Source organism: Hypomesus transpacificus, unplaced genomic scaffold (genome assembly GCF_021917145.1).
Source record: "Hypomesus transpacificus isolate Combined female unplaced genomic scaffold, fHypTra1 scaffold_84, whole genome shotgun sequence".
Taxonomy (NCBI): domain Eukaryota; kingdom Metazoa; phylum Chordata; class Actinopteri; order Osmeriformes; family Osmeridae; genus Hypomesus; species Hypomesus transpacificus.
In genome coordinates, this window is record NW_025814038.1 from 751,463 (window position 1) to 885,069 (window position 133,607).

General features: G+C 48.3%; 10 protein-coding genes and 1 non-coding gene across 15 annotated transcripts; 7 read left to right on the forward strand and 4 right to left on the reverse strand.

Annotated features, from left to right (window-relative positions):
* Positions 1 to 4,425: 4,425 nt before the first annotated feature.
* Positions 4,426 to 31,677, reverse strand: lhfpl2a (LHFPL tetraspan subfamily member 2a). 2 transcript variants are annotated; one of them, XM_047017969.1, is made up of 3 exons: positions 31,471 to 31,675; positions 19,478 to 19,559; positions 4,426 to 5,997 (listed from the first exon to the last, which is right to left on the reverse strand). In XM_047017969.1, the coding sequence occupies exon 3, from the start codon at positions 5,414 to 5,416 to the stop codon at positions 4,871 to 4,873; it is 546 nt and encodes a 181-aa protein (XP_046873925.1). In that variant the 5' UTR covers positions 5,417 to 5,997; positions 19,478 to 19,559; positions 31,471 to 31,675; the 3' UTR covers positions 4,426 to 4,870. The 2 variants fall into 2 exon arrangements, with proteins under 2 accessions (XP_046873925.1, XP_046873926.1); XM_047017970.1 differs by lacking the exon at positions 19,478 to 19,559 and having other exon boundaries at positions 31,471 to 31,677.
* Positions 31,678 to 36,625: 4,948 nt separating this feature from the next.
* Positions 36,626 to 49,646, reverse strand: arsb (arylsulfatase B). Its single transcript, XM_047017866.1, has 8 exons — positions 49,165 to 49,646; positions 48,853 to 49,039; positions 48,286 to 48,476; positions 47,828 to 48,035; positions 43,753 to 43,996; positions 42,460 to 42,530; positions 37,353 to 37,484; positions 36,626 to 36,965 (listed from the first exon to the last, which is right to left on the reverse strand). Exons 1-8 carry the CDS (start codon positions 49,429 to 49,431, stop codon positions 36,703 to 36,705), a joined length of 1,563 nt encoding a protein of 520 aa, XP_046873822.1. The 5' UTR covers positions 49,432 to 49,646; the 3' UTR covers positions 36,626 to 36,702.
* Positions 49,647 to 49,745: 99 nt separating this feature from the next.
* On the reverse strand, positions 49,746 to 66,607 carry dmgdh (dimethylglycine dehydrogenase). Its single transcript, XM_047017865.1, has 16 exons — positions 66,304 to 66,607; positions 65,679 to 65,847; positions 64,741 to 64,839; positions 63,994 to 64,158; positions 63,349 to 63,553; positions 57,475 to 57,723; positions 56,769 to 56,967; positions 56,238 to 56,407; positions 55,702 to 55,855; positions 53,903 to 54,068; positions 53,347 to 53,477; positions 51,940 to 52,157; positions 51,536 to 51,693; positions 51,256 to 51,315; positions 50,954 to 51,088; positions 49,746 to 50,691 (listed from the first exon to the last, which is right to left on the reverse strand). Exons 1-16 carry the CDS (start codon positions 66,423 to 66,425, stop codon positions 50,479 to 50,481), a joined length of 2,613 nt encoding a protein of 870 aa, XP_046873821.1. The 5' UTR covers positions 66,426 to 66,607; the 3' UTR covers positions 49,746 to 50,478.
* Positions 66,608 to 68,221: 1,614 nt separating this feature from the next.
* Positions 68,222 to 71,865, forward strand: bhmt (betaine-homocysteine methyltransferase). Its single transcript, XM_047017867.1, has 8 exons — positions 68,222 to 68,331; positions 68,599 to 68,731; positions 68,947 to 69,059; positions 69,546 to 69,737; positions 70,025 to 70,172; positions 70,335 to 70,517; positions 70,719 to 70,947; positions 71,102 to 71,865. Exons 1-8 carry the CDS (start codon positions 68,308 to 68,310, stop codon positions 71,280 to 71,282), a joined length of 1,203 nt encoding a protein of 400 aa, XP_046873823.1. The 5' UTR covers positions 68,222 to 68,307; the 3' UTR covers positions 71,283 to 71,865.
* A 788-nt stretch (positions 71,866 to 72,653) lies between these two features.
* jmy (junction mediating and regulatory protein, p53 cofactor) lies at positions 72,654 to 89,129 on the forward strand. The gene is made up of 10 exons (XM_047017834.1): positions 72,654 to 74,200; positions 79,128 to 79,301; positions 84,318 to 84,468; positions 85,208 to 85,377; positions 85,615 to 85,780; positions 86,325 to 86,512; positions 86,664 to 86,750; positions 86,871 to 86,966; positions 87,069 to 87,555; positions 87,848 to 89,129. Exons 1-10 carry the CDS (start codon positions 73,307 to 73,309, stop codon positions 88,165 to 88,167), a joined length of 2,733 nt encoding a protein of 910 aa, XP_046873790.1. The 5' UTR covers positions 72,654 to 73,306; the 3' UTR covers positions 88,168 to 89,129.
* Positions 89,130 to 90,253: 1,124 nt separating this feature from the next.
* On the reverse strand, positions 90,254 to 98,192 carry LOC124466159 (homer protein homolog 1-like). Its single transcript, XM_047017863.1, is given in 13 exon segments — positions 90,254 to 92,231; positions 92,606 to 92,686; positions 92,835 to 92,945; positions 93,490 to 93,649; positions 94,504 to 94,643; positions 95,609 to 95,638; positions 95,640 to 95,687; positions 95,689 to 95,703; positions 96,271 to 96,306; positions 96,308 to 96,403; positions 97,791 to 97,877; positions 97,879 to 97,948; positions 98,179 to 98,192. Coding segments are annotated over 13 exon segments (1,077 nt in total). The 3' UTR covers positions 90,254 to 92,042.
* Positions 98,193 to 108,148: 9,956 nt separating this feature from the next.
* si:ch1073-398f15.1 (cardiomyopathy-associated protein 5) lies at positions 108,149 to 111,946 on the forward strand. Its single transcript, XM_047017996.1, has 2 exons — positions 108,149 to 108,606; positions 109,158 to 111,946. The coding sequence occupies exons 1-2, from the start codon at positions 108,476 to 108,478 to the stop codon at positions 111,712 to 111,714; spliced, it is 2,688 nt and encodes an 895-aa protein (XP_046873952.1). The 5' UTR covers positions 108,149 to 108,475; the 3' UTR covers positions 111,715 to 111,946.
* Positions 111,947 to 112,862: 916 nt separating this feature from the next.
* Positions 112,863 to 116,104, forward strand: dtwd2 (DTW domain containing 2). The gene is made up of 6 exons (XM_047017951.1): positions 112,863 to 113,073; positions 113,452 to 113,542; positions 113,640 to 113,734; positions 113,897 to 114,104; positions 115,236 to 115,364; positions 115,672 to 116,104. Exons 1-6 carry the CDS (start codon positions 112,895 to 112,897, stop codon positions 115,849 to 115,851), a joined length of 882 nt encoding a protein of 293 aa, XP_046873907.1. The 5' UTR covers positions 112,863 to 112,894; the 3' UTR covers positions 115,852 to 116,104.
* Positions 116,105 to 116,215: 111 nt separating this feature from the next.
* On the forward strand, positions 116,216 to 116,286 carry trnag-ccc. The gene has a single exon. It is a non-coding gene; the product is annotated as a tRNA-Gly (tRNA).
* Positions 116,287 to 116,854: 568 nt separating this feature from the next.
* tia1 (TIA1 cytotoxic granule-associated RNA binding protein) lies at positions 116,855 to 126,581 on the forward strand. 3 transcript variants are annotated; one of them, XM_047017915.1, is made up of 12 exons: positions 116,855 to 117,105; positions 118,319 to 118,415; positions 118,559 to 118,657; positions 119,989 to 120,043; positions 120,164 to 120,251; positions 120,501 to 120,576; positions 121,322 to 121,430; positions 121,714 to 121,812; positions 121,993 to 122,077; positions 122,183 to 122,321; positions 122,434 to 122,585; positions 124,987 to 126,581. In XM_047017915.1, the coding sequence occupies exons 1-12, from the start codon at positions 117,077 to 117,079 to the stop codon at positions 125,123 to 125,125; spliced, it is 1,167 nt and encodes a 388-aa protein (XP_046873871.1). In that variant the 5' UTR covers positions 116,855 to 117,076; the 3' UTR covers positions 125,126 to 126,581. The 3 variants fall into 3 exon arrangements, with proteins under 3 accessions (XP_046873871.1, XP_046873872.1, XP_046873873.1); XM_047017916.1 differs by having other exon boundaries at positions 116,862 to 117,105; positions 121,717 to 121,812; XM_047017917.1 differs by lacking the exons at positions 122,183 to 122,321; positions 122,434 to 122,585; positions 124,987 to 126,581 and having other exon boundaries at positions 116,862 to 117,105; positions 121,717 to 121,812; positions 121,993 to 122,081.
* Positions 126,582 to 126,660: 79 nt separating this feature from the next.
* On the forward strand, positions 126,661 to 130,989 carry cunh2orf42 (chromosome unknown C2orf42 homolog). Of its 2 annotated transcripts, XM_047017913.1 has the most exons (8): positions 126,661 to 128,375; positions 128,495 to 128,611; positions 128,805 to 128,912; positions 129,289 to 129,393; positions 129,481 to 129,588; positions 129,859 to 129,959; positions 130,056 to 130,221; positions 130,483 to 130,989. In XM_047017913.1, the coding sequence occupies exons 1-8, from the start codon at positions 127,253 to 127,255 to the stop codon at positions 130,716 to 130,718; spliced, it is 2,064 nt and encodes a 687-aa protein (XP_046873869.1). In that variant the 5' UTR covers positions 126,661 to 127,252; the 3' UTR covers positions 130,719 to 130,989. The 2 variants fall into 2 exon arrangements, with proteins under 2 accessions (XP_046873869.1, XP_046873870.1); XM_047017914.1 differs by lacking the exon at positions 128,805 to 128,912.
* The last annotated feature ends 2,618 nt before the right edge of the window (positions 130,990 to 133,607 follow it).

Sequence of the window (133,607 nt, forward strand, 5' to 3'; positions counted from 1 at the left end):
GGGGGGGGGGGACAAAGATACAAATACCATGTGAGACTTTAGGTTCATCAATTTTTTATTTATTTTTTTATTTAAAATTAAGACAAAAAAATCTCCAGGCGTTAACATTTTCTGGAGTGAAAATATTTCCTGTTCCAGAACCACCTCAGCATACAGATATGGCCTCGGACAGGAATGTTACAGTGGGCAAAACTGATTTCCTGAGCGTTGCTTTCAAATGTGTCTCAGGATTAGGAAAACAAGACCCTCCAAGCAGGAATCCTGGCTTCCCCCCAAAACGGTGACCCTCGGGTCTCTGCTCGACACGACCAGGGGTTACACGACACGCACAACAACAGGAAAAGGTAGCCAGAGGGGGTTTTCCCACCCCCAGTTTCTGACTGACCCCTCCAGCTTCCTGTGTCTCTGCTTAAGGACCGGGTCATTTCCTGTCGAGGCCTGACCCACTTTTAACAAGGCCCGGATTCAGTCTCAACACCCCTGTGGTCACACTCCTCCCCCCCCCCCCCCCCCCCCCCCCCCCCCCCCCCCCCCCCCGTTGTTGATATACCACACTTGGTTTCAACACCCCAGCCAGACACTGCACTGTTAATACCCATAATTCAACACTTCACCAGCTAGACCTACCAGGAAGTATAATAACACACTGTAACATATGACTGATGAGAACAACCTCCCAACATTCCTGTCATATAAAACCCATGCATTTTGGTTAGTCACTTACTAGCTATTTGCAGCACACATTCATAGCCTTACTTGATATATTACAGTGAAGCTAAGCTAAGCTACTTTGTGCACACCGTCCCCTCTGGGTGCAGACCCTCTCTGGTCATCCCTAGTCTGACCAGTGTGTCCCAGCCAGGGTCTGAGGGAGGCTGCAGCAGCCAGGGTCTCTGGCCCAACCTGGGGGGCTGACCAGGCCTGCAGACGCTCCGTCACGGCTGCTCCCAGATGTGGACCCACTGCAGCAGTCACTGTGCTGTACGTCTACCAAGCCCAGACAACCCAGGGCCACGCTCTCTGCTCGCTCTCTCTCTCTCTCCGCATCTCTCTCTCCTTTCTCTTCCCATCTCTCTCTCCCCATCTATCTCTCCCCCCCCCCCCCTCTCTCTCCCTCTCTCTCTCTCTGCTGGTCTGTTTGCCTGCAGACGTCTGAGTCTCTGGAGGAAACACTTAGAATAATATGATTAAAAATAAAGACTGGGGGGCAGAAAGAGAGAAGGATGGAGAGAAAGAAGAGAGGGCCAGAGAGGAGGGAGGGAGTACAACAAAAAAAAAAGAGATAACAATCGGTTTCATACCGTTTGTCTGTTGGCTGGTCCTCCCTCCATCTTTCTACTCCTGCTCTGTTTATTTACTCTAGCAGGAGATGAAAAACAAAAGGCTTTTCCACTTTCTCCCTCTTTCCTTCTTCCACTCTGTCTCTCTCTCTCTCTCTCCTTCCCTCTACCTCTTTCTCTCTCACAGTGCTCCCAATATCGTATTAAACGCGGAAATGAAAACTAGGTCATAAATTCTTTCCACATGTTGCTGCGTTGCCTTGACGGCCAGACTAGCTCTGCTGACGGATTGAAGGTATGGTTTCAATTGTACAAGCCTCCACCACACACGCCCCCACACACGACCCCCTCCCCAACACACACACACATACATGCAGCCCTGGACCCCTAACCTAATATCCCCCTGCAGACTCCACCCCTCTGTGCTGCACTCCGCCTGTGCTCCATTGTCCTGTACAGTCACTGCTGGGCCGCCATTGATTCTCAAACAGGAAGGATCTAGCCTCCCTGTCCAGCCTCTTTCCTAACCCTCTACTCCGAACCACCCCCCCCCCCCACCCTCGGCCTCCTCTCAGGACCCAGGAAACCTGGCTGCCTACCCCCTACCCCCCCCCCCCCCCGCCCCTCCGCTCCAGGAAACAGACCAAGAGTATCAGGGCAGGAAAAGGAGAGCAGAGGAGGGGAAAGAATCGAGAAAAGGGAGACAGAAATGGACGAAGCTGGGAACTAGAAACGGAGAAAAACAATAAAAAATCAAGCACGAGCGAGCGAAGACAGCGGTTGGTTCTTCCACTGGAAACTTCCTGTCTGGTGCTGCGGACTGGGGGAGACCCAGAGGAGCTGAGGCCGATCCATGAGCCAGCCTGCCTGACCAACACACTGATATTACACACCGTCAACATCTCCGCCTGGCTACAGGACGAGAGGGGGGAATAGGGTTTCTCTGTGGAGAGAAGGGAGAGCCCCCTCCCTCCTCTCTTCCTCTTCCCCTCTTCCTCTGGTCCTCCTCCTCCCCTCCTGCTCCCCCTCTCCACCTCCCCCTCTCCTCTCCTCCTCCAGACAGGGCCGAATGACCTCAGCTGGGCCCGTTTAAGTCGGTATATAAAAACAAACGACACGCATCGTTCGATTTCCATCCAGCTATCATCTTAGTGACACTGTCTGCACTCTTTCCTGTGCCGTTTAGCTTTCGACTTTGTTTTTCTTATCTCACGCCCGCACACCTGGCGGCTCACTGGCTGGGCTTATCAGCCCTATCAATAGCGATCACATTCATTTCCAGTCGCACCCAGATCCTCGCTGGATACGATCTGGTGCAGTCATCGTCACAGGCATCACCTACGCCCACGCCAGGGTCATAGGTCGCTGCGACATGGCCGATGACTCATGCGGTAACGAGAAACAGAGAGAGAGATCGGTAGAGCGACACAGAGAGAGAGAGACAGGGAGACCGAAAGAGGGAGAGAGTAAATGATGTGTAGTAAAAGTATATGACACGTCGAGCTGTACGATTGGAGACACCTTTACTGCCATGTTTGTTTGTCGTCTCAGACCTTCCACTCCGGGTCACATGTGTGTGTGTGTGTTTGGCTGCTGGACACACAGAGTACCAGAGTGTGACCTTGACCACTGGAACAGACTGGCAGTGGTCTGCTGAAGACATCTGCTCATGTAAGCAGGACTGTCCTTCCCATCAACAGAACTCCACCCTGGTCACTCCTTACAGCGAGCTGCTTGCTCTGGCACTGTGGGACTTCCAACAGCCGTCTCCATACTGTGTGTGTGGCTTTGAGAGTGCTTGTGTGTGTGTGTGTGTCTGCTTACTTATGTATGTGTGTATGTGTGTGTGTGTGCATGCTGTATGTGTGTGTGCATGCTGTATGTGTGTGTGCTTGCCATCTGTCTGAGGGACTAGTAGGGTGATGAGGTTTGTGAGATGACGTGGCGTCTTCTGGCTGCAGTGTGACCATCCTGTCATCAAGCCCCCCTCCCAAAAAAAAACAAACATCTGGCGTCCAACTCCACCTCGCTCTTCAGGCGGGGTCAGCACGCCCTGGTGGAAAGTCCAAACTCACAACCAACGAGGGGGAGACGGGAACTGGACAGAGTCGTCCTCACTGCCTCCCTGCTAGGTGCAACTTTGGACTTTCTCTTTCCTGTAGCCCGAGTCAACGAAGGGTTGGTGTTAGGTATGCGGCACAGGACGCTGAAGACATCAAGGAAGTCCACCCCCACCCCCCCCCTCTCTCTCCTCCCACATCCGTGGTTACTCTCCTCCAGGCCGGAACGACCCGGAACAGTCTGTTTTCCGAATCAACTGCACCCCTGCCCTCTGCTTAGTCATGAAATGATTGCAGGCCCTATGTTGCTGTCTGGGCTGTAGCACCATTCAATCAAAAGGTGTCAGCTTTACAGTTACTGGGGTCAAACCCAGTCTGCCCTCCATCTGGACGATGCACAGCAGCCATTCTGAGCTCTACACTTAGCTGTGGAACTGCGTCATTGTGTGCGTGTACGTTGCTTGTGTGTGTGTGTGTGTTTTAGCCAACTCTTATTACTGTTGTTATCTCACATAAACGTCTGGCTTCCATCAGTGACATCGAGAGCACACGGAATTTGGCTTTGGATACTTTCTGGCTCCGGATTTGGACTGACTCAACAGTGTGACTAAACTGTAATAAAACAGTATCTTTAGAAAGACAAGAATGAGATGGGGGGGGGGGGGAGAGAGGGGGGGACTGAGAGAGTAAGAACCCCCGGCCTAATAATGCCGTCTTTGTTGTAATAGGCCACGTGAGCCATTCTCACCTTGCCTGTTTTCGATTTACTTTGACCTTTCAGACCCCATTAGTAGAACGTCCTGATCTCGGCGGTTCCAGCCCTGGTTCCAGCCCTGGTTCCAGCCCTGGTTCCAGCCCTGGTTCTAGGCCTGGTTCCAGCCCTGGTTCCAGGCCTCTGGACTAGGCTGAGAGAACAAAGCTGTGTCTCGGCCCAGCCAGTCCTGGTGCCCATCTGCTGGGCCGTAGCAAAGGGGTTTGGGGGGGGGAGGCTGTCACTCACTACACCCCCTCCCCTTCCCCTCCCCTCCCCTCCCCTCCCCTCCCCTCCCCTCCCCCCAGCCACCACCTCTCCCCTGGCTGGCCTTCCACAGTCAGGACCAAAGGAAAGCCTCTGGGGGAGGTCAGAGAGCTAGGAACTAGGGGGGGGGGGGAAAAAGGTATCCATCAAATGACCCTCCCGGCGAGTTCCGTAATTCACCACAGCCGTTCGGAGACCAAGAGATATGGGCACACACACACACACGTCACATGACCCCACCTCCCGTCCAATCAAAAGGCCGACTCGAGAGAAAATAAATATTTGGGTCTGTTGTTGCTAAGCTCAGGAGTCAGAGGTCAGCACACTTCACACAGGAGTCAAACATACAGAGAGTGCAGGTTAATGTGCTCTAGGGCTGTGTGTGTGTGTGTGTGTGCTTTTGGCAAACCCTAACAACTCTGGTCAATGTTTAAACCCTGAAAGGTTAGCGGGGTGAACAGAAACAGTGTGGTCAGTCAGAACGAACTGTTTAAACATCCCAGCGATGTCCTCTAAACAGATGCCCTGCGCAAAACAAACACAACGCCATCAACAAGGCAGAAACCACATTGTGATTGTGCACGGGCGTGTGCGTGTGCACGGGCGTCTGTGTGTGCGTGTGTGTGTGCGCCCTCACCAGCGATGGCCTGCAGCAGCCCGCACACGTTGAAGATACTCTTCTTCATGATGCTCTGGAAGCACATGGTGAAGACGGAGATGAACGCCACGGCGCACAGCAGCAGGATTCCCGCCGCCAGGAAGATGGACGTGGCTTGCCAGAAGCCGCTGGCGATCTCCCCAAAGTGCACGGCGTACGGTCCGCACAGCACGCCTCGCCGGAGGTGAGGCAGCTTGATGCAGCGGCCGTAGAGGCCCAGCGTGGGCCGGTACGCCTCGCCGGCGGTGGCCGAGCCGTGCGGGCCGAAGACGGCGTCCGGCGTCCGCGGGAAGCCCACCAGCCAGTCGGTGCTCATGAAGGCGATGAGCTCGCCGAAGGCCGCCACGATGCTCAGCAGAGTCCACAGCATGGAGCGGCAGGTGACGATGACGTGACACATGGCGGCGGCGGCGGAGGCGGGGGGGGAAGGAGGAGTCTGGACGGTTCCTCTCCGCCTCGGGTGGCGGCGCGCGGGATCGGCGATCGACGACGTTTGGATTCGGTCCGTTTTGGATGGGGTGGGAGGTGGTCCGGAGGTCGCCAGGTGGGGGTGAAAGGTCAGAGGGTCTGGGGTTCCCCTGGGAGAGAGAGAGAGAGACCCTGCTCCTCAGGATGTGAGCGAGAGACTGAAGGCTACAGCGGGAGCAGGGAGAGGAGGAGGGGTAGGCTGGCCTAGAGGCAGGGCTCCGGTCAATGATTCACAGCCCTCCGTCTAACTTTCGTTCTCTGTCCCCCTCTCTCTCTCTCTCTCTCTCTCTCTCTCTCTCTCTTTGGCTCACGTTGTCCCCTGACGCGAATGCGATGCTCTGGTTTTTCCTCTCTCTTCTCTGGTCGGGTGTCTCTCGCTCGCTTTCCGCTCTGTGCTCGGCCGTGTTAGGTTCTCATCTTTCGCTGTCTTGTTGCCTTCTCTCTGCTGGTCTCTACATCGTACTGGAGGATAGTCCAAAGAACCTGGCGGCTGGAGTCTCTTCAGGGGCACACCTAGAGGAGGGAGGGAGGGACAGAAGGAAGGAGGAAGGGAATGAGAGAGGGAAGGGGGGAGGGAAAGAGGGAGGGAATAACAAATAGTCAGCATTGATTCGGTAGCCAGGTAGGCAACACTGGGCAAATGTAGCATGAATGGTTTCAGCGGGTTAGTTTCAAGTGTGCCCTACTAACTACAGCTGACCATGATCGACACCATAGCGTCTAACAGACAGGGCATAATATGATCTAAGATAGAAAAACATTATGAGGAGGTCTAGGGGTCACTTGTCTTCGAGAAAGCCAAGCTGATGGGGTAAGTGAGAAGTGAGGAGGCGGAGGAGAAAGGGAGGGTTCTAGATCTTTATGCCCATTTGAAGTGGACCTCTCCTGTGAGTGTTTACGTCTGAGCGCCTGCTCTCTCTCCGCTCGCTCGTCCTGCGGCACTCCCCAGAGTGTGTGTGTGTGTGTGTGCTTCCTTTTAGATGCAGCGGCAGGTTCTGTGTAGTGTCAGTCACAGGTCGAGCAGGGTGATGTGTGTGTGTGTGTGTGTGTGGAAGGGGGGGGGACACAAGGGAGAGGTAAAAGACAGGGATGAGAAACGGATGCAGACGGGGGGGAAACACGTTGGGATGGAGCGGCCCCCGCAAGCTGACCTGAGGTCAGCCGGCACACAGCTGACAAACAGCAGTGGGCCTGTCCAACTGTCACAGAAACTGCAGCTATCACCGTCAACTCCAGACACACAACCCAACACACACACAACTGAGAGATAACCTGCTGACACCGCAGTGGAAACACACACACACACAAACAACTGAAAGATAACCCACTGACACTGCCGTGTAACACACACACACACACGCCTTCACATAGTAATTTCATTCATACTTCTTATTGTCCCTCAAAGCACAACAGATAACTTGTTACCCTCTCTCTCTCTCTCTCTCTCACACACACACACACACACTGTTATGGTCATAATCCCTGGTCTCAGAGATAAGCCTAGTAACACTCCACATGGATCCCAATTTGACAGAGCTCTGCCACAAAGTACGCATGACTTCACACAACAGCCAAACAAACAAAGAGTCCTTATCACTGAAGGAAATGAATGGCTTTCGGTTGGCAGAAGTCCAAAATATGATGATTTTAAAATCTGTGGTGAAATCCACATTCCCCAAACGAGGCCCATTTCACAAACTGCACAGCACGATGGGAAAGGATTTTTGCTTTTTTCTTGGCACCATTACACAACACTTCCTACACGCCGCAGCAACAAAGTTTCTCCTCGTCTTTAACCACCGAGCAGCTGGTTCCACAGGAAAGTGTGGCTCGCTAACTTCTGAAAAGGGGGTTAGGATGACTAGAACCATGAAGTGGCAGGATGAGATCATGGGGGGATGGGGGGATGGGGGGATGGGGGGGGGGGGGGGCGGGGTGGACATCTGGCTAGCCCAGCTCGGGTCAACACGGGGTCATCTCTCTGAGGACCTCTAGTACCAACCGAAGAGACAGCAAGAGGCCCCTGGAGATATGATCATCCTGAGGTCCTCTCCACCACAAGCGCTATGAACGGCAAAAACTGCACATCTGACTGTAATAATCGTGTTTCTCGATTTTAAAATATCTTTGTTTCAAGTATAAATGGCTTATCTAGCGACGTAAAAAATGCAAAAACGTTGTTTCAGGGAACCTTTCTCACGGCACTGGCAGACGAACATACTTGAGCATAAGCAAGCTCATAACTTATTTTTTGGCGCTTAAATTTGATAGGGACATTTTTGCGGGGTAAAGTCACGGCCGATGGAGAAAAAAAAGAAGCCTGACGTAGTTCACCCTACGAGAACGGGGGGGGGGGGGGGGTGACAGCGACACTGTGGCGGGGGGAGAACACTGTCAGCCAGAGAACTTCCTGTCAGGATCACAGGAGGAGATCGAGTCTGTCGGCAGAGCGTGGGTTTGGATTCTCCACTGATCCCAGGTGACATTCCAGACCGCCCTCAGGACGAGCTCACCAGGGAAAGTCAGCAGGAAGGGACCATAAGAAGAGCCTTATCGGGTGAACATCTCACCAGGTCAGCGGAGGACACGCACTCCACATCGCAAAGCACGCTGAGGAGAGACGGTGAAGAATGCTTTCCCAACTGCCGTAAGTTACCACTGGCTCTCAGGCTAAACTTCAGTAGATAACAGTGGATTTTCCCATGAAACAAATCCAGGGGATTAGTTCAACAGCTCACGCTCCTCCTCCCCTAGTCTCCGCGACCCCTCCTCCCAGCCAGGGTGTCTGGTGGGGAGGCTGGGGGGGCTGGGGGAGGCTGGGGGGGCTGGGGGGGGGCCGCTGTGTTGATGCGTGTGTCGCCCACACTCTCAGGCTTTGGGGGGCCATTCCCCTCAGCCCCCCGCCGGTCCCCACGAAGGGGGCTGGGTCCCCCGATGAGGTCACATCCCTACCAGGCGTGTGTGTGTGTTTGATGAATCATGTGTGTGTGTGTGTTATCATACTCTCACAGGGAAAAAGCACTCTGGGAAACTTTGACCTGCGTCATCCTGTGGAGATATCAACAACCGCTCTATCACTTCACTCCGTTAAGTCCAGTCCTCTCCCTCCAGATAGAGACAGACCCAGATCCGGACTCTGCTGTGGGCCGGTGTGTGTGTGTGTGTATATCCAATTCTGGTGAGGTCATATGAACAGATGCAGACAGTCCCAGAGTGGGCTGTAGGATCAGAATCATTTCCATGAGTGACTAACGTCATTGTTGGCCAAACATGCACACACACACAAACGCAGACAATTACTCACAAAAACGTTCTACAACTGAGGTCAAGTCCCATAGATGGGCAAGTCGAAACAAGAAAAACTCTTTCAACTCTGACATGCTTTACAAGCGAAAGCAGTTCACCTGACAGTGAGTAAGCCAACCAAAACTGTATCCCATATATCTTGTGACTGGACCGATGTTTCACAACTCGCCCTGGCGTCAGTGAAGGAGTCGTTATGATACACTGAGGCTAACTGTGGAGGTCATGTCGGGTCACGTTGGTCGGCCAGTTGCAGAGACTAAGTCCTTCCCTAAGTGACATGAATACTTTTTTTTTGGGGGGGGGGGGGGAACATCTGTCGGCTGGGAAAACAATCCGAACCAGCTGGTGGGATGTTGCTTTGAAGCACTGGCTACTTGACCTTTGATCTGGACTGGCAGGGGTGGCTGATTGCTGTGCGTGTGCGAGTGTGTTTGTGTACTGGGGGTGCCTAGTTCCATCCAAATCGTGAGTTGCACTCTGGGAGCTTGAAAATGGAAGGAGGGAGAAGGGGAGAACAAGTCTGGACTAGCCAGGCCAGCAGTGAAACAGAAGAGAATTCTAGCGCTTGTCTATCTGTTCGTGTTTATACTTTGCCTGTGTTGCGTTTTGCCTGTCGGTACCAGAGGTAAACCTAGGACATGGCTGTGATCTGCATTGCCCAGGCCAGACATGATCAAATGGTTATCATGAGTGCCAGTTTGCCAAGGCTCAGAGGAGCATGGCAGCCTATAAACATATATAGGTATGAGTGGATTTATGATGACCATTACCCACTCTCACAGAAGTAGGAATTTAGGGCTCAGGTTACACACACACACACACCCAAAAACCTATTACACCCCCTGCCACCTGTGCTAGCACCCCCCAGAGTGAAGTAGTGACCCTGGATTTAAGACTCTTGACCCCACCCTCTCTAAATCCTGGACTATAATGAAAGCTCGATGGTCCAAACCCCTTGATATAAACTGCCATTCCTGTGGTGACCATTTAGCCATTAGGGTTAGATGGATTTAGTACTGAGGGGGGGTCATTGTGTTGTGGGACAAGAGGTCAGAGATAATTGTGTGTGTGTGTGTGTGTGATGAGGGAGGGGGGGGGGGGGGGGGGGGGGGGGGGAGGCGAGAGAATGGTTTACCAGAGTTGCTATACATAACAAAGGACGCAAATACGCCCGAGTCATACAGTCAAAACATTCAAACCCGTCATTTACACCCTGTTGACAGAGTCCACGGCCCCTGTCCACTCAGCCTTTCTCTAATCTCACAAAACACCCGCGGCAGGAAGTGCCTCGCCATTGACAGGAAACAATCTGTGTATCTATGGAAATGCCATGGGGTACGGTAAGCATTGCCATGGCTACAGACTTGTTTAGTAGCGGGCGGGTGTGTGGGTGGAGTCGGTGGGGGACAGCATGGATGTGGGCCGTCCTAACGCTAGCTGAGTGTGGGGAAGTGGAGTCCATAGAGGGGGAGAAACCGGCACACAAGGTTTACATTAGAACCTTTGGAACAGCACCCCTGTGCAATCTGTTACCAGGCTCAGCAGACAGAACAATAGCAGGCCCTAACTACATGCCTCATGGCAGCTCCTAGGTCTGCCAAACAAGCCTAAATACCTGAGCTCCAACTAAGGGATTGTATTGCAATGTAACCCTGGACGTTCACCATAGTCACTTACGGACTTTTCACTCATTTAAATCCGTTGTGAAAACCATGAGATGGATTTATGATGAGCTCAACGCCGATCACTGTGCGTGTGTGTGATCAGTCAGGGTCTGGAAGAGGGGAGGAACCGGTTGACCTCTGAAATAAACACAGGCGATGGGCTGTACTGCTAGCCGCCAGAAAGTCTCACCCAGACAGACTAGAAGCAGTCCAGCTCACAGACAACTACAGAACCTACCCTCTCATAGGCTTAAAGCCAACTCAAGGTTCCATTTCCAACAGAAACATTTGAATTGACCGATACGTCCAATCGACAGCCTCGTCATTTCAGATAGTTCCGTGTGACGTAGGTGGAAAACGTCCTACGGTGAGAATGTTCCTGTGGGTCCAACTGTAGGACTAAAGGCCTAAAGTTCCAGCAACAACACCTCTGTGCAAGCTACTGTTACTGGCACCGTCCAGCGCTAACACAAATGCTAGCACACTTAACAATAATAGCTGTCAGGCGCGGGGTGACCGATGTGACTAGAAGTCAACTTTTCCACAGCGAAGGAGCCAATGTTTCCTCTGGCCTGTGAGCACACCGCTTACTCTGGGGGATCTTAGTAATGATCCGGGATTAATGGGATTCAGAAGAGGAACATAATATTTACATGCTACTGCATTAGACATCTCTTCTCCCAGGCCAACATGGAGAATGTTGACAATTACGAAAAATAAACTTATCCTGTTCGGTGACGATAGTGGAGTGCAATCTGCTCTCGATGACTAAGCTCTGTGATCACAGTGTCCTTAGACCGACACAATTCTTTATCGAGTCCCAAAGCACACGTAACAACTGCAAACATTTAGTATAGCTGGTCCAATTAGACGCTGTAGAATAGGAAATGTATCCCACCTGTGATCCATGGGCTTCCTCTTAGACTCCTGGAGATGCACGTTACTACCTCTGCTTCCCCTCTCCTCCCTGCTCCAGTCCCCTGACCAATAACACGCCCCAAAGACCCGCCCCTTGGGCTATATGTCTGCAGCGATTGGTCAGACGGACGCTGGGGCCACACCCCTTGAAAGGGTCCACATGGCTGCCATATTTCTGCTCAATCTGGGTTAAGATAACAAGAGCTGCAGGCTCACAGTGACTGCCTCTTTCTAGGAGCCCCTCTCCCCCTCTCCCCCTCTCCCCCTCTCCCCTCTCTCTCTCTGCTTTCATCTTGAGCCTAATGAAGGTTCTCCTCTGACCCCCTCCTATAAACGCTGCTCCTGTAGCTGGCCTGTGATCTGGACAGGGCAGCTTAACAGGCCATTTTAGAGGCCCTTCAAAATCCTCTCAGTCTTAAGTATCAGACTGGCACTCCGGGGCTATTAATGCTGCCCTCAGGAGGAAAGAGACGTGCTCGAAAAAGCTTCTTCAAATTGATCTTTAGCTCACTATAAATGCACATATCCACAGACAGACACGGTGTATCTGGTTCCAGGTGCGGACATGGTGGTGCTGATGGACCGGACCTGTGAGGGTCCAGGGTGATTCCTCCTGGCAGAGAGAGAGAGAGAGAGAGAGAGAGAGAGAGAGAGAGAGAGAGAGAGAGAGAGAGAGAGAGAGAGAGAGAGAGAGAGAGAGAGAGAGAGAGAGAGAGAGAGAGGAGAGAGAGAGAGAGAGAGAGAGAGAGAGAGAGAGAGAGAGAGAGAGAGAGAGAGAGAGAGAGAGAGAGAGAGAGAGAGAGAGAGAGAGAGAGAGAGAGAGACCGTACATGCCTTCACATGAAAGACTGCGAGATCAGAGGAGAGCAGAAACGTCCCTCAAACGCAGCCACACACACACACACACCACACACACACACACACACACCTACACACAGGCTGCAATGTGTGCTTCAACACAGAACAGAGCACTCAGCACAAGTTAGAAACAGGCGCTGGCCATTCGTCTTCCCCTGACACAGACTAATCAATAGTATCACGTAGATCTAAGGGGAGAGAGGGATGACCTCTTAGGAGAGCGAAGAAGAAGAAGAAAAGGGGGGGGGGAGGGGGGGTAGAGGGGCGGTTGGAGCAGACAACAGGCCGTCTGGATCAGCGGGTGTGCCCTCAAATGGGACCGGGCTGGGGATGAAAAGCGGCTGGAGGGCTGCGGTCAGAAGCCACGCGTGTAAATATCACGGAGCTCGTCGACTCGGTCGACGCAGGCAGTGCGCCCCTACGCGCTGCGAGGGATTTATCCACGTCACCCCCCCCCCCCCCCCCCCCCCCCCTCAGCTGTGGAATGCTCTCTTCTGCAGTTTTCGAGAGACAGAAAAGAGGCGGAGGAGTAGGGGGGGAGATGAGGGAGGGTGGGGTGGGGGGGGGGGGGGTTACTTGCAAATGTTCCGGAGCTTTCTGTGAACGCTGTGCAGTGTGCACCCTTACGGTTTCACTGCCAGGAAACAGTCGCTTGTAACCACTCTAAGAAGCGGTGTAATTGCTGCAGGGGTATTTGTCTGATGGGCCTAACTGTAATCCCTCGGATGCATCCCAATTACTCTACACGTCTTCCTCTTCCTTGTCTCCGTAGCATTATCCTAAAGGACCTGAGGTCAACTCAAGGTGAAAGGTGCAGGGAATACCCACCAGGAACACAATTTAGGAGGAAATAAGACAAGGAAACTACCTCACACTCCTGAAACTGAATCCTCCATCTTGCCTCAGATCAACTCCAGTTCCCTGGACATGCTTTGGATATGACAGGCTCACATTTAATCCCCTATGCATGGGTTTTACATCAGACCTACATCTGTGTGCGCGCGTGTGTGTGTGTGTGTGTACCTTCACCCTCATATCCAGACAGCTTGATAGGGTTTAGCCAGAGTCCTTCCATAAAATCCCAGTGGAACGTGACGGACAGATGGAAAGATGGAACTTAAGAATGGACAGATGGAACGACCCGTCTCTAAAAAGCTCTGATGAGGGCCGGAGTTTCCAGTACGGGAAAAAAATAACGACAGATCCCTCTGCTCTAAGGTAAGGCTGAAGCAAGGCTCACACACACACACACTCTCGAGGCTGCCAAATAAACACAGGACCTTGTTTGTGTGGATACAGAGTTGGTCTTTGTCAACTCTGTACCAGTGTTGACAAATGCTACCAAGTATGGAAGTGCCCACATCCATAATCAACGTCTGATACGGGAGGCTGTTGGATTTGTGTTCGGGAAATGCCCAGAGGTGCCCACCCCTCCCGACTCTCAGCAGTCCTGCTGGAGGGCAGCTGTCTACTGAAGTTGCAATGATATGGATACGGTGGAATCTTAGCTGTTCTGCATCTGCTTGTGTGAGCAATGAGAGCATGTTGTCTCCAGAGGAAGGGAGGAAGCTTCCAGAAGCCTTCTAAAGACATCTGGTCATTCCAAGGCTACGCCTGCATATCTGGAGTCCAAGACTCACACACACACACACACATATACAGTGCCCTCCAAAAGTATTGGAACAGTGAGGCCAATTCCTTTATTTTTGCTGTAGACTGAAAACATTTGGGCTTGACATCAAACGATGAATGTGAAACCAGAGATCAACGTTTCAGCTTTTATTTCCAGGTATTTACATCAGGATCTGATGCACAAATTAGAAAATATCACCTTTTTGTTCGAACCCACCCATTTGTCACGTGAGCAAAAGTATTGGAACATGTGACTGACAGGTGTGTTTTGTTGCCCAGGTGTGTCCTATTACATACATTATTCAATCAATAAATACCACTGAATGTCTACACTCAGGTTCAGATTGGGTAAGATAGGTTTTGTCTATGCAGACTGTATTCAGAGGTGAAAACAACATGAAAACCAGAGCGCTGTCTTTGGGTGAAAAACAAGCAATTGTGAGTCTTAGAGAAGATGGAAAATCAATCAGAGCCATTGCAGAAACATTGGCCATAGCCAGTACAACCATTTGGAATGTCCTGAAGAAGAAGAAAACTACTGGTGTACTAAGTAACAGACGTCGAACAGGTAGACCAAGGAAAACATCAGCAGTTGATGACAGAAACATTGTGAGAGCTGTAAAGAAAGACCCAAAAACAACTGTTAGTGAGATCAGCAACAACCTCCAGATGGCAGGAGTGAAGGTATCACTATCTACTGTTCGCAGAAGACTTCATGAACAAAAGTACAAGGGCTACACCAGAAGAATGAAACCACTCATTAGCAAGAAGAATAGGAAGGCCAGGCTGGAATTTGCCAAAAAGTACAGAGATGAACCTCAAAAATTCTGGGACAAAGTTTTATGGACTGATGAGACAAAGATTAACTTTTACCAAAGTGATGGAAAGGCTAAAGTTTGGAGAAAGAAAGGAACTGCTCATGATCCCAAACACACAAGCTCATCTGTGAAACACGGTGGAGGTAATGTCATGGCTTGGGCTTGCATGGCTTCTTCTGGGACGGGCTCATTAATCTTCATTGAGGATGTAACACATGATGGCAGCAGCAAAATGAACTCGGAAGTCTACAGAAACATTTTGTCTGCCAATTTAAGGAAAGATGCAACCAAACTGATTGGCAGAGCCTTCATCATGCAGCAAGATAACGACCCAAAACACACTGCCAAAACAACAAAGGAGTTCATCAGGGGCAAGAAATGGAAGGTATTAGACTGGCCAAGTCAATCTCCAGACTTAAACCCTATAGAGCATGCATTTTACCTGCTTAAGAGGAGACTGAAGGGAGGAACCCCACAAAACAAACAACAACTGAAAGAGGCTGCAGTGAAAGCCTGGGAAAGCATCAAAAAGGAAGAATGCAAAAGTTTGGTGACGTCAATGGGTCACAGACTTGCTGCAGTTATTGAAAGCAAAGGATTTGCAACTAAATATTAAGTCTTATTCACTTAAATATGTTTTAAGTATATCTGTTCCAATACTTTTGATCACATGACAAATGGGTGGATTCAAACAAAATGTGATATTTTCTTAGTTGTGCATCAGATCCTGATGTAAATACCTGGAAATAAAAGCTGAAACGTTGATCTCTGGTCTCACGTTCATTATTTGATGTCAAGCCCAAATGTTTTCAGTCTACAGCAAAAATAAAGGAATTCGCCTCACTGTTCCAATACTTTTGGAGGGCACTGTATATATATCCAAACACACACGTAAAGAAGCACACACTCACACATAAACACAGACGCATGGAGAGGGGTGAGTGTCCACGAGCTTCAGGAATCCACGACATCATCACCATCTCCATGAGGAGAATCTTCCTCTTGATCGCCGTCAGTGGATCGCCGAGACGTTTACGTAACGTGTTCCGTCGGAGGGGTTCCAGAAACTTCTGGTCTTACTGGACCAGCTCACTCCTCATGGCCTGGTTTACATCACGTCAACACCAAAGGTCTCCAGACAGACAAAGCTGCATGAAGATGGTGACATCACGCTCTTGAATACAAAGCTTCCCAGGCCGTGGATGAGAGCGGACAGACAGAGAGCCGCCGTAGATCAGCCTAGGTGAGCTCCTCCCAGAGAGCGTCCCAGGAACATAAACACAGGAAGGAGGTGCTCAAGGGGAGGAACTTCCAGCTGTGGGTTCCACAGGAGGAACGCGGGGGGACGGGAGCGTGGGAAAGACGAGGAGAACCGGAGCGGTGTTGAGACCTCCGTTTTTTTTTTGGGGGGGGGGGGGGGGGGGGGGATCCCAGCTGAGAAAACACCTGTATGAGGTGAGGATCTGGGGCCTAGCCCACGGGGTAGCAGGACCACAGGGGCCCCCCCTTCACTCGGACAGGGTGGGGGACCGGGACCACAGGGGCCCCCCCTTCACTCGGACAGGATGGGGGACCGGGCAGACATGAGAGTTGAACTGGGACAAGACTGTCCTTGGAGTCTGCTCCACCCTGTAAAACAGACCCACTCGAACCATTAGCAACCTCCCCCCCTTCGGTTCAAGCCAAGTCTCTGGCCTTCAATCTGGGCTCCGTAAAAAAAAAAATAACAAGTAATTATTTTCCCCTGGAAACATCTGGTTCTCCAATCTCATCCAGGACTGTCCTCCCTTCCTGGGTCTGCAGATGGAGGGCAGAGAGGGAGGACAAACCAGACCTTCAGCCGCTCCGAGATGTTGCCCCCCTACACTCCCGACACTGGAAAGAAACTCAGGGGGGGTCTGTGTGTGTGTGGGGGGGGTATTTTCTCATATCGACCATAACACCCCCGTGCTGTCAAGCCTGCCGCCTCTGAGGTTAAGAGGGTGCTGCTGGAAAACAAAGAGGATCTGACATATCACAGTCTGGCTCTCAAAGTGGGTGGCCAACCAGCACCCCCCCCAGAGAAGAGAGGGGTTGGCGGTGGCGGCCCCTTCGGACAGCCATCTTGGGGAGAGATCTCTCTCTGCTGTTCCCCTCTACCCCTCCCCAGCCTCCCTCTCGCTCTATCTGTTCCGCTCCACATTTCGGAGCAGTTCGACTAGACCGTGCTGTCATGAAACGGGTCATTTCAGTATGGGGAGATTAAAAGACTGGAGTAAAAAGAAAAAGAAAAAACACAATCTGAGATAACTTCCACCACAGCGGCCCTCACAGCCTCACAAAGAAAAGAGAAACACAGCCAGGAAGGAATGCTGCCAACCCGGACTGAGACACTTACAACAGGCCTTCCTGTTATTGTCAAACTCAACCAACAAAACAATATACAAACGTAAGCAAAAGATCCTCTGAACGCCCACCTATTTAGCTCATGTTTCGACCTGAAAACTCACTCAAATCTTCCTGCTAACTGCCAGTCTCTCCCTGTCGGCCTGTTCATTTCCTTCATTTCCCCCCACTGCATTCCCCCAGACTGGGGTTTGCCAGCCTTCACCCAAACCTAATACTGTCCCTATTGTACTTAAACACATCCAGCCCCACCTTCACCCTCCAAATGGCTGCAGGGCGCATGACTGCAGGGGTGAGTGGAGGGTAGGAGGGGGAGGGAGAGAGGGAGAGATGGTTGTCCTCACCCCCCTAACCCTCCTCCACACCATCTCCAACTGCCCTTCTGTTTCCCCATAATGGAACCCAGGAAATCAGTTGAGCCGTGTGAATGGCATTTTGGCTCTTCTCCGGGCGAGCTTTGCATTGTTCCGGGGGAGGAGTGCACACTAAACCCCTTAACTGCCCTGTGGGGCTGGGCCGGTCTCACCGCAGGAACACCAAGCCCGATGCAAGCTGAGAGGGCTGGCTGGCTGTTAGAGTCTGAGGACCCTGGGGGCTGACCCCATCCAGACAGCAACCCTTCCAGGATAACCCGATACTCTGCTCCAATCAAAAGTAAGCGCTCCAGAGGAACGGGCGGGTTAGTAAGTTGGCCACCGATCTCTCCCGGTTTAGAATAATAAGAGTATCGAGTGATATCTTCCCCTTGTTTTCCGCTCACGGCTAAATGCATTAGGAGAATGCGTGGGAGCAGAGGAGAAAGATGAGGAACGAGGGAGTCGGAGAGGAGAAAACCGAGGAGAGAAAAGAAAGGAGGTGGTGGAAATGAGACGAGGGCGGAGGTGCCTAGGTGTCGTCCGCCCGGTTTTCAGGAAACAAATGAGATGCGACAGCGCTTTTGGCCGCTGACAAAAGGCAGAGGTGTCGGAGTCAAGCCCCCCCAGGCAGAAGCTCTTCACTGTTCTCTGACACCCCATCATCACAAACAACCTGTACGCGCGTGCGACACGCCCAGCTTCAGTGTGGATCTCCCTCCTCGTGCCCTGTTTACCGACAGCAGGAGACGAGCCCCGTCGACCGCAGTCAACCGCAGTCCTCATGGCAGGGCGACACGTTCATCTTCTTAATTACAGTCGCGCGTCCTATTTCTGGTGGAGTTGACTGGGGGAAGCAGAAGGATTGCTCTTCAATTCAATAAAAAGCCCTACAGTACACCGTTGTATGCACCTCTGATAGCACATAAAGAGACAGGAAGTGAGCGTCCGATAGGGCCTCAGATAACAGGAAGTGGACCCCTGACATGAACCCACCCACCCCCTATTTTAGGAGCAAAGCGACGGCGGTGATTATTCTGTTTATTATCTTTCGGGGGGTTTCCTCTTAGAGTTGACCTTCACAGGTGGTCCCAAGGCAGTATCACTCATTCCATTGTTTTCCTCCTTATTGGAAAAACAAGTTCTCCCCTCATTCCGGTCCCTTCCACATATATAAATGGGGCTGACTGTCAGGGTCAGCGTGGGAGAGCATGATAATAAGCACTGAACTTGAGGGGTTGGAGGATGTCGGAGGTGTCATTGTCTTCCAGCTCGGTGACCTCGCCGGAAGAACTGTGGAGGCAAAATCCGTAACGGATCGAAAGAAAAAATAAAGAACTGGGATCAACACCCATAAGCTCTCATCTTCTATCTCGCAAACTCCAGTATCCGGAGTTATAGTTACCTACTTACCTGAATATTTTAGTCATTTAGCAGACGCTCTTATCCAGAGCAACTTACAGTAAGTACAGGGACATTCCCCCGAGGCAAGTAGGATGAAGTGCCTTGCCGAAGGACACAACGTCATTTGGCATGGCCTGGAATCGATCCGGCAACCTTCTGATTACCAACCCGATTCCCTAACCGCTCAGCCACCTCAATACAAGTCCTTAGACAACCTCAAACGAGGATAAATGAAACAAACTGGATCTGAAACACACGCACACACAATGGAGCACTCCCAATACTGTCCGCACACACCTGTCTGAGACAATAGGACCATGGGGAATTAAGCTGTATTTCCACTGGATACCGGGCCAGGAACCCAATGGCAATCACAACAAAGGCAGGAAAACCAGGTCTCTATTTGTTTCCAGTGTATAAGGTTGCTGGTCAAATTGTGCAAACAGTTATCGGTTTCCTGATTCGATTAGTTGGGAAGGAATAGTTGGCTGAAGGCACCGCTTACAGACCAGGCTCACGTAGTGCGATGTACTGTCCACTTTAGTCAATTAAAAACCAGAGAGACTCAAACATACCTGGACAGTAGTAAATCTACAACTAGGACTACAAGCTGTTTGCCTTATCGCTGCCCTAACATGCCGTTTTGTACACCAACCTTCTGTGTGGAATCTTGGGGCAGAGTTGCAGACTGATGGTTCCCTCCAGTCCTGGTTACGTAAGAGCTTTGGTCCCGGGACCTGCCCAAGAAACAGGGAAGATACATCAGGAAGAGGGAAGGAACTTTGTAAATCACCATACCACACCCTCCCCAGAGAACAGCATGGTTAACCAGACACGGGCTCTGTCATCGCTGGCTCTCTTACAAATATGTGACCTCTCTCTCGTTCTCGCTCTTTCCGTCTCTCTCCCTGGTTGCCTGTCGTGGTATTTTTCCCACCTGAACCTAAGGTGGAGTCTGAAGAAAGCTAGGAGGTGTGGCGCGGGGGCAACGACACCAGGAAATATCCTCAAACTCTTTCACAGGAGGGGAAAAACCACAGCGATTCTGTACGAAATGTCTGCATCCCTAGTCCAGTATGAAGTCAAGAGCAGGGTTATGTAACGCTATCCAGGAAAGCATTAGCATCACATTATGCAAGCGAGCTCTGCGGTTTGTGGTCTAGTTTCCCAACGACATCTTGGCGGGGAAAAAATACACCATTCACCCCTCAGAGCGAACAAGAACACAATACAAGTGTTAATAATCCTCAATAAACACACCGGGGCCCCCCCCGCGAGCCCCCCGTCTCCCCCCCTCCCCTCCAGCAGTAGCTACGCATCATCTGGTGACGCACCAATCGTTTTCTCTTCTGTTGCAAGAGGCTGGCACAACATCTGGCCCTGCGAGCGCGGCGCTTTCGACGATGGCCGGTTCCAATCGCTAGACAGCTGGGAATCAAGAGCGAGGAAAGTCAGGTCCCTTATGGAAAAGGCTGGGCCCTAAATCATGGATGTGGTGCACAGCACCAGGTCCTAGACCAAGATCCCACCAACGTGGAACCTGGGACAGGAGATTTCCATTCAGTGGTCTCCATAGGGAATGTAAAAGGTTTTGGGAGATAGAAACATGAACCGCTGGGTTTCCCGGGAGGAGTGGGGCGAGGGAGAAAAGAGAACGAGGACACAATGAGATGAGCGACACCTGACACCGGAGAGCGGGGGCAGAGAGGTTATTACTGCGTCACTCGATCCAGCTGCTTTGGCGATAACATTTGACCAGCGACAACATTCGATGAATGTTAACCCCTATTGGTTTATCGGCTGGGCGATCTCTGGGTCCTAAAGCCCTCAGGCTTCAGCAGTCTCAGAGGGCACTGGGGGCACAGAGATAGGGGGGGGGCGTCTGAGCCCATGCAGACCAGGTTTTGGGTGAGACGCAAAGGCCTGAGTCACTGGAAAGACTGCGAGCTTCTCCCATGTAGCATCTGGGCTCTCTGTCAGTAAGGCTTGGTGAGAGAACAGGCTGTTTTTGTTCAAAAGTAGCACAGCGATCCATGAATGTGACGAAATGAGCTTGAATGACCCATTCGCTGGACAATCCTGTTGAGAAATGGTACTAGAAAGGAACTCTCTCTCTCTATCTCTGTTAAAAAATATACAAATAATCATTCTGATCCAAGTGTTACCCTGGATTGGCTTCAGCCGAGCCCTTGACATGCCTTTGTGTACGCCAAGTGGAGGGAAGACAGGCCTTTAAATCACGAGCTGACAGTGATGTCCGCTCGCTCTCGAAGAACTGGCATTCCCACGCCCGCCCTGGGCCAGTGCAGAGCCATGCCAAACACACTGGACGAAAGCTGAGGGAAATCACTTTTTTATTTTTTTATTATAAAGGGCATTTCTGCTTTCATGTGACTGATACAGTGACGAGAGTCAGCACTTATATATATATATATAAGGGAGGAAGAAAGGGGAAATGCAGAAAATGTAAGTGCAACAAAAGTCTAGTCAGAAAGGAAAAGAAGCCTTCCATCAGACCTCACGTAACCAACTGCTGAGGAGATTCTTTCATAGTATTTTCCAATTCCACAACCCCAGTACCCAAGCTGCAGTATAGTGCTCAGGCCTCAAGGATTTCCCTAAAGTGCAGCAATCCACCGAGCGTGTCACAACTCCACACCACGACCCAAGGAACGGCAACACCAGCCAAGTCCTTCAGAGCGCCCAACTGTCGGATACCTCAGGATTAAGACCAGCCAGTCCACATTCATCATATCAAGCCTCGTCGCCACCCTTTTCAACAAAACGTTGGCTTCCAAGTCGGTCTTGCACATCACGGGGCGCTTTCGACGTTTTCTTCCTTCAAGTTCAGGCACCAAAAACAATAGAACGAGGTGAGACAAATGTACCCTGGTCGGAGTGGCCTAGCAGATCTGCCTGGAAGTCTGCTCGTCGGTGTCATGACACAGCTGGGGACCAGCTCAGGACATGGGGGGCTGAAAGTATGGTTCCTGTGGCCAGTCCCACCACAATGAGGCCTTTCTTGCAGCCGTCGCAGGCTTGTGGGGTGTGGGGAAGGGGAGGAGTGGGGTGCTGTGGGAGTTGTCTGGCCTGTAAAGTGGTTTTCGAACACATCTGGGGGACCTGATGGATGCTGGAAGACCCCGAGTCCAAGTTTTCACTTTCTTGGTTCACACGTGTCACACACGTTCACTAGCCGAGGCATGTGTGATAAAGAGACAGAGAGACACAGAGAGAGAGACAAAGAGAGAGAGAGACAGGGAGAGAGAGAGAGAGAGAGACAGAGAAATGAAGAGTGCTCTCCTGAAATTGTATCTCTCCATATCTGTGCTCTAAACCAACACTGTTTAGGACATCTGGCATCATCTTTCTCTCTCTCTCTCTATTACTCCCTCTCTCTCTCTCCCTCTCTCTCTCTCCCTCTCTCTCTGCCCCAGCAGGGCAGTAATGAGAGGCATCTGAGGTTGAGCAGTGAGCGAGGGTTCACATGAAAGGAGCCTACTTAGGAGCCCTTGTCCCCCCCTGCCCCCCCCCCCCCCATCCCCCAGGCTAGCATACATACCGCAGAGGTTGGGGCCCATCCAGACTCCACAGCCTACACTGTCCCCCCCCCCAGCCCTCCCTCTCCCAGCCCTGCACGGTCTTACTCATCTGAACCTCAACGCTTCCCAACAGTCCTCCATGCACTCAACAGGCCATTCCTGTGTGTGTGTGTGTGTGTTTGTGTGTGTGGTGGGGGAGTCAGGGAATAAATACAGAATCTTTAAGATCGGAGATCTTGATATGTCGGGAGATCAAGGTGTGGCGGAGGTCTCGGAGCGAACCCAACACGCTGGGAAAGTTTGGCCCCAGATCCGGTGGACGTGCTTCGTCCGCCGTGCCACGGGGGCCGGCGGACCTGGGCGAGCAGGAGCGGTGAGGCCGGCTCTCGTGAGAAACCCCTGAGAACACACTCCCAGGTCGACATATCTGATCAAGCTCTCCCGAGTCTGGGTGGACAGCTAAAGCAAGATTTTCCATCGTCGTTAACATCTGTTTCGGAGTGCGCACTCCCACAATGAATATTGTCGGTGTAAACACCCCCGCATCGTCCCATAGTCCAACTCCAGGAACCCTGGTGGTTTGTTTACACAATACAAGACTGTGTTGACCAACACTTTGTGTGGACAGGTACTGGCACCCGTTCAGGGTCACGGCTCGTTACTCACTCACGGTTCTGAAACACTTACAGGAAGGATTGAACCTGTGGCACGAACGACTCACACGGTCAGTTGGATTCCATTCGTTTGAACTGTCACCACTCCGAAGAATACAAATACCGTCACCCGAGAGGCTGAGTCGGCACGACGACCACACAACCGTAACACGGATGAACGTAACAAAGAAAAAAACGTGTCGAATAATAACCCCCCCCCCCCCCGCTGAGACGGCCAGCTGTCTTACATTTACCACGCGTTATTTTAGGAGCAGACGAAGAGGCCAAGCAGCTTTGAAAGCCGTGCCAGGGAGCGCTTCAAAGAGAGAGCAGGAGAAACCTTTGGGTTTCTGGTGCCTCCGCGGCTTCCGTTTGGGTTTGGGTGCGAGCTGGCCCCCCGTCTCCCTCGAGTCAGCCTCGGACGGAGGCACCGGCTGGCTGACAGCGCGGGTGGGATCTACATTAGGCCCCCGGATCTGTCGTTCTGACTCAGCGTGTTGTGCTCTGCCTGGGACTCCTTGTAAGCCAGGCTCCCATCCTGGGTCACTCTCTGCTGAAACCATGTCATTTCACTCCGGTGGTCTAATGGTTTACACATTTATCCTTTGGTTAGAACAGGATGGGATATCTGGCAAGAGGGTGTGTGGTTTCATAGGGATGGCCTTGGGGTTAGAAAAGTGATGAAGACCATGTGACACGTTGATATTATTTTCGTGTAGCAAATGTTTTCTAGAGAAGCTACTGTTGATGTAACAATCCCCTCCTCCCTTTGAGACACAGGTACACACACACACACACACACTAGTTTTGGTACTTAACAATGCAGCTTGTTGAGCCATTAGAGGACACCAGCTGTACCATAAAACCGAAAGGTGTTCGTCTCCCTCAGGCTTGTGTTGATTACATACTCCGTGTTAACTCAAAAGCGATGCTCACTGACTCCATCCTATTCCTCGCTGTGTGTGTGTGTGTGTGTGTGTGTGTGTGTGTGTGTGTGTGTGTGTGTGTGTGTTGCTTGTAGACCAGAGACCGCACACAAGGATGACATCACCTAACAGTGATTACTCTAATAGTCCTGAGTGAAGCAGAGCAGATGGCTGGTCAACATCGAGGACCTGCAGGGTAGCCCACTCTTTGCCTGACGGAAAATGTCGACCTAAAATGCTGCAGGCTAATTGTAACGTGCTGTAAAATTCGGGGCGTATGAAAACAGAAGTGGAAATGGTCATCTCTAAACATCTTCTCCGGCTATGTATTCTTCTTTTTAAGTTATTGATTGAATTCTCACGACACATTCAAGACTGAGGCTAACCATAAAACGAATTCAATAGCCATAAGGTCTACGGACAGAAAGAAAATGATGACATGACAGTACGACTTCAGCACACATTGACGCACGCTGGAGACGTTTGGCAAGCAGACTGCCGCAACTCCACATGAGAGGGAAAAAGAAAAAGTTTATAATGACTTTCTGATGTACATCCTGCGGAAGCCTCTGGAGGAATCTATGTTGCATGAGTACGAGGAGACTGGAATGTAGATCAGAGGAGTGTGCATAACGACAGCATAGAGCCACTGTAGTATGTGTCTGCTAAGAAGAATGACCAGCGAATAACAGACTGGGCCCGCAACAGGAGAGAGAGGGACTGACCTACTGTGTGTTATAGATATACATCCCGTCATGTACACACACACACACACACACACACTTCCACTGCGGACTCGGTTTCTGCTGGGCTCCTGCAGGATGCTGCTGGTTTCCCTCCAGTAGCACAGGCCATTTCCCCCGAGGAATCTGATGGCTTTACAATAACGAGCCCATAATGGAGACTTTCATGTGTGCGGGCATCCAGAGAGCCGACGATCCCTCCGTGTTTACACGACCGGGGGGACGTTAGCAGGCTGCGCTCTGCTCTGCTCCTCCCTTTGTCACACGACTCTAATCAGAGGGACTTGGTCTCCCCTCTAGGGTGAACTGCAGACGGAGTTGCACGGGAGTTGGGGATGGGTGGGTGGTTTGGTCGGGTGGATGAAAGCCCGAGGCAGAGGAGTTCTGAGGCAAGTGGCCGTTAAGAGTGGAGTCCCTCAAAGTAAACAGTCATCCAATCAAAGGGATGACAAGAAGAGGAGGAGAGAGGAGAGGAGCCAGGCACAGAGAACAGGGGGAGGAGAAAGGAGGAGAGAAGAGGGGAGGAGGTGGGAGGAGAACAGAGAAAAGGGTAGAGAAGAGCAGAGGGGAGGAGAGGGGAGGAGAGCAGAGCGGCAGGGTGGGTGGGTGGGGGTGGAGGCAGCTCCAGACGCCAGGCCCTGGGAGATGGATCACAGATGTCTGACCTTCGCACTGCCGCCCCTGGGCTGCTCCACATCGTTGTGAAACAAAGCATGATCGCTCTCCCCTCTCTCCACTTCTCTATCTATTCTCTCTCCCTTTCGTTGCCTGCTTACTTTCTGTTTCCCCCTACTCTTTTGTCGCCATTCCACCTCCTCTATAGACACCGAAGCGGAAAATAATCCCCCCCATCTGATGACAGCAAACACCACTTAGCTGCAGAGAGCGGCCCAAATGACGACCGCAAACAAAAGATGGCAGGCGGTCTCTGAATCCTCTTTCTCCGTAGGTAACCCAAAGCAAGTGGGTACACAGTCGAAGAATGGCTTTTTTTCCCCCCCAGTCCAAAGTCCTAAGCCCAAACATGAGGTAACATAAGTGAGCACAGGGGGCCTCTGCTTGGAGACAGATAGTCAGAGAGAGATAAAGAGGCTCAGATAGTCTCCTAGACAGGAAACGCCAGGGATCGTTTCACCTGAGGAAAAATGTAAGCACTTGTGATGGCAGCAGATAGCCAGACAGACCTGGCCGACTGCTGTGGCTCGCAGGAGGAAGCCTGGCTGAAATAGGCGGAGCAGGGGGGGGGGGGGGGGGGGGGGGGAAGGTGAGGGAGGAACTTGTGCAAGGATATGGGAGGGAGGTTAGGGGAGGGAGGTTGAGGTTGCTCGAGGGAGGAGAGGTTGAGACGGGTGAGAGAGGTGAGGGGAGGAGTGGGGAGGGGAGAGCAGAAACTGTGTCAGGTCTTCAGTGTCAAAAAAAAAGAAAATAAGAAAAAAGAAAAAAACCATGAAAACTTGATCCGCGTCAGTGGCTGTGAGGACTGTACCTGCGATGGAATCAGACCGGATACATCTGTTGATTAGCCTGTTACTAAGATAACTGCTTTGGCAAATTCCAAGTTAATTCAGTTAGGGCCTTATTCATATCAGGGGATATGAATATGGAAGCCTTGAGGGAATGCACTTTTATGTGGTTCTAACCTAACTTCCAGGCAATGCCCGGAATCACAACTCCATCTGTCTCTGTCTCCGACTGATTCTCTCTCTCATATTGTTTTTAAAAGCTCTGACTATGCCCTTGAGCTGTCCCACACAAGTAATGACCCAAAATGAAAACTTGCTTCATATCAGGCAATCCGATGAAAGACTAAGAGCTTCCATAGTACTTGAGGTTACATCTTTGTGTTCGCCAGTCCAGTGAGTCTCTCACACAGTAACCCTGGAGAGCCCTAATGCAACACATCCATTCACAGCAGCACACGCCATTAACCCGACCTATGGAAAGACACGTTTCGCTGTCATTCAGTGAGCGTGAAAACATCTCAAGCTATAGAAATCAAAGCCACAATTCAGAGATGGCAGCAAAAATATACGATTCTGTTTTTAATCCCTCCAAACCGTTTGTTGAAAAATGCCAACAGTCAGTGATGTGTCACAACCAGCACTGCGGGGCACAGGCGCTCAACATGAACCTGCCTCAGTCAAGTTTACAGCAGAAAGTCACTCATTCAGCTGAACCTCACCCTCCACTGCAACATCTTATGGCTGCATGAGTCATATAGTGCCTCTTGGAAAAGTACAGGGTGTCTTTGGTAGAGAGAGGAAGAGAGAGATGGAGAGTAAAAGAGAGAGAGAGAGACAGAGACAGAGACAGAGAGACAGAGACAGAGACAGAGACAGAGAGACAGAGACAGAGACAGAGAGACAGAGACAGAGACAGAGACAGAGACAGAGACAGAGACAGAGACAGAGAGAGAGAGAGAGAGAGAGAGAGAGAGAGAGAGAGAGAGAGAGAGAGAGAGAGAGAGCATTAAGACCGTTATGGCAGTTGGTCAGACTGGGGTACTCCAACAAGCAGGGGACATGCTGGCGATAATGACCGGTGACGGCATGCCAATCCAAACTCAAAAGGGTGTAGCCATGGTGATGGGGAAAGCAGGTTCCAAACAGCGCACGGCAGCCCTCTCATTGTGAACAATTTGGCCTCAACACTGCAGGACGCTTTTGACTGACCCTTAGTCCTTAGTCACCCTGAGCTAAAAACACGATGCATTGACTTCTACACGAGAGGGGTTTATTGATCCAACCGTCCCAGTGTACACGAGTAACCACGAACCCCACAAAACATCTTAAAGATAATCTAGCTTGCCTAATTTAGCCTGCTACACATTATCTTGAGGCAGTACTCGCAATAACCTTCCCCCCACGCTTATGCGCATGCGCATGCCTTATCGGCCACAACAGAAGGCCTGGGTCTTCGTAATAGGCTATAATCTTTCCTCATTACCATACAGCTGTGAGGCTGAGGCCCGGGGTCACTTCACTTTCAGCCAATCAATACTCATAAAACGAGGAGAACCGTCGGCTGCCACGGCAACCATTCGGGAGAAAGGATGGGCGGCTGAAAAGACCGTTCTGGAAAGAATTCGGACTCAGGCAGAACAAAGACATGGCTCTCGGTCACAGTTGCTCACAAAAATATCCAATAAAAACATTTTCTCACAAAATTGACAAAGTGTTTTCACGTGAAGGGAAGGAATTGGCATATAAACCGAGATAAATGGTTTCAACAAGTCTGCCTCATTACACGAAACATTCATCCCACTACAGAGTAGAAGAATAGAATAAATTGGGTCTACTTTTTGTTTTGTCTCAACGATAATAGGCCTCCAGCTCTCCTGTGCCTGGCTAATGTGAGGGGCCAGCAGCGAAGACCTGCTGTCAGTCTGTCTCCATGTCTCCCCTGAGACTGACCCCCAGTCACCCACAGAGACGAAAAACCCAGCCTCCCCTGTCCTGCCCCTTCACCTCTCCCTGTCTGTCACTCAAACCAGCCTCTAGACAACTAACTCTGGGGGTACAGCCCCTGCATTGCTGGAGGACCAGGGCCAGGGAAGGGGGCTGGGTGGGGTGGGTTCTTTGTTATGGTGTGGGCCCCACCCTGCTGGTTTCCAAGTAAAGAGCAGGCTGGGGGCCGATGGAAGCTGCTGTGACAGCCTCGTCTCTGAGAGCCACAGGGGAGCAGGGATGGAGGGAGAGGAAGAATGTGTTGGGAGGGGAAAGAGTGAACTGTAAAGTACACAGAGGGCAAATAGAGGGAAGGAGAGGAGAGAGATTAGCTCCAATGCTGCCCCTAATCTTATCAGTCTGCATGACTGCCCTACAGTGGAGCATGGAAGGCAAGTGTGGGGGGGAGAGAGAAGAAAAGAGAGAGAGCGAGGCAGACAGACAGACGGAAAGATAGAGACCAATTGTTCAGAAGCATGCCAACAAAGAAAGAAAGCAGAGTTGAAAAAAAACTAAATAACTTCAGAAAAGGATGAAAATTCGTCCCAAAAGTGAGATGTACTTTTCCAGGGCCAGTTGATCCAGGTCATCTCCCTACGCTCACCGGGCTTGTGAGGGACTCGGACAGACGGCTGCTTTTAATTCAATCAAGAAGACTCTTTTTGGGAGGCTGGAATGGAAAACCTCATAACGTAATGTGACCCAGTTAGAGTTCGCCTGCATTCGAACACAGGCCTTCTCAAAGTCTGTCAGTTTTTATTGTCAATTAAAAAGGACACATGTTGAAAATCTTCATTTCTTATGTTGGGTTTGATTACATCACTTCCTGGATGCCGTTTTGAAAGTCTTACAACCTAGTCTGGCACTTTGAATGTGAAAGTGCATTGAAAAGATGGAGGGAGAAAAAAGGAAAAACGATGATTCATGTCAAAAACAGATGTCCTTGAAAGTACAAATTCTCTTTGTCCTTCCTCCTGCAACTGTTAAACCAGACAATAGGTAAACCATCGAGAGCAAAACATTCTTGTTAACAGACCCTACTGTAGGATAGTTAGGGAGGGAATCTGGGGTGACAAACTGTGTGCCAGATGTGGGGCCGACCTCAACACCCAGGACTGACCTCTGAACCCGGAGCATCTTTTCTATTAACGGATTTCACACCCATGTCGGGCCAGCTCTGTGGTCCTGGGTTTGGTTTCAACCTCACATTGATAAAGGCCAGCTCTGATTTCCTTTAAAAGTCCTCACAACAATATTTACACGAACATAATCATGAGAGCAAACGTTTAGAAGACTTGACCACTGCAAGCTTTGAGACGGTGTCCATCGAACCCCTCGGATTGAAAGTCGCTTATCGACTCACGGTGCCAAGAGGAGGGTATTGACGAAAGCTATAAACATGAGGTCAGGGGGAGGGGCTTGGGTTGATGACACATCTGCAGGCTCTGCCTATCAAAAAGGCCGAAAAGCTGGCATTCGGAGAGCAGACTGTGTGGTCTGTGTGAACTGGTTAGCAGTCAAACTCATGGGTTTTTATGTGACGTTAAAAGAATCGCCAACTGCACCCGCTGCATACACCAGGCAAAGACGGGCTGGTCGGATTTTTATTTCCACTCTTTGATACTTCACCATTTCTGTTTAGGCAAAAGCAAGGAGAGAAAAAAAAAAAAAAAAAGGAAAAAAGAACAAACATAAAATAAGTTTTCCGATGCAACTGCTCTCCTAGCCTGCCAAAGGAGAAGGAGGAAGCGTGTATTTTCCCCTCTTCCTGAAGCCACAACTGAGCGGAGGACCCTTCAGCAGGACCAGTATGACTGAAGCCCCATTTTACTCCCAACTTTTTATTGGGACTGAGCACTGAGGGACCATGTGCATCGGCCCTCCAGCCCTAACCACTGCCAGCGGTCCACCAGCAGACTGCAAACGGCTGCCATCTTTTATTCTTAGGAACCGTAAAGTAACCCATTCTATGATGACCTAAGTGCCATTAAAACGTCCTAAACCTCTGCAGCTTGCGCTTTTAAAGGATGGGGGAGGAGGGGGGGGGGGCAGTATATGAAGAAATGGGTCAGAATTGTACCGACTGCACAATGGAAAGTGTCAAGTCGTCACAAAGACCACACAGTGACTGGCGTGCGGCCCCTGGCCATGTGTTCATTGTTAAGGCTTGAATGTGACAATTGCAGCAGTTCTAACGAATACATTCGAATGCAGGCAGATTTTAAGGGGAAATGCAGGTGTGGTGGATAAGTCCAGAACCTGGCCCCTGGTGATTGGGCCACTTGAGCAGGTGAGAGTTTCAGTTCGCATTGTTCACTGGAGGGAATTGGTACCAAAAGACCCCCTCTGACTTATGAGCTGCCACACAAAGGGAAAAGGGGAGGGGACAACGTGCTTTTTATGAAGACCGTTAATATGAGATGGTATTCATGGAACACAATCTCTATTTCCTGCTGATTATGAGGGCTGACAATACAAAAGGTCCAAGGTCTTCACATTCACTAGTAATGCAATATTGTTCACCCCCCCAGGGCCTCTCCCGCACTCCGGAGTACAGGTGGGATTTCCCGTTTTTTTTTTTTTTGGGGGGGGGGGGGTCAATCCTGAAGCCAAATAGAACCTCAAGCAAAAGCTTTGTTCACGTGAGTCTCTCAAGCACTCTAGAGGAAATGTGACATTGGTGTCGTGACACTGATAGGTCAACAGAGTAGCATCCTTGACACGAAAGCACACAAAAACATTGTCACTCCAAAACATGGAAAGGTGAGATCACTCTTTGTCATTCAGGTCAATGATACACAGCAACATAACAGCTCCACATGCATCATTAGATGAACAAGGTGTCTAGAAATCATTATAGATTAACGAATGAAAATTTGTAAAATGGGCATCTAATCACCTATGGGTTTATAAACCCATACCTTAATTAGGCTATTGTTGATTTCCTTAACTGACAGTTGCGGATTAGTTATGAAAATAAAGTTTTCGCCAATGTGAAGAATTCTGCAGGGTTTTCCTAGGTAATTACGTTGTTGTATTAAATATGACAACTTCTGACGTTCAAGTGCCTGCGAAAACGACGAAAAAAGTGCTGCCTGGCAAATCAGTCAATCTGGTCGGCTTCACTGCCACGAGTTTCCCTTTTGTATGGAAAAACGCCGCAACAGCCCAATGTAGGCAATGTTAAAATGATAACTTGCGAGTTGCAAACTTACAGTCTTGAACAAACACAATGTATGTAGAACTGTGAATGAAGAAAAACGATCTACTGACAACAATTAAACAAATATGGATCGGCGGAAAGGCAGTAGCCTATGAAGTCTATAACCAATACTTACGCGTTATGCCGGCTGTGCAAACTTTCGAAAATCCAGTAAGCGATGGTTCTGCCGTGAAACCGTTATTTTGATCTTAGCAGACACAAGTATAGCTTCTCTCTGCCCACCAGATTTGTTAAGTCTTCCTCCTCCACGCTTCTGTGACCACGGTTAAGTGAATGGTTCTCTCTTTTCTCCGGTCTACATAGGGCAGTGAGTGACGCTATTCTCGTAAACGTTTCTCTTTTCCCTCCCCCGCCCCCCTCTCCCTCTTCCCAGACGCCAAACTCCCATTGACACTTCTTTTGTAGTCTTGTTGCCTTTACAGTGGACAACAGATTTTTCTACATTGTTTGAGGAAACTTTTATTAATATATCTCACCCTTCCAACTAACTCATATGAACAGGAAACGTCTGTAAAGGATCAGGGGCTGTTTCAATGACATCTAATAGGCTACAGCATATACTAGCCTATACATATAGGGCACTATAGCCACATCTCTCTCAGCTCTGCCAATGGGGTGGTGGGGAACAGCTGAACAAGGTTGACTTCTCCAATGTCGTTTATGGCAGATTGTTCACATTCTGAGAGCAGAAACACAATAGACTTTAGATAACCACAGCAACAATGTAGCTACAGTAAGTTTGGAGTGCTTGCCTTGAGCTTTATTTCTGGTCGTGAATGGTCGTTCCATTTACTATTCACACGGTCTCTTCCAGTGAGATTTATTGTCCGGATAGTCGTGCCAAATTTAATGGAGATGGAGCCCATTCATTGCAAGATATCTCAGCACGAGGGTGAGCATTTGTCCCACTGAAAACCAGGAACAGAATCTGAAACATTTGCTTATGTGTTACAGGCATGGGGGAGGGTGTGTGATTGGTCTGTTTAAAGACTGCTATGGCTGGAGGGGGACAACTGGAGCCAGGACCTACATGCTCCTTTACTGGCACCGCTAGGCCACTCCGATGAACCCTGAATAGGACAAAATCACAAAGGGAAGTCTTATGACTGAGTTTTTTGAGCTTCTGAAAACTGCTGGCTATTAGTTACTAACTGTAACACTGACCCAGTGTTGTTTCTGTCAGAGTTAAGAGGTTGTAAACCACCTTGAACCCCCCCAAAACAAATGTTTACCTGAATTAAATAGGATTCCTCATCAATGGGTGATTGTATGGTTTTTGTGTCAACCTTGAATAGTTTTCTTTCAAAAAGTGAAACAAGAGTTTTTGCTTTTGATGTAGTTTAACTTTGGATCCTGAGGTTTCGGGAATAAACATCAAGATCTTTGTTGACACAGTTTGTGGGACAGATGTGAGATAAGGGAAGTAGGTGTTCTCCAATTCAGATGTACTATAGATCATTGTGTCTGCATGACTGCACACCAGTACAGTATGGCCTGGTGCATGTTAGTGTAGCCTACAGCTCATCTGATGATAATTGCCCCTTCAAAATAATTATATGTTGCTTGCATTGCTGCTGGGTGAGGTGAGGTTCTCGACTGTATGGGAAAACTTTTAAAAGTGCCATTGAAATACAATATATCATCATTATTGCCCCTTGGATGGAGAACAATTAACACTGTGCCTTTCAACAGACAGAACTCGTTACTTTGGAAATAACTCTTAATGGCTTGTTAGATTAAAACATCCTGTGGTGAAACAATGGGCATTGTTTGTCGTAAACGTTTTTATCTAGTCATGTATTGGCAAGCTTATTAGAGAGCCCATGAGGTTTTCATTAGGATGTACGTATCATGGAGAAGAGCAAGGAACCGTTCCAGAATGTTTGATGTTCTGGAAGGTTCTGTCACAGGAGGAGGGGGTTGGGGGAGGGGTCTTTGATGAGGATGTTGATGGATTTGAAGGATAACGTTTTCTGAAAGTTGGGTGTGATGAGCAGTTGGCGTTTCCCGCTGCGAGGCTGAAGGATCTACACATTCCTGTCTGCAGTGGTCAGTAGGTTTCTAATCTGTTTTCACAGGCCGCTAGCACAGACAGACACAATCTTATTTGGAATTCCTCTCCCGGTCTGACTTCAGTGGGACACACGGGGAACCCGAAAGCGCAGACCGCTGGAATCTGTCCTTGTGGACATTCCACAGAGGAATCAAGGGGTGGCACACATTCTATCCTTGCATGTCATCGCCGTAGAAACAATGTCAATGTCGTACAGTATCTGTGTGGTGTCATCAGATCCGGACTGAGGGTGTGTTCGTGGCAGGCTTTAGGTTGTCACAGCTGAGATAACAAAACGAGAGGTTTGGGCCTGAGTCAGGATTGGCACATCAGGCCCAGTTAACTCAGTCGTGCCTCGTCAGAGCACGCTGTGTTTGCCCCACAGCCAGGCAGAGTCACAGCGCAGGATTAAGTGTGGGAGACCCACCAAAACCCGCTTGGAGGAGACAAGCTGTGACACTGCTGAGGCTAGCTAGCTTGTTCTTAATGACAAGGGGATCTTGGGAGTGCGTGAGTGTTGTGAGGGAATAGACAGTTTGCCGCTAAATCAAAGAGAGTGTGAAGTGTTTTCATATCCCAAGGCTTGAAATCAAGCTGAGAAATGAATGGGGGAGACAGGCACCGTTTAATTAGGTGAACTATCCCTTTATGATTCAAAAGCCTGGATTTTGGAGCTGTGAATGGGTCAACTTGCACTCAGTGGTTAAAATAACATACTGCAACATCAGCAGTTAGTAATGTTCCCATGGCTGTGATAAACTGCAACACAGTTGATTTGGGTCCAATTACACAGGAACTTTTTGAAGATGTTCTTAGGTACTTTGTGAAGATGTTTCTATCATCAAAAATATATGTACTTGAGGTACACAGAAAGAAAGAAAATTGCATCGTCAGGAAAGAGGGTAATTCAAACTTAGAAATTGACAATTTATGAGACATTGTATATTCATACTGCATGTACATGCAGATACATGTGAAGTTCACACCTCCTTCCCAAATACACATACCTGCAGGATGGTGGTTTACTTTGAAAGGGAACCCCAGAAGTGACCTGCGACCTTTCCCTAAGAGCAGTTGACAAAATCCTGCTCCGGTTCTAGAAATCTCAAGCATGCAGAACGCGGCCTTCTCGCTACATTCTTCGAGTCTCAATAAGTGATGAGTGTCGGACGTGAAAAGCAGATATACACACAGCAGATATACACACAGCAGATATATACACAGCAGATATACACACAGCAGATATACACAGGTGGTGGTCTCCCCCTCCTACAGCCTTACAGTTGCGCCAGGCAGAGACAGCCAGGGGAAAGGCTGCAGAGAAACGGTTTGAAGACACAACAGAGAGGTAAAGAGATGCGAGGGGGTGAAAAACTACAGAGGGCTTGTGGTTCCTGAGATCACAGTCACGGTGGTTGTGTGTGTGGAAAGGCACACTTTTAAGGGATTACGAATAAGACCCGAGTTGTTTGAGGTCTCAATCCAGCTATGTCGCACTCTCTTTCATTGTATATACCCCACTGTTGTTTGGCTTCGCTCATCTGTCAGTCAATTCACGTGACAGGTCAGAGGTCACAGCCCACATTAGGACCTGGCTGTCCGCTCTCCGCAGGGGGCTTCCTGTGGCACTCTGCATGCTGCCGACCAAGGGGGGGGAGGGGTCAGAAGCCAAAGGTCAGAGGTCGTCTGAGCTATCTGTTGAAAGCACATTTGTTTCTTTAGCTTAAGATTCTAAAAGATATATATAGTCACCTGGGGAATAATCCATTCTCAGTGGTTGCCTAACGAATCCACGTTAGCTATGAAACGATCCTAATCATTTAAAAGATTTGAGTGAAATGCCTTCGTCACTACGCTTTAACATCATTAGCAAACTGAACAGATAACATTCTCTAAACTTATTGAATTACTTATGTAATGACTAATTGAATGAAAGTGTGTGTGACGGGGGGGTGTTACGTCTTCAGCCAAGACAACGGAGATACCGAGAGGACGGCGAGAAATTCCTCATGCTCCCAACCTCTGACCTAAGATAGCCCTAAGGCCATTTAGAGCCAACTCGTTAGCTCTGCAGCAAAGTGACCACACTAACAGACGTGTCATCAAGTAAATGAGCGCCCATAAAAGCACCCTTGAGATGGCAACAATGTGATGAAACTGCTCTAAGTGGGAAGCAATGGTTCCAATTCTGTAAATGTGTTTTAGTTTTACTTGATCTAAACATCAACACAGATATATCTTGACGTCTAGAAAAAAAAAAAAAGATCTTAAGAGTTGGAATGAATTTTGATACTTTGCAAAACCATGAAACTACTTATAGGGTTTTCCTGACCTTGGAATCCAACCGTTTACTTAGAATAACAAGACGTTTAGAAACCATGGCAAACTATCAATTCTACATCCAGTGATTTAACCGGACAAAAAATCCTTAGAGTTAGGCTAGTGGTTTAGTTTTAATGACTGCGGAACAGGTGACTTACAGCATTCTATTTCTGTTTGTGTGTGTGACACAACAGAGGGGTGAGGTTCTACTTAATGTTAAATAAATTAAGTACGAATACCTGAAACAGCAGGAGAGGCTTAACAAACCAGCAACATGTGTTGGGAACCATGTTTACGCAATGGCTTCAGCTGAGGTTACCTAATCTCCATCTCCATCAGTCCGTTAATGGTGTGTTAAATTCAGAGCTCAAATGTATTGCAGTTTCAAAAAACTCCAGACTGACCACACAAAATATTTAATGTAGGCTACATCAGAAACAATGACAATTTATAAAACTATAAACAAGAATGTACAAAATTACCATAAGTTAAAAGAATCGCATTGTAATGATTCGTAAAGTGGAGTGTCTTGATGTTGTTAATACATACAGTACGATGACTGAAGTGAATTCTGTTTACATTTACATTTAGCAGACGCTCTTATCCAGAGTGACTTTCAGTAAGTACAGGGACATTCCCCCCGAGACAAGTAGGGTGAAGTGCCTTGCCCAAGGAAACAACGACATTTGGCACGGCGGAGAATCGATTCCAGCAACCTTCTGATTACCAGCCCGACTCCCTCACCGCTCAGCCATCTGACTTCTGTTAGACTACCCCGAGAGGTCATTTTGACCTTGAATTCTGACCCTGGTCTAATATCCACATCCACATCCTCATCCTCATCCACATCCTCATCTTCATCCACATCTTCATCCACATCTTCATCCACATCTTCATCCACATCCTCATCCACATCTTCATCCACATCTTCATCCTCATCCTCATCCACATCCTCATCCACATCCACATCCTCTAGGCCCAGGGTCCCCAGGCTCCAGTACCAGGGTCACATCTGGGGTCGTCATCGGGGTAGATGATTGGCTTGGCTGAGCTCTGGTAGTGACTCAGTCTTCTGAGGAGCTGCTCCACCACGTCTGGGTGCTGCTCCGACACGTCAAGCCTCTCCTCAGGGTCGTCCTCCAGGTTGAACAGCATGACAGGCTTCAGCGGAGCGTCCTTCAGGCCGCTCCTCTCCGAACCCTCCTGCCCCGGCCGGGGGAACCACACGTCACAACCTGGGGTGGGAGAGGAGCGGGGAGGTTAAGGCCTGGTGTTCTCAACATGCCCCAGACCCCCAGGGTTACCTATTAAACCCAGAAGACAACCTTGTGGCTTTAGGGGCCACGTCTACGGATGCTTGCGTGGTAATCTTGAGATGATCATGATTACTGGTTATGACCGGTTCCTGATTTCATAGACTAAACCCTATGAGGTTAGGCATATTGGGCAAATCTTCTCTGAAAATGCACTTTTTTAAATACTTTTCTGTGATCATTATTCCTTCCTTCCTTTATGTTCATTGTATTGTTATTTCTTATGTTGTAAAGCGCTTTCAAGGCACTATAGAAACTAAAGCTTTATTATTATTAATCCCAGGGTTAAGAATGAGAGGAAACGGTTACCTGGATACCCAGTCAACAGCTTCCATTTCATGAAGCGGAGGGCAGAGTGAATGGACACGTTGAAGCCCGAGTTAGACCACGGCTCCGGACCAGAACCCCGAGCCAAGGTCAACCGGGACGCAACGCCAGGACCTGGGAGTGGAGGGCGGGAAGGAGGGAGAGAATGAACTGATAATGGAGGGCAATGATCCATGTTAAAGAAACTAGTTGATACATGGAGTATTGGACTACCACTGGACACAAAACGTCCACTGTGGAAAGGGAAGCGTAGCAAAGTGAGACTGGGTCAGGCATCGCTCCACGGAACATACCGGAGAATCACAGACTAGGCAGCCGGTTCGAAGAGAGGTGTAAAAATAAATACACGGATGAGAAAGAGCCCTTTCTTTCCTGCATGGCAAACGATGAGGCAGCAGGAATGAAGCAATTTCAGACATTGCCTTGGCTAAGAGGAGGAACTCAAGGAGCGAGGTTTTCCCAAACTTGCAATTCTAGAGCGAAAATCATTTGAACTTGGCTTGAGCGCCAATACTGTCAACACAACAGGGGAGTTACCCTCATCGATCTTATTATCTTCCTTTCTTCTCTTGCATGAAAAAGGTGTATGGGGTAAGATTTCACATAGATAGATACATTCCTGGTTCACCTATTGTTTTTATATGCAGTCTGTGATATGTTTCAGTTGAAAATGCCCTGAAGATTCATTTTGTAATGGTATCTATACAATTTTACAGCCAGAGGGTCATGTTTTCCCTCCACCGAGGAGCATTCAACCAGTGTCATCAATAAGTGCATGATTACAGATTTACTGCTGTCAACCAGTGTTATCCAAAAGTACATGATTACTGATGTACTGCTGTCAACCAGTGTTATCAATAAGTGCATGATTACAGATTTACCGCTGTTCTAGTTAAGATCTGAGGGACTTTTAACAGCCCCCCGTTCCCCTTATCAGGACATAAAGAACTCTCTCAAGTAACAGGTCTGAAGCAGATAAACATCACACACTTTCAAGAAGTATGTGTGTGTGTGTGTGTGTGTGTGTGTGTGTGTGTGGGGGGGTCTGGAATGGAGGGCGTTTCCAGGTCCAGGCTGAGTTTGACCCCAGAAATGTGGTCTTAATTAGACAGATTTAGGAATAATTACCACCGGTTAATACAGTCAGGGGAACACGTCTCCTAAACGCCACCCCATAACACACCAGCCCTTGTTCCCCTCTTCTAATGAGCACGCATCCTGAGATGTTTATCGGCACCAGAGACCACATGAATGACAAGGCATCATCGCGTCGAAGGATCGACACACAAAAGACACACGTGGGCTCTCACGGCGGGCTCGCATGCCACCGCACGGCTGCCGAATCGTCAACGGCCGATGAATCAGATCTTTCTGTTCGAAACAAGTTGGAGCCAAACCACCCCAGAGCAAGCGTGGACCTGCAGACGAGTAGCTATGAAAACGCACGTCAGTCAGTTTTACAAGGCAAGGTCTTCTATTGTTGTCCCAGTTAATGACGGCCAGATGTCCTTAGCTCAGACCCGAGACACTGTCCTCATCTCAGACACCGGCTCAGGTCCTCCCACAGCTGACAGCTTTGGATGGGTGAGCTCTGTGCCCCACTGAAGGAACATTGTGTTTAAACACCTGATGATGAGTCAGAACAGCTCATCTACGACATCAAGAATCTGCAGCGCTGACAGGAAAACAGCCGCTTGTTCTGGAGCATTCTGTTCTTTCTTTCTGCCCGTCTCTCTGTCTCAGTTCTTCCAGAGACAGGGCCTCACCAGTCCTCTCCCCCCCCCCCCCCACCCCCACACGCCGGCGGTCTTGTTTTCCTTTCTCTCGGCAGGACCGAGGGACAAGTGCGGATGACGGCTGCTCGGCCTGCTACATCTGGATCCAAGAAACCAGCGGGACAGGTCCCCAGGGCACGACATGGGGAGGAGGGAGGACAGGGAAGCTAGGGGAGGAGGGAGGGGGGGCGAGGGGGTGTAAGAGCGGAGAGGGAGTGTGAAGGATGGAGGAAGGGAGTAGTGGAGAGAGAGAGAGGATAGAAGAGAGCGAGACAAAGGGAGAGACCGAAAGAGAGAGAGAGTGAAAGAGAAATTCAAATAGAGAGAGGAGAAGAGAGGGAGAGGGTGATAGAGGGGGGAAAAGGGAGGGAGAGGGGAAGTCAGGGGGGTTGGAGGTTTTGGAGCTGGTCCAGGGGCCCTCACTCTGCCTCGACAGGCCCAGAGTTCAGGGACCCCTCTGTGGCCCACTTACACCGAATCCCTCAGACAGAGAGGGTCTCCGGTCTGAATGAGGAACAAGAGAAAGAACGTAAAGGGGGGGTTAGAATCCTTCTTTCAGACACACCGAAATGAAAGAGGGAAGAGAGAGAAAAACTGAGCAGGAATCCCTCCTGTCAGACAGAGAAAGAGAGATGGGGGGGGGGGGGGGGGGAAAGATTGACAAGGAGAAAAAGGGAGAGGAAAGGCCATGGCACAGAGACCCTCTTGTCAGAGAGAAAAGGAGGGGAGAAGGAGAGAGGAAAGGGTCGAACGAGAGTAAGAGACCCTAAGAATGCCACGAAGAAAAGAGAAGGGGGCTCTCATTCTGGAAAGACCAGAGGAAAATCAGTCGGTTTCTATGGTGACCGATAATGAGTATGGCAGTTGACTAAAGAATCCATTTTGGCCGTGAGAATATGGAGTATCGATGCTGCGGAGGTTCGACACGATTCCCCTGTGCAGAGGTATGTTGTTGATGCCAGTAGTGAGCCCCTGTTGAGGAAAGCACTAGAAAACAATTAGGGGCTTTGAAAGTTGGCAGTTGGTTTTGGTTGGTTGTCCAGTAAGAGGAGCCCAGGTTGTTCTACGTAGGCAGGTTAATCCCTCCCCCACCCCACACACACACACACACACACAGAGAGAGATGACAAAGAACTCTGTGGCAGCTGCAGCCTTGAACTATGGATATGAACCGTTCTAACGCGCCGATCAAGGTCATCAAGCTTGATCAAAGCTCTTGAGCTTGAACGATGAAAAATAATAGCATGGAGGCTTGTCCTGGAGGTTACCCGGCCCCACTGTTGTGTAACTGGGTGAGGAGAATCCATACATGCCCCATCGCACATCCTTTTGTTCCACCCACCAGCCGATGAGCCCCACCTCCAGTTGGGGGCCTCACACCCCCCTCTGAGATGGAAGTGGTTCACTCCACCTCATATTAAGTGGTTTAGACGAGAATGAGAGTACTCCACTGTGTTGCACAGCGAGGGGGGGGGGGGGGGGGGGGGGCTCCACAGTCACAAGACCCATTTCCTGGAATCCCCCCTACAATCACAGTTTAGCCCACGCACACACACACGCGCGCACACACACACCCCCCACCCCCACCCACCCCCTCCCTTCTATTTTGAACGTCAAGCATATCTCAAGTTACGACCGTACATTTGGTCATTAAGGCGCACAACCGCTATTCTATCGGCATTCCTATGATATGAACGCAATAATTAGCAGAACTAACTCAGGCCATGAGACCGACATCTTTGAGAGTGTACAGAAGAAGAGAATGAACCAGAAGAGGGTGAACAGAGCAGGAATGGCTCCGCTAACAGCACGTTAACCACGGACAGATGGCCAGGGTCACCGCGGCGCTCTGTGGGTTCTGGGGGAGCCGGTGAAAAAACAAGGGAGATAAAAGAAGGTGTCAGTGATGAACGCCGAGCGGGTGAGGCTGGCCAGATGCGGACACACACCGGGGTCTTCAAACACACCCAATCGTCTCCGACAGACACGGAGCGAGAGAGACGGGAACAGATAACGAGAGGAGAGAGATACAACCTTAAGGACAGTGAAGCAACCCTGTTTGACTGTTAAAACCTTTCTGTATATTAACATGCATCTATGTGTTACTGTTAAACTTACTATGCTTCTGTTATTTTGCCATATTATTATTGTTAGACTACTTGTTAAATGTTATTATATGTATGCTAAAATGTCCTTTCAATATGGACTGCTTTGACAATACTGCTCAACCCGAACTGTCATGCCAATAAAGCATTTTGAACGGAACTGATAAGAGAGGACACTAACCACTGATGGCAACAAACCCGACAGTCAGTCAGCTTCTATATACTCCCCAACCCTAAGCTCCGTGGATCACTTATGTTCACACACTCCTTAAGCTCAGGAGCATCTCATGCAACACGACGTATTTAGTTTCCCTGTTTGCGGGTTTTAGGAGAAATGGGGTTTACAAGAAAATGGGTTTCAACTTCCTGTTTTACTTCAAAGGCTTCAAGACTGCTTAGTTCCAATGACGGCCCTTATCCAATGAACAGCTTCTCTTCATTATGCTGTTACCATGTGATTGCGATTCTACTGAAGTCCTTTATAGGTGAACTAAATAGGTAACGTGAAGCTGTGTGGAGACGTTTACCATGTCCCAGACAGACTGACAGACAGGAGTTGGAAAGCAGGAAGACGATAGGTAAAGAAACCGCCTCTGGCCAGTCGTTACCACAGGTCATCAATCACCTGAACATGTTTTATCACCTTGTTCCTGTCACATGACTCCCAAGTCACATGGTCTGTCTTAACACTCCAAACTGAAACTGAACACGCCTCCCACTGACCACTTCCTCCAATCACATATTCCCTCACCCAGTCGCTTCAGACTGGATGTTAGTTGATATCTCTGTGGTAGCATTATTACCTAAGATGCATGAAGTGGGTGTAGGATTCTCAGCCTAAATGGAAAAACTTACACACACACACCCCTCAGGAACAAGAACTGCACCTTAAAACACGATAACATTTGACATTTATCAAGTCTCCAACCGTGGTGATCAACCCTGGTCCTCAGGGCTTACTATCCTGCATATTCTAGATGTTTCCATGCTCCAACACACCTGATTCAAATGAAGGGGTCGTTATGAAGCTCAGCAGAAGCCTGGTAACGACCTGTTCATTTGAATCAGGTGTGCTGGAGCAGGGGAAACGTCTAAAACATGCAGGGCAGTGGGCCCTGTGGACCAGGGTTGAAGACCACGAATCTGGTCAACTAGACGCATATCCCAGCAGAACTGTGTGGTGACAACAGCCGGTGAAAGAGAACTCACATGGGGCCATGTCGACGTAGAGAGGGTCTATGTTGTGGAGCAGCTCCACTCTGGGTGACGCAAAGCCTTTGCTGTCAGAAACGGAAAAAAGGGTAGAAGGTTAGCGTCAGCGACGAGGTGAACAAACCGTATCATCTGTGACCCACGCCTGGTCCAGCAGGGGCCCTAAACCACAAGCACCCAGTGGTCACAACCCTTGAACACACTCGACCACAGAGAGAAAACAGCACTTCCTCCAGCCAACTGCATCTGACAACTAACACACACACACACACTATGCTTCCATAACGTAAATGTGCACACACAACAGAACTTTCTTAAGCTCTTGCTTGCGAGCTACTGTTCCAGCCTTCATTTGGTTCTAATTTCACAGGCCAACTTGTGGAGGCCCTGTGCTTCTCTGTAAGCGCACTGCAATTAAAGCCCTCTGCAGCCATAAAGCAGCGAAAAAAACAAACAGTTGTTGGTCGCCCTGGCACGGTCACACTGCGACACGTCTGCTGTGAAAACCGACCGGGCCTAGGTAACAGGGAGGTCAGGTGACTGCTCCCGGCCAATGGAGAGAGGGAAAGGCCCGGGGCTGGTAGTTTGTGGTGGAGACTGCCTGGATCTGCTGCATGAGATCTACAGTAGCCCTCAATTACTTCCATTTCATTGTTTCTACATTTAGGTTACGAAAAGAATGTGTCACTCAGATAGTAGGCAATGAGAGACTTTGGGACTTTTAACTGTGACAGCTCGTAGGTTAATGGGATGTACACATCAGGGTTACTTCCCAAGTCTGGATGGAAACAGTGCCTGAGTTAATGTCCGGTTCTTTTTCTCCTCAACAGATGTTCTGAAGCTCAGTTAAAAAACGCAAATGTTGACGTTTGTCTAACAGTGTGCTCTCTCAGCTCTGTCCTAGGACAGACGGGCACTTGGAGGAAGAGGGAGGGGACAGAGAGAGAGAGATGGAAAGACTACAAATTTGTGTGAGAATGACTGATGGAATTTCCTTCACTTTGAGGTCCCATCGCTACGGTAACAAAGGGGTTTATTGAAGGGCCAGGGGCTTCTGAAAGAGGCAGAACGGTCAGGGGGAGGGGGGGACAGAGAAGAGGAAGGGAAGGAAGGGGGGGGTGGGAGGAGGAGGGAATGGGTTGGGGAGTAGGCTGTCAAACAGGCTGTCTCAGATGTGAGAAATCCCTGATGTGTCTAACCAAACCAAAGTAGAACAGCCTTGAATAAACAACCCGGGAATGACAGTGTGTGTGTGTGTGTGTGTGTGTGTGTGAGTGAGATCCTACTTACCTGACAGTATTCCACACGTCAAACCCGTCCAGCGGCTTCGTGCCATTGGTCGTCCCCCCCGCCAGGCTCACGAGCGTGGGCAGCCAATCAGAAATGTGCACCAGCTCTCGGCTGACGGTCCCGGGCTTCTTCAGAAGTGGGCTGGTCACGAAGGCCACGCCCCTGACTCCGCCCTCCCACAACGTGCACTTCCTGCCTCTCAGAGGCCAGTTGCTGCCCCCTGTGAGAGTCTGACCTCCATTATCTGTCAACACACACACACACACATGAGCTTAGTACCCATGAGGAGAGAGAGTGATGGAGATCCACTACCGCTAACTGAAGCCACCCTAATCCTACCACGTCAGAGGAAAGTTTGTGGATGTGTTTTTGTCGTGATTCTGGAAAGTACAACCCCAACTCCGATTGGACGCCGTCCTCACAAAAGCACTCCCTGTTCCATTCCTTTTCCACATTGCTCAAGCAATATATCAAGTTACCATCGGATTACAGCATGCTTAGTAAGCACTAACAGCAACTTCACTCAAATCTGAGGTGGAAAGATACAGTATTTATGCATTGTGTTGTAGAAGGGAAGATTACTTAGTGGTCAGACAATCCATAGTTGCTCTCCTATGCCTAACAGAGAGAATCTGAGGGGGATAGAGGTAGTTCCCAACAACATGGCAACCCTCCCGTGCAGAAATGCCCTCAGATCCAGCAGGAGTTTGGGAGGTTGCCAGGTTGGCCGACACTAAGTGTTACGGTTAATATTAACGTTGCTCCTTTCACAAAAGGCTGCTTTGTTGAAGATCCTGATCCAGGTCACAGTCACGAGGAAAGGGGGTCTTTTGACTCATGTCTCTGTGTTTCGGTCTGTTCTGGAGTTCATGCTTGCCCTGTTTTCCGTGCACCTCTATCAACATCCAAGTGTCAGCTTCGCAGTTGCTGTCATCCATCTTTCCTTCACTCTCACGCCTTTCAGTTAGGTAGGGGGTGAAACCTCCTCAAGTCTTCCTCAGACAGAAGTGCAGACATAAACACACACACACACACACGGCAAGCACACAGACAGACACACACACACAAATGGGCAAAAGCACACACACACGGGTAAGCACACACACGTGCACAGACACAAACACAGACACACACACACACAGCAAGTCAGACAGACTGTCATCCTCCCCAGAGTATGGTCAAGTATAAACACAGAGGACCAATCACAGAGAGGCAGAACTCCCTCTCTGGGGAGGCAGAGGTAGGGGAGGAGAGGAGGGGGAAGGCAGGAGGGGGGGGGGCAGGGGGGGGGGGGCAGGAGGGAGAAGGCAGGAGGGGGGAAGGCAGGGGGGGGAAGGCAGGGGGGGGGGGGGCAGGAGGGGGGGGGGGGGGGCAGGAGGGGGGAGGTGCCGTGCGAGTCCAGGAAGCAGTCTGTGCTGATTCCAGCACCGTTCTGGAAAGAGCTCCCCGGCTCACTAATTCATTTTCAATCTGTTGCTCCTTTCTCTACGCCAGTGCTCTCTCTCTGCCTCTCTCCCTTTCCCCCTCTCTCCCACCCTCTCTCTCTCTCCTCCTTTCTTTCTCGGACTCTCTCCCATACTTACAGTAAGGCCCAGAGAGACACTTGGGGATATCAACAGGGGATTTCATCACAAAGGAAACCTTAGCTTAGCTCAGTATCCTCAAGTGTGTTTGCTGCTAGCAGGGCACGGCTGAGCGGTGCTGGCCAGTTTACACTGTGACTAAGGTGGACCAGTAAACCCATCGCATGACGATCGGGGAGGACACGAGTGGACTTCTGATGACTCATGGAGAGTGCATAACGCTAAACAACAGCACCGCTTCACATCATTTCCTCCAGTGATCCATTCTTGGATCCTTGCATCCTTTCTTGCCAACAACAGAAACACTGACTAGAGTCTTCCTCGATACGGTTCCCAACCAGTTCACCCAGTCTCCACCAATCAGACTGGGTCAGTATGGGAGGGAGGCAGGGGAGTGGGATTCATGTCTCGTAACGTCAACCTCAGGTGCTGCCAATTCCTGAAACATGCAGTGGCGTAACGACGACTGAGGCCTAGTCAGATGTTCTGTTAACTTCCCCCCCACTAGGGGGTAATCCTGAATCAGCCTCACCTATCACAGCCTCACCTATCTCAGCCTCACCCACCACAGCCTCACCTACCTCAGCCTCACCTACCCCACAGCCTCACCCACATCAGCCTCACCTACCTCACAGCCTCACCTACCACAGCCTCGGTGTACCACCACAGGCAGAAAGCTCCCCACTTCACTTCCACAGTGCTGGGCCAAGCCTCCTAATTACCTATTAAAAGACAAACGGCTAAAAATAACTTGATTACCCTCCACCTTCAAAGCGTTTACCTACTTCAGATGCAAATCATTAAAAAGGCCCAGATGTTGACAATTGCAGGGTGGAACCAAAAAGCTAGAAACACTGATTGACCAAGCATTAGGTAACATTAGTAGTATTAGATGCCAGACTGGTGAGCACTCTAAATATATATAGATATACATTGAATACAAACCCCAAACATAATTACCAACAACCCATAAGATGGAATATAGTTGAATGGAAATGTAACGGGAAATGCGAGTGCCTCACTGAATACGAATTTGGAAGGAATCAGACTTTCATGTAAGTAGGCAAAACTAGCCAGTCTTAAACCACTCACACTTGTGTGCAGATTTATGCAAAGTCCTTCGGTTTCTGCCTGTAAATTGCTACCAGCTGTAGAAGTGTGAGGCAGACAGCGTGCCTTGAGAACAGCTCAAAGGACATGCTGCCACCTAGTGGATCCTCGGAGTACTGCACTAGCCATTCAAAGACCTATCTGGAGAGATACTGTACGTCTATCCAAGCAATTAGTGCACCATATACATTAAGCTACATTTATATAAGCTATTGGCTATAAATATTAAACTTCAGTCTTAAATGCTAAATATTAACATACAATAACTCATTCCTACCAATTCCTGAATATTATACTTCTAAGCAACTGTTGTTTTGTTTCCCGTGACCCACATAAAAAACGAAAACGCAAATAAACGTAGGCCTACGTCATTCAAGCTGTCAATTTAAGGTAAAGACGCCCCCCCCCCCCCCTCACACACACCACATACACACACACACAAAAACACACACACACACACACACACAGTTCCTCTCCTCCATGGGAACTGGACCTGGGTGCTAATGGAAAACGCTGCGTGCCGCCCGGACACAGTAAGATCGCTCCGTCCTTAGCTGCCCACAGAGTTGGGCTCTTTTTAGATGTGACACCTCGTAAAGCTTCTGGATTCCAACCACACATAAACAACATAATAGCTCTCGTTCCCAGTAGCATTAACACAGTTAGTCTACAGCCTCCATATGTTTCTACCACGGTCTGCTTCTTTACTGTGTGCCGGGTCTGTAGTCCTTTTCATGGTAGCTTGTCACAACACTCTCCTATGCAATAAAGAATGAACGCAATACAATACATCAAAAACATAATGTAATCCCTGGTTGCATATTAATCGTGTATTGAGTAATCTCTTTCAAGATGTGCAAGAGTCCCAACTGCTGTGAACAACAGCATGCTGCATTCTCAAGAGATTACAACACTCACACTCCATCATCACGATATATTTCATTTTACTGAGTGAGAAACAACGAGAGTGAGGGAGACAGAAAGAGAGAGAGAGAGAGAGAGAGAGAGGATGAGGGAGAGAGAGAGAGAGAGCAGTAAACATGTGGAGAGACAGAGTCACAGCAGTAATGACTGACACTGAGTGGCCATCACCCCACAGGAGATCAAATCACCCCATTCTGATCGAGAGAGAACATCTGCTTGTGACGGGATTTTAGAAACAGGGGCTTCCTGTTTGCAATAGACTACCACAGGCAGGAAGGTAAGGAGGATGTGTGACGAAAGCACAGTTTTGTCATTGTCATTTTCAAATTCTCACTCTGCAATTACCATTTCCACCAAGTCACGATCAGTGTCACTTATCTACTGTCAGTGTGACATTGAGCGTGGCTTCCCGTGCTTAGCAAACATCGAGGACAGAGCCAATCTCCTGTCAGCGTTACCTGTCGAGAAGACCAGCACTGTGTTACTCCACAGGCCTCTCTCCTGCAGAGCCAGACTGATGTTTCCCACTGCCTCATCCATGGCCGACACCATGCCTGCGTACACTCGACGGTGATGGTCTTTTATGAAGCTGTAGGGGGCGATGTAGTGCTCTGGCACTTGCAGAGGAGCATGGACGGCCTGCAGAGCCACGTAGAGGAAGAGAGGCTGCAAGACAGGAAGTAGACGCACTCAAACACGATTCAGTACGCACACACACGACCAATACGCAACCCCCCTCTCTAGGAATCAACTCATGACCGGCCGTTGACAGGTGAGAGATTCAGTGGTTTTGATGATTCCCGTGGACAAAGTTAGGCCCTCTTATAGGTTAAAACGTGTTTACGTGATGACGGTTTAACGGACTTACTGTGTTTACAGCCCACTGTACCACGGCATGTGTAACGAGGGTGTGTACCTTGTAGGGGTCTTGTTTAGCGATGATGCTGGCGACCCTGTCGGTGAACAGCTGCGTCGAGTATGTGCCCGTGTATCCCGTGGCAACCTCCTCCCCGTCTCTCAGGTCGAGGGCGCAGCGCGTCTCGTTGTGAGGGGGGACGGGGCTACAACGCTGGTGGCTGAAGTAGTCCTCACTTCCTGTCAGGTAGCCTTGGCAACACGGACGTAAACAAACAGGTCAACATGCAATACAGGCCTACCTGAGACCTTCATGGTATTACAACACAGAACAACTCTAGATGTTTTTTATTGTACTCATAGCTAGACTAATACAGTCATTGCTGACAAATACTGGTTGGTCAGATGGCTGAGCGGTTAGGCGTCGGGCTATCGATCAAAAGGTTGTTAGTTCGATTCCCGGTCGTGCAAATTGACGTTGTGTCTTTGGGCAAGGCACTTCACCCTACTTGCCTCTGGGGGAATGCCCCTGTACTTACTGTAAGTCACTCTGGATAAGAAAGTCTGCTAAATGAATACATTTAAATGTAATGTAAATGAATACAGTCGTCATTTTGAAGCAACTCACCAAAATAAGAATCGAACCCCCTGCGCGTGGGTAGGCAGTCCTTCTTGTACATGCCAAGGTGCCACTTTCCCACCATGTGCGTGGCATAACCAGCTTCTCTCATCAGCTGAGGCAACAGCTTCTCTGCCAGGGGCACACAGTAGGGCTGGCAAGGCCAGATGATCTCATGCTGCATGCCCGTGTGAATCTGGGGAGAGAAGGAAATGCACAGACATGATGAATGTTGCTGTGTTTGTCAGTCGTGTTTGGCAGTGCTAAAAATGCTTAAGTCATTACGTAACACTGTCCATGGGAATCATCAAAACCTCTCACCTGATAGCGGCCGGTCATGAGTTGATTCCTAGAGGGGGTACATATCGGTTGAACGTAGTAATTTTCTAATCTGACGCCTTTTGCGGAAAGTTTGTCCAGGTTCGGCGTTTTGATCTCAGATCCGTGATAACCAACATCATTCCAACCGAAATCGTCTGCAAGAATAAACACTATGTGCGGGGGCTGTTTAGCTTCAACAAGCAGAAGGCCAACGGATATGAAGACAATTGTACTTGCAGTTGACGAAATCCACTGCACAAGTACCATCGCCTTCGTCTTCGAGGAAGTAGTGTATCCTTGCTAGTTGCAGAAATGCACTGACGAAAATGCTGGTTTAACACGATAACATACTTAGGTAACTTAATAAGAAGTAATCAATCACAAGACGTTTGTATGTTTGGAAAGGAAAGACACGAGCATGACTGTTTGTGAAGCTTCCAGGTTGATTTTTGTCCCTCCAGACAGTAACCAATAAGCTGACTGCAAGTCACATGAGTTCGCTTCCGCTTTTCATTTGGGCATCCCCTCTATGCCTCGTTAGCACCTAAGACTGTATATAAAGAAGTACACGTACACATAAACAAATAGCATTGCCTTTAATTAAACAAAGTTTCAAATGTACATACATTTACAAAAATTAGTGTAAAATATTTAAATATTTACACAAATATATTGATCTTATTGTTCTCGGAATACCGTGTAGTCACTATTTTCATTGTTTATTTCTTAGACACAATTGCAATACCAATGCATGAAACAGCACATTTATCTAAGAAATAATGCAAATCATTATTGCTGATAATTTCTCTATATGTAGCGATTTTAAAAGCATTTATCGCGTTTTTCTTTTGTAACAATCTGAACTGAATTGAACATTTCTTTAAAAACTTTCACAGAAGATAAGATTTAAGACTTTAAAGTTTTCTTAGGGACATATTGAGGGTTGGTTGGATTACAGTCTACACACAGCTCATTACAGCATGAATTAAAAAAAGCTACCTTACACAAACTTATGCTTGCTAAAGCAACTTCCTCTAAACCTGGGGACGGGAAAAAGTATGTTTCACAGTCACTGGCATAAAAATGACACCCTATTTCAACAATCCAATCCACCCCTCACACTCAGAGCAGACAGCGTTAGTGCACCATAGTTGTACAGTTGGACGTCAAATCAAATTTCCTTTTTGTGTTCGTTTTCAAGAATCATTCACAAGGTTTCCAGTCCGCAGTGAGGAGGTGATGCCTGGTTCTTCTGGAAGTCGGTCGAGCAGACCCATCAGTGGGCAGGCTGCTTCTGGATGGCTGTGCCCAGACTCACGCCCTGCCCTTGACCTTCTTCTGCAGACGAGTCCTGGTGGGTTCTGTGAGGACCAGGGGCTCCTGGATGACCATGGCTGGGTACCTCCTCCCCACCAGCTCCACCTCCACCTTCTGACCCACGGAGCAGAGCTCCACAGGCAGGTAGGCGAAGGCCAGGCTTTGCTGGGAGGTGTAGCTGTAGGCCCCGGACGTGGTGTTGCCCACCACCTGGCACCAACACACAAACACACAGATGCACACACACACACACACACAGATGCACACACACACAAACACACACACAGGTGCGCACACAGACACACACACACACACACACACAGACACACACACACACACGAAAAAGCAATCCGACATGATGGTTATGCGTACATCAGATATGTAGAGAGACATCTAAATCACCAACCCTCTCCCACAACACTTTCACCTGAGATAAACAACTTTTACACCACCTGGAAGTCTCAGTTCTCACCTTGCCATTGAGCCATATGGTCTCGTTGCCCTCGGGGTCGACATCATCCGTATCCATGGAGATGTATGACAGCTTCCTCCTCAGGCCCTTGGCCTTGACCTCCTGCAGGGCTGCCTTGCCTATGAAGTCTGCAGGCTGGGGGGGGGGGGGGGGGGGGGGGGGGGGGGGGGGGCGTGACCACAACATGTAATTTTGGCGACAGAGACAGAGAGGATGACCCATACCTTTGTCTCAACACGCTAGTATCAGTTCAGTTTATTCATCCCTTAGGAAGTTGGGCAGTGACACAGATCAGTGGGTACCTTGTTCAACTTGATGAAATAGTCCAAGCCAGCCTCCAGAGGATTGGTATCGCAGTTCATCTAAGATTAGATAAACACGTCAGTTTAAGGTCCTGTGTGTGTGTGTGTGTGAGATAGAGAGTCTGTGTGCTTGTGTGTCTGTCTGTCTCTGTGCTTGTGTGTCTGGATGTGAGGGTGTGTGGGTTTCAGTGTGTGTGTGTGTATTTCTGTGTGTGTGTCTGTGTGTGTGTGTGTGTTTCAGTGTGTGTGTGTGTGTCTGTGTGTGTGTGTGTGTGTGTACCTCGGCCCCCCAGCCTCTGAAGCCCTTCTCCAGCCTGAGAGAGGACATGGCGTAGGTGCCAAAGTGATCGATGCCCTCCTCCTGTCCTGCAGCCATGATGGCCTCGTACACAGCTGCCATGTTCTTCTGGTCGATGTACAGCTCCCAGCCCAGCTCCCCTACACACACACACACACACACACACACGTCAGCAGGTTTTGTGGATTTGTGTCTCAGTGAATGTGTGTTATTTGGGTGTGTAGAGTAACTAACACGCATTAAAACAAATTCTGTGTGTGTCTGTGTTAACAGTGCCTGTGTGTGTGTGTGTTAACAGTACCTGTCTTGGTGAGTGTCTGTGTCTGGTTTAACAGTACCTGTGTGCGTCTCTGTTAACAGTATGTGTATGTCTGGTTTACCAGTACCTGTGTAGGAGATCCTAATGGCTCGAAGAGGAACACCAGCCAGCTGGATGGGTTTGCAGTGGAGGAACTTGAAGCCTGCGTCACTAAGGTCTTCCTCCGTGAGCTTCTGTAGAACCTTCCGGGAGTTTGGCCCAGCGACACCCAGCACTCCCATGTCCTCGGTCACGTTAATGATGTCCACGTCATAGGCGCCATCTGCTGCCTCTCGCTCTATCCACCTGCACAGACGGATCAGGTGTGAACGCCACGGACAAGACTGGAACAAAAGCTTCTCTACTTGTCCCCTTCCCCAATGCACTGCTCTCCCTCGTCCCTCATCCTCTCTCCTACATCCTGTCTCTTCTCTATGTCCTCTCTCCCTGAACTTCTCTCTCTCTCCCTCGTCCTCTCTCTTTCATCCTCTCTCTCTCTCTCTCTCTCTCTCTCTCTCTCTCTCTCTCTCTCTCTCTCTCTCCCTCTTTCTCTTTCTCTCTCTACACGGTTCTCCTCTCTCATTTTAGGCATGATGGGATTTGGCGGGTGACCAGGCGAGAGTGGGCTTCACATACTGCAACTCTCCACCTTGCAGCTGTTTTTTTGCTACCACTAGGGGGCGATACATGACATTGGAAAGCAGTGTCTCAGACGGTCTGAAAAAGAGTTGGGTGCAGAGGAGGAATTAGACGTTTTCTGGAATATAAACCTCTATTGTGTCAGTGTTGGCTGACTGTCAGAATTGTATTACAGTATATGGGACAGCATGGGTCTACTGTACACCTGGGGGGTCTGGGTGTGGGGGTTTGGGGGTCTGGGTGTGGGGGTCTGGGTTTGGGGGTCTGGGTGTGGGGGTCTGGGTGTGGGGGTCTGGGTTTGGGGGTCTGGGTGTGGGGGTCTGGGTGTGGGGGTCTGGGTGTGGGGGTCTGGGTTTGGGGGTCGGGTGTGGGGGTCTGGGTGTGGGGGTTTGGGGGTCTGGGTGTGGGGGTCTGGGTGTGGGGGTTTGGGGGTCTGGGTGTGGGGGTCTGGGTGTGGGGGTCTGGGTTTGGGGGTCTGGGTGTGGGGGTCTGGGTGTGGGGGTCTGGGTGTGGGGGTCGGGTGTGAGGGTCTGGGTGTGGGGGTCTGGGTGTGGGGGTCTGGGTGTGGGGGTTTGGGTGTGGGGGTCTGGGTGTGGGGGTCTGGGTGTGGGGGTCTGGGTGGGGTCATGTAACCCATTGGTGTTTGGGTTTATCAGTAAATCATTTGAATGTATGTATTAACTGCTTTTCCATGCCTTTACAAGGGTGTTTCCCTCGTGTGTGAGTGAGTGTGTATGTGTGTATTTGCATGTGTGTGTGTGTGTATGTATGTATGTGAGTGTGTGTTTATTTGTGTGTGTGTGTATTTGTGTGCGTATGTATGTGTGTGTGCACGCATGTGTGTGTGTGTCTTTACCTGAGGTCGTGCAGCTCCGAGCCTGACCCCGTGATGAGGAAGTATTCCCCAGGTGCCAGCTGGGTGATGGTGACCTCAGCGTAGACACTCCCAGTGGGGGTCAGCATGTGACTGATGTTAGTCAGGCCCACCTGACCACACACCACCGCACAGGGGACAAAGGAGAGTGTGGGGGGGGGGGGGGATGAGAGGAAGGAAGTGAAATGTTGGTCTAACAGTGCATAGGTACATGAGTACTCCGAAGCAACAGTTGGTGTTAGTGAAGGGTCTAAGTGAGGGGTCTGCAGTGAGTGGTCTGCAGTGAGGGGTCTGCAGGAAGGGGTCTGCAGTGAGTAGTCTGCAGTGAGGGGTCTGCAGTGAGGGGTCTGCAGGGAGGGGTCTGCAGTGAGTGGTCTGCAGTGAGGGGTCTGCAGTGAGGGGTCTGCAGGGAGTGGTCTGCAGTGAGGGGTCTGCAGGGAGTGGTCTGCAGTGAGGGGTCTGCAGTGAGGGGTCTGCAGTGAGGGGTCTGCAGGGAGTGGTCTGCAGTGAGGGGTCTGCAGTGAGTGGTCGGCAGTACCTTGGGCATGGTGTTGGCAAAGAGGCGGTCTAGGAGCTTGTGTGAGTCCTTGCCCTTCACGATGAACTTGCCGAACGGCGTCAAGTCGATGACTCCCACCTTCTCCATCACCAGCTTACACTCCCTTCCCACAGGGCCAAACCAGTTGGTGCGTCTAAAACTGGGCCTAGGGCCAAGCAGAAGATGAGGTGGTTATTCACGGTCTGTTCCTCAGTTGAATATCATGTAAAAGAGAAATGATGATAATGATCTCACTCAATTTTACTGTTATATTAATGCAAAAACAATCAAAAGAGTGAGAAAAAACATGAAGGAATCAAGTTAAGGATTCTGTCTTTGAATCTTTTTAGCCAGGCTTGTAACTACATGATATATTAAACGTCCCATGACACATGACTGGGAACAAAATGGATGGAACAGTTACATAACCAGAGCCTCATAATGCCTCTGTACAGACCCGTTAACAGCTTTACATTCGGAAAATTGCATTTCCACACACCAATTAATGAAACCGTTGAAACCAAAGTACTTGAATCCCACAGCCTAAAGTCAAGTCATTATTTGGTGATCGGCCAACTGCATCTTAACCCTTAACCCCGAGTTTATTGTCCAGTTTATTGAGGACTGCCATCAGTCCGTCGTGACGAGGACAGTATGGTACAGTCATGCTCCCTGGCTGCCTGCTTTGGGGAACGAATCATTTTCTCTAAATGGTTCTTTTGTGTCTGCTCAAAGGAAAACGTAAATAACCAGCTGTGAGCTCATCGTCTTGTGCCTGGGCCGAGGTATTTACTGGGACGGAGTGAGTGTGTGTGTGCGCATGCGCCTGAGCAAGGGGAAATTTGGCTTTCCCTCTATCCAAAAGAGAAAGAACACAGAGTTCTAGAATGTTAGAACACATGCAGGAACATACAGAAGTGCAGGATGAAACCACGTGACCACACTGCCACTATCTGCAGGACGTTTTATCCACAGTCTGTGTGTGTGTGTGTGTGTGTGTGTGTGTGTGTGTGTGTGTGTGTGTGTGTGTGTGTGTGTGTGTGAAGGGGGTTGCATCTGCGTGTATGTGCCAGACGTGTGATAATTCTCTGGTGTCTTCACATGTAAAAACAGGATATGGACATTGGAAATGGACACAGGACCCACACACAAAGGAGACAGTGATTGGCCAGCTGCAGCTCTGAATGTTGTATGTTTTATGTTCTGAAGTCACGCTATTCTGTCTCGCTGAACTCTAGCTGAACTCTAGTATACCACCCTGCCAGCCAGGAACCCCCCTTGCCTGGCACCCTGGTCAGGGGGGTGCGATGTGGATGCAGAGCCTCACGTATTGAGGTACATTTTACACACCAGTAGGCTTGCTTACGCACACTTTTCACACTTTCCCTACCGTCTCTAACAACCACCAGCCTGGGATAATCCAAACGCGTCTCAATGGCTACTCTCTCCACTCCTAATGCTAGCTGGCACGGCAGACAGAAGATCATTGCTACTGCATGTTCTTCCCAGAAGGGATTGTTCATGGTATTTGGCTGTCATACAAAACCATACAAAAAGTCTTCCTCGATTGAGTGTGCTGGAGAGTATTGCAGTGTAAATGCCAGGAGATGCTACGTGGAAGGAAGTGCTACATGCTAGGTGATGCTATTAGCTAGAAGATGCTACATGCTAAGATATGCTATGAGCTAGGAGATGCTGCATGCTAAAATATGCTATGAGCTAGGGAGATGCTACATGCTTAAGAGACCGTATGACCTAGGAGATGCTACATGCTAGAAGGCTAGCCGCGGGAGCTTTACTTGTATCCGGTGTCGTCTCCTGGTTTGTAAAACCAGTGAGGTTGCTCCCAGCCAGCGTGGAAGCCCATGGAAGCCTTCCCCTTCATCAGCTCGTACACCCCACTGGTCCTGCTGGTGGGCCGCCCAGCAAACCTCTCCTCCTTAGGGTAGCCGACTGGTGGAGGAAGGGGGAGGGGAGGAAGGGTTGGAGAGAAAGAGGGGGCGAAGAGTGAGAGCGGGAGGGGAAGGGTTGGAGAGAGAGAGAGGGGTCGGAGGGGGGGGGGGGAAAGAGAGATCGAGAGAGAGTGAGAGGATGGGTCGGGGAGAGAGGGGGGCAAGAGACAGAGAGCGAGGTAGAGAAAAAGTAGCAGAGAGAGAGAGAGAGAGAGAGAGAGAGAGAGGGATCGTGGGACGAGAGAGATAAGAGGGAAGGGAGTGAGAGAAAACAACGTAAGGGAATTTTGACGATACGGAAGCGATCAGACCGTGGCTGTTCCTACATGTGGCTGTACGGTACGTGGCTGTAGCGGCTGTAGCGGCCTCCCTCATCCACTCACCTACGTTGTTGAAGCCATAGGATTCCCTGGCCTTGGTACACATGTACGGTACGGTGGTCCACTTCCCGTAGCGGTTGGGGTCGCATTCGATGAGGTCGTAGGGCGGCTCTCCAGTACGGATCCAGTCACTCAGGAATTTGCCAATGCCTCCAGCATGGATGACTCCATACCTGGAAAATCAGGGACAAGAAAGAAAAAAAAAAACGAAAGACAAAGTGAAGCAACCCTCGAAGTCCGAAGTCGTCATCATCCAGAAGGAGAGCAATGTGAAGACACCCACACGTAAGGCCAGTTCACTCTGCCCCGATAATGTCCAACAAACACCAACGAACACCAGACATTCCTACTGTTGGTTGTTGGGTTTAGAATGTTCGGAAAGATAACTGTCATTTTCACACTGCCCCAACAAATGCCACATCGCACCAAACCAACACACCCCAACGAGTGTTGGCTGTTGCTGTTTGTTGGGCAGTGGACTGGCCTTCACACACGCTTCCATGCTCGCACAATGAAACGCTTTCTGCTACGCACCCGAAGCCGATGGCGGTCCAGTAGTTGCGTGCTCCCTGGTGTGGCCCCACCATGGGCAGCAGATCAGGGGTGTAAGTGATTGGCCCAGACACGATGTTGATGATGTCAGCGTCCTTCAGCACAGGAACCATCTCCATGGCCATTTCCACGTGATCCATGATCCTGTCCAGATCCGACTCAAACAGCTCCTTACCGAAACCTGGAACACACACCACACACACACACACACACCACACAAACACACACATAGTGGCAGATACATGCAGCGATGAGTAAGACAGAGAGACAGACATGAACACATTTAAAAAAGAGAGTGGAATGATTAATAGTGTCACATAGTGTTACATTTGAGTCATTTAGCAGTCACTCCTCTCCAGAGCGACTTACTTAGTCTAGCGCCGCCAGGAATCGAACCCGCAACCTTCTGATTACTAACCCGATTCCCTAACAGCTCAGCCACCTGACTCCCATGTGTTCTAATGTTATAATTTTATTTTAGATTTTAAATTTAAATAATGTGATATGTACAACACATTATTAAAAAATATCTCATTGTGTGAAACTGTCTTACTGCACTAACAAACCGATATACAATCTTTTAAGCATAACCAAGTTCATAACTAATATTTTGGCAGTTTAAATCCGATAGGGGCCTTTTTCCGCCGCGTAAACAAAGCGATCGCCAGGTCGACCGAGAGATCCAGACCTGGAGGGACTCCGTCCGTGACCCAGGAGTCCTGCAGCACCATCTTCTCCTCCCTCTCGTAGGGCCCAAACAGCAGGCCGTCCCTCTCCTGACGCAGGTAGTACGAGCCCTCCAGGTCCCTGATCACCGGAAGCTCTGTCTTCAGGGCCTTCACCTCGGGCACTGTCGCCGTCACCACGTACTGGTGATGGACGGGGATGGTGGGGTGGTCAAAGCCAATCAGCTGGCCAACCTCCCGGGCCCAGAAACCTGTCGGCCAATAAGATAACACTGATTAATTATATGCAAGGTTTTAGCGCATTATACTGAGAAAGAGAGAGAGAGAGAGAGAGAGAGAGAGAGAGAGAGAGAGAGAGAGAGAGAGAGAGAGAGAGAGAGAGAGAGAGAGAGAAAGAGAGAGAGATTGAGAGAGAGAGATAGATAGATAGATAGATAGAAAGGAAGAAAATAAAAAAGAGAGAAAGAGTGATATATAGAGACAGCATTGTGGTAAGATGCTAGGTATATATGCAGTGCACAGCAATTGGTGCACTATTTCAGTCTCTACCACAAGGACAGGATAGCACAGACAAGAACGAGTCTTTCACAATGTTAAAAAACACAAACACGCACACTCTACTAATTCACTCCTCTTAGCACGTGCAAAATCAGGATCTATAAGATTAAGAAAAGATTTCTGAGAGGTTGTGTCTATGCTCAGAATGTACCAAGCAGATGTTTGACTGTATTCATTCAGTTGCCAATGCAGGAAAATGGCCATCTGCTACAAGCTGGTAGAAGCTGGGCATGGTGAGAGTCTCCCTCCTTTAGAGAACACTATGTACAGAGTACAGTACATCTGTGTGGCCCAGCAATAGCATTCAGATTAAAACTAACAGGGTAAAGAGTCGATTCACTTTGGACCCACGATTCTATAGCACAGTCTCTGTATTTCACCTCTGATTCAATTTCCCCGAAGAATGTGAAGTCACACTCATTCTGTCATCCGTGTTTGGCTCTCTAGGAGCATCTTGACAGAACCATCCAGTCAGCGGATGAGCTCCACATATGGAACCCACTCGCCAGATGATCTGATTGACTTAGGTTTACTCCAGCTAAGGGTGATGGGAGTTGGGTAACTCACACACAGAACCTGGCCCAGCCTCATGTCCTTTTGAACATCTTATTATCTAGCAGCCCAGGCCGGTCTGGGCAGAGTTTAGAACACGAACCACCGCAAACATAAACACTCACTAGCAAGATTTTGTATTCTTTAACCGCTCACCGTGAAGCCAAATATCCTCTAAAAGAACGTCAAATATCTTTGGGGTGAAAAATAAGACGCTATTTATTTTTCGCTGACTGAACAGACAGAGGTGTGCTGCAGTGCTGGTACGGACCCAGATAGCAGACACTATGATTTGTGGATGTCAGAGAGGGACGTGTGTGATCTGAAACACACATGTCCCTCTCTGGAAAAGAGCCAAATCACCAAAAGTTTTCTGTCCACACAGTGACTACTGGTCACAGCCTGTCACAACCAGTTAGGAAAATGCCACATGCAGACCCAGTTGTTGACTTCTATTGACAACTACTTACTGTCAAAGTTCCAAACGGGTCTTTTGACAGTTGACCCTCGACAACTGTACACAGCATTGGATTGGTTTCAAGACTTGTTTGCATTCTGTAGGTTACACCCCTCTAAAGTACCCAAGCAAGGCTATTACTGAAAGGTACAAACCTTTAAAAAAAAAACATTATGGAGAACATGTGACATTGTGTACTTCAGCTCTGAAACCTTCTCCAGCGGTGTGCTTAGGATTCATACCCGCGGCAACGCTACACGTTACGCAGGAGAGAAGGTTATATTCTGGTTGACAAACATGGTTTCTTACACGTTGTGTTCGCGTTCCATGTTCCATGTTCTCTGTGCAGTCCCCTGAGGCTTCTGGGTAAAGAGGTGGCCCTGACCTCGAGGGCACAGTCTAGGCCGAAGCAGGCGGTTTAGCAGCACATGTTTACCAGAGCCCAAAGACACACAGGGTTGATTCACGGGCTCGGTCAGGAATAGCACCCATGAATGGGTTCTGTCATCCAGCTCAAATGGAGCTCCATTTGAAGCGGACCATGCCCTCTCCAGGTCTTTACAAACCCCCTCCTCCCTCCCTCTCTCCCGCTCGCATGCGTTCAGAGATAACACGATGAGGTAGGTACTCTCTGAAGGCCAACGTGTTTTTTGCTCTCCGTGTGAAACACTGCTTTGTCTATTTTGTCATATTTTTATTTGGTCACTTTTCGTGAGATGGCCTTCTAATGCAGCTCTCGAGGTAGAAAATTAGCACGTAGAAATGAAAGAGCGTGACTTGCTTTCTCCTGTGTTTCAAGAGATCCTCTGTGACCTGCAAAGGTTCAAGAGATATGCTCTTCTGGGTCTTCACAGGTCATACTGGTGAAACAGATTGAAACATGATGACTACTCAGACACCAATTCTGAGAACTCATCCTGGGCTCTGGTTGGTCGAGGTGCCCAAAACAGGGTTCAAGGGGTAGCTGTCATGTTTTGAACACTTGAAACTCAAGATGACCCGAGAAAGAAAAGAGGAACAGTTGAAGGAGGAAAATATGGAAGTGGGAGCAATAAAGAGAGGTGAAAGTAGACAAGCATGAAGGGGACGCCAAACTTGAGAAAAAGACAGAAAAGTCTTTCAAGAAAAATATGAAAAGAAGAGACATATGAGTAGGAGGGGAGGAGAGAGGTGGGGAAGAGGGAAGGAAGGGAAAGCAGGACTGGGTTGAATGTGGGAGTGAAGGGAGTGACAGAGAGGGAGATTGGTGTCTCTCAGGAATGCTTCACCAGAACCTCAGGATCTGCTTTCACATGGGAGTTATTTCTGCTGTGTAAGTCACACACACACATATGCACATACACACATTCCCAGTAACCCACCAACTTATTAAAAAATAGTCGAGCAAGGGTTTGGTTGTCCGCACTAGAGGGGCCTGAGAGGGGGAGGAAGAAGAAGCTGGTCGTCATGCATGTGCACCATCACTTTTTGTTATTGCCTGTAATTATTTTGTATTATCCGGACGGAGCATGACATAAATAACTAATACTAACCGGAACTGGGGGTGGTTTCATTACATTAAGCATCGTCAACTGTGGGTCTGAGGCAAGCAGACATATTTCAACATTCAAGAGATTCCAGATCCTGTTTTTATGCTCTTATCATACTTGGTTGCCCGGTTACATCTTCATTCTCAACCTCATAATTGTTATCCTATTTGAGAACAATCCCACACATGCAAACAAAGCTCTCAAAACGGAATTCCAACCACAAAGAGAGACAGCAGTTTTAGAACATGAGGTGCAAAAGAGGCAACAGCTACTGTGAGTGTGAACCACAAGACTTCACTCAAAAAACAAAACAAAAAAACAATTGAATTCCCAGACACTGTGACCATGACAATGTGTCTGTGTGAGGGGGAGATACTGTTATACTGTATTACATTTTCATAAAACACGTCTGTCTATTAACAGTCTAATCTAACCACCAAATCAACTTACATAAAACTGTGAATTCGTAAGGCACAGAACCAACAAAAACACACACTTGCACACAACCACACAGTCTACACACAAAGTCAAACACACAGACGCACGCAAACAAACTCATACCTCGATGCACAACCAATGGCAAAGCATACAGAATTCAGCCTACAGCATTTCCCTGTTCAAAACAAACCACAGGACTGTCCTGTATTAAGTCAAACTGTCAATCCACAGCAATGAGGCAGTGCGGTTGTGTAACTTAACCTGTCCTCGCAATGTACCCTGACAAAGTAACTGAATCTAGCCATGGCTCCATGTTTCTCTGCAACTTTCTCTTTTCTGCCCAACACCATACAGACTACGTAGCAAAAGCTGTATTCCTCCCCCATGCTGTGTGCTTCATGCAATGCATTGCCTGAAACTCTAGAGACTCCAGCATAGCAATGACTTCACCGTGGCATCCTGTCTCATCTGAAGGAAATACCACTGTAGAAGCAGGGCCAAGTTTTACAAATCCTCAATAAGATGCGAGGCATTCAACACCTGCTAACAATCAATCTCTTCTTGTGCTAGCATGGATGCTAAATATCTTTTTGTCTAATGTTCTGGACAGTTTTTTAACCACCCTCCGTGTGGAAGAATAGAGAGTGAATGTGGTTTTAATACAGAGAGCACCTCAACAGCAAATTCATGAAGTTGGAGTACACATCACAGTTTGCAGAGAACAGCAGTGGAAACCATAAGCCTGCCTCAAAGTATTTCCTCCAGAAAGAAAGAAAAAAAAACTTAAAAGTCTGTTGAAGAGGTGTGCTCAAGCTGCCTACTTGTGATTGGATAAAATCTGAACCGTTGGCCTGTTTGGATTGGCTGATGGGTAAACTGAGGGCAAGAGGCCAGAACAGGGCCACAATATTAATGACTTTAGCAAGGCCAGAGCAAATGTACAGCTTGGAATCCCTCAGGAACTCATAAAACACAGAGAGAGAGAGAGAGAGAGAGAGAGAGAGAGAGAGAGAGAGAGAGAGAGAGAGAGAGAGAGAGAGAGAGAGAGAGAGAGAGAGAGAGAGAGAGAGAGCGAGAGAGAGACTGAGCAGCCAGCTGCAAATTGGGTCAGTTATGCAAGTGAGTATGATAGTAGAGACAGTCCCCTACACATTGCATTATAGGACAGTACAGTTTTCATGGGTGTGCTAAATCACTTTTAGCCCTACTTCGTCGCGCCAAGTTGGCTAATAATATTCTTGTGATGCATTATTGTTTGTTCATCACCTTCACATTGCAGGATGGCCATCTGGTTATGACTCCTTAAAACATTTTTACATTCAGCCTTCTTTGACAGGGGTCCTCTTGGACCGATCACTTCAATCCTAGAATGGGATCTGGACAGTGAAAGTTTTATCTATACTAAAACCAACTGCTACAGGAAGATATAATCGCATATTAAACTCTGAAGGCATTAAGAAAGAGGGGGGGGGGGATAGGTGAATTCCTGAACTTTGCTTGATCAACAGGCACAGAAGTGAAAATGCAGTAGTGTTTGCCAACAAAATCCTCACAGAACTGGTATGACCCGGTTCAGAATACGAAAAGCCGCTCCAACACTGTCCTGTTCGGCCAAAGGTCCCTAATAGATGACATACCCACAACAAGCCCACTCAGACAGGCCTGAGACAGACACAAGACACCCTCTTAAACAGTTTCATCAGCAGTGACCTCGAACGCACGAAGCCTCGGTAACAAATAAGAGTCGTGTCGTGTAGGGCGACAGGAAATGTTGCAAAAAAGTGAGGAAGAATTATAGGGTAGAGGTGCCTTCTTGATAAGCCAGTAGACCATCTGACTTGGACTGAAACTGGGACCTTCCCAGAATCATTTGGAAAAAAAACAGTAATTGAGCTTTGTTTATTGGGCCAGCAGACAAAATGTTTCTCAATGTGCTTTCTGTGCAATTTCCACCAGAATCTGTGATTATATCAACATTTGTCGAGAGGGGCATAATCCTCCAAGATCATCTGCTAAAATGTGACACCTCGTGTTTCTCTCTCACGCCCTTTATTGTGTTGCTTGTGCAAGAGAGCACACATGATTAAACATGCCAGGGCACAGGTTTGTCAGACCCATGACAGATTGTTTAAATAACTTGGATGCAGCCGTTAAATATAATTATGTAAATAAAAAGTGTTTGGAAATATTCCAAAGTAGTTGTATTGTTTAAGTAGTGTTCAAAAGTATTTCGAAAGTCTTCAGTGTTTCCATGTGTACTGAAACCCTACGGCCCTCTCACATGATCAAAGCGTCTACGAAGCGCGAGTGCTGAAATTTCTCCAGGCTCCTAAAACACCGACCTGTGGCGTTGACGATGCGGTTGGCCCGGATGGTTCCGTGAGGCGTCTGCACGTCCCACCTGCCGTCGGAGGTCGGCGTGAGGCCGGACACCGGCGCTGGGTTGTAGATCTGGGCGCCGTACATTCGCGCCCCGGCTGCCAGCGCCATGGTCAGGGAGTAGGGGTCGATGTGGCCGTCGCCCGGGTTATACAGACCCGCTATCACCTGGGAGGAAAAATAACTGTCAAAAAAATTTCAGGAAGATTGACATTTAGTCATTTAGCAGACGTTCTTATCCAGAGAGACTTACAGTAAGTATGGGGACATTCCCCCCCGAGGCAAGAAGGGTAATTCCTTGCTCAAGAACACAACATAATTTTGCACGGCCTGGAATAGAACCAGCAACCTTCTGATTAATAGCCCGATTCCCTAACCGCTCAGCCATCTGACCCCCGTTTACCCAGTTGATAAAACCGACAAGTCGTTAAGCAATTACTTAAGCTTGTTCCCACAAGCAATCTTCCCTGTGCGATAACAAAAACAAGCCACTCGCTTTTTCATCACCCTAATAACAAAGAACTCCTGGACCGAATTCGGACCCTTAACATTTACGACATGAACAGAGATTAGTGTCGTTCCCAGCTGAAGGGAATATATGTCCAGACCTTGTCCATGTTGAGCAGAGGGAAGAGCTCCTTGATCCTGTCGGGCTCGATGAGGGACTGAGGCGTCGGGTGCCAGTGTGCCCGGCTCATCTGGTACCTCAGCTCGTCCACCCTGACTGGGGTGGAGGCGATACGAATGCTGCCTGGCTGGTGGAACCCCACAGCCTACAGGTGCAGAGACAGACGTAATAACGATGATGGTGCAGAGACAGACGTAATTAACAGTTAATCCTATTTTTATTGCTTTCCTACAGGTACACCTGCACTTAGAGATTAATGTTGTGTAATTTTAACTTGTTTAACTACATGCTCTTATGGTTTCTTCCCTTCAGCACTATTTTTTGGTTGTTCACAATATGTACTTCTTGTTTTTGACTAACCGCAATGCTGTGGGGCTATCTTGTTGTTATTATCAGTGACCTATGCACTTTGTAAAGTTCTCTCTTGGAAGTCGCTTTGGATAAAAGCGTCTGCTAAATGAATAAATGTAAATGTAATGTAATGACGATGATGAGACATCTTTTCCTAAGAACTCAGAGACGCTTTACAGAGTTTACACACAAAGTCAAATCCTTAAAGCCAGGCAAAGGCAAGTGTGCGTGTGTTGTACATGTCTGTTCACACACACGCGCGTGCACAGACACACACCATGCAGAACTATGAGGGTCATTAACATGCTCCCATCTGCTCAGATCAGAATACATGATGACATGTGTGTTATGACGTTGCCGGGGACGTTTCTCGTACCTGTCCAGTCTCAGCCTCCAGGCTCTCATAGAGTTTGATGCTGTAGTAATGAACCTTCTTCAGATTGATCCCAGGATGGTAGTATGTGGTCAAGCCAGCCTGGAAAACAGACGGTGTTGCCATGGGTGATTTCGTTTTATGTTGTTATTGTAGAGTTTAGCAAAAAAAATAGCCCATAGTTTCAGATAGTGCCGTAATACACATCAAGATTAACATCTTCCCTGCATCACAAAATTGCAGTAATCTAGATATCACCATCTGTCTCACACAAAACAATCTCTCATAACAGATTCTAATAACATAACAGTATTGGTCATTGACTATTATCTCAGGGGTAACATGGTCCGCACAAACATTATTGACTTCCTGTCAAGGGTACTCTAAAACCAGGTCAGAGGGGTAACTGTTTAACACCTGCGTCAGTGTGCCTAGATTCAAACCTAGAGAGTACTGCAATGAGGGCGGTTGGATACGACTCAGTCCTGTTGACCTCTGACATTTTTGGTGCGCATCGGAGGAATGTGTTGACTGTGCTAGATACAGCTAGCACTACTACCAGGAAAAGGTGCTCTGAGGAGTGGGCTGGAGGGGAGGTACAGGAGGTCAGAAGCAGAAAAACAAGTAGGTCAGGTCCACAGCTGCAACACTGATACCAAGTCAGTTCTTTGACAGCTGTCTCTGACGACTCTGGGCGGCTACTGTTACATGACAGGCAGCCTCAGTCTACTACTAAGAGACAGAGACTAAGTCCCTGTGTCTCTGTCTAAGCGTAAGAGAAGATCTCCCTTGTCCTATCCCCTGAGAGACAACCCCACAGTTTGGTTCTGTGTCTATTATCATGTGACCAGACATTATTTTGTCAGGATTTTTTTTATTTTTAATTTAAGTAATGCCCAAGAGAAACTGTCCAGCAAGTGCTTGGTTGCTTGGTAACCTACGGCGTGCCAGGTGGAGCCTGCTGTCAGGTCAGACTTCTCCAGAAGGACCACGTCCTTCATGCCACCTTTGGCCAGGTGGTAGGCCACACTAACTCCCACACAGCCTCCGCCGATGATGACTGTGTCGGCTGTGTCCTTCCATCGCTTCCCCAGCACTGGGATCCCTTCTCTGGGTAGTAGGAGAGAAGTGTTGGTTCATTGATCGACAGATTGATTTGTTGTTTTAGATGAAGTTTAGGGATTTGGGTGGATGAAGTTAACATTAAGAAGCATTGACTGCATTAATCAGACTATGAACACATTTATGACCTCATAATACCCCATGGAACATTAACTAACAACAGGCTTATAAAGTACAAGCATTCTGTCATTTATTTGCCACTTAATATGAACACAGAAGTAGAAGCACATGGTACAGTACAGCGACCACGTGATCTGCGGCTAAATCATTCTGACATGCAAATTTAATTGATCAATTGCTAGATTGAGAACAGTGAATAAATGTAGTTATAATCGTTTTGGCCTGTTTGGTGAGGACTCCAGTATTTGTGTTGATACAACGACAAAACAGTGGCTTATTTGTAATGTCGGGAAAACATTTTTGCACAGAAAAGTTTGTGTTTACCCATCCTCTGCACGTCTCCGTGTAGAGCAGCATATGGTCCTCAGATGAACTCGTGCTCTTCCCCGACAGGCTGTCAAATCTCTCCGCAAGTGAGTTTTAATAGCGTAAAATATTCTCGACATTTTCGAACTAGTCAAACATAGTCATTCCACTTTAGCGCATTCCAAGACAACCTCTCGCTTAAGCCCACGTCAACGTATAGTGCAGATTAGTCTATTTTCAAATACCCAATTTTGCATAAACACACCTATAGAGAACGCCCACTGCACCCAGTCAATTTTAACGCACTGAAACAGTACCCAGATTCTCGCTGGATCCTCCCCGTACGAAAGTTATTTACTTTACACCCTGCTTCTCCAAATGTCACCTATAAATCATTTTCGGGAAAACAACTGCATACTATTTTTTAAGAAAATTCTCAAATAGATGTAGTCCTATGATCCCATTGAATTGGATTATAAGATGATAATGAACTTACTATTGAATTCGTTACATTTAGGCTACCGCTTGCATAACACCGTTAAGTCAACATCATGGGCCAAAGCAGGTTGATATTATTCATTAACCCAGAAATGAGACCTCAGACAAACGAACGTCTGTTGGAATGATACTGATATCATAAAAATATCTGAAGTAGCAGACTTAATAAAATAATTAAGCTTATTTGATTTTCCTAAATGAAATGTTCAATAAGACCATGTAGCTTATCCAATTAATTTGTATGGGTCACTGCTGTTGCCAGGGTTTATATCGTAGTCCTTGGTCTGTTAGGGCTTAGTTCCAGTTTAACCTGGATAGGACTGGTCTTATTCAGCAGAAACAGAGGTGGCTATAAAGAGCTTTAAAAATGTCAGATGGAGTAGAGCTGTGAAAGGTGATTGTGTCTAATAATGACCACAAGACTGATTACACATCATGAAAACTGGTTATTTATAAACAGTGGAGCAATTCTGAATGTATATATTTCTGATGTTGAATAACTGTTTATATTCATACAGTAGCCTATACATTTTATTTTATTTACTATTTTGTGCACAGACACTTTAGTAAAGCGATCATGATTAACACAACGTTTGGACATTCATATATTGTCCTACTGAGACTTAGCTATTCATTTATGTACAGTATAATAGACAATGCTTTTGGACTTTGCAACCAAGTACTGCACTTTGTATTAGGCTATTTATTTTGTCCAATTGAGAGGACATCCTGGGCTTCCTAATGTAAACATTAAAATATATATTTTCCCCCGGGGTCTCGGGAGGATATTGTATTCCTAATACAGTACAACTGGGTGTGAGTTGGGGAGTGATAATGTACACAGCTGGATCTTTGGTAAGGCACAAAATGTTCCCTCTCATCCCCTCTGCTTCCCGTGGACACATGCAGTTGCATGACATCCCACCATCCCTCAAATCTGTCACAGCCCCATGACAAATCCACAAGCTGCAGTGGGAGGGTTGGGAGAAAGTTGGGTTCTTGCAATATGTGTAGATTTGGCGTCTCTTTGTTTGAAGTATTATTTTGCACGTGCTCCGTGTTGTTATGGACCGATTTTTTTCTTCCAGGGTGCAGAATTTCACTGATCATGAGTTAATGCATGAACAGCAGGCTATGTAGGCCTACAATACTTTGCCAAAAGTAAACAGTTTTGCTATAAATAAAATGTAGCCACATCGTTTCCAATTGAGTTGGACCAAGTAGCCTATCATGATGGAGCAACTAAAAAAAATGCGCAGAAAAAAACTTGGACATTAGCCAACGGTCTATGCATTTATTTCCTGTACAATGTACAATAAAGAACATCAAGTCCGATTTTGCACGTCGGCCTATAAAATGGAGGGAGTTAAAACGGTCAGAGGCAGGAGGGTGTGACATCAGGAGTTACACACCCCTCTCGCGGATTATAAAACGGGACGGATCCCTAAATCAAACCCTCTCCAAACTCAGAGGACAGCCTTGGTGTAGAAGAGGAGCGTCTCGAGGATCACCGCAACTGTTACCATGGCACCAGCGGGAGCTAAGAAGGTGAGATGCAAAAGAACAAGTTTGATGCTCAAACTGATCCTGCAAAATGTTAGCTACTGCATGCTTTTGTTCAAGTGAAGTTTTCTTCTGATACATTTAGGATAGTCGCAGTATTATGTACAATGTGAACACGTGCATTTTCACGTTGAAGAGGACAGAAAAGTCTGTGTTATTATCTGACGTCCTGACAAATCATGCATGCACATGTCCGTGCATGCACATCTGGCGGGCAATATTGATAGCCTATTTATTTCTCGTTTTATGTAGAACATTCTGGAGCGTCTGGATGGAGGTGAGATTGTCATTGGAGATGGAGGCTTTGTCTTCGCTCTTGAGAAGAGGGGCTATGTCAAGGCTGGACCCTGGACTCCGGAGGCCGCCGCCGAGAACCCGGAGGCTGGTAAGCGCGTGCAGCATCTCATCACTTCTGACTCAGTATCAACTTGCAGCCGTTTTGCAGTCGCATCAGGTTTTACCGGCATTTCTGCAACTAAAGCCTTGGCAACAAGTTGCGAGCTTGTTTTCCACAACATACAGAGTGAGGTAAATTGTGAAGTAATAAAAATGCAACCACAAAGCACATTTATCAAAGTGTGTCAATTTCATTACATACAGTGAGACAGCTGCACCGCGAATTCCTGAGGGCGGGGTCAAATGTCATGCAGACGTTTACCTTCTATGCCAGCGATGACAAGCTCGAGAACAGGGGCAATTCTCCACGCTTTACAGTAAGTATAGTCCTGCAGAAAAGCTGTTGAAATTGAAGGAATGAAAGCTTTTATCCACAAAAGTGCAACCTTTCAATGGTCATAGTAGGCAACCAGCTTGTTTCACCATCTAACTAAATATCAGTTAAATGAATGAATATATAGTTATTTGAATACAACCCAAAAGAAAACCACTCATGGGCATTTAAAACAACAATTTGAGTGCTTGAAATGTTTAATCCAAGCACAAACATCAACATTACAATAATACTGCATGACAATGAAAAAATTATCCCTTTGAACGCCCTCCCTGACCGTCTTAGGGTCCCTCAGATGACAGATGTTTTTAAAGGAAACCTAAAAACATTATTTATTGACCTTGATCTTTTTATTTTAATTATTAAACTTTGATTCTTTTTCATTTGTATACGAAAATGCTTCGTGGCACTCGGAGATTGCTTAAATATAGAGTGCAATATAAATACAATTTATTATTCTTATCACCAGGGACAGCAGATCAACGAGGCCGCTTGTGACCTGGCCAGGGAGGTTGCTAACGAGGGCGACGCCATGGTTGCCGGGGGCGTATCCCAGACGCCCTCATACCTCAGCTGCAAGAGCGAGACGGAGGTGAAGGCCATCTTCAAGAAGCAGATCGACGTGTTCATCAAGAAGAACGTCGACTTCATGGTTGCAGAGGTGATTAGGGCCTTGTGTTAAAACTCGGGTCAAGCATGCAGACATGCACACAACACAGTGTGGTCCGCCTGTGGTCTCATTTCTTTAGTGACCACATGCTCTGTGTGTGTGTGTGGGTGTGTGTGTGTCTGTGTGTGTCTGTGTGTGTGTCTGTGTGTGTGTGTGTCTGTGTGTGTGTGTGTGTGCGTGTGTGTGCGTGTGTGTGTGTGTCTGTGTGTGTGTGTGTGTGGGGGTGAGTGTGTGTCTGTGTGTGTGGGTGTGTGGGTGTGTGTGTGTGCGTTTCCTAGTACTTTGAGCACGTGGAGGAGGCAGAATGGGCCGTCCAGGTGCTGAAAAGCTCTGGGAAGCCAGTGGCTGCCACTCTGTGCATCGGACCCGACGGCGACCTTAATGGAGTCAGCCCTGGAGACTGTGCCGTTAGACTGGTCAGAGCAGGTACGCCAAGCACTCCCAGACTCCCAATAGAAGCTGAAGAGAAAAAAACGAATAAAAAAAAACATTGTCTTTTTGGCGGATGATATTTTTCTTTTTCTTTCTTTTTAATGTCTTCGTTTTTTGTTGTCTTGTCGTTTAACGTCGCATCCCTTCGGTCTACAGGAGCGCAGATTGTGGGGGTCAACTGCCACTTTGACCCCATGACCTGTGTGAAGACTGTGAGGATGATGAAGGAGGGAGTGGAGCGTGCTGGGCTGAAGGCTCACTACATGGTGCAGCCTCTGGCCTACCACACCCCCGACTGCAACTGCCAGGGGTTCATCGATCTGCCTGAGTTCCCCTTTGGTACTGTTTGTATTCAGACTCTCTCTCTCTCTCTCTCTCTCTCTCTCTCTCTCTCTCATACACACATACACTTGAGATGACAATGAGAAAATCGAGCTAATTCATTGGCGCGGGTGGGTGGTATTTATACCAAAGAGTGACTTTAACTTTTTCAATTCTGTCACACAAACACTCACCATGCACGTTCTTCTCCTCCGTCAGCTCTGGAGCCCAGAATTCTGACCCGTTGGGACATGCACATGTACGCCAGAGAGGCTTACAACACTGGCATCCGTTACATTGGGGGCTGCTGCGGGTTCGAGCCCTACCACATCCGGGCCGTGGCCGAGGAGCTGGCGCCAGAGAGGGGTTACCTTCCTGCCGCCTCCGAGAAGCATGGCAACTGGGGCGCAGGCCTGGAGATGCACACTAAGCCCTGGGTCAGAGCCAGGTAAGCTAGCCCCCCCCCACCCCCCAGGCTTTTATACATTGGTCAACATTTCCAAGTCTTGCTACCCACCAGGTGAGCAACGCCAACTGTTTCTCAACCGCCTGGAGAATATTCAGCGTCTTATCTTGTTTTGCTCGCCTCCACACCCCTCCAGGTCCCGTCGTGACTACTGGGAGAAGCTGAAGCCAGCGTCCGGCCGCCCCAAGTGTCCCTCCATGGCTACTCCAGACAGCTGGGGGGTCACCAAGGGCCATGCTGACCTGATGCAGCAGAAGGAGGCGACCAGCCAGGAGCAGCTGAAGCCCCTCTTCGACAAAGCTAAGGCCAGCCACTAAGCACTCCTCTTGGGCATCGGGAGGACCCCTGGAGGGGGGAGAGAAGGATGGCCAGCCAGACTGAATCTGGTCTCTTTTTCCAATCCTCCAAGGTGTGTAGTGTGAGTAGAGAATGGAGGATTACAGCTCACACACATTCCCTTAATAAGTTTACAAAACTGAAGTCATTAGATAAGTCTTTGTTTTACTTTCTAGGACCATTTCTTTTTCTGTGAATGACATTTTGTTCAGATTCATAGCATCTTCCATAGATTTGCCAAAACCTTATACATATTGTGATACTTTTCTGAGTACAACATAGTTCCATGTTCAATCAAGCAATAACCCATGAATAGTACTATTCAAACAAAGATACTCCCCAAGTGAAGCTTACCTCTGGAGTGTGTTATCAATATAATGATATTTTAATACAGAAAGCTTAGAGCACGTTAACCATAACTACTGTGACCACAAAGCTCCAAGAGCTTTTAAGAACATAAAAAGTATTTTCTTGAACACTCCAAAACATGCCAAAAAGTGCCAAATATTTTTTACCAATGGAAGTACAGTTGATTAAATCAATAAACCTCCACTTGTGCTTCAATATGTGTGGGCTTTTTTTCTGATTTAACACTCATGACAATGAAGGAGACATTAAGAATGACTAAGCAATAAACAGCTTGTATATAGAGATTTGTGGTCGAGCCACACGTTTAAAACCGTCTTGCCATAAAGGACCAATTATGTTTCGAAAATGTATCTCATTCCCATCTGGTAAATCTGAGGGAAGGTTATTGTATGTTAATTATTTTGATTCTGAATAAGAAGAAATGTCTGGCGTTCAGGTGACTAAGTCCTCATTCAGAAAGTCTTTGTCTCCATCTAGTGGATTAGACAAGAGTGAATCTGGAAAATGTAAATTAGGTACCATTAGGTACACACTTTTTAACTGAGACATATTGAAAATAGCAGTTAGTATGTCGTGTCTGTTTATTTTAAGCAATTCTATTTTATTTGGAATTTAAACTGTTGTAGAAATTGACCTGAAGATGGCAATGTTGTTCCGTACGGGCACAACAACCCCGCCGCATGTTTACGTTCAATTTAATATCACTTCACAAGAGCCAGTATTATTTTATTCATAAGAGTAGGCCTATCAAATGACAAGACATGTCCTACATATTTTATGTATCAAGTGAATCATCTAAGAAGAAGATTGCTTGATGACCAACGCAATGTAATACACTGTCGTATATTTTGAGAACAAACTAAAGATTGGACACATATATTTTAGGCTTTTTATCAGATTTTTGCGGGTTAATTTTTGTACAGCCCAAAAGCGTCACAGCGTCCTCAGAACGTCCCACGTGCAAATGTGTTTACGCTCCTCGTGCATAACTACGTCAGCAGTACATCGCAGTCAGTTGTGATAAAAGATGCGGAGCTGTTAGCGACAACAAACCAAATTATACTTATTTGACGGAACAAAAAGCCTACGTGAGAATTTTTACTGCTGTCCACTGCATAAAAAGAGCAGATTTGGCTACGAAAAAGCTTTTTGAAAGTCGATCTTTTTTTAAAGGGGGTAAGATCCCTCCCCCGATTTTGACAGCACGCAGTGCCCTAGCAGGCTTTTCAGTGCTTGTAAACAGATCCTCACACGTGACGATGGGAACCATCTGCATTGTCCGTAAAAGCACAAAGGGAGACAGTCAGCGCATGTTTCAGGCAGGTGAGCAAACCAGGTGGAGAAATTACATAGTTACGAACTAGGTAACAAATTCGACTTCTTCGATTTTCATGACCCTTTGTTCTTGAGGACGTAGCCTACGCAAGTTGATGATCGGCGACATGAACTTCAACAAACAGCCAGAATACTCGAAAAGATATCCCACGTTCAGCTTATGTTTAGTTTATTAACAAAAAAACTGCTTTGGGGACATTTTGTTTCGCTTGCAAGTGATTTGAAAGATTTTTATTCCCGGACAACGTCGAGCTGAGGAGGGATAATTGTGAGCTGGTTGTTTTTTTAGTGGCTGGATGAAATGTCATTCACGATGGAGGATTCTTTAGAGTCTGGATGGGTAGCTGTGCGGCCGAATGTTTTCGACGAGAAAGAAAAGCATAAATTTGTTTTTATCGTCGCTTGGAATGAAATAGAAGGAAAGTTCGCCGTAACGTGCCACAACAGAACAGTACAAAAACTGACTGCTTTTCGGGATACGCTCTTTGAGGTGGGCGAAAGCGACGTCGCATTTCCTGCCCCCCCTTCATCCGAAAAACACAAACATGGAAAAACTTCTCCCAAAAGTCCCACTAAAAGGAAAGATGAAATGTGCACAACGGGTAAAATTAAATCCAGTGTTAGTGCGAAAGGGAACGTAGAGAAGAGTACTGTTCGAGATAAGTTATCAATGGTCCGCACTCCTAAGCCATCTAAATGTGTAAGCGACACTCTGGGGACGTGGGATTTTGTGTCGACCAAGGTCATGGACATCGAGGTTCTGGAACCAGTGGATGTCCCGGGAGCGCCGCGCTCCCCAGATTATGGCGACCTCGATGACGCCGAGAATGGCAGCCACGAAGACTACAGTTGGGCTAGACTGTTTTCCTTCCAGGATTTGAGGGCAGCTCACCTACAACTATGTGCTGTCAACTCCGACCTCGAGCCATGTTTACCCCCATTTCCGGAGGAACAGTCCGGAATGTGGACGGTGTTGTTCGGGGCAACCGAGGTCTCGCAACGGGAGACGGAGGCCTTATGTTACCAGCTACAGGTGTACCTGGGCCATGCGTTGGACACCTGCGGCTGGAAGATTCTTTCGCAGGTGCTCTTCTCTGAAAGCGAAGACACGGATGAGTACTACGAGAGTTTGAGCGAGCTACGACACAAAGGCTACGAAGATGCATTACAGAGGGCCAAGAAACGTCTTCAAGAGGTAAATAAAACGGTTGTCATAACAGCGCCGATCCTTTTTAGGGGCAGCATGTTTATTTTCTCGCAATGGTAGCGCAAGCAAACAAGTTCACATACTTCAATATTGTAGTAAGATAACAATTTGGGCTTTGTTATGTGTTGAGGATAAGATAGCATAGGGCCCAAACCCCCCCCTTCCCCCCCCCCCATCTCTGTCACCAAACACAGGCACTGTGAACATAGTGAGGTCCAAAGGGCATGTCACGTAAAGGGTCAGTCGACCACATGGTCTCCCCCCTCAGAACCTTTTTTCTTTTGTTTCTGTAAGCCCCATGAGCTCTGCCATCTGTTGCTTCCCTCTCACAGGGCTGTAATATGATCTGGTCTGGCCCTGACACTCACTCAGAAACAGTAGAGGTAGGGGGGGGGGGGGTCTGAGTCCTAGTTGCAGCCTACCGTGCAACAGTATGGGTCTGAGTCATTTTTGCTGGAATGAAAAGCATCTCAAAAATGAATATGAAATGTTGACCCGATGGAAAGGTTGCGTCAGGGCATCCTCTTTTGAAGGAACATGATCACCATAGTAATCTAGACTTGTTACATCATCAGGAATACATTTTTTGTGGGGGGGGGGGGGGGGGGGAGACGACGACGACGACAACACGACAACGACGATGCTACCAATCCAGCTGCTTATTCTCCCCTTGTGTACCTCTCTTTTTCTCTTTGTTTGAGTCATGAGCATTTCAGTTTCTGAGCCAAGCGTAGTCACTGTTACTCGTTGTGTTACTCATAAACAAAGACATTGGAAGTCGCAGCTGCTTTTAGCGGCGTCTGTTTTCCGTCGTGTTTCCTCTCCTGCTCACCTTGTTTCACCACGTGACAAACAAAGCACTTTGCATTTAGGTTCCATTACACGAGGGTTTGGAGCAAAAAGGAGCGTGAATGAGTCAGGTCATTTTGAAGGTCTCGACGAGATCCATCAAAACGGTAAAGACGATCGCTATCCTTTTTACTTTCGTAATGAAGGCTTAAAACGTACAGGCGTAAGTGAAACCCTTCAATTAAAACATAAACAGTCTCCTGGTGACGATAATGTCGTCTGTTGGCCCACGCTTCCTGGCGTGCGGCTGTTGCCATGGTGACATGTTTCAACTCTTTGTCAGACACGGACCCGTCCTCGTGTCTAGACCCTGAGGAAGAGTGAAACCAGGGTTTCTCTTTTTTTCTAGTGAGCTAAACGATCCACATCGAGACTAGTGAACATCCAAAATGATATGCAGGATAGTGCGTGTGTATTTGAATACAGGGGGTCAAGGAACCTGAGCAGGAGTTGATAAGAACAAGGTCAGTCAGTCAGAATCTATTTTTTTTTTTTTTGTTTGTTGGTAAGTTTGCAACAGGCAACCATGACAAGGCATCACGGTTTCCATGGTGAAAAAAGGCAGACCCACATTGCGCCCTTTCAGCGTTGCACGACACGGAGAAGAAGCACTTCAGTGAGGCCTGAACGGAGAACAAGGCCAGACACTGTAAGGAGAGATGTATGTGTGTTGGCTGGACGAGGGGAGAGCAGAGCTGAGAACAGGACACTCGGTGACCTTCGCTGTGTGCCCGTGGTGGGTGGAGATGCTGAATGTCAGCAATCAGGAATGTTCACCATCGCCTCGTCACTTGTCGATGTCAGCGACTGGTGACGACGGATTGAGAGATGTTCCCAGCAGACCTCATGGCTAGAAGTGTGGATCTATTCTAAAGAAACAGCTGGTGGCTCTAAAAATAAAAAACGAACTAAATCTATGCTAAAGTGTGTCCTTATCACAACCCCTGCTCTGGCCTCTGATAGTGTTGCCAAATGGGATTGACCAGTGGTGGGAAATGCTTGGCTCTGTCGATTAAACCGGATGAGAGCGAAGCTGAGCATTTGTAGCTCAAACAGACTGAACACCTGGCAACACTTTACTTTGAAAGTTGACCGTATGCCAAGTATACAGCCAGTTACTCTCTGTAATTGCTTTGATCATTGTAATGTTATTACTCATTAGCATTCACGCTATTAAATGGAGATGGAACGGCAATTAGCAAAGCAGGATGCATGCAGAGCGGTTTTAGCCCTGGCACAGAGAAGGGTCAGGTTGACATGGAAACTCCCAGTCAGTAAACGTCTAGGAGGCCCGTGTAATTAAAACTGTACTACCCTCCAACCTCCCTAAGAGGCCTTTATGTACAGCTCTCCTTATGGCTTGTCAGTCTACTGTAGTAAGCTGTAGCCCTAGATTATGTAGCCCAGCATTGAAACTTGAAAGTTGGCAGTGTTCCCCCCTGACTAGACTTTGCTCTGTGGTACGGTACGTGAAAGCCAGTCTTTTTTATTAAGCGTTTCTGACGCGCGCGTGCGTGCGCTCGCAGAATTCCCAGCGCTGCTAGCTGTGGGCCTGACTGAGCCTCCAGTCTGCAGTGTGTTGGGAGTCTGGCCTATATTTTCTAAAAGGATTTAATCTTCCTGTGTCCTTACTGGTCCATAGGGAGAGAGAGAGAGAGAGAGAGAGAGAGAGAGGGAGGGAGAGAGAGAGAGAGAGGGGGGGGGGAGGGGGAGAGAGAGGGAAAGAGGGAGGGAAAGAGAGAGGGGGGGTTGGGTGAGGGAAGCAGAGAGAGAGACAGGGTTTAGAGAGAGGCAGAGAGGGAAGAGGGGGGGTTGGGTGAGAGAAGCAGAGAGAGAGAGAGAGAGAGTGTATGTGTCATGGTGAGTAAGCGTGTCAGGCACTGAGTAGCTAGCTGATGGCTTTCCACTGCAGCCTCAGGATTAGCTGTATTTCGTGTCCACGTACAGGGCTTCCTACCTCATCTTCCAGGGGGCTCAGGGTTTGGGTCAAAGGGCAAAGATGGTGTGTGTGTACACATACGTCCACAGGCTTTCATAAAATGCTTTATGACCCCACGGTCTCACAGCCATGACTCTACATAGTGACTGTAGCCACAGTTCCACAGGAGAGAGGATGATCTTTGTCTCGAGCAAAGTAGCGGGCATGCGTATAACAAGAACACGGCTACAAAGGCTTATATTAAACAAAGCTGGCTCACTAAATCTGTCTTCTCTGCAGGCGGGATAATAGGCGTGTTCCTTGTGGCTCTTTTTGTAATGACGCCCCTCGTTTTCGGTTGCTCATAAATGGCCGGCAATTACAGCTGACGTTCACTAGTGCCCCCCAAGGAGGAAGTGGGTGTAGATCACTCTGGGAACTGTCTCTCCTGACCCCAAAATCGACAGAAAAAAAACATGTTTGAGCAAGACTGGGGTTTTTGAACCCTGTCAAACGGCATGAGTTGGTCTTAATGACAGACCCTGGACGGATATAGCCTCTCCTTTGCAGGTTAGCCAGCTGGTAGTAATGTGGTGTGTGTGTGTGTGGTCTGGTTTGAGAGAGAGAGAGAGGGCTACATACACACACACACACACCCTCACAGCACCCCCTGCATTTACCACTGCAAGTCAGAGGTCAAAGTTGGAAATGGAAATACTGAGCAGTAGAAAACGATGTCATTTCCTACGCGTCCAGATTGACATCGCCAAAGGCTCCAGCAGTCTGTAGCCAGAAGTCATGGACAGACTCCTACTCGAGTCATTTCCCAGCAGGTAGGACTCAACTTCCAAAGGATGGACCTACATCGGGGCTCCTCTGCCCACCTCCAACCCCACCGCTGGCCTCTCTACACCCAGGGCTTTCCCCCCGTCTCCCAGCAGCTGCAGCCAGTAGCCAGAGCTGTGGAGGGTTGGCCTGTGGTTACCGGGAGACGAAGGGCCTAGGTAAACAGTGGGAGCAGTGTTGGGAGCTGAATCGAGCAGTGTCTGACCCAGTCCCCAGAGTTTGGGGGGAGGAGGAGGAGGAGGAGGGGGGCGGGTGGGTGGGTGGGGTGGAAAGCCTGACTAGGGGTTAACATAAGAGCCCCTGTTCATATCTATGACTCTCATGGCACAACGGTGGAGAGGAGCTCTCTCATTCACTGTGCATGAGCAAGATCGGGCATCGATTCGATTTAGCCGTTCGATATTGTCCCAGGGAGAGAACTGTGTGTGTGTGGGGGGGGGGGGGGGGGAGAGAGAAACAGAGGAGCTTAAAACCAAGTAGAGTAAAGCAGAGCACAGTATAGTAGAGTCCTCCTCACCAAGTACTCATCAATGATGCAAAGCAATTTGCGAACCAAAATCCAAAACCTTTTGTCGAAAATACATTGGAAACCCTTATAAACTTTGTTTTCAAATGTTTTGTTTCAAATGTTTTGTTTCAAACTTTTTGTTGTTGTTGTGCAGCATGAATTGGAGCAAGTGGTTCCTGAGATTTGTGTGCATAATAGTACGTACTGATGGTTGTGTCTACGGAACAATGCGAGATGTGTGTGTGGAGTCGTAGATGTTATGTTATGCATCAGTAGCGGTCGGGGGGGTCATGTAATCTCACTGTTAAGGATGTGGAAGAATGGATCCAGTGGTCTGGAGTCGCAGAAACACACTCACACGACACGTCTTATTTTACGAGTACAGCTACTCATGGTTGGAAAATACATTCTAGCTAGTGAAAGAGCTCTTTGTTGAGTGGCTATAATGAAGCAGGTTAATCTGGACACACACACACACTATACACACGCACACACGCACACAATCCGCAGTTAATCATTCAGCCGTTCTGGTGGTAGTAGTCTTATAATGCCATGTAGAATGTGATTTATAGGACAAACCATACACTGCTTATAGTTCTTGGGTTGTGCAGAGTTATTTAAAAGGCAGTATTGCTGCTAAACTAAACTAAATGCCAGTGATTGCGGTTCTCCAGGCAACATCTGACCGAAACTATGGCAGTAAGTTCAAACTATTTTAAAGATAATGTTTCTGTCTGTCTGTGTGTGTGTGTGTGGTGTCTCTCTGTGTGTGGTGTGTGTGTGTGTGTGTGTAGCTCCTGGAGCGTCACAAGGCCATGGACAGCATGGTGGAGCTGCTGCAGGTGTACCCCGAGGAGGACGAGGCGTACGGGGAGCTGCTGGAGGCCACCACTCAGCTGTACCACTATCTGCTTCAGCCCTTCAGAGACATGAGGGAGCTGGCCATGCTGCGAAGGCAGCACATCAAGGTAACCTCACACACACACACACACACACAGACTCACACACGCGCGCTCTCCAGGTCTCCATCACTCTGACGTCGTCACCAGGAGCCTGTGAATGGATCGGTTGGTCTACTGTCCACAGACAACCCAGCTGGTAGACTATTGTGCCCCCTGACATGAGGGGCACCCTAACTCTGATGAACCCCAAAACCCTTTTGGTAGAGTGTCCCAGGTCACATAAGGTCACGTAAGGTCAGCCTGCTCGTCTGTGAAGCGTCTCGGTTGGGGAGAGAAGTGTGTTTGTGGGGTGGGGGGGGGGGCACAGGGCTTTAGCCCGTCAGGCTATCCGCTTCTGGGGGTGGAGGGGTCGGGGTGAGTCTGGGGGGCTAAGGAGGCTTTTCCCCCTCTGCCCAGAGCGGCTTAGCAAACAGCCTAAGCATTATTACAGCAGCCACTAAACCACTAAGCAGTACTGCCGCCTCAGCAGACGGCATATAGGCCTCGCCTCTCCTCACTTTCCACCACCTCAGTGGTCACATTTCCTTTCCTCAGGGGCTTGAAATGACCGTTCTATCTTTTCCATTTTTTTGTTACGTTGTGTGCATCACTGGCCAGGCTATAGTATGTAAATGAATGCTGGAATGTTTTGCATACAAATATAATGGCCGCCGGCTTAGACGACTGGCGTGGAAAGAAACGGACGGCACCCTCCCATGCCGTCCGTGACTGCCGTTTGTTTCAGCAAGTCTCGTCTTTCATTCTGTCGAGTGCTCTCCGAGACAGCATTCTGTCTTTCTTTCTTTTCTCTCATCCTCCCCTCCTTTGCTCTGTCTGTCTGTGTATCTCCCTCCCGTGTTGTGTTTAGTACAGTTTGGGTGTGTTATTCCGGTCATTCCTGCTGAGGCAGTGGCCCCTGCAGGGGCGGGGGGGGAGCTTCTCTCCCTGTTTGCATTCCTCACCCATCAGGCCTGTCTGGGGCGCCTGGCCGCTCACACGCACTAATGACCGTACCCACGTGAGAGGGGCCCACACGGGGAATGTTTAACCGTGGCACAAGGGAGTCAGATGGGTGAGTGGTTAGGGAATCGGGCTAGTAATCAGAAGGTTGCCGGATCGATTCCCGGCCGCGCCACATGACGTTGTGTCCTTGGGCAAGGCACTTCACCTTACTTACCTCGGGAGGAATGTACCTGTACTTACTATAAGAGTGTCTGCTAAATGACTAAATGTAAACGTAAGTAGTGACTGTTAGTATCCAGTATCCAGGCTCGATTCGAAGATGTCGGCATCCCCTTTCCGTGTTCGTTTAGTAATCCTGCCGACTGTCTGCGAAGGGGCGATGGAAGTGATTGGCACTTGCTTGGCCACCCTGGCAGCATTGTTAAGCCTGCTCCGCAGAGCCGCTGTCGTCTGTTAAGCCTGCCAGATGTCCCAAACGTGTAGTAGTGACAGGCAGGCTTAGTGAAACCTATGGAGCCTTGTAGGTAGTCCAGCTGGCCCTGGCGTTGATACTCTCAAAGCTTGCTACAGAATCATTTGCGACAGAATCATTTGCATTTGAAGAGTTAAAAACGTTCCGTGTCCGCGGTAGCTCAAGCCTTTACCACAGCTGCCTGGGTTCAAATCCCCGACATGGCCCTTTGCTGCATGTCTTCTCCCCTCTCTCTCTCTCTGTGTCTCTGTCTCTCTCTCTCTCTCTCTCTCTCTCTCTCTCTCTCTCTCTCTCTCTCTCTCTCTCTCTCTCTCTCTGTGTCTCTCTCTCTCTCTCTCCTTCCTTCTTTCCTTTCACACCTCTCTTAAATACTGTCCAATAAAGCATGAAATATAAATCCATATAAAATAATAACATTAAAATAAATCAGCGACTCGACTTGATGCGTCCCTCCCTCCGTAATCTGTGGAGAGGCTAAATGTACATCTGCACCCACACTCCCCTTCCTGTCGAGCTCATCACGGAACTCTCATAAACCGTCCTCTTGAGTTCCCAAACGTTCCGTCAGCCTTCAGGCCACACAGTTTGTCTGAGAGGAAGTACATGCCTCCAGAGCTGACTTCCAGCCCAGCCACCTGTTCCCCTCAGGGGGCAACACCAACAGCCGGCTGCTATACACAAAGCCCTATGCAAATAGGCCCCGACCCCGCAGAACAGGCAGTTGGCTCCTTCCAAACTGCTGATTCAGGCTGGGCTGTGCGCTCGCTTAAAGGCAGCTGTCTGGAATCTGGGGGGGAGGATGAGAAGGATGCGATGTTTACATATGATTTGCGTGGCGTTGGTCTGGTTGCATTTCTGGGTGCGTCTCATCTGGGATTCACACCAGGAGGGTGTGGGGGAGGGGGGCGGGGGAGGAGGAGATGACATTGGATGGTGAGTTGTGGGTTAGGGTGATTGTCAGAATGTCAATTCAATGCAAATCTTCTCAGGCAACTGTGACAAAACAATAACAAAGATGTGACAGAACAATAAAAGAGCCAAACAGGACAGAAACGCCATCTAGGTATATCAAATGGACACTTGTCTGTGTGTATTTCTAAATACGAATATCAAGAAGAGGACAAGGTTATGATGTAAAGAAAACCCAGTGTAGCCACCTGCTTTCTGTTTGTCTTTGGACGGCCGGAAGTCGGGAGAACAGGTGAACGAGGGAGACGATGAATGGATGAACAAGCTGTCAAGTGAATGAGCATCTGGAACAAAGGGAAAGTGAGTGGGGGGGTGGTGGAGGGTGAATGGGCCATTGTTTGAGACAACTATCACGTGTCGTGGCAGTGCTGTATGGATATCCTGTTGCCTCTGGGGTAAGGGGACAGCCATGAATAAGACATGCTGGATGTATGCGCTGGGCTGTAGGCCGGCTAGCCCTGCCCTGGGCCCCAGCTACTGTTTCACATACATTATTACATGACGTTGGACTGGCTGTGGTAATAGATCCAGCATTCTCCCACACACACAGACTGTCCCTCTCTCTCGCTCTCTCAAAGACGCACACTGTCTCTCACACACACACACACACACACACACACTCTCTTTAACTCTCTCACACACACACACCCACACACACACATAAAACCCGGTCTGGTGTCTGATGCATATTTAGAGAAGAGAATGTAAAGTCCCAGTGTCAGGTCAAATAATCCCTCTGCTTTAAACAGCAGTTGAATCCACAGGCGTGTCCTTGTCTCTCCCAGAGATAAAGCCCTATCATAGGAGATAAACACGGGCCATTTAACGGTAAAACTAGACTGTTAAAGTGCCATGTGGCAGGACCTGCACAGACAGACAGACAGTCAAGTCTAATCACTCCAGATCTTTAGAAAGCAGACGGCAGCAGGACATGAGAATGAAGGTCTGGTCTGGAGTCTGTTTGCGGGCACTGCAGGTTCAGATGCATCTAAGTAGGGACTTGCTGATTATTTGACAGTCATGCTGCCTGTAAACCGTTTGTGCTGAGTGTGCACTGTGGTTTATAGATAAGTTACACATACAAATAGGAGGCTGTTTTAAAAGCTGTGGTGAGAGGAGTTGTGAATGAGTGGCCGTCCCAGACGGCCCCTGACCTTGGTAACCTTGGGAACAGAGCTCACCCGTCCGTGAGAGCTCTGGATCGACAGGTGTCGGCCTTCTCTCTCTCGCTCTCTCTCGCTCTCGCTCTCTGTCTCTCTGTCTCTCTGTCTCTCTCTCTTCTCCCCCCCCCCCCTTTGGTATTGTTTGTAGTCAAAGACTCATTTCTCTCCCTCCCCCTCCCTCCCCTGAGGACGTGTGGAGAGACAGGTGAAAGGTGGTCTAGTGTGAAGTGGCTTGTTACCCAGGAGACGTGCTATATTATTCATGAGGGAGGGATGAGGTCATAGAGTCCAACACCAGGAAGTGACAGGAGAGGGGGAGGGGCCAAGCAGCTGACACCTGGACTTAAACAATCTAAGTTGACGTCACTCACACCTCTTTGTTTTTTTTGTGGGTGTTTTTTTTAAAAACATTTTATTTTTATCACTGCTCTACCGTCACCTCACTGTTATTCTCAGTGTTTCCTTAAATATCCTTCTGGGGCATCCTGATAACAGGTGGAGACATGTTGGGGCTGAATGCAGTCACAAAACCCACTGGGACTGGACAGGGGTGAACAACAGCATGGCACTAGAGCAGTTTCCTACGGGGCTGCGGCCGTGGTGACTTGGTCCTCCCGGAGAGAATGAAGCACCTTTGCCAGTTAGCAGTTTCCTTTGTTGCCCTGCAGGATGTTGGTCCACTCTCCATAAACGAGGGGAACGTCTCGCGGAACGTTGTTGTTTTTGGCGTGATTCGGGGGAACGGCTCTGTTGGGGAGAGGGGGGGGGCTAGCTCCGCTATGAGGTCACTTCCTAACTCTCTCTCTCAACTCTCTCTCTCTCTCTCTCTCTCTCTCTCTCAAAAACCGCAGTTTAACCTATTGCTCGACTTACAGCACGGGGCTATTGTGTGGCTTGTTGTTGATCACCAGCGTGCGTGCGTGAGCACCTACAGACATCTGGTTTACATTGCCTCATAAACATGTGGACGTATGTACAGAAAGGCTCCGTGGGAAGCTAGCTGTGCTCCTGGGCTCGACTTGTACATTGTGTTCCAGGTGAGGTGGAGCCTCAAGGCCTCGCCACAGGACCGTCCTGTCCCTGACTGACACCACCACAGATGGGACGACTTTGACTTATTAGCCCAGCTTGTTCATTACCTGGCCTTGGGGCGCTGTTGTTGTCCGAGGGGCTATATTAAAGTTACTGTTAGGACGTGTCAAGGCATGTTGGACGGCGACCCCACAGCGCCGCCTGGTGTTGAGCGCTGGCATTACAGGGCGAGCGGAACGCGGTTGGTCGTCACAGGCTTGAATATCCCTCTAACCTGCACGTTCTAGATGTTTCCCTGGAGCAGCACACACCCGATTCAAACAAACGGGTGGTCGTGAAGCTCAGCAGAAGGCCCATCACGACTGGGTCAGCCTGCAGGGTGGAGGTGCTCCACTGCTCTGGAGGTTGACCAGGCGTGACTTGTGTTCCCCCCCCCTCCTCCAGATCTCCCTGGAGACGGAGCGTCTGGGACCCCGGCGCGTGGACGCTCTGAGGAGGGAGGACGAGGAGTGGCAGAGGAAGGCCCACGCCGCCATGCTCTCCATTCAGGACCTTACCGTCAAGTTCTTCGAGACCACGGCACGCGCTCAGAAAGGTACGGCCGCAGAGCCACTCCCCCTCCCACCCCACCCCCCTGCACCTCTCAGTCACCACGGTTACGCTTTGGATCAAACATTCCCATGAAGACGACATTCCTATTCGTCGGATTATGCTGTTTACACGACCGTATATATTTTCGGAATACATGCGTTTCAGTGACTACATCTCCCAGAAACCCTCTGGGATGAAAACACCAGGCAGTCCCACCCCTAATCTCCCAGCTACACCAGGCCAAACTGCTTTCTCTAAGCTCTCCCGCCAGCGTCTTCCTAATCCCCTCCCTATCTCAGCACTATCTCACCCTCCGATCGCTGGGCTCTACATTTTCTTCACGTAGCATGTTCTTCATTTTATCCGAGGCAACATAAAAGTACTGCATAGAAAGCACAGCAGAACATCAAGGATGACGAGTGCAGAGTTCTAACGTTATTTCGGTGGCCAGCGTCGGGGAATGGTCTGTATGCACCAGACAGTGCAAACTAACCACCTCTCAGTTAGCAGGCGTGGTGCAACAACAATAATAATAATGATCCTCATCATCTAAGTACAGTGCACACTACAACATATCAACTGCAGCATCACATAACACGTGCAACATCAAACAACGCATCCTCCTTGCATACACTGAGATAAACAACCGCCCTAGGACAACTGCTGTTAACCTGCATGTGTCAAGAACTTATCTTGTGGTTTTGAAGCGTGTACGAGCTAACAGAAGTGTGTGGGTGTGTCAGCCGTGTTGGAGCGCATGCGTGCGGACCAGAGGAAGTTTGGCAAGGCGGCCTGGGCTGCGGCCGTGGAGCGCATGGAGAAGCTGCAGCACGCCGTCTCCAAGGAGACCATGCAGCTGATGAGGGCGAAGGAGATCTGCCTGGAGCAGAGGAAGCACAGCCTGAGAGAGGAGGTAGGAGAGCAGGGACTAGAAACCATAACACAGAAGCCACTAGAACACATGACAGAATACACTAGAACACATGACATAGAATACATGACACAGAACACAACACACAGAACCCACTAGAACACAGAACACACTAGAACACACCACACATAACCCAGTAGAACACAGAACCCACTAGAACACAGAACACTGGCTCTGATCAAGGAGTTAGTCTTATTATGTGTGTGTGTGTGTTGTCAGATGCAGAGCCTGCAGGGTGGCGAGGGTGCCATGCTGCGTCTGGACCACATGGAGGCGCTGTACTATGAGCTGCAGCTGCAGCTGTACGACATCAAGGCTGAGGTGCTGCGCTGTGAGGAACAGCTGCTCAACGCTCAGCTGCAGAGCCTGCGCAGACAGATGACTGGTGAGAGACTCTACTGTAAACAGACTGTACTGTCTACAGACTCTACTGTCTGCAGACTCTACTGTAAACAGACTCTACTGTCTACAGACTCTACTGTAAACAGACTGTACTGTAAACAGACTCTATTGTAAACTGACTGTACTGTCTGCAGACTGTACTGTCTGCAGACTCTACTGTAAACAGACAGTACTGTCTACAGACTCTACTGTAAACAGACTCTACTGTAAACGGACTCTACTGTAAACAGACTCTAGTGTCTGCAGACTCTACTGTCTACAGACTCTACTGTAAACAGACTCTACTGTAAACAGACCATACTGTCTGCAGACTCTACTGTAAACAGATTCTATTGTAAACATACAGGACAGTGTACATGCTCTCGATTACGTATTCTATAAACGGATGTCTACAGACTCTATGGTCCACTGACTGTACCTCCATAGACCCTCTTTGGCTCCGGGTAGGATCTTGCCATTCCTCATCCCGCCTTTTGTCGTTTGTGTGTGTGTGTGTGTGTGTGCGTGTCGTGTTTGCACGTGCTCAGAGCACCAGGACGAGGTGGTGTACTACGATGCGTATGAGAGCCCGGACGCCATGCAGGGGGTGGAGGACCCGGCGGCCCCGCCCACCCCCCTGAGGGAGGAGCTTGGCCAGCTGCAGCACAGGACCCGGCAACTGGAGGCCCGCAGGGGCCGCATCACCGCCAAGAGAGTCTACCTCAAGAACAAGAAGGTAGCCGCGGGGGGAGGGGGTGGGTCGGTCGCCCTGGCAACGTCCCGGTTGTTTTTTTGTCCCAGCAGAGATCCTTTTCAGGGCAAAATTGTGAAAATGTCGTCAACGTGGAGAGGATATAACTTTTTTTTTTTTTTTTGATCCCAACCAGGAAATCTGCATCGTCAACCACAACCAGAAGATGCAGCAACGCCACGGTTGCCAAGACGACCAGGATGCTCTTCGACCGCTGCCTCAGGTGCGTCCACTCGTAGTCTTCTCTCTATCGGCTTGTGTACAGTACTCGAAGGTTAGGAAAGTTCTGTTTTATTTACCGTGAACCCCCTCCATGATCATGCCTCTTGTGTCCTGTCTGCAGGGAGGAGAGGAGGAGGAGGAGGAGGAGGAGAGAAGCAAGACCAGTATGAGCCAGGAGAGACAGAGAACCCTGGAGAGACTCCGCACTTTCAAACAGGTGTGGGAACGACCCGGTGACTCGTGTTGTCCGTGCGTGTGTGTAAAGGGTTGTGTGCGTGTGGACAGCACTGACTGGCCCTGTTCCTCTCTCCCTGTCCAGCACCACCCGGGTCAGGTGACCCTGAAGTCGAGCCGGCCGCGGCTGTCCCAGACGCACGCCCGGAGGAAAGCGGGCGCGTCCTCCTCTCCGCCCCACACGCACACGGCCGGCGTGCAGACCGACCACGCCCAGCACCTCCCCGCGTCCTGCCTCCACCAGCCCACCTCCCTCCCACCAGCCGGGGGCCTCCCCTTGCCCCCCGCCGGCCCCCTTCCCTCCTCCTGCTCCCTCCCTCCCCTCTCCGCCCTCCACCCCCCGCCGCCGCCGCCCCCTCCTCCCCCGCCGCCCCCCTCTGAGGGGCAGGTGATGGGAGAGGGGGGGCCGCCTCGCCCCCGCAGCCCGACGCAGGTGCCTCGGGGGGGTGGGGAGTCGCCCCCGCTGCCCCTGTCGCCCTTCTCGCCGCGTTTCTTCGACAGCAGCCAGCTGGTGACGGCCAGGAAGAAGCTGAGGAAGACGGCCTCGCTGGACTCCTCCCAGTGGAGGAGAGGTGAGTTGGCAGTTACATCTTCATCTTTAAAGGAAAATAATTATGTTTTGGGGGCATTTTCTGCTGTATTTATCGTGATAGTGACTGTTAGAGAGACGGGAAAGGCACAGAGAGAAGGGGGATGACATAACCCGGGCGTGGATTCGAACCCGGGCCCCCTGCGCTAAAGCCTTAGCTTAAGTTGTCACGCTCAAGTTAGCCCTCCATAAAATGTGATTCCAAACAGCCAGAGAAGCAGAGAGTTGCGTAGCGGTCGTGCCGGCGCTAACCCCCGCCCCCCTGCGTCCCCCAGCGAGCTCCCCCATGGACGAGGTCCTGGCCTCCCTCAAGAGGGGCAGCTTCCACCTGCGCAAGGCCGAGCTCCGCGTCCTGGCCCCCGACCCGGACGACGACGACAGCAGCAACATCCTGGCCCAGATCCGGCAGGGTGTCCGGCTGAAGAAGGTGAGGACCCGGCCCGAGCAGCAGCAGCGCCAGTCCAAGGACCGCTTCCCCCACTCGGCCGACGCGCTGACCCGGAGCATCCACGAGGCCCTGCGCAGGATCAAGGAGGCCTCGCCCGAGTCCGAGTCGGAGGACGAGGGCCTGCCCTGCACCGACTGGGAGAGCTAGTATTAGACACACACACACACACGCACCTCAGCAGTTACTTTGGGTCTTTTACTGACAGAGAGTAAGGGCCTGCAGGAGGGAGGACCCAGGTTCGTTGCACAAACCCTGGTGTCGGACCTCACCTTGAGATGTGTTACTGCCGCTTGAATGTGGATCCTCAATGTTTTAGTTCAGATTGAAATGATCTGAAACATCCCTTTTAGTTTTCCTGTCGGTGCGGTGTGGTCGGTGAAATCCCTTACCCCCTCCTACTTACGTTCCGTTGTGGTTATGGCTAAGCATCGTGTCAAAAGGCGGGTGCTTTACAAAATGAAGGGATTCCGTATATTATTTTTTTTTATTGTTCAATGTTTAAGGAAGTTCCCTTGCGTGTGTTTTGGTCTCGAGCCAATAGCCTCGCGACCGATTCAGGTGATCAGCGACCGTGAAAGGCATCGACTTGCTTCAGATCCCTCCCACTTAACCTGGGGACCCACAGGGACACATGACGTGGCCCGTTGGCTCTCTGACGGTTGGAGAAGTCGGACCGTAGGTTGTCGTGGGTTTGTCCTTAGTGTGAGAGGATTAGGTCAACTGTTGCTTTCTCCACATTCCCACACACTGTAACCCTGCGAGGCCAGGCTGGCTGCAGTGGGATGCTGGGGCGTTGGTCTGCCTGTGCCCCTCCCCAATCAGCAGGTCCACTCGGTGGCATCGTGTATTGATAAGTCGATATTATTTTCCTTTCATGTTTTTTTTGTCTTTTTGGTTTGTTTGTTTGTGTTTCTCTTTATACCGATCTGTAGTAGACAAGTGTCTTACGTTCTTACCGCCTTGTTGTGACGGAGGTCCACTATAACTGATTTACCTGTTTGTGTGCTTGTCTTGATTGAGGGTTTGACCATGTTTTAATTATGTATGGGTTGTGTCAAGAGTTTTCTCCAAAAATGGAAGAATCTTTTCTTTTTACTGTATTACTGTAATGAAACGCATGCACTGAGGATGAAGAATCTGGTTGGCTGTGATTGAACTGTAAAACAGACTGCTGTCCTCGTAGACTTCAGGCCAGTTTAAGTATTTTGACACTTATAGTATTTAGCGGTCTCCCATCTCTTTCTTGAATACTGTGTCATCATGGCAACTCGTTAAAACCCAATCGTGCGACTTTCTGCAGTGTTTTCAAATCTGGGCTGCGTCGCAACAGTCTGGCTTGCTTCCTCGCGTCGTCTTGGTCAAATGAAGTGGATGAGATCTAGGAGTTGAGTCACTAGCGAAGGGAAGCTCGTCTACACTGTTGAGACTCGTCCCTGACTGGCTCCACTGTTAACCCACCATTCACAACCTCTGTCTGCTTTTCATTGTATTTAGATGTTTTGATGTAGTTAAGTTTTATACCTGTCTTTTGTTAGGTCAATACATAAATCCAATCCAAATACCGTATTTTCTATTTTTAGGCGTTTTCTCTCAAACAAAAATAACCGATGACTTCAGAAACCCATGACTGCTTTGACCTGATGCATGATTGGTCCAAATTGAAAAGCAGGTTACTGGGTGCAAGTGCAATATTATGTGAAACCGAAAACTAATTATTTGTCATGTATAATACTGTAATGAAATGTAAATCCTGAAAATACATTGGCATGCTCAAAGTCAAGTATTTATTGAGAAAGACTTAATATTTTAGAAAAATGGAAGTAAGGATTTTTAAAGCAATATCATACAAATGTGCTTTTTAAGATGTCTTTTTTGCATTTATTCCTGTCTTTTCCTATCATTACATTCCTAACCGCTTTGTATATTCCAATGATATATTTTCCTTTCAAAATAAAACAAATCAAAATGTATTCCCTTGATGCTTGGTTTGATACGGCATATGACAGATGTATCAACATTTAGGTACGACGAGTTTTACACTGGTGGTTCAATGCATCATTGCATGAATCCTAGCATGCCCACTGACTGGAAAAACCATTGATTACATCTAAACATAGCTGGTTGTTTCCAGTGTCATGTGACTAGCCTCTCAAACTGCAGATAATCCATGCTCCTCTCTCCCCCACCACATTTAAATTACGTTTAAGCAAACTACGAAAACCCCTACCTTTTATTACGTTCTTATTTTAGTTTTTTATTAGAAACAGAAAATTGTGTTTTAAGCATGTGGTATAATCAACATTTAAAATCATTCAAAGGTTATTCCCTTTCAAACTAATTTTACGGTTCATAATTTAAACGTCATGATGAAGCCGACCGGAGCGGTCATGTGTGTCTCCCAAATATACCAGAACCAACAACAAGCCCTTAAATAGTGTTCTTCAGATATACATATAATATATTTTTCTTACATTATCACAGATTTTTGGCAATAGTAAACCCCACAAAGTACCGTAGTTAGCTACCATTGATGCATCTTTGTACCAAAGGCAACATCAGCAAAATTAATATTCTGTACAGGAAAACATATTTGGCAAAAGGAAAAAAGTTATTTTTTGTCTCGATTTCCATTTCCTTTGTGTAATAGTTCAAAAATATTGCCAGTTTCCACACCTAAGAAAACACCAGCCGTGACGCCCACATACCAGACATAAAAAAATTATAATACAAATCATGAGGTTCAAAGAAAAGAAAACATCTTTGTTTCATATCATAATCATCATAATCAATACATAGCTTGGATAATAAATTAACAAAAAAAACATAGGTTCAATCATTGCACTTCGTCGCAACAATAACAACAGGGAAAATAAAACAAAAATCGTCTCTACGGATTCACCCAAACATACAATTCCATTTTCACAAGTGCACTATAAAGTTGTTATATTAGTATTCATACAAAACCGTGTGTAGAAACAAACAAGACCGTCACTCGCTGCTAAAGCACGACTGCAGCACCTCGATTGGTGGTCAGTCTCACGCGTCCGAGAAGAGGAGTTAAATACCTGAAAGTGAGACTGATCAAGAGTTTGACTTCTAAACGGGCTCTCTTAGTATTGCTCATTTACTGTCGTGGATAAAAGACGCACGATCTAGCCCCACACGCCTGTGGGGGAAACCAGTTTCTCATCTCAAAATGAAAAGGGTGACACCGAGTTTCACAAGGTCACACAAAGGTCATTTCCTTAATGAACCGTGACCTCGAGAGTTCAGATGTCCTGGTGACCTTCTTAGAAAGCAGTCTTTTCTCATCTAATCTGACTGTTCATTTGGCTGACAATGACATCCCTGTCAAAATGAGCTATAATAATAACAATATTAATAATGAGAATACAGAAGAAAAAAAAGAAACCTGAATGATTGGAGGACAACAAATATAAATACACGTCACCAACACTGGGTGACTGAACAACGCACCAAAGAAAAGCACAAAATCAGAGCTGTTGTCTTGCTGTCCAGGCTTTTGTGATGGAAGGTTGACCCCCTTAAAAAAAAAGAGCATTTCTTTTAGGATTAGGGAGGTGTCTTCTCAAAAGGAATGCGAGCCAGAAATGAAGCGTAGAACCTGGGGGCGACCAACTAGCGGACGTGTCGTCAGAGCTCCCGCCCCGCGTGGAGCGAGGGGAGCAAGAGGAAGGCAGAGGCCAGCGGTGTAAACGTGAAGAGACGTGAGCGTGTGTGCGTTAACGGACGTAACCCCCCCCCCAAAAAGTATCTATACAGGAGTACCAGTGTCGTTATATGAAAAATCGGAGCATGAAAGCTATTCATTCACCAGCAATATGAGTGTTTTTCTCCTCCCGGTCAAGTGCCCGCATGCAGAATGCAGGTGAGTGGTATTTATGTCAATTTAAATATTTCGGGGGCGGTTGCCTCACGGCACAACTCCACACTGCTGCGTTGGGGATCGATGGCGAGGGTGCAGTGTCGGGGACGCTCCACCAGGGGGCAGCGCCCGGCCTTTAGCTGCTCTCGATGAGCTTGGCCAGGCTGTCTCGGAGCTCGGTCAGCTCGAAGATCTTGCCGTCCAGCAGCTCCAGGAGGGAGCGCAGGCTCTTGCGGAAGGCCTCCCTCTCCAGCTGACTGCCCTCCAGACGCTGCTCCATCTCACCCAGCTGAGCCTCAAGGACCTGGTTCCTCGACTCGGTGTCCTGGGGAGGAGAGGAGGATGGGGAAGGGGAGGAGGAGGAAGGGAGGAGAGGAGGAGGACGGGGGAGAGGAAGAGAGGAGAGGGGGAGGAGGAAGGGAGGAGGAGTGGGGGGAGGAGGAGTGGGGAGAGGAGGAAGGGAGGAGAAGAGGAGGAAGGGAAGGTAGAGTGGAAAGGAGGAGGAAGGGAAGAGTGGAAGGGAGGAGGAAGAGAAGGAAGAAGGGAGTGGAGGAAGAGGAGAGGAGGAAGAAGGGAGGAGAGGAGGAGGAGGAAGGGAAGAGTGGAAGAGAGGATGAGGAGGATTCTTCACTTCGGCACTAGGCATGTGTGCTGTGTTACGTCACATGGTGAGCGGTGGTGCTGTGCATTCAGGTTCACCTTCAGTTTCTGTGCTAGCGAGTCTTTCTGGGTCTGGAACTCGTTGGCACTCTCCACTTCTGCCTTCAGCCTCTCCAGCTCCTGCAGGCGGTCGCCAGGTTGGAAAAGGAAGTTACCATCGTGATAGCAAGTATACCGTAGCAAGCATATAGTCTTGTATGTGACACACACCCTGCGCACACAGACGCACACAGACGCACACAGCCGCACACACACACACACACGTTACCTCCTCCTTGGCCTTTAACTCAGACTCCAACTCCTCTATCGTCTGGTTGAGTTCGGTCTTCTGAGATTTAATCACTGTGGTCTGACCGCTGACACACTCTAGCTCTGTGACCTATGGAAACACACACACACACGCCCGTATCCTTCATTATTCCATAAGGTCTCCCCTGTCCTTTCCACCTGTACGATCTCAGCTGTCCAATTATACGGTTTGTTTCAATAACCAGTTTGTCCTGTGTGGTGTGCTGTCTCTGTATACGTCACAGTATCGAACACGTCTCCAGTCTACTCCTGTAAAGCTGTCTGGAGGAAAGTCTGCAAAGTGGAGTCATGTCATCCTCATCTGTAGGACACTCTGTATGTATATAGAGTAGACTGTAGGGTGGTCAGTAGGACAGTCTGCAGGGTGGACAGTAGGACAGTCTGCAGGGTGGACAGCAGGACAGTCTGTAGGGTGGTCAGCAGGACAGTCTGTAGTGTGGTCAGTAGGACAGTCTGTAGGGTGGTCAGCAGGACAGTCTGCAGGGTGGTCAGTAGGACAGTCTGTAGGGTGGTCAGTAGGACAGTCTGCAGGGTAGTCAGTAGGACAGTCTGCAGGGTGGTCAGTAGGACAGTCTGTAGGGTGGTCAGTAGGACAGTCTGTAGGGTGGTCTGACCCGCTTGTGCAGTCTCTCCGCCTCCTCCTGATAGGCCCCCAGCTGCTGCTTCCACTGCTTCACATTGGCCGTGGACTCGAGCAGCGCCGCCGTCAACTTGGCGTTGTTCCCCTTCAGCGCCGCCAGCTCCGCCTCCCAGTGCTTGTTGATGCTGGACGAGCTGGACAGACAAACAGACCGACAGACAGACAGACAGGGTCGTTAGGCACGCAGCCAGCCACGCCGAGCCAGCGTTTCCATCAGATGCACCTTGATTAGTGACCAAGTGATTAATGAGCTGGACTGGAGGCCTGTGGGCCTTCAGGGACTGCCCCGGGGACAGAGGGGAATCTAATTGCGCTACGGTCATTAACAAGCCATGTGGTGGTTTAAGCTTCTTGTCCTACAGTCTTCGGGCCCTTAGCAACCCCCCCTAGCAACAACCCCCCCCACCTCCCCCCCCCCCCCCCCCCGAGGCCCAAGCCGACCCGAGGGAAACGGCGCACGGCGTCTGCGAAAGGCAAAACGTTGCACTCGTTTAGCGATTCATAATTAATACGAGCCACGCGTGGTGTTTTAATGCAATGTTTCTCTACTGTGCCAAGGCTACTGGGACAGGATAAATAATGAATGAAATGAATCGACACGTCCATCCTGGAATGTGCTGCGCTGTGCCAATTTCCTTTGAAATCAACACTCTAAATGGAGGCCTCGTGGGGCTAGTGAACCCCCTACGCTACAGAGAACATGAGAGTAGCATGTAGCTCTGTGTATGTTCTGGTTGAGATGGAGGACAAGGATCTTGACCGGATACAGAAGTAGACCACAGAGTGTTACTGCTAATAAAGATCTCAAATGTACACTCGATAAATGATATACTCGACGAACATTCTCGGTGTTGAAAAATGAAAGGCCTGGCCTTCGTACGTGCAGGATTTGAGGCCTTAAGGGCCTCGTCAATTTACTATCTATACCCAATGAGGCGTAGCTATTCTGGGTTTAGCCTTCGACTCCAGTCCCAGGCTTCAGGCCTACCTGTGTGAGAAGGGCAGTGACTGGGGGGTTTCTGCTCGGGGTTCCGGGAGTTGCGGCGCGTCTGGCGTGACCCTCTCGTCATCTGTGCCATTGATGCTCTCCGGGGTCATTGGGGACTGGAGGTCGCCGCTCGCCGACTCCTGATTGGACCAAGAACAGTCGGCACTGTGAAACAGTTTACATGTCAAAACGATCTCACGGTTTTGGCGCTGGGGGGGAAGGAAGCCCACATGGATGCCTTGAGCTGAAGGGGAGAGGGGGTGGAGGGGAGGGCAGGGGGGTTGGCGGGTTGTGTGAGTTAACGTGACACTGAAATGGGGTTAATCTGAGTGTTAATCTGAGATTAGAAGGGTAGAGGGCATCACATCCAGACTAAGGGACAGGTCTCTCCCCAAAGAGTGGAATGATAGTGGTATTTTACATTTCCGAGATCACAATGAGATTGGGCTTTACTGTAAGGGCCTCTGTCGTCACCGTTCAGTGTACATGAGGCCACAAGGTGGCACTGTTCTGGGGAGAGCGCTAGAAGGGTGAGTGAGTTAGATGAAAGCTGGGTGGACGAGGGGGGGGGGGGGGCAACAATGTCATCTAGGATTAGGCCAGGGAGGAATCAGACTGAGGTTATGGCGTGATGGTTTATTTCTTTCTTTTTTTTACCTTCTTTATACCAGGTTTGTTGACAGACAAAACATATTTCCTTACAGCTGCGACCTGGAGGAAGAGTTGATGGGCAGAGCACAGGGGTCAATCAAGCCCAACAAGGTGATTCACTTGGGCCATAGCAGTGAAAAGGGTTTCAAATGAGAACATGTCATCTCAATAGGAAGGGTTGTAACACGTGACTAAAAAAAACGTTCAGGGGAGGGAACTGGGAGTGGGGGAATGAATGCACGCGTGAACATGCCCAGTTCTGCCACTCTCCAGAACAACGTGACCCCCTAGATGAACATTTTTAGCAGTTGGTAGAACACAATTTTCGGGCGGCAACTCCTCTCCAACCTCAGCCTCTCTCAATCCTGCTCCTCGGGACCGCCTAGCCCCGCGGGTACGACTCGTCGTCATGACCACGCGTTCAGACGAGGAGGGGTGGAGGGGGGGAGGTTACCTGCGAGGGAGTGCTGGTGAGCTCGGTTTTTCTCCTGAGACTTCTCCTTGGCTTGCCGGGCTGCCTCTTTGAACTCGGGCGAACTTCTCTGCAAACTGGGAGAGAGGCAGGGGTGTGAGAAACACTAGACGGTGGAGGTACAGTGAGTGAGAGAGAGAGAGAGAGAGAGAGAGAGGAGAGAGAGAGAGAGAGAGAGAGAGAGAGAGAGAGAGGGAGGGAGGAGAGAGAGAGTGGGGGAGGGAGGAGAGAGAGAGAGAGAGAGAGAGAGAGAGAGAGAGGAGAGAGAGAGAGAGAGAGAGAGAGAGAGAGAGAGAGGGGGGGGGAGGGAGGGAGGGAGGGAGGGAGGAGAAGAGGGAGGGAAAGAGAGGGAGGAAAGAGGGAGGGAAAGAGGGAGGAAAAGAGGGACAGAGAGGGGAGGAGAGAGAGAGAGGAGAGAGAGAGAGAGAGAGAGAGAAGAGAGAGAGAGAGAGAGAGAGAGGGGAGGAGGGAAAGAGGGAGGGAAAGAGAGAGGGGGGGGAGGGAGAGGAGAGAGAGAGAGAGAGAGAGAGAGAGAGAGAGAGAGAGAGGAGAGAGAGAGAGGGGAGGGAAAGAGAGGGAGGGAAAGACAGGATAGACAGAATAGACAGAGAGACACTAGGTGTTTGCAGGCAGGTGGTCCTGACCTTGACCAGGTGACCCTCGGAGGAGAAGCCCAGCCCCGTACACGGTGTTTGCACGGCTGTCGGCCCACTGGCCAAACTTCTGGGATGTCTTGGTGAACGTCATGTTGGGAGTGATCGTGCTGTTGATGATGGCCTGAAGGGGGGAAGAAACACACACAACAGTGACTCATGAGGGGGAAAAAGGGCCACGCCCTTACATGGGCTCTCTCCTCCACCAGAAAGCTTTCTTGCCTCAGACGAAAGTACACTTAGTGAACGTAAGGATAGTTGCCTAGAGCAACTGTGACTGGAAGAGAGCCTGTTATCTCTCTGACGCTGTGTGTGTGTGTGTGTGGGGGGGGAACACGCACAGCATGTGTGTCTACAGCGTTTGCACTTGTATCGATTGCCAAACAGGAAGCAATCGATAACGAGAGGGGCCCAGCGAGGCCCGATTGACTCAACTGGCATCGATCAGAGAACGGGGATGGAGGAGGGAGTGGGAGGTGGGAAAAGAGCGATGTCGGTTAGCGAGTAGGCAGAGGCGTGTGTGTGTGTGTGTGGGGTCTGTGTATGTGTGTGTGTGGGTCTGTGTAGTGTGTGTGTGTGTGGGGTCGTGTGTGTGTGTGTGGGGTCTGTGTGTGGTGTGTGTGTGTGTGTGTGTGTGTGTGGGAGGGAGGAAGAAGACGGGTCTATGTGCCGGTAAACGCCACTTATAAGTTGGTCTGCGTTTGAATTAAAAGCATCGACTCTGTGCCTGTGTCTGTTCACTGGCGGCGTCTGCGACAGCCCTCCCCGTGTGAAGGGCTGCCAGTAGCTCCTGCTCTTCCTCCTGCTCTTCCTCCTGCTCTTTCCAGCAGAGAGAGAACGGCGCATAGCTGAGATCACACCACTCACTCAGGGGTCACCCAGACAACAGCGGAGAGACGAGCGCAGGACATTACATAAGCACCTCGGCTAAAATAACTCCACTCCTGCACCCATGCCGGAGATGAAAATAATGGCAGCGACCGCGCCGCCCCCCTTGGTGCCGCTGTGGGGATCTGCTGCTGCCCGTGGAAACGCGGCTGGCAAACGTAGTCTGCAGGGGACTTGGAAAGTATGTGCTTTTTTCTCATAGGTGCAAAAGGACGGGATCTCATTATTACCTCGGCTCATCCAGATGAGGTAGAAGAACGGTATGGATCGGCGTAGGCTGACGGTCGGAGACTCGGCGGCGTCTAATGTTCTGACAGGCCAGAGCCTGGGGGAAGGCAGCAGGCCTGCCTGTCTCTCTCTGCCTCTCTCTCTTTCTGTGTCTCTCTCTGTCTGTCTGTCTGTCTCTCTCTCTCTTTCTGTCTCTATCTGTCTCTCTCTCTTTCTGCCTCCCTCTCTTTCTGTCTCTCTCTCTTTCTGTCTGTCTGTGTCTCTCTCTCTCTCCTTCCCTCCATCCATCCCTCTGAAACTATCAAAGACGCACAGACCGACATTTCTGACACCGATTCCAAAGAATGTACACAGAGAAAAATGTATGTAACACACGACACACACGACACACACACCTTGGACCCATCTAGGCTTATAATACGGTAGACGCTCCGGGTACTGTCAAAGAAGTAGGAGACTGTGACGGCATGTTTACTGGTGGGAAACCCAGTTCTTCTTGGTAGTGGGGTCGATCTGGAAGACATGGGCCCGCGTGCTGAAGATCGGCTGCTCCCTGCAGGAGAGAGAGAGAAAGAGAGAGAATCAGAAAGAGAGAAAGAAAGAGAAAGACTCCATAAGTACAGAAAATACCAAGTAAATCCCATTGCCCTATCAGAAAGCCAGCATGTAAACTTACAGTTGATAAAAAAAATGATTAAAGGAAACTAAAAAAAAATCGATCCGACGGTGAAGAAAATAGCCTAAAATGTGCAACGTCTGCATGGGGGCAGCTCTGAAACGGACACTCTCAGTGCCATCTTAGGCTAGGCTAATTGGGCTCTCCCATGGGGGGCTCTCTCAGGGGTTATGTGGGGTAAGCAGCCAGGAATACCCAGATTCAAATACCACAAGAAACATAAACCCTGCTGACATCAAACACAGCCATGTCAGCTTAAGATATGATGACGTCACGGAATCGTTTTATTATTGGTCCTACAGTTCTCATTGACGCGTATGATTGGTTGGATTGGCAAGTAGAACCTTATGATGCCAGGTTGGTAGGCCTACAAGCATAAAAACACGTTATCATCACATCCAGAGGTTCATACATTTACATTACATTTAGTCATTTAGCAGATGCTCTTATCCAGAGCGACTTACAGTAAGTACAGGGACATTCCCCCCCGAGGTAAGTAGGGTGAAGAGCCCGTCATTTGGCACAGCCTGGAATTGAACCAACAACCTTCTGATTAATAGCCCGATTCCCTAACCGCTCAGCCACCTGACTCCCTGGTAAACAAGGATGTGGACCTGTACTGTATGGGGCAGGCCTATCACATAGTCCTAGGCCTAAAACTCAAGTATATCCAGAATAATATTGTGACATTTGTGATATTTTTTTCGAAATTGAGTTCATTACATATACAACCTACATATTAATTGTGGTGGTCAGATGGCTGAGCGGTTAGGGAATCGGGCTATTAATCAGAAGGTTGTTGGTTCAATTCCCGGCCGTGCCAAATTACATTGTGTCCTTGAACAAGGCACTTCACCCTACTTGCCACGGGGGAAATGTCCCTGTACTTACTGTAAGTCGCTCTGGATAAGAACGTCTACTAAATGTAAATGTACCCATGGTAGTCAGGCCTGAGGTGGTGGGAGCAGAGTTAGGTGAGAGACACAGCCTTCCAGATCTCTCTACATCCATTATTCACTCTCTCCTACTGTTCACTGCACTGTACTGCCCATGACCTGGGAAGCAAAAACACCCAAGAGGCAAAACACACACACACAGAGGCCCAAGTGTGTGTTCTCTTACACAAACATACATCTGGCCAAAACCTCTCACACACACACACACTACCATTTCTGCATCGCCTAAGTGCGGTCCATCTCTTCAAGCCAGCTGCACATTAGCAAAGAGGCTTCTTTCGAGCCATATAAAAACCGCCCCCGGCCGAATGAATGAATCACCACCAACGAGTGGATGAATGTTGGGAGTCGATTCAATTGACTCAGTGGAAGCAACGCATTTAAGAAGCCAGAACGGTAGCAAGCAACAAAGACAAACGACTCCCCTACTCCATTTATCGTAGTTGATGTGCTTTAGTGTAAAGAATGTTAGTCACCCTCGGTGCCGCACCGAGCCACGCTAGTCCTCCGATGCTGGACAGATAGGATGCTTCCTAGGAGCCCCTCGTAATTGGTCCCTTATAAGTTATTCCACCATCGGCTAATTAGGCTATCGCTAACATCATGGAACAGGTGACTGGGGAGGGTGGGGACAGAGGGAGCCAGGCTAGGACAAGAGATAGGGCTTAACAGGAGGAGTGGGAAAGAGAGAGGTGAACCGATCGAATACCAATGCTTCCTGGAGGACACAGTCGAAGGTGGGGCGAGGAGGTAGCCAGAGAATGGGGGAGAACTTAACAAGCTGTGGAATAAGGCTGGCAGAGGAGAGGGAGACAGAGAGAGACAGAGAGTGAAGTGGGTTTAACTTGAACCCTCCTGCATTGTGTGTGGGAGGTGGTGATGAGATAAGGCAGGAATACTGCTTTATTTTGTTTATATTTCTCTAAGCAAGCAAAGCGAAGGCAGATATGCAAATGTCACTCTAAATTTAAAGCCAGAGCTGAACAATGCTGCAGAGCAAACACACACACACAGACACACTTACAGCCATCCCTTCTAAGCAACGTATGATGGGTATATCTATCACATGTGAGTCTCTGTCAGAAACCTAAAGAAGACCCGAGATATGATTTACGAACATGAGGAGTACGAGTGTTCATCAGCACAGCAGGACATCTGTTGCCGGGAGACAGTCCCTCCCTGCACTGACGTAACCATGGTAAAGGTCACCTGCGGGGCACCTGCTCAGACACACACAGATCAGAAACATCTGGAAAGCATCCCGTTCTTTAGCCATAGATGACAAGGTCTTACATGCCTGGCGATGCCTTCTATGGCTAAGGCCTTCTTGACCAGACCTTTCACCTCACGAGGGAAACAGATGAAGAAAAGCAGTCAAAAGATGGGGGGGGGGTCAAATCAAGGAAAATCCTAAATCAATTTTTTTTTCTTGACTGGGAAATCGCACAGCTTCGGGGATGTCGTCTGCACTTTTGAGGAGCGTAGGTAGAAAAAAACCTGAATATGGAAAAGATGTGACGTGATCGAGCACATTGTTCCTGTAATTGGGGCGGTGAAAAGGACAGTGGGTGCTTCCTCTCTGCCTGCCATCCTTTCTATGGCGATCACATTTTATCATGGCGGCAAATTCCTCCCTCAGAATTGCTCTTCAATCACCATCTTTTTTAATCTATTCTCCCTGAAAGCTAGCTGCACAGCAAGGAGCAGCGTTCAGGAAGCATCGACTGAATCTCCACTTCAAAGACACTCACGTCCAGAATGAACCTCAACCTTACCTTCCTTGTTAAGAAGCGAGTCAAGTCAGTGATGAAGATACTAACCAGACTAGACTACAATGGTCTCTATCTTTAGAAAAACGATGTGTGTCCAGGTCCTAACAGGAAAGTCAGTGCAGGGCTGGTTATGCCTGACGTCATGCAGAGGCACTTGCTATGGTTACAGTCTTCGATCAACATGATCATCTGAGTGGTATTGCTTCTTCTTCTGCTGAGGCCTGCGCTGAAGGTCAGAGTTTCACAGCGCTGTCCCTAAAAGACAGGATTATAAAACTTTTTTGGAACTATCCAGAAGGCTAGCTTAACCTACGATGATGACGTCTCCATAGCTACCTTTCTCCGATCATCAAGAACTAGAAGGATAGAGGCCAGCAAAGCCCTTTCTGACTGCTTCCATCCCTCCCTTATCTTTAATAAACCCACACAATCTTTGGCTTAATTAGGCTGGACAAACCAGTGAAGAGGGTCTCTAGAGAGTGGCCCTTGCCCGACCAGAGTGAGGTCTCCCTGGGCTTGTTAGGCTTGGTTCTTCCCTCCCTACTGGAGGTCACACTCAGCTACTGGTCCTCTCAGACCACGGGTAAATGCCAGCACGATTTTTTACACAACCAAGACAGTTGCTCGTTCGTTTCGACAGGGCCTCGTTTCATTTTCATTCTGTCACGAGATGACTATCTGTCTGTCGTTCTGGGGGAGAGAGCTTTAATTGCTTGGCTCGGAGCAACATTTCTCCCAGATATCCACAGGGTCTTTCTCTGCGACAACGTGAAAGTTCTGCACTCCACCATCCCCCCCCCCCCTCCTGTCCCAACGTGTTAATTAAGCTGGCAGAAAGAGGGGCTTGGCAGCTGTTATTTAAGACAGACTCTGTTAATCAGAGAGGCTGCAGTGATGTGGGTGGGTGGGAGTACACTCACTCGGACTGCTAGGTAGAGTTACAGGGGTGTCAGCTAAATATGGACCGTATCTCTCGGAGTTACATTTACATTACATTTATGCATTTAGCCGACGCTTTTATCCCAAGCGACTTCCAAGAGAGAGCTTTACAAAAGAGCATAGGTCACTGACCATAACAACGAGGTAGTCCCAAACATTGCAAGCAGCCGAGAGTTCAGTGCTATGGCTACTGAAGGGGAGCAGTTCCACTGCCCGCTCTAACAGAAAACATTTGGAAAGAAGTTTCTTTTCTGGTCGGGGATTAAAGACAGGAATCGATGTCCAAAGCACGAAAGCTATTGTTAATGGATGTATCGGGAACGGGAGCTGCTGTAGCGAACAGAAACAACTAAGGGGCAGTTAAGGTCCCCCCCCCCAGTGCTCTAGTGCACATCAGTCTTATTGGGAAACAATAGCGTTGATGGCAAAGATTAAACAAACTGATACCCATTAAAGCCATGAAAACTTCACTTCCTCTTCTACCGACATTTGCTTAGCGCCAACGTCCCCGTTATCTATGGGGCAGGTGCCAGGTGTGTGCGCGCGTGCAAGTTATTGTCACTGTATAATCCTTTTGACAATGGACTTTTGTGGCATGCAAGGCTCAATGACGAGTGCTATGCCAGAGGAATCTGACTGTAGATGTTATCAGATCAGCAGTTTTCCTCCACACACAGTAGCTTGTGCATGCCCAACCATGTGTTTGCATAGCGACAGACAAAGGGAGGTACTGTCTATGGCCAAAGGGTAAAGTAGCCTGGCGCAGTCTCCAATTAAACTCTTTATCTGTGTGTGGTCAGTAAATACTCCTCTTGTCCATGACCCTGGGTTTGCATTTTTGAGTCGGACTGGTACTTCCTTGGTTTAGTCTCACTGTTCTCCAAAGAGCTTCTGTTGAAGGACAGGGAGAACGCTCACTTGACCTGCTATTCATTCTGCTCTTTACTTAATCATGGTGGAGATGAAGGCAGGTGAGATCCAGCACCTGTTACTCTCTCTGAATGGGTAGGACTCTGGCTGGCTGTTTCAGCAAAGGCTTTATTCTTGGAAATTATACAACCAAACCATATGGATATATTGGGATATGCCCACTGTGATGAGTTTAAACAGCTTTTTGGCAACATTCAATGTTTTCCCACCACATCACATTGAATGAAATCCGAGTTCATTGGGATACATTTGCTGGGTGCGAAGAATACAGGTAATTAAACTGTAAGCAAACAATGACAGAATACAGGTCATTAAACTGTAAGCAAACGATGACAGATGAAATTCACCGGGGAAACTCATGCGTCTGTGTCAGGTCTGTGCTTAACAGACTCAATATCCCTGCATTACTAACTTAGCTGCCACGTCGCCATGGTAACCACCATGTGACTCAGGGCTGGTCATGAGCCGCGAATGTCCTCCAAACCCTCCCTCCCCCCCCCCCCCCCCCCCCCCCCCCCCGCCCTCTCCTTCCCACATGCTCAATCCGCCATTCAAATCCCTTCATCTCCCTAACGGTTAACCCACTCACAGAGGGGGGTGCAGCCGGGTTTGGCGATGACTCGTTTAAAATACCCATATGTCAGACTTTGATCTGTGTGGTTTCCGGTCACAAAAGCGCTCACACTAAACCACACACACACTAAACACACACACACAACACACTGTGTTCTTCCTACTTATGTTGACTTTCAGGTCCTGTGCATCTTGGTTTGTCAAGGGCCCTGGAAAAAAATGACAGTTGGAACTGCTTTGGGGTTTTTTCCTTGTCGCTGGGCTGGTCGTAGCCCTTCCTTCTCCTATCTCCTCTCCACTGTTAACATCCAGCAGGCAGGCTGGAGGGCAATGCTGGCTCCATCTGCTCTCAGAGAGCAGGTGAGTTCTCTAACAGCTCCCTGTCCCTTCATACTCTCTGCTCATTTACATTTCAGTCATTTAGCAGACGCTCTTATCCAGAGCGACTTACAGTAAGTACAGGGACATTCTCCCCGAGGCAAGTAGGGTGAAATGCTTTGCCCAAGGACACAACGTCATTTTGCATGGCCGGGAATCGAACCAACAACCTTCTGATTAATAGCCCGACTCCCTAACCGCTCAGCCATCTGACCCCCCCCTGCTCACCCTTCTGGCTTTCCGTGCCTCGAAGATGAGATGTCTTCACCGTGTGGCCTTGTGTGTTTGGCAATGAAGCCGTTTTCTACGTTAGCGATGTGGCACATACGCTAACTAGGTTCAGCCGGTTGTCTGTGCTCAGTCACAGCCACACACATGGCTGATTTGGCAACAGTTGCAAAGTCAAATCTGATTTAGGCCAGTTCTGTTCAGTAGGTCTTTAGATGGGGTGCGTTAACATGGATGCACTCCGGTTGGGATGACTGTTTTGCAAGTTTCCCAAAATTATCGTTTGTACAGTCTGTCTTCCAAACCACTCATTTTGACTAGTTTGATCTGAAATCACTACTGGATGCATCAGTTGTGCAAAACTTGGTTTCTTTGGGGAAAATAAAGGCTATTTAATGTTAACCTAATTGTTGACCGAGTTTGCCACGGCTTTGTTTGTAATTTAATTCTGAATTTGACGACAGGACATTGATAAGCCGACAATGACCCATGCAGTATCAAGCAAATGCTGGTATCCTGACAAAAGCAGACAGAAAGGAAGCAGGAACCAACACATCTAAACTACTTTGAACTTCGCATTAGAAGTCGAATACCAAATCCTTTTCAGATTTGAGCTGTGGCAAACCACCATTTCACTACAAGCTTTGTTAAGGTATTTGCCACAGTGTAAGCTTCATATGGCTAACTCAGATATGCCAAGTTTCAGACTTGAGTGCTCGTGTACATGAATCCGTTATGCAAAACATAACCTTCTGCACGAACGCTGTAACTGCTAACTCTAACAGTCACAGGATCCAGATTAGGTGTCATTTTGGGAACACATTTTCGTGTTTGACATTTCTTTCAGCCGTAGCATTCCATATGCCAGCCCATACCCATCCCTCAAAATGAAACTAAGACTTAAGAAACGATCCCATTCCTATAGTACCATGACCAGGTACCCCCTTAGTTTATTACAATCCGATTGAAGCAATATCATAAACACTTCCTTTTCCATCATCAAATAAATTACAGATTTACGGACTACATAGAAAGTGGAAAGTCTTCTCCAAATAGTAACCCACTACACTGTAATCAGTGATGCAGTGCCATCGATAAAAGTTTGCACCTACAATTCTTACAGTAATATCAAAACACCATGAAAGCATGACTCACAGTAAAGGAAAGTGCATGTCCCGTGAAATACCGAGTACACCAGCATGAGACAGGACCGTAGGTGATCCAGTTATAGAATATAGCTAGAGGGGAGTTAACTAGTAGCGAACCAACTCTAACAAACATGTGGTCAGTGTGTGTCGAAACCCAAATGACTTGAAACAAATCAAGTCTTCTACGAAATCTGCAAACAGACACCACTGTCGGGGATTAAAACGGGTTAAACGCCATAAAACAGCTAACGTTAGCTGTGTTGCGCGATACGTACCCCATTTTGCTTGGTGCGGAGGTCGGAGTTTTTTCGTCCGTGGTCGTAGAGGAATCCGAGACGTGAACAATCTGTTGTTACCAAGTATTTTCCTCTCCTGAGATGCTGTTTGCAGCTTTAATGATTGTGGCTTGACAAACAGTGGACTCCAAATAGTACGGTGTACGGTTCCCCTCAGTCCGACATGGCTTACTGATCTGTTTTTGAATATGATGGGGGTGTTGGTTCTGGCTCATCCAAACAAGCGTGTCAGTGCATGCATGATGATATAAAACATCAGCATTGACGTTAGCTAGCTAGCTATCATCATGAAATGCATTGCTCAATCATGTCCATTGACAATGGGAATAAGCAAGAGAATTTCTGCTAAGCTGCTAGCTCGAGACGAAGATACATGATTGACAGGCTCTCTCATGAAGCGTCAATGAGGCGCGAGCCGCGAACTTGCTATTTTTCAACTGAAATGGCAAAAAGTAGCTATGCAGGAAGTAGCCAGCTATTTATATTGACAACACACTGTCCAATCCCATTTTCAAAATCAACTTAAATATCCATTCGGTAAGGAGTAGCTAGCAATAGCAGTTTGGTGCTCATCCTCCGTTGCCTTCTGGTATTTAACGTAGCCTACACTTTAGGATGATACCTCGCTGGAGGTTGGCAGCAGCTCAAACATAGTTTTCCTTTGGTTAAAAAAACAACAACTGAACATTCATTCCAACTTCATACTTCAAACTAAATTTCTACTGCTAATAAATCCAAAATGTATTCGTTGCTTCTTGTAGTTCCCTGGCGTCGTAAGTGCCATCAAAATCCCCCTCCCCTGGCTAGCTACACATTCCACATATCAGAGGGTAGTCTTCAGTGCATGTATTGTACCCTATGAAAATAACCAAACTAATTAAAGCAATACCTAACGCATGATTTCTGGTTAGAAATATTCAAAATTTCTGTCGTCATGGTTTCAGTTTAAGTCTGTTTACGCGGAAAGACTTGGTGCATTCCCACTTAAGGCTCCATCAGTAGCACAGTCTCTTACAGGACTAATCTAAGCTTCATGAAAAGAGAAGCACAATCCGAGTTAAATTACAAATGGCCAACTCTTTGATACAGTACAGAAAGCAAGCATCCGTCAAATCATTGCCTCTTTGCTCCATCGAACGACTGATTCCGTTCTTCACCGATCAGTATCCTTGCATCAGCTCTCATCCATGGCTCTCATCCCATTCATTACCTCGCAGTCGGTTGGTCCTCTCTGTTCACCAGAAGCGGTAAATTGGCCAACGTCATCACGCCACCCTCCGTATCAACGTCATGCTTAAAAATCTGACGCGAGAGATACATCATCTTTAGCATGCTTACAAAGATATATGATTAATAATGTATTATGAAGAAACATATTTACATATTAAAAAAAATCCCCTGATGCTCAACCCTAATAGAGTAATATTATTTTGGATTTTATAAATATATATTATATTATACTGCAATTAAAACCGACCTATTCATGTCAAAGATTCCTTTTGCAATTGATGACGGCCACCTTGTGGACATATGGTGTCAGTATTCGCAGCATGCCAGACAGGATCAGAACATATTGAAATGGACAATCCAGATACAAAGACAAAGAACCACATTATTTGAAACTTCGAGTCCACAACACCAACCGTAAAATGTACAATATACTGGTGTGGTCTCACATGAAATTAATGAAGGAGCAAGCTTAAATGAATGAAGGAGCAAGCTAAAATGGCTTTACATTCAAATGCTTAGCACATAAGAGTTTGGATGTCAGGGACATTATTAGCATCAACATAATTACAATGTCAAATCGCCATAGCCCCCGTCAAATGTTTTTCTCCTTCCACCTTCATTTCCATGTACTTTCACGAAAAGAGCAATGGATGCACTGTTAGAATGAGTCATTTGGGCCCTGTTTTGGTGCTGGTTCATGTTTTTTAAATTGGCTCTTTCCTGGTAGGACATTACAACTTGTTGAGTGAGTGTGTTGGCATGGCAATAGGTCTCGGAGGGGAAGCTAGTCTTCCTCTCGAGTCATCGGGCCCGATCTCATATATTCACACCGGTACAGGGATGCCTGTTTTTAGCCTGCACAACATCAACACCACGTGAGAGCCTGTCAAATTTATTCCACACCACGGGCACACTGTCATTTAATACAGCCCCCCAGTCATTGAAACCATCCAAAAAAGTTTCATGTTGCCTGAACTGCTGGCTCCAAGATGACTGTGAACGTTCTATCCTGTTCGAGCGGTTAAGATTTTTCCGGAATGTGGTCGAGCTTTGCGGTTGGGCAAAATGACGTGAGCAGATTTTGTATCTGTTACAGCAAATGTATTTCACTCAAAGATGATTACCGGAGAGTGATACCTTTTCGTGCGTAGCAGTAGTACCCGGTCCACCCCTTCGAACTCCGGCATTCCCAGGCCAGTGTCTGTGTCACGTTACAAGAAGAAGATGGATACAGGCAGGTGACACTCTGACGCCCTATCCTAAGGAGTCTTTCACAAGCTAAAGGATTCTGTTTAGTTTTTTAAAATCAACTATATTAATAGATTGATGTATGGTTGTTGTACATGTTGAGCAACAGAGAAAGAGAGCGCAATCAAGAGAGAAGTTGTGTTTGCAGGAGTGTGAAGACACTGTCTTAACCAGATCCTCTCACCACTATAATCTCTTTATTGCTGGCTATGGTGCTGCCAAGTTTGATTGGCATCCATGACCCTCTATCAATAATCACCCCTTAATTGACCCTTGGTTTTCGTGACAGACTGGAAACATTCTTGTGCCACTGGATACAATAGTTAATTTTAGACCTGGCAAGAAACAAGTTTTTTTTTTTTTTTTTTTTACAAAGATAGTGCTACTATTGCATCATGTTGAGGCTATTCAACCTGGCTTGCAATGATCTTCTCCTTCAAGAAAAGATATGAGTGAATTCCAGCAATAGCATTTAATTGCACTTCACGACATTCTGCATAGATGTGTCTGGGTAAACTGATGAGGAATAAACTCCCATGTCCATGTTGTGGACGACTCAGATGAAACACGGGATGCCTGGCTTTCTATTTCCAGATCACGCTGAGTAAGAAATCTCAGAGCAAGCTGCTTTTAGAGCACTATCAACGCTGCTGTGCTGAGCTCGAGTGAGAAGCCATAAGGAATTAGATGAGAAGACCTTTCAAAAATGGATACCAGTTTGTCAGAGGAATGTGTAAGGATAGATGCAGATCCTCAGGTGACAATGCTACAGGGTGAAGCAATATCAGAGGAAGAAGGCACAGAAATCAGTGATGAAGTGGAGGACCTAAGCAACAGGTAAATGTCTACATCATTCTTTTAACATAAACTATGCAATTTTTCTATTCATTCTTACATGTCAATAAAGAAAATGTATTGCACTTGTATTTCGTTCTTTTGATTGTTATTAAGTTATTTTGTTCCTGTGTATCTAGATGCCTAATAATATCAGTTTCAGTTTAGTTGTAACCTCTGATCATCTCACCCCTGAAGATTGCGGGTGATGAATTCTACAATACTGTGTGACATGGCATTCCATTGGAAATGACAGTTTGATTAAGTGATTGATATCCACTGAGCAAATGCCTTGTATGTTTCCAAACACTCTTGCTACATGTATTAACCGTAAAAGACAGGGACAGAGGGAAAGAGGAGCAGAATGGGATGTGTGTGTGAGTGTGTGTGTGTGTGTGTGTGTGTGCGAGTGTGTGTGTGTGTGTGTGTGTGTGAGTGTATGGGAGGGGGTGGGCTGTCTCGGTCAAATTGGCCTGGCTCATATTTCCTACTAACACTTTTACCTCAATATCGTTGTTGTATTTGTATAAATATAACGTTCTTCTCTTCCCCAGTTTACGAGAGGCCGTCCATGATTCGACCATCCGACCTAAGCTTCAGTGTCTGATGATGGACCCCTCTTTCTCCATGGTAACCGTGCAGGGCGAAGACAGTGGCATCCAATGGGAGACCACCCCCAGTCGCGCCTCCACCCCTTGGGTGTCCGACGGTCGCGCCAGCTCCTTGGAGTTCTGTTCCTCCCCCACGGAGAGGTCCGCCACACCGGGGTCCGGAGTTGCAGGCAGGATCATCTTCATCATGGACGAGGCAAAGATCATCAGGAGGAAGAGGACCAGAGAGAGGGACGCCGGACGCAGAAGCAGGGCAGGCAGAGAGACACCCGTGGTTGACGCTGAGGACTCGGAGGGAGTCGCCGCGAGGCCAGAGCTGGTGGGGGTCTCCTTGCCCAACGTGAAAGGCGAGGGAGAAGCGGAGGAGGAGGGAGCGGTCGACCCTCGAGAAGAGAAGGAGCAGCGCCTATTCCGGCTCGTCTCCGAGGGCTCCGAAATCCTCAACATCGTGGTCCCGCCAAAGCTGGCTTCGGTCGACGAGGAAGAAAGCAAAGCAATGGAGGACAATCTGTCATTCCTGGAGGAGACCCCCGTGGCTAAACCCACTGACATAGACGGCGACGAAGTGTTTGACCCTTGCATTGACGTGACAGTGCCTGGGCAGGCACCAACAGAGCCAGGTGGGGTCCACAGCCTGGGTGTCCCTGGGGGTTCACAAGTCGCTAGGCCGGACGGGACAGATCCACCAGGGGCTCCAGTGGCCAGACCTCCAAGGACAGGAGCCGATATCGACACAGACTACTTTGAAACGTTTACCTTGATGGATGCAGAGGCTGCCCCGGGAGCCCCGGCTGCTGTGACCCTAGAAGGGCAGGAAGAGACTGAAAAAGGGTCCGGAGGAGAGAACCAGGCAGGTAAAGAGCAAGACCAGCCCAGAGATACCAGTGATACTCAAGACCAGAGTGGCGCAGTGGCCATCTTTGGCGAGGAAATCGCCAGCGATCATCTGGATGAGGTGTTCTATGGTGGCACGGATGACGTCGGCAGCTTTCTGGAGGGAGAGGAGGATGGAAACCGTGACAAAAGTGCATTCTCCAAGTCTCCTCTGAAAAAGAGCGGTTCGTCTCTGTTTGGTAGCCAGGAAGATGTCCTCACCCCCATCTTCCTCTCTCCGGGACCCCCTAAAATCATCGATCCCGCTCTTCTGGATGAGCCCAAGGCTATGGCCTTCCTGTACACAGACTTGTATGAGGAGGCAGTAGGGAGTAGGGAGAAGGAAGAGGATGCAGAGAGCGTGGCTTCTGAAAGGTCCTTCCACAGCCGACAGTCAGACCGAGAGGCCAGGGGCTACCTAGAGAAGTTCGTCCTGAAGGACGAGACACCAGTCGAGGACATGGAACCAGACGAGGAACGTCGCATCAAAGAGGAAAGGCTTCAGAAGTGGTCTGAAAATGCACACAAGCTTCTCTCACAACCCCACGAAGGAGAAACACAAGAAGACATGCCAGAAGCAGAAGAGGAAATAACAGATTTTTTCAGAACGAGCGCCAGCTCCTCTCCTAGCGACGCCGAACCGTTCCCCCCGTTGTTACCGGAGGAAAACGCCACAGAACTGACCAAGGAGGAAGTGAAAGCCGAAGAAAAAAGCCTCACAAAGGCCCCGGAGGAGCCTCAGCCTCAGGTCCGCGCGTCAGGGGAAACTCTTGTGGAGGAAGGTAAGACACAACCGGCAGATGAGCCACTCAAACCAAGCTCAGAGTCTTCCCCACAAGGGGTCGGTAAGACGAGCGTTCCTGAGGAGCCTGAGATCCCGGCAATCTCACAGAAGTGTATCGCTCCAGGTCAGAAGGGTAAAGACCTCCCTAAAAAGGAAGTTCCACAAAAACAACAACCACCTTCTCAGATTGACGGCGGCATAACCAATCAGAAGCCCCTGACGCTGGAAGCCCCTCCCAGACGAAAGACCACAGCTCCTAAGGCTACTCTGGACCTAACCCCTCTGTCCCCCGTAGAAACTGCGGAGGAGGGAGAGGGGGTTGAAGGGAAGGAGCAGAGGGAGGAGGAAAAAGAAAAAGCCTCGCCGGCAGAAACCGCTGACGAGGGAGAGGGGGATGGAGATGAGACGGAAAAGGTGGACGTGTCATCATCGCCCCCTGCCCCTTCCCAAGATGCATTGCTCCCGATAGCAGATAACGACGCTACAGACCAAGGGCAGGTGACTCGGACGTCGGAGACTGAGCCGGTGAAAGATAAGGAAAGCAACCAGGAAACAGAGAACCAAGACACAGCAGAGACTGTGTCTTCTTCTCCTGAGGAGGAGAAGGTTGAGGTGGCCGAGGCTGAGGAACGAAAAGAGGAGAACTGTGACGGAGAACCGGCTGAAGGAGATACTAGATTAGAAACAGCAGAGATCGAATCGGCCGAATCAGCTGAAACAGAGGTTGACCCAGAGAAAGGAGGGGCTGGCGTAACTGAATCAGCTGAAACAGACTCAGGAAATCAATCTGTGGCCTCTAAGGCTGAGCCAGACAGACAGCATGGACGATGTATCATCCTCTAAATATTTTCCGAGAGAAAATTAAGCACAAAATCAAATGAAAATAAGATTAATCGCAATCTAAATTTGGTTTTCTGTTGATCAAGTTTCTTACAGAAAAGCTAACAATAAGTCCTCTGCCAAAACTGCTTCACTCATACGACGCATATGGTACATGTACAAATTTGATCTTGATAACTATTTGTCTGTGTTTTTATGTTACAATTAAAAATATAATTTCCATCAGTACAATCAACAGCATTCTAACCATATGTCATTGGATGGGTGTTTGTCTCCAATTCTTCTCTGTGCAGAAGGTACTTGACATAGACCTGAAGGTTTATCGTCTCCGTGTGTGTCAATGGTCAGGGGAAGAGGCAATAGGGAAGAATGTGTCCTGAAGGGAAGGCTGCTGGTAGGGGAAATGGAGAGGATCGTTAAAAGCAGAGTAGGCACTCACACCGACAGTCCTGGGAGAGGAAGGCTGGGCTGGTGGTCTCGGCCTTTACATTCGCTTGAGCGTGTTGCTGAAGGTTGCTGAGAGTGAGTGAGAGTGAGAGTGAGAGAGAGAGGGTGGGTTGGAGAGAGAGAGAGAGACAGAGAGCTCGTCTTTAAAATAAAGGACAGGCACAAAGGAAGAACTGGGAATAGGCTTCAGAGACAGAGGGAGGAGAGGAGAGAGATCAAATAGGAGAAGAGGAGAGGAAAGGAGGGGAGAGGAGAAGAGGAGAGAGAGAGAGTTATGTTGGATCTTAAGATCCCCCCTCCTCTTGACTCCATAAAGAGAGTTATAAATAACCCTCTCTGGCTCTGAGCCTGACACAACCACCTTGACCAGCAGACTGCAACTTCTCTCCCACTGTGCATGACATTGAAGGACAGAAGTTGTGAAAATAACCCGTTGCCAAGCAGCAACAGAAGGTTTTAAATATCTCCTCTTAGACTGAAATAAAATATGTATTGTGTTGGTATATTTTATGGTTGGTTTCCCTAAGCCTATTACAAGTATAGCTGCTTTTCTGACTTTCCATTACAATTTTAGTTTGACTACAGTGCCATCTCGCTGTCAGATAAAAGATTAAAAATACTGCTTTACCGTTTAACTCCAGACCAAAAGGGGGCAATATACATTCACCATATTGGTTACAGTCAAATTCTGAACCCACCCAAATACACGAATGGCAATAGTCTACTACAGTGAGAGATGGAAACAACATGCCATTGTATTTCGGATATTTCATTAAATGACCCTCCTGATTCCGATAAATCTGCTCATTTGTGTGATACCCTGTCCTCGCAACATGTAGAAGTGGACGGATTCCAGGATCTGGCTGCGTTGCCGGTAGAAGTTTGTGAAAGGCGCCCCACATGTCTACGATGCTGGTAAAGCTTTGGTGACCCTACCTGCATTGTGGAGGAGTACTATAGCTTAAAACTAACACTACAATTTGCAATGTCTTTTTTTGTACCTACGCCAGTAGTTAGGAATAACTCCCAACCGAGAGTACGTGTGTAGTTGGTACTTAACTGTACACGGAGCAAACCGGGCTACCGCACCGGAGACATGCAGGAACAAAAATAGAGAAGAGAACACAAACGGCGCATGCGCCAATACAGTTAGAAATAACATGCCAGCCGACTGGCGCTACCTAACCTTTGAAGGCCAGTGGTTTAAAACATTAAGTGTATTTACCGATTCCGTTGTCTGATGATGTGATCAAGCTTCATTCATTCATTCATTCGCCTTTTCCCTCCTGTCAGTCGTCCACAGAAGGTATGCCTTTGCCCGTTCTTGCCAGTACACCCCCTTGAGGTCTCTACATGTCTGTACATTGTGCAGCACCCGGCCGAGGTAAAATCAAATGTTATCTTCATGGCCATTTTATTAAAGTAGACCATTCTCGCTTTACATGGGAGCTACAATTCTAACGGTTTTTCTGTGTTTTCAGGAAAGTCGAGTTCTTCGTACAGTCCCCCTGCTTGCTGCCTGTTTGCCTCCTGGGAAATGTAAAGTTTTGATCGGAAGGAGGTTCAGTGAAGAAAGGTTCGTATTATTTTTTTAAACACTTGTTTAGAGCGTGTATGGCCTGTACTGTACTGGATAGTATTCTCTCACCTCATACACATTAAAATTGTGTTACGCATCTAAACTCTGATTCTGACCTCCCACTTACACACACACACACACACACACTTTCCCCTTCAGAAACCCAGATTTGGCAGCAGTGTGCAAGGACAGCAGAACTCTGATTCTGTACCCCGGTCCAGATGCTCAGAATCTGGAGGAGTTGGTTCAGAACCAGGAACACCAAGACCTGGAGACTCCAGGACACAACGTCATCATCATAGATGGTACCTGGAGCCAGGCCAAAGACATGTTTCTCAGAAACACGATGCTTCACCTGCCTAGACAGGTATGCCTTGACAAATCCGGCGTGTGCCTATTCAAGACTTGAATGTCTGCGCTAGTTTCAGTTGTGGGATTTAGAATAATTGAAAATGTTTGTTCTGGATTAGCGGAAGAGAAAAACGCTTTTCAGATGTGAAGTGAAGAGAGGCGTGAAAAGATTTGCCGCTCAGATGCCAAGAAAGCTTCTAATGCAGGGGTGTCAAACATACGGCCCGCGGGCCGGAACCGGCCCCCAAGGAGGTTCGATCAGGCCCGCAGGATAATTTGAAAGTGGAAAAAATGCATAAAAGACATGGAATTAATATTTTTAAATCGCTGTAATTCATGGATTATCCGCTAAGGGGCGCACTCTTTCCATCAGAGTAGAAGACAAGCCGCATCACTGAGACAGACTGAAAACAGCAGACGGTATCAATTAATACCTTGGTCTCTACTAGGGATGGGCGAACGATGCCTTGTGAAGCTTTGGTGGTTTCTTCCGGATTGTGCCGGCCCAAAGAGCCGAACTATCGGCGCTTTGAAAATGAACAGCGTCATCTAGCAGCCGTTTAAACTGGCTGAATGAGGCGTAGTGGTTGTCTCCGACGGTAGACTACCCTACGTTATTCAATATTTAATTAAGGCTACATGTGTTCATTTTGATCTGATATTAGTGCTCACACATTAAAATGTTGTGATACATCCGTAGGCCTTTAGAATTATGTCATTTTCTCACAGTAAAAGTTAAAGAATATCGTACGAGATTCACTGGACTGGGGCGCGAACTTGGGATCCCAGATTCGCATTAACAATATGTAACCGTACAACGCTTTAACCAACTACACCACCGAAGAGATCAATACTTGTTAAAGCGGTTGGACGGACTTTATACGATATGGTCTTTATATCAATTAAACTAGATAACACAGAAGAAAGACATGATATTTTGGTTATTTATAGCAGAGTATGGTATAATTTTAATGGTCCGGCCCACTTGACATCTCCCTAGGCCGTATGTGGCCCACGATGCGAAATGAGTTTGACACCCCTGTTCTAATGCATCTCTCTATACTTCTACTTACCTGTGCTACAGAAACAAAAGAAGAAAATATACGTAAAAAGGCTGTCTATTTATTTAGTGATTTTCTCTCCCCAGGTGCAGCTCAGTAAGGCTCTTTCCAGCCAGTATGTCATTCGTACACAACCAACAAATATCTGCCTGTCTACCCTAGAATGTGCTGCTGTTAGCTTATCCATTTTGGAGAGGAACAAGGACATCCAGCAGGTATATCACTAACTGACCTTTGTGAAGGAATTCCAGAACAGAATGATAACAATACCTGTTATTTGTAATGTGCCTTTCTTACACTTAAAGCACTACAGTAAAAAGTAAAAGGTACAATCATAAAACATAACATACAATAATAAAAACAGACACAATTAAATGAACAACAAAAAACCTGTTGAAAAAAAAAAAAAGCTAATGGGAACTATGTTTTTTTAGTCCAAAGAGAGGGTGGTACAGATTGTCTGCTAGCTGAGTGATTTAGGTATAACCATTTTTCTAAAAAGTCTCCCTCTCCTCTGTCAAGGTTCTGCTGAAGCCGCTGAATGCTCTCTGCTCCTTCCAGTTGCAGCACGGAGCCCAAGTGCACCACAGTAAGGAACACCTTCTGAGAAATGGCATGTATGACAAGCCTATGCCCAAGAACAAGCGGAAGATTAAGAGGATGGAGAAACTTGTCACTGACCAGAAGGTCTGTCCAAGATGAGGAGGAAATGTCCAGAGCAGGAACAAAGGACCTAATGACTTTCTTGAACGGAATTTGGAATATTTGTTTTAGATAATGAGCAAAAGTGGCACTTTACCATTTTTATTATCTGTGTGTTATCTTTAACCGATTTCATATACACTGCATTGTTTAAAGATCGGTTTGCTGCCCTGACCAAAACAATGAGCATCAATGGTTAGATTGATTGAACTTGGTTTGTTTGTATGAATTAAATAATAAATTATTAATAAAATCATCCGTTTAGCATTCAATTAAACAAACTTCATGAGTGTTACAACTATTACACATTCTATTTTTTACGTATAAGATATATTTATAGACTGAGATCTCCTGCTTCGTCAGAGCGCCGCTGGTGTAGTGGTATCATGCAAGATTCCCATTCTTGCGACCCGGGTTCGATTCCCGGGCGGCGCACGAGTTTTTGGTCATTTGATCCAAGTTCTGAGAGGGCTTTGATACAGATAAGTAGACGGGCATACACGCAAACCGTTGAAACCATCGTGCAAGTATGATCATATTTAGTTTCGCTATCTTATGCAAAACTCGTTCTTTCTATTTGATAAGGCCTAATTTAAATTAGTAGATGCATGCAATCGTTTTGGTCAGCCTGCTCTGAAATGTTCCCTTCTTTTGCGGCTGTTGTAAAGAAAGTGTTTCTACATTATCAATGTCGCCTGGGAAATCGAACGAATCTGTGATGCCAGGGTTCCATCAATGGGCTCATGCGGCCTAAAACAAAGTGATAATGTACAGGTGGGTTTAAATAACTACTGATAATTCATCACTTAATCCTGATTCCTGACATAATATTTTACCTAGCTAACCATCTTCGTGATCACATTTTTATAATCTAAAACGTCTGAAAAGTTTTCGAAATTGAGTTATTAGTTAATTATGAAATCGAGTGTGCCTTTTTGGCCCGGCACTGATTAGACAAAACGAATAGACCTCAAGGTTCCTAAACTGCGCATGCGAAGCCGTGTATCCGCTCCGGTTTCTCCGCCATCTTATGTCGCCTTCCTATTGTTCACAATCGGAGTAAGCTTGGGTGGCGGAGCAAAATACTGCGCAATAAAATAACGTTGGATAGTGTTCAAAGAATATAAGAAACGCAGGGGACCAGAGTGAAAATCCAAGGCCATCATAGAATACCATACTCGTAGATTTTTGTCTCAGGGTTCGGTCTCTCGTTTGGTCGGAAAATATGATGGACGACGAACAACCCAAGACCCTGTATGTATGAACAGCAGTAACATTAGCAGCTAGCTAGCTAATTGCCAACTAGGCTTAGCGAGCTCTACTGGCTATTTCGTTTTATTCTGTCTCTGAGGGCGATTGTTTAGCCGTTTGTGTAGATCTTAAAGGTCTCCGTGTGTGTGTTTTGTTGACAGAACGTAACTAAGATTAGATTGAGTGTTTAACAGGTTACAGTAATGAAGCAAATGTCAGCTAACATACGAAACCTCTCGTTAGCCCGTGTGTTGGAATGGCCACGCAACATTATCCACTGTTGCAGTCAAAAGAACTCTTACGGTGTTGCATAATGTTGGTACTGGCGTGTGTTTCTTGCCCATTAAACGTTGGTTAAGGAATGCATTTTTACACATATGTATTACTGTAGCTGCTAGCCAGCTCCCTCGTGTCACTTGTCAACATTGAGCTAGCTCGCTAGATTGTTGGCTAGCTAGCGAGCATGCTATACAGCGGCATCATGAAACATGTCAGACGTGTCCGTTCTTGATTGAGACAAAGACTAGTGTTTGCTGTAGCTAATTTCCACCACTTCTAGAATACTCAAGATATAGTAGTTTGAGATTTTGTTGTTTAGAATTTTGTCTAAAACGTTTTATTTATAGAGGGTGCCCTTTGGACAAGCATGTTTCATATACAATTATAGGAAGAATGTTGTTGCTATTATTGCTAAACTGCTAGCCAGCGTTTTGTCTCCGCCAGAGTAACAGCGCGCAGGTTCGCTATCATGAACTGCAATGCTCTCCTTGCTCGAAGTAGTTTTCTTTTCTCAGCTGTTTACGAATCTTAGTGTCTGTTCAGCCGTATATCGATGCATCTAACTAGTTCAAGTCATCATGCATTAATCTAAACTAGGCTACATTAACGTGGTTTCATGGCCACATCTGGTCTGCCGTACGCGAAAAGGTGCATGCAGCTAGGTGTCAATGACATTGTTGACTGGCATGTGAGACAATGTATCTCCTGCTACGTTCATAACAGCTATAACTACATGAGGTGCACTGACGTGCCATGTCGATGTGGGCAATCAGGTTATTCGAGTTCGATGATGAGATGAGTAACGTGATGAGCACCTAAACGCCTACACCGGGCTAGTCCTTTATTTAGTTGTTCTTGAAGTGAACTGTAATTTACTGAGCGTCACATCTTGCCAACCAGCTCTAATCTGTTTGTTTGTGTGTGTGTGTGCGCGCAGGTATGTGGGGAACCTGTCCCGGGATGTGACAGAAGCCCTTATCATGCAGCTGTTCGGCCAGATCGGACCCTGCAAGAGCTGTAAAATGATAGTAGACGTGAGTTCACAAGTCCTTTCTACCTGTGGATTTAACTGTTCTAACCTTTTTTGTGTGTGTGTGTGGGGGGGGGGGAAGCCCACCGACATTCCCTGTTTGCTCTGTCCACCGTGGTGAAATCTCTTGTCTTTTCCCCCTTCCAGACGGCAGGTAATGACCCATACTGCTTTGTGGAGTTCTACGAGCATAGACACGCTGCCGCCTCACTCGCAGCAATGAACGGTCGTAAAATAATGGGTAAGGTAAGCTATCGTATCTACTGGGTGAGTTGGTCGGGGGCTGGGGGGGGGGGGGGGTAAGAATCTAATTAAAAGAAGAGGCAACTTCTTGCGACCTGTTGAAATCAACCTCTGACCCCCCCACACCACAAGACACTGAACAGTTTGGATGGGAGTATGGACTGCGGCAGATGTTCAGCACCCATTCAGTGCCACCGCACAGTAGTAGACTTGTTTTTGAGCCGGGTGCTTCGAAACGGTTGAGGCAATTGGTTGTTTTTTGGCCATGCATTCAATCCGAATGAAGGTTGAATCAGCATATTGTACACAGTCTTGTCTCGTAAATCAAGTAAGTATGATGGAGTTTCCCCTAGGTGTTGTCTGGGGTACACTATCGGTTTCTTATCGGTTGGCGGGAGATTTTAGCAGAAATCGGTCATTTGAACTCTAATGACAAGCTATGATTTCACGTCAGAGGAGACTTTATATTTAGTCACTGATACTAGATCCTTTCGGTTTATAGTTCATTGCATTGTTTAGTACATTCATTTGAAAGAAACTCCATTCCTCTGTAAACTCGACTAATGGTTTCCCTTCTTGCGTGATCATACATGTGAACGCTCACCAGTATAATATATATATATTGGATGAGTTATGAAATCAACCCCACAGCCACATTGATGAGTGGTATTACATTTTTCCTCTTATCTTACAAAGTGAAAGCTTGTCACGTGTCTCCATAGGCAGAACGTCATTTTCAGAACAGAAGGCGCAGCCATATAGGTACCTATGGCATCTCTGTAGATTTGGCACTGTTGTGTGTGTGTGTGTGTTTAGAAGTGGCATCCTTTCCCCTGTTCCAAATAATGCTCTTTTACCCCCTCCCTTATACCTGTCTTGTGTTCTTTTGCAAATTCCTTTGCATAAAGAATCCAAATAAGAGAGATTTTCAATAAAGACACATTCAGTTGAAAATATTTTATCCTCAACAGGTAATGAAGGACCATTTGAGGAGTATTACAAGTTCGTAAAATTCACTTGTTTGTAAGTCCCTTGTTACTTGGACCTTTTTACATCCTAGAGTTTTGCTCCAAAGTTTTGACTAGCCGGAGACTGAATTGTGCTTAGTTATGAGTGAACAGGAATTCCCTCTGTTCTCTTCTTCACTGGTGTGTGACAAGACCTCTAATCGGCACAAGCAGACATTCGTGTGCTGTCCAGCTCCTGGCGTTACCTTTCACTTCATCTTCCCTCTCTCTCTCTCTCTCTCTCTCTCTCTCTCTCTCTCTCTCTCTCTCTCTCTCTCTCTCCCCCCTCTCTCTATTTCTCTTCTTTTCTCTCTCTCTCTCTGGCAGGAGGTCAAGGTCAATTGGGCAACAACCCCAAGCAGCCAGAAGAAGGACACAAGCAGTGAGTATCCCTCGTGTTTTCTGTCACCTAGACACGATCGAGATAAGAACACTCGTTCGCAACGCTTGATGGGGAGCTCGGCCCGCAAGCTCAAAATCCCACCGCTCTCTCCCTCTCTAGATCATTTCCACGTCTTTGTCGGCGACCTCAGTCCTGAAATTACGACCGACGACATCAAGGCTGCCTTCGCCCCCTTTGGCAGGATATCGTAAGTTCTCTCTACGGTCGCTGCTCCTCCCCCCCCCCCCCCCCCGCCCCGCGTTACTTCAGCACTCTCCTGAAGTGTCGTATTTCAACTGAAAACACGCCTAATCATTCTCTTTACACACATCGGGGATAAATCAATAAGGTCTTGGCCTCTTTGTTTATAAGATGGAGATTCTGGTCCGTAGCCAAAAGGCCTCTGTTGTTCAGTCTGTCCTCTGCAAACAGTCTGTCGTCTGTCTTCTCTTAACAGTGATGCCCGCGTAGTGAAAGACATGGCCACTGGAAAGTCCAAAGGCTATGGCTTTGTCTCCTTCTTCAACAAATGGGTAAGTGTACCCCCTTAGCCAGCTGCTGTGCTGGAAGAAATCGCCTGCACGTCTCCCTGAACCTCGCCACCAGGCTCCTGTTTGGTCATTGACATAGTCACTGATCTGCAAATTTGCACTATTGCACTGTACTCCACTTAGGTTAGAATAGGTTATAGGGTTAAAACAGGTTTTTTTGTGCATTAGGGTTAGTATAGCGTACTATTTATTGTTATCTGTAATTTAGGAAGTTTTAGTGTTAGGGTTAGTATAGTCGTTTATTTATTGCTATCTGTATATTTAGGAAGTTTCACTTATTTAAGCTCAGCATAGATATAAATTTGTTCCGGGTACTTATATGTTATGTTATGCCAGGTGCTTGCGTTGTCTTGTCTTAAGAATTTCAGTGCCCAGTCTAACCTTGTGTTGTTCTGTGTACCTGACAAATAAAAGACTTGAACTTGAAGAAAATATTTTCCGTCAGTCTTTCCTGGTAGTCTTGAAATGTCCACGCTGCATATCACATTTCTTACCAAGTCTCTTGTGGTGATGGATTCAAGTTTCGATGTAGCAAAGGAAAAAACAAGATCCAAAACCGAAATCCACGTCGTAGTTATGCTGCTTCTTTTTGTTTTTTTGTGGCTGTCTTTCAAATCTATAAATATTTGTACACAACAGGAACTTTGTGGCGACGGGAGACGTGCGAGTGATGCGTGGCGGGCTTTGCTAAGTGCAGTGTGTTTGTGTTTTGGTACCGTCTGTCCAGGACGCAGAGAACGCCATCCAACAGATGGGAGGCCAGTGGTTAGGTGGAAGACAGATCAGGACGAACTGGGCGACCAGGAAGCCCCCTGCTCCCAAAGCCACCTATGAGAGTGAGTTGGAGGATCCTAGAGTCTGTGTTTGATGTGCCTGATGTGCATCTTTTAGATTAAAAGAAGAAAAAAGTATTTATGGAATGTAGACAGACTTGACTAAGGAAATAATCCAGACTTGATAAACACATGATTAATTTGAGGAAAAGTATCCAAAAATCAATTCTGTTGATGGTTGTCCTTTGCCTGATTGGACTATTGATACCGATTTCATAGTGTGAATGGTTTCAACTGTTCCTCAACTGTTTTAGCATGCGTGTGTGTGTTTTTTTGAACTGTAAAGCAGCCAATACCAAGCATCTGTCGTTCGAGGAGGTGGTAAACCAGTCCAGCCCTAGCAACTGCACTGTCTACTGTGGAGGAGTCACAACGGGACTCACAGGTCAGAGAGCTGCCTGCCAGACACGCTCAATACCCCCCATGAAGTGAATCCAAAACACTGTTGCAAGGTGTTCATGGTTTAACTTCTTCACATATTCGCCCTCCAAGCTGGTATTTTCCTCTTAGGTTAACCGCCGCCTCTGGAAAATACTCATGACGTGATGTTCTTGTTGTCTCCCAGAGCAACTGATGAGACAGACCTTCACCCCCTTCGGCCAAATCATGGAGATCCGAGTTTTCCCGGACAAAGGCTACTCTTTTGTGAGGTGAGCCCTCGGGGGACCCGACACACGTCTGTGTGGGTTGAGCGCCAAAACCCCCCCCCACTGCCTCCGAGCTAAACGCGACGCGCTCTCCCTCTCCCCGCGCAGGTTCAATTCCCACGAGGGAGCGGCCCACGCCATCGTGTCCGTCAACGGCACGTCCATCGAGGGCCACGTGGTCAAGTGTTACTGGGGCAAGGAGACAACTGACATGGTCAGCCCCTTACAGCAGGTGCAGGTTCCCCAGGTATGTGCGTCTCGGGCCCCCCCCCCTCCCCCCTCGCCAACCCAACGTTACCCCCCCCTGATCTCGCTAACTAGCCCATCGCTAACAGGGTGTGTTTTTCGGTCCTCTTAAGCAACAGAACAAAGTGGGCTTTGCCACCCAGCCGTACGGCCAGTGGGGCCAGTGGTACGGCAATGCCCAGCAGATTGGCCAGTACGTACCCAACGGATGGCAGGTGCCCACCTATGGTGTCTACGGGCAGGCCTGGAACCAGCAGGGCTTCAGGTCAGTACCCCACTGGATCTCCCCAGATCTCTCCTTTGCCCGTTTGTTCTATGGTTACGGGATGGGATAGCTCAGTAGCAGAGATGATTTGACTATGATTGAATATCAAGAGGTATCAGGTTCGAATCCCCCCGTGTGATGTTGTGCGGAATCAATTTAATCGGTTGATACAGTGCCCTCCAAAAGTATTGGAACAGTGAGGCCAATTCCTTTATTTTTGCTGTAGACTGAAAACATTTGGGCTTGACATCAAACGATGAATGTGAAACCAGAGATCAACGTTTCAGCTTTTATTTCCAGGTATTTACATCAGGATCTGATGCACAAATTAGAAAATATCACCTTTTTGTTCGAACCCACCCATTTGTCACGTGAGCAAAAGTATTGGAACATGTGACTGACACGTGTGTTTTGTTGCCCAGGTGTGTCCTATTACATACATTATTCAATCAATAAATACCACTGAATGTCTACACTCAGGTTCAGATTGGGTAAGATAGGTTTTGTCTATGCAGACTGTATTCAGAGGTGAAAACAACATGAAAACCAGAGCGCTGTCTTTGGGTGAAAAACAAGCAATTGTGAGTCTTAGAGAAGATGGAAAATCAATCAGAGCCATTGCAGAAACATTGGCCATAGCCAGTACAACCATTTGGAATGTCCTGAAGAAGAAGAAAACTACTGGTGTACTAAGTAACAGACGTCGAACAGGTAGACCAAGGAAAACATCAGCAGTTGATGACAGAAACATTGTGAGAGCTGTAAAGAAAGACCCTAAAACAACTGTTGAGTGAGATCAGCAACAACCTCCAGATGGCAGGAGTGAAGGTATCACTATCTACTGTTCGCAGAAGACTTCATGAACAAAAGTACAAGGGCTACACCAGAAGATGCAAACCACTCATTAGCAAGAAGAATAGGAAGGCCAGGCTGGAAATTGCCAAAAAGTACAGAGATGAACCTCAAAAATTCTGGGACAAAGTTTTATGGACTGATGAGACAAAGATTAACTTTTACCAAAGTGATGGAAAGGCTAAAGTTTGGAGAAAGAAAGGAACTGCTCATGATCCCAAACACACAAGCTCATCTGTGAAACACGGTGGAGGTAATGTCATGGCTTGGGCTTGCATGGCTTCTTCTGGGACGGGCTCATTAATCTTCATTGAGGATGTAACACATGATGGCAGCAGCAAAATGACCTCGGAAGTCTACAGAAACATTTTGTCTGCCAATTTAAGGAAAGATGCAACCAAACTGATTGGCAGAGCCTTCATCATGCAGCAAGATAACGACCCAAAACACACTGCCAAAACAACAAAGGAGTTCATCAGGGGCAAGAAATGGAAGGTATTAGACTGGCCAAGTCAATCTCCAGACTTAAACCCTATAGAGCATGCATTTTACCTGCTTAAGAGGAGACTGAAGGGAGGAACCCCACAAAACAAACAACAACTGAAAGAGGCTGCAGTGAAAGCCTGGGAAAGCATCAAAAAGGAAGAATGCAAAAGTTTGGTGACGTCAATGGGTCACAGACTTGCTGCAGTTATTGAAAGCAAAGGATTTGCAACTAAATATTAAGTCTTATTCACTTAAATATGTTTTAAGTATATCTGTTCCAATACTTTTGCTCACATGACAAATGGGTGGATTCAAACAAAATGTGATATTTTCTTAGTTGTGCATCAGATCCTGATGTAAATACCTGGAAATAAAAGCTGAAACGTTGATCTCTGGTCTCACGTTCATTATTTGATGTCAAGCCCAAATGTTTTCAGTCTACAGCAAAAATAAAGGAATTCGCCTCACTGTTCCAATACTTTTGGAGGGCACTGTATGTCAGTTTCAGTGTAGATGTTTTTCTGTACTCTGTTGTGTCAGCAGACTGCTTTGCAGCAGACTCCTTTCTGTTGTAGCAGCTTCACTACAACTCGATCCATTCCTCTTCCTGTGTTAATCCATCCCTTTTTCCACTTCCTTCAATGTCCCTCAATGGTGTCTGACATTTACGTTCCCCTCCCCGTTGGTTTTCTGTGCTGTTTGTCCTCTCATTGACCTTAATCTTGGCAGCTGCCCGAGATTTCCTCCCCCCGTCCCATCATCATCCTCACCCTCCCTTCCTTTGACCTTGACTGGGCTGTCTCTTTATTCACTTTTTTCCCTGAAAGAGACTCTGGTTAATCCCCCCTCACACACACACACCTCACCCCCCCCCCTCACACACACACACCTCACCCCCCCTCACACACACACACCTCACCCCCCCTCCCCCCCACACACACGCACACACCTCACCCCCCCCACACACACACACACACCTCACTCCCCCCCCCCCCCCCACACACACACACACACACACACACCTCACCCCCAGTCCTTTAACTGTGCTGTGTGCTATTGGCAGTCATCTACAAACCGGAGCAGGCTGGACGGGCGTGAGTGCGGTCAGTAACGGAGGCGTGGTGGAGGCCGGCCAGGGAGTCAACGGGACGGTGATGGCCAACCAGTCTGGCATGGGCACGGCCGGATACCACACCCACTGATCCGCTTTCCTCACCTTCACCATGGCTACAAGGATCCTACGCTGGAGGGGGGAGGGATGGGGGGGGTGCCCTCTATTTTACAACACAATTTAAGAACTCTGGCAGGGAAGGTGGGGTGTGATTGACCTCCCTGCTCCCCCCCCCCCCCCCCCCCCCTCCTCCTTCCAAACCTGATTTGAGTTATTGGAGGAGACATGGTTGCTTGGTGGGAGAGTTTACTCTGCCCTGGGGTAAGATACACACGTATATATGTATACACGCACACACACACACACACACACGAACACAACCTTTAGGTCTTTGGCCTGGTGTCAGATTGACTGACTCATGAATCAGAAAGGACTATGCCATTTTTAATTAACAATACTATAAATGAATAAAACACATGATTAAAAAAAAAAAAAAAAACAGCAACTTCGTTTGGATTAGCTTTTTTTGTTGGTTTGTTTAGAGCGATTTCAAACTGCTGATATCGTAAGAAACGAGCTTTGCCTTTTGTTTTGGGACTGTCATTTTAAATAAATGTTTAAGCAATGACACCATGGAATCATGTGAAATGTAAGGACTTTTTTGTTTTTTTTATTTGTTTATAAAAAAAATGAATAAAATGGATGTCAACTGTTGTATTTTTTTAAATTAGATTTTCAATATCTCAACTAAACCAATTGCAGGGATTACTGCCACTGTTTTTTCTTTTCTTTTAAAGGCAGACAAATATTGCACAATACTATTACTCATGGTTACCTTTTCACAAAATTTGATGTTACACAAAATCTAGGTATTTTGAATTGTTTTGCATTCCACTTTTTCTTTGGAAATTTCTTTTGGAGGGCTTATGTAAACTGTTTTGTATGTAAATAACCAAACAAAGTCTGTTCAATTGTTCTGACGCTGTATAAAGAGGAAAAAAATCGTAGTTATGAAAGCTTGCTTGCTTTTTTGATGGGAGGGTTAGGGAACAGGGATCATTCAAAGTAGACTTTGGCTTTAGCAGCACTGTTTAATGCTGATCCATGGTTATGTAGGGACAGTGCAACATTTGATTCTTCCAGGGGATGGGGGGGTGGGGGGGGGGGACCAACAGCATTGCTATGCAGTGCAAAGTGATCTAGACTGAAAAGTAATGTAGAATTAAAGTTATTCTGTGTATAAAACTTAAATATAAACTTTTGTGTTTTTTTTATGAAGTAGTAAATAGTATCAGACAAAAAAACCTGAATGAATCAGAATTTTGCACTGTGGCCCCCATGGAATTAGATGACACCCATTGTGTTGCCTTATTTTGAGTTAATTTCATTTTAATCAACCAATTATCATAAAGAGTAGGCCGTGCCTAAGGATATTTTCAGACCTGATGTTTTGAGAAGGTGTTTTGGGAGGGAGATATTATGTTGATGCTACTATAACGTGTTCTTGCTTTGTCCCATTAAAATGCTGATGCTAACTGTTTTGGAAACTGCTCCTGTTTGTTTGCAACATTGGTATTTCTCAGGCCTTGTAATATTTACAGTTTTTTGTAAAAAGATGGACTGATGATGCATCTGGACTTCAGTTCCCATGATCCACTTCTTTGAAGAGGCCGAACCTTTTGCTCATGTGATCATTTCGCTAGCCAATCTCAAGCATCGTTACAGGCGCAATGCGGAGACAAGGATGTAAGAAGGAATGGCGACGGCCGAAAGAAAAAGGAGGTTTGGTGAATGAAAAATGATTTCGACCATACAGAGGCGGCTCATATGATTTAGAATCACAGGTATGATGACATAAACCAATAGTAGCCTCTATGAGCCAAGCTATGTGGATTGCAATGTGAATCAAATATGAAAATATCACTGTTGCAATGAGAATGTTTCTCAAGCTAGAGCTACAGTTAACAAACTGTCCGTTTACTGGAATAACAGGTGTCTTATAAGCCTTACGATGTCTTTAACAGGGGAAAACTCAAAGCTAACTTTTAAATACAAATGTATGTAAGCTATTAGCTTCAGAAATAGCTTAGATTAACCAATAACATTACTGTCTGCTGTTGGCAAGAAAAAGCACTTTCTGCTGTTGGCATTGTTCTACTTATTGCGGAATCGTATTAACCCAGCTGCATCCTTTGGGCGGCGAGGGTCAGACAAAGAAATGGACTCTGTGTTATCCGTGACCTCCCCACCCAGCACAGCGTCTCCAACCGTACCGACTCCTCCGAACTTGGCAGCCAGGCAGCGAGAAAGCCGGAAGAATACACCCACCACCCCTGCCTTCCTCTCAAATTTAGGCAAGGCCACTCTACGGGGCATCCGCAAATGCCCCCAGTGTGGCATTTACAATGGCACCCGCGGTCTTAGTTGTAAGAACAAGGCCTGCGGAATCGTCTTCAAGGACGGGGGGTGTGTTGCGCGGGGTCGGGCCTCCAAGAGGGCCGTGATAGAGGTGGTTAGGGTGGTGATTGATGGTGGTGGTGGTGGTGGTGGAGGGGAGGAGGAAGGAGAAGAGGAGGGAGGAGAAGCGATCGACTCAGGTGTACGAGTGCAGGTGTTCTCCGTTTGCCAAAGAGGCAGAGGCAGCGGTACCACCCAGCGAGGCTTTGTGGAGCTGGTTCCCACGGATACCGCCATCGCCACGGGAGACGGGGCGACCCTGCTGACGCGGGTCAATCTAGGCCGCTGTTTCCTCCCTACCTGTCGTCAAGGTCAAAGGACCAATCAGAGCCAATCGCAGCACATTCTCCCCAACATTTCTAAACAGGGCTCGTCTCCAGACAGCCCTTGTGCCCACATCAAGCAGGCCATCGAGTGCCAGAACCGGGCCACCCCACTGCCCCTGAAGAGCTCCGTCCTAGAGGGGCTGCCTGTCTCGGCTGACACCCAGGAAGAGCTGTGGAAGCTGGCCACAGAGTCTCCGGGCCCCCTGGTCCAGCGGGTGTCCAGGGACACCATGGTGGTGAAGTGCCACTCAGGCCCCAGCCACCCTCTGGGGCTGCTGCACCTGACTGTGGGGCCTGTGGGGGTCACGGGCCCCCCGAAGGCCCAGAGGAAGGAGCGGCCAGGCCAGCAGCAGGTGATGTTCCACTGTGCCTGTCAGGGGGCCCCCAGAGGGGGGTCGAGGAGTGAGGAGGGCACCAAGGAGGGGCATCCCTCCCGTTGCGGTTCGGGTGCCACCTCGCCAGACCACTGCTTCCATTTCTACGCCTGTGTGTGTGCCTTTACCAGCGACGACAAACTGGCCTCCGAGTTTGCAGCTTTCCTCGATTACAGCTCCAACGGTATGGCATGCCCGTCTCGTCAGTGAGTTTGTTTTCATTTGAAACGTTCCTGTAGTTTACAGCTTTGGAATTTAACTGTAGTTAAGAGCTCAATTGCTGTCTGTCGTTGATGGAGTCAGGTGTGAAGTCAGGTTCTGGTGGGGTTGTCCTGTGCTCCTCTGACAAGCCACTTCTGCAGCTGGAGCCAATCACAGCTCATAAAACAAAGAGACCTCGTCTGGAGGAGCCAATAACAGGTTAATAGTTCTCCTCTAAGACACTCCCCCAATTCTGTCAAAATATGATTGTCTATTACTCTTTTTTTTCATATGTCCTTCCTGTGTGACTCCTTCCTTCCTTCCTCACTTCCTTCCTCACTTCCTTCCTTCCTCACTTCCTTCCTCACTTCCTTCCTCACTTCCTTCCTTCCTCACCCCTCCTTCATCCCAGCCCCCTCCGTGGTCTGTACTGTGGGGCAGGGCAGAGAGGGGGTCCCGCCGCCCACAGTGAAAAGACCAGGCCAGAGGAGGCCTCCAACCAGTGTTCAGAAGCCTCCAGGTGCTGCCTCTCTCTGTGTCTCCCTGTCCCCCATCCCCTCACTCAGCCTGCCTGGCTGCCTCTCTCTGTGTCTCCCTGTCCCCCATCCCCTCACTCAGCATGCCTGGCTGTCTCTCTGTCTCCCATCCCCTCACTCAGCATGCCTGGCTGTCTCTCTGTCTCCCTGTCCCCCATCCCTCACTCAGCCTGCCTGGCTGTCTCTACAGTCTCCTGACCTCCTCCCCAGCCCTCTCTCTGTATGTCTCTGTCTCTTACTCTGGGCCCGGGACCTCTCCACTTGCTCGGATGATGGTGTTCCTGTCTGCCCGTGTGTGTGTGTGTGAGATGTGTGTGTGTGATTTGTGTGTGTGTAATGTGTGTGTGATGTGTCCTCCAGGGAGCAGCCAGCCAGTAGACGAACGGCAGGTGACCCAGGGCTTCCAGCAGTGGCTCGCCAGTGTGACCGAGAAGATCCACCAGACCATGCACTATCAGTTTGATGGTAACCCCTTTTGTCAACCCAGAAGTGACGAAGAGGACGATGATGATGGTGGTGATGATGATGGTGGTGATGTTTTGTTCTCCGCAGGAAAGCCAGAGCCCCTGGTGTTTCTCATCCCCCAGGCGTTCTTCAACTCCCTGCAGCATCGCCTCTCTCTGGGCTCCAAGAAGAGACGGCTGCCCAACGCAACCTCAGGTGGGGACAGAGAGAGCATCAGGCACATTCCAGTGTGTCCTGAGTAAATGTTGCATCTCTAACTTGTTTTCTCTCCCTCTATCCTCTCTTGCTCGCTCGGTCACTCTCCCTCCCTCCCTCCCTCCCTCCCTCCCTCCCTCCCTCCCTCCCTCCCTCCCTCCCTCCCTCTCTCTCTCTCTCTCTCTCTCTCTCTCTCTCTCTCTCTCTCTCTCTCTCTTTCTCTCTCTCACTCTCTCTCACTCTCTCTCTCTCTCTCACTCTCACGCTCAGCAATCGTGAGGAACGACTCTCTGCCCGTGGGCTCATTTTCCAAGTACACCTGGCACATCACCAATCTCATGCAGGTCAAACGCATCTTCGACACTCCGGAGGTGATCTCTCTCTCTCTTCTTCTTGCCTCCTCTTCCTCCTCTTCGTTCTTCTCTCGGACCCACCCTGACGTTCTTCTGTCCCTCTGTCGTCCACAGCTGCCTCTGGAGCTCACCCAGAGTTTTGTGAGGAACATCGATGGGTCTTATTCTCCTTTCCGCTGCCTTGAGCCGCCCCCGGACTCCCCCAAGGGCCCCAGCAGGATGGAGAAGCCCCACCCCCAACCCATACGACCGCTGGAGCTACGTACCTTTCTCAGAGTGGGTGAGTGAGGCTGGGGCTGGGTCTTGGGGCTGGGGCTGGGTCTTGGGGCTAGGTCCTGGGGTTGGGGCTGGGTCCTGGGGCTAGGTCTTGGGGCTGGGTCCTGGGGCTAGGTCCTGGGGTTGGGGCTGGGTCCTGGGGCTAGGTCTTGGGGCTGGGTCCTGGGGCTGGGTCTGGTCCTGGGGCTGGGTCTGGTCCTGGGCTGGGTCTGGTCCTGGGCCTGGGTCCTGGGTTGGGTCCTAACTCTGTTCATGTCTCCTGTAGGCGTCTCCTCCTCAGCGGAGCAGAAGGAAGGCCCTCCCTTTGTGATCGAGTGGATCCCAGACATCCTGCCTCGCTCGCGGGTGGGAGAGCTGAGGATCAGCTTCCAGTACGGACACCAGAACGGCGGCCAGCCGGACGTCTGCGACGGGGCGGCCAGAGGGGGCGGGGCCAACAAGACCACATCTGCCACCTTCCAACCGAATCGCTCCCCTGCTTTCATTCAAGTGATTGTCTGAAGAAAATCTTGTTGGCTTGGGAAAGCTAATTCGGTGATAAATAACTACATGTTAAAGTATTTTATGTAGTAAAAGAGTACTTTATACACATACATAAAGTATGTGCACCATGGATTGTTATGAAGCACCAAATGACCTTTGAGAAATGTTTGCTTGTGTGCAACAGAGAACAGTTCAGTAATATCACATTCATAACAGCCTTTAGAATCATACATTTGTTATAGAGATATCAGTCCAAACTGTATAATGTTCAATATATAAAGGAATTTAAATTCATTGTATATCCAATTTCTTTCCGAATGTCACTTGCAGCTTCTGTCCACCAGGGAGAGACAACAGCAAACAGTTTCACACAAGCACTTTACCTTGGAGAATGGGATTCAGGCTTACACAGTGGATTCACTTCTCTCTGTTGTGGATGTGTTGTGGTCTAGATAACTTTCCAGATGCCCGACCAGGTTGGGTTGAGGTCAGCGAAGCCTCGTTGCAACTGGAACACATCCGTTTTTCTGTCTAGAAATCTCAATCCGAGAGAAGAACAGAAATCTGGTCTATTTGCGTTCCTTGTCTTGGCTCTGGTTCCATCCCCTGCAGTAATGACATTCCAGTAATTACACACTTCCTCTCACGTCTTATCACTGAAAACTAGAGATACACACAGCCCCAGAAGAATATGTCCAAATGCAACACAAAAAAGATTGCAATTTGACACTCAGAGCACCATGGGGAATTATCTCCATGGCCCTCTTTACAAGAGTGTAAGTACATTTGGTGTGTGTGGGAGGTGTGGGAAGGTGTCAGAACATGGGCTGCCCCCGGCTTCCTGCCTCACTCAGCTCCACGGGACACCAGAAGCCTCCAGGAGGGCTTGCCAGACCCCTGTATCCTTCCACAGTGCTGGGTTGGTATCCAGGCTACCTTCCCTGGGGAGGGTTTTTACAGACACAGTGATGGAGAATGAGCCCAGGAAGACTCATGTAGGATCCGTTCATCCTCACTGCCGGTCGTGAAACGCCTCACGACGACGGGAAGGTTGATGGAAGGAAATAAAAAGTTGTTATTCGGGGAGAGAATTGAGAGTGTGCGCTTTTGTGTGTGTGTGTTTGTGTGTGTGTGTGTGTGAGAGTGAGAGAGAGAGAGAGAGAGAGAGAGAGAGAGAGAGAGAGAGGGAGGGAGTAAAAGACAAACCAAATGACAGGAACCGAGCATGACTGTTGGACGGAGATGAATAACAAGCTGTGGAGAAAGAGGAGTCGATGACAGCTAAAAATGCCAGTTCCAGAGAAGAGAAAAAGAAGAAAAAAAAACCTGTCTTTGATATAACATTTAGTGTCACGGCCACATAAGTGAAGAGGAATGCGATGCAAATCTCAGGGTCACAGCCTCTCAAAACTGAAAATGATTTTAGCTTGTGAGCCGTGTGTGTTTGTGTGTGTGTGTCCCATGATGATTGCATGAAGCTGCCAAGAGACAGCTGCCCATAGGACTGTGTGTCTCTGTGTGTCTGTCAACACCAGACTGCAGACATACACCAAGTTGACAGCCCTCTCTTACCCATGTCATTCCAAATTACATACTGCACTTACGACACACACACAAAACACATATACACAAAACCCAAACACACACACACATACGTATTTGGGAAATATGAATGCCATACTTTACTTGTCAGAACAATCTGTTCGCTCCCTACGAGAGTTTATTATAACCTCATGTCGTAACAATGTTACTTAAAGAATCTGTGTTACAGAGGGCTACTTGAATGAAGTAATTCCCATGGTGTTCTATTCATCATCAGTCTTCGGAGACGTTTCTAACTTGTAAAATAGGAGGTAGGCGCAACAAGCTGAAGCTAACGCTAGCTCAGCAAGTCCTGGGTCAAACACACAAGGAAAAACCTTCAAACGCACCCTGCCTTGCTGACACACAAAAAAACACAGACACACACACACACTCACATGCGCCTACCGACACACAAACACACACAGTGTGAGGCCAGAGGAAAATGGACCTGCCAACATGCAGTCTACCTGCCAACTGAGAGTGGAAGTGGCGGACTGACAGAATGTGTCAACACTACCACGGCGACCGATGACACACCATGACACAGAACACTCCCCCACCTGCAGCCCCACCATCACAGCATCATGCCTGCCAACCAGGGACGAGAGACAAAGACAGAGAGAGAGAGAGAGAGAGAGAGAGAGAGAGAGAGAGAACGAAAGAGAGAGTGAGAGAGAACGAAAGAGCGAGAGAGAGAAAGAGAGAGAGAGAAAGAGTGAGAGAGCGAAAGAGAGAGAAAGAGAGAGAAAGAGAGAGAAAGAGAGAGAAAGAGAGAGAACGAAAGAGAGAACGAAAGAGAGAAAGGAAAAAAAAGCAAGCCCCTCTGTTGGGCAGTCACAATTTAACGTCCTACGACATAAGAGGCAGTCCTCTTGACGACTGACACAACGTCTCCTTGGCTTCCAAGTCAAAGGGTGTGAGTAGATGAAGTGAAAGTGGTCAGGAGAGAAGTCAATAGACCACCTGGCCCATGACCTTCAAAGCTTTCAATTAGAGAGCTGACCAACCGCAGCACACCTCGCTGTTACTGCTTATCGATAAGCTGACAAATTGAGCATGTGGAGATGGTCCAGGCTAGTCCATTTATAATTTTAGCAGAAGGAATCAAGCAATCAGTGACTGGTGAATAGGTGGACACATGGTTTAGATCGCATGTTGTGTTGTATTCATTGTGACCTATGTCCAGATTCGTCTGGAGATGGAGTGCTTCGATTTCTTCATATCTTTGATAGTCGGCTTTCTGCTTCCCTCACTGGAAATCTGCGAGCCAGATGGATGGATAACACGATTTTATACTTACAGGAAACGGGACATAGTTTGACG

What these genes read in the sequence shown, in the direction of transcription:
- lhfpl2a (XM_047017970.1), bottom strand. Translation starts at nt 5,416, where the DNA reads ATGTGTCACGTCATCGTCACCTGCCGCTCCATGCTGTGGACTCTGCTG.
- arsb (XM_047017866.1), bottom strand. Translation starts at nt 49,431, where the DNA reads ATGGTACTTGTGCAGTGGATTTCGTCAACTGCAAGTACAATTGTCTTC. An exon ending in CTAAACAAGACCCCTACAAG is followed by an intron (nt 48,036 to 48,285) that starts GTACACACCCTC and finishes CCTGTCTTGCAG; the next exon opens with CCTCTCTTCCTCTACGTGGC. An exon ending in GCTGTTGACTGGGTATCCAG is followed by an intron (nt 36,966 to 37,352) that starts GTAACCGTTTCC and finishes CTCCCACCCCAG; the next exon opens with GTTGTGACGTGTGGTTCCCC.
- dmgdh (XM_047017865.1), bottom strand. Translation starts at nt 66,425, where the DNA reads ATGTCGAGAATATTTTACGCTATTAAAACTCACTTGCGGAGAGATTTG. An exon ending in CCGCATCGTCAACGCCACAG is followed by an intron (nt 57,724 to 63,348) that starts GTCGGTGTTTTA and finishes ATTGGCCGACAG; the next exon opens with GTTTCTGGGCCCGGGAGGTT. An exon ending in CACGGACGGAGTCCCTCCAG is followed by an intron (nt 56,968 to 57,474) that starts GTCTGGATCTCT and finishes TGTGTGTTCCAG; the next exon opens with GTTTCGGTAAGGAGCTGTTT.
- bhmt (XM_047017867.1), top strand. Translation starts at nt 68,308, where the DNA reads ATGGCACCAGCGGGAGCTAAGAAG. An exon ending in TCTGCCTGAGTTCCCCTTTG is followed by an intron (nt 70,518 to 70,718) that starts GTACTGTTTGTA and finishes CTCCTCCGTCAG; the next exon opens with CTCTGGAGCCCAGAATTCTG. An exon ending in AAGCCCTGGGTCAGAGCCAG is followed by an intron (nt 70,948 to 71,101) that starts GTAAGCTAGCCC and finishes ACACCCCTCCAG; the next exon opens with GTCCCGTCGTGACTACTGGG.
- jmy (XM_047017834.1), top strand. Translation starts at nt 73,307, where the DNA reads ATGTCATTCACGATGGAGGATTCTTTAGAGTCTGGATGGGTAGCTGTG. An exon ending in CACGGCACGCGCTCAGAAAG is followed by an intron (nt 84,469 to 85,207) that starts GTACGGCCGCAG and finishes TGGGTGTGTCAG; the next exon opens with CCGTGTTGGAGCGCATGCGT. An exon ending in CTCCTCCCAGTGGAGGAGAG is followed by an intron (nt 87,556 to 87,847) that starts GTGAGTTGGCAG and finishes TGCGTCCCCCAG; the next exon opens with CGAGCTCCCCCATGGACGAG.
- si:ch1073-398f15.1 (XM_047017996.1), top strand. Translation starts at nt 108,476, where the DNA reads ATGGATACCAGTTTGTCAGAGGAATGTGTAAGGATAGATGCAGATCCT. An exon ending in GTGGAGGACCTAAGCAACAG is followed by an intron (nt 108,607 to 109,157) that starts GTAAATGTCTAC and finishes TCTCTTCCCCAG; the next exon opens with TTTACGAGAGGCCGTCCATG.
- dtwd2 (XM_047017951.1), top strand. Translation starts at nt 112,895, where the DNA reads ATGGAAACAACATGCCATTGTATTTCGGATATTTCATTAAATGACCCT. An exon ending in TGCTTCACCTGCCTAGACAG is followed by an intron (nt 114,105 to 115,235) that starts GTATGCCTTGAC and finishes TTCTCTCCCCAG; the next exon opens with GTGCAGCTCAGTAAGGCTCT. An exon ending in GGAACAAGGACATCCAGCAG is followed by an intron (nt 115,365 to 115,671) that starts GTATATCACTAA and finishes TCCTCTGTCAAG; the next exon opens with GTTCTGCTGAAGCCGCTGAA.
- tia1 (XM_047017915.1), top strand. Translation starts at nt 117,077, where the DNA reads ATGATGGACGACGAACAACCCAAGACCCT. An exon ending in AAAGGCTACTCTTTTGTGAG is followed by an intron (nt 122,078 to 122,182) that starts GTGAGCCCTCGG and finishes CTCCCCGCGCAG; the next exon opens with GTTCAATTCCCACGAGGGAG. An exon ending in TGGAACCAGCAGGGCTTCAG is followed by an intron (nt 122,586 to 124,986) that starts GTCAGTACCCCA and finishes TGCTATTGGCAG; the next exon opens with TCATCTACAAACCGGAGCAG.
- cunh2orf42 (XM_047017913.1), top strand. Translation starts at nt 127,253, where the DNA reads ATGGACTCTGTGTTATCCGTGACCTCCCCACCCAGCACAGCGTCTCCA. An exon ending in GCATCTTCGACACTCCGGAG is followed by an intron (nt 129,960 to 130,055) that starts GTGATCTCTCTC and finishes TGTCGTCCACAG; the next exon opens with CTGCCTCTGGAGCTCACCCA. An exon ending in ACGTACCTTTCTCAGAGTGG is followed by an intron (nt 130,222 to 130,482) that starts GTGAGTGAGGCT and finishes TGTCTCCTGTAG; the next exon opens with GCGTCTCCTCCTCAGCGGAG.